Raw genomic sequence first — 107555 nt, 5'->3', positions numbered from 1 at the left:
CATCATAATTTATAATAAAAAATATTATGAAAAGTACAAATAATAATAATAATTGAGTGTGAGTCTGTACAGCATATGACCTCTGACCTCACACAGCTTCAAAATTTCACATTGAAGAAATATGTAGTACAGTACCTCAACAATTGTTCATCACTCGTGTTAAGAGATTCCTAAGGGTCTCAGTACCTCCTTTCACGTCGCAAAGCTCAATCACTTAAATACGTATTCTGTACATCAACCAACTCATCTTGCCTGCTAAACATAAACAAACTCACCATTTATTAGAAAAAAAATTGAGTAGATTTTATCTTTCAATAATACATGTGTACAGTATTATGTAGGTGCTGAGGCTGCCTATTTAAGATGGGACAGTCTTAGGGCTGTACAGTGAGTTCTGCTATAACGCGTGTTTTCATAACGCGAATTTGCTCTTACGCGATTTATGAATTAGGAACGATATTTGTATAACGCGAATGCTTATTTGCTATAACGCGATTTTTGCTTACTATTTCTCCAATTTTGTGGTATTAACTGTGAATATGGTAAAGAAGAATATCTCCAAGAAGCGTTCTGGTGATAGAATTCCCGGTGATGATCGTAAAAGAAAGGATATAACACTTGAAGAGAAGCTCGATGTTATCAACCTCAAAATCACCCTTCTCCCCCATCAAGTTACATTCATATTTTTTCAAGGTAAAGTGTTACATTTACTGTATGATTTCATTATTAGATATGAATGTAACATTTATTTAGACTGCTATCCTTTGTGTTAGGCTAACTACTAAATTTTTTCGATTTCGAGTAATCTGCACCTAACCCAATTTTCTCCATAAGCCCTGTTATTTCTATTACGCGATTTTCTATAACACGATATTTTACAAGAACACAATTATCGCGTTATAGCAGAACTACCTGTACTGTACTGCCTGATGTCAGTGTGGGAAGACTGTGTGTGTCCAAGCTTTAGCTACAACATTACAAGTCAGACAGCTTTCTTTTTTTTTCAGGAACACTGTTTAGCTGTGTATATGCATTATGTATACAGAAACCCTTTCAAGAGCTGATCCAGACTTTGAACACTGGTAGTTCTGAGCAAACAGTGACGTACATTTCAATTATCTGGTAAAATGATATAGTACAGGTACAGTACAACACACATGCAAATTTAATACACAACAAATGTGGGAACAAAAATATCTAAATTTTTGCTGAATGATACCAAGTAAATTTCAAATTAGTGTTCCTGAGGCAACTATGCTTCTATTCATTAATACAGGTACAACACTGTATAATAAAAGTCATAAGAGCATTACCTGAGTGGCAGTGCTGTATTTATAAGTGCTGCACACCTCGGCTGCCAGGCACGGGATACCTATGGCCCGGCACAACCATGAGAAGTTGGAATGATACTTTATCACAGATGTGTGATAACTCGGCATTACTGAAAAATAAAGAAATACATTAGGACACTTGAACAATATTACAGACCCTTAATACAGAAGAAAAAAATCAATGGTAAAAGATGTAAATTTTACCACAAACTGACATTATACAAAGAACCAGAAAATGCTTGTAAAACACACGTCTCCCCTTGCTATTTCAGTATATGGATAAGGAATCTGTTAATTCAAACATAAATATTAAATTAAAACAGTAAGGAAATACTATAGTAGCTACAATACAGTGACCCCTCGTTTAACGAACACCTCGGTTAACGTAATTTTGATTAACGAACTGCCTTCCATAAGGATCTTCAATTCGGTTAACGAAGTTCTTACGAACCGACCTCAACATGTTTTCGCTTGCACTGACCGGGCAACCAGCTTTAGTATCAGTCTGCCAATACATTAATCGGTTCTAGGGCTTAAATTCCTTACTATTTTAGTAAATATCAAGAAGTTTATACTATTCAATAATTTTAAAAGTTTAATATTCAATTTTTAGTCATTTTAACAATTATTGAACATAATTGAAGGTAAAGTGACTAGTTTAATGCACGGCATCCAGCCTCTTAACACAGCAAACAGGAGTTAGTCTCTCTCTGTTTTCACTGGAGGTAACATCTTGCTTGAGACTCTCTTCAACTAAATGCTTTTTTCTGTGTTTCCAAGCAAATTATTGGTCATTTTGAAATATATTTTACATATTGACAATATATAATGCAGTGCAGTGTTGATTAAAGAAAATAATCTTGAATTACACCAGAGCTAAAATTTTATGGGTGAAATGGCCATGGGGTGACTTCTCTTCCACCCCAATGCCTTCTCTTCTTCCTTCTCCTCCACCCCCATTCTAAATCATCATCATCATCATCATCCAGGAGTCTTCTACATACACACCTCAAAGTAAGTGAACTTTTCTACCATTTTTGTTGAATTTAGGAAATTTTCGGTGAGCTGGAACCAATTACCCAAAAACCCATTGAAACAATGGTTTCGGTTAACGAACGACCTTCTGGAACGGATTGAGTTCGTTAACGGAGGGGTCACTGTTCTTGTACAGTACTTACAAGCACCAAATCTGATCACTCCCAGTACAGCTGCCATAGTCACAAGCATGAACCACCACTTGCCAAACTGGTGGTCAGAAGTTGGATTCTCATGAAGCATTCTGAAACCCCATATTGCAGACAAGGCCAAAACCAAGTCTGATAGTGCGGTCGATAATTGTCTCTTCATTGTACCCTGAAAAAAAAAAATTATCTACAGCCAAACTAAAATTCTACTATTAATATTGCATTATATTAATATTGCATTATACTGTATCGTAAGTTATGTTATTGGAAGTCAGACAATCACTGAAGGTGATATATGTCTTTCTTAAATTTCCAACTTGAACATTGGCCATAAATGTGGCTAAGAGGATAAAAGTAAATAACTGAAAAAAAATTTAGGACCCTCAGCCCAGACATTAATAAGTAAACTGTACAGTAAAGTGTTATGCCTCATTTAATTTTATCCTTGTCGCCTTTCTCAGGTGACTGAACAGTAATTTTTGTTTCAGATAAACAGATAGACGTGAAACCTCCACACTGACAATGATGATGAAAAAAATCTGTACATATACAGTAATGGATTAATATTAAAGAAATGAAAGAAAAACAACAGGACACCGACTTTTCTAAGCAACACCCGCTGGTTTTATGACTGATATTAACAAAGCACTTTCTGACCAGGTAAAATAAATTCACTGTGCTGTTGAGAAATAATCCTGGTTGAAATATTTGTTTCATATCATTAACTTAAGACTTTCACATCTACAGTACAGTAAACATTCCCTTACTAAAGTTTGTTCCAATAATATATTCATAAATTCTCTTAATTTGTTACACTAAAAAAGTGCCTAAGCACTTTTTTCTCACTTACCAAATAATTGGAACACCCGATTCCTGCAAGAAATTTCTTTCAATGCAACAAGTGTTAACAAGCGTGGATTATATAGACTTTGAGTTTAAGTAGGAAGGTAACAAGGGGGCTGTGGCCTCTGGACTCTGGCTGATTAAAACAAAAAACATGACTAAACTACCTGGCTGATTTTAGCCAAAATGAACCACTGAGTATTGCCAAACAAGTACAATACAGTATGTATATACACTGTACAGTATAACTCAATGGTTTGTTCCTTCTAAAATCTGACATCGGTCAGAGATGATTTTTGTCAATACTGTACTGTACAATGAAGCACTGAACACACGGAGGTCACGGCCTACTTACTATTTTGTAAGTAAAGTGAGACATTTTTCTTTCCTTGTTCTGCACTGGAACTAAATTCTATTAATTAAAATAAACATTTAGTTAATATAATAATTCTACATATTCACTGTCACAAAATACAAGGGGAGGCACATAGGTTGTATCAACAGTAAGGAGGCTTATCACATGTCCCAAGCGACTAGTGAGTCTAATAAGAAGATCGTTCAGATATATAGACGGACTTCCGTCGTAACGCTCTTCAAAAGTGAGGTGCTTCCCCGTATGGAGTACTGTACTGTCGCACCAACCTGGCCCCCGAGATATGCTAGAGACTGTTTATAAATACCAGATCAAGCACTAAAATGGCCTTGGGATGAATTCAATTGCAATATTTATTAAGAAAACTATGGAAAAAAATCAATAAAAAAATTGCAATTCATCCTTACTTGCAATTTTCTTGGGAGAAGAAATGAGTTGTCTCATGTACAATATATGTTGACAGCTGGTGGTTCTGGTGTGCAAGCATCAAATTGAACAAGACAGTCGTGTATGAAGTACCGTACTGACCTTTAAGGTGGCACACTATGTGCGTAACATTCTAGGACAGGGGTCAGGGTCAACCTGCTGCCTACAGTAATGAAAAACATCAATACAGGGGGTGAAAAAATTAACTTTTGAATAAATTCTTTCAGGTGGAAGAATTGCACTTTTCACACATATACTTTGCTTTTTCCCCAGTTTTTTCTATACAACAAAGATGCTCCATACCACTGGACAATCCCATATTTATGCTTCAACATTTTAGGTAAACAGGAATATTTCAGATATTAAGGCTTGTTACTTAATACCCACTAAGAAACAGTGACTTTAGAACAATTTTGTAGATGATAAATTTTGCATTGCTTTAAAAAATAAAATAAAAAAAGGTCAAGATTTTCAAATTTTCAAATACAGTACGAGTCTGGCACTACATGAATAATGTAGCTCCCAGCGTCCGTTCTATACACATAAACACTTCCAGCGAATCTTATTACTTTATATGATTCATTGTGGATACGATGAACAAACAAAACCTACCTAACATACTAGGTATTACAGGATACAAGTATATTATTTTAGATGAACTTACAAAACCTACCTATCCTAGGATGGAAGTACTGGTACATAATTTTAGTTCAAACTAGGTAGGTTAGGTCAGGTCTGGTGATAATATGCAGCCGACAGTTTATGTGGAAAGGTCGCGAGGAAGTGTCTCAATAGTTTAAGCACAAACATAGTATCATCGGGTGGACAGATGTGGACTACAATATTATTATCGTTTGGGTCGTCCGGGGAATATTAGGAATTTAGGTTAGGCTAGATCAAAATCATTCAAAACACATCAAAAACTGTAGGAAAAACATAAGAGTTGACCGAAACTATAATTTTACGGGAACACCTTTACTTACATGAAAAACCTGGGAAAAAATATACAAGTGTAATTCCTCCATTCGACTTTGTGTATTCCTGAGGTGAGAAATGAGGTTTCTTCTATAAAGAAATTTTGTTAGTGACAATCTGCCTTTAGCCTCTCTAACTATGTGACTACTGCTGAAATACAATTAATGATAAGCAATATTTCCATCCAATCAGATAAACAGAGAGAGATACTGGCTTTTGTTCAGTTAAAATGACCATACAAATTCACATTGGTTCAGCACGTACAGTACCTATACGCACACATTATACGCTTAAACACATTACAAACACACAACAACATTTTACTAAGGGTCTTACCTGGTTACTGATCCAACATAACAAATAAAATCAGTCAAAGGTGAATCGGGTGGACAGTTGTCAATATAAATAGCCTGAAGGAGACGTCCAGCAGAGACAACCATAACACAGACGACCTCCACCACCACCTGGCCTCACCTGTCACCCACCCCCACCAGGAACATGTCTACACTAATGTCATTACCAATAATTATATTGTAAGAGAACCATAATAGGGAAATATTATTATTTATAACTAAATTTTTAACTGTACCAGGATCCTGTCTATGTTAACTGCAGAAATACGCGTATCCCTCACTGAATTGTGTCCTGGGTTCGACTCCTGGCTCTGGACAGCACTGGTTTCCTCTTGAACTAACACTGAACAATTATATTTATAACAAAGAACAGATAATAAGAAGATAAGTAGTGCAATCGTAAATGAAATAAACATATATATATAAATATAATAATCATAATTGTGTATAAAAATGACGCTACAACATTACTCATTTTTTTACGCATTTTTTAAGTGTTCCAGGAAACAGCAACAAATATGACATTGCCTTTACAAGCATTTATTTCTATTTTTTATGGCTATGATCATACTGAAGCACTGTAAATGTGTATGATGGTTTTATTGGACATTATCTATCTAATTATATGTATGTGTCCAATTTTTCACTGTTCAACATGCAAAATACACATTACTAGTCCACAGTGACGGAACAAGCAATGGAATCCCAAGATCACCTGAGGAATCACCCCCTCAAGTTAAATCACGTAAAGATTAACCACTTAACTTATTTAATCCCACCCCCAGGTAACGTTAGGATGGTGAAACTTCAGCTGAAATTAACACGAGGCGAATCTTTAACTGATCCAAATTTCATCTTGTGGGTTACAACTGACAGCAACATTCACATGTTGAACACTATACCTGCACTGTGTATATGCCTGCTAAATCAATTGTAAACTTGTATGACATTGTACTGAATTTCTATCTATCTATCTATCAAGTGATCTGAATATAAGGAACTCAATAAACATGGTTCCACAATTCACCTTTTTTAGTAAGAAAACTTGGCTACTAACCCCCCCATCACGACACAAATGGGTGGTCATAATAAACATTTTTCACCTTAAACTCACTTACAACATTATATACTGTATAGTGATGATGTTTACCTGTCGTGATGTTTACCTGTCGTAAAGTTTACCTGTCATTATGTTTACCTGTCGTGATGTTTACCTGTAGTGATGTTTACCTGTCTTGATGTTTACCTGTCGTGATGTTTACCTGTCATTATGTTTACCTGTCGTGATGTTTACCTGTCGTGATGTTAACATGTCGTGATGTTTACCTGTCGTGATGTTTACCTGTCGAGGAAATCAGATTAGTGAAATGTTAGAAAAAAATATAAATTTTTTCTTGATGTATTTAACAGCTAAGGAATGTCAGAGATGGAGATGAGGTTAGGCTATACAAAATCACTTCTACCCTAACCTAACCTAACCCCACATGCATATCGTTAGGGTGGTTAATCTTCAGGTGAAATAACTAAGCGGGTTAATCTTCAGGTGATCCGATTGTATTACTGAAAATATTAATAGCAATAAAAGTAAGTATTTCAAGAATATTATTGGAACTTGTTAATGGCAGTTCGATTAACGTGTGAACCTCAAGCTGTATTGCCCAAACACTGTAGCTGTGTATAGTGAACAACCACACAAACACTGTAGTTGTGTATAGTGAACCACACAAACACTGTAGCTGTGTATAGTGAACAACCACCCAAACACTGTAGCTGTGTATAGTGAACAACCTGACAAACACTGTAGCTGTGTATAGTGAACACAAACACTGTAGCTGTGTATAGTGAACAACACACAAACACTGTAGCTGTGTATAGTGAACAACCTGACAAACACTGTAGCTGTGTATAGTGAACACAAACACTGTAGCTGTGTATAGTGAACAACACACAAACACTGTAGTTGTGTATAGTGAACAACCACACAAACACTGTAGCTGTGTATAGTGAACTACACAAACACGGTAGCTGTGTATAGTGAACACAAACACTGTAACTGTGTATAGTGAACAACACACAAACACTGTAGTTGTGTATAGTGAACTACACAAACACTGTAGCTGTGTATAGTGAACACAAACACTGTAACTGTGTATAGTGAACAACACACAAACACTGTAGTTGTGTATAGTGAACTACACAAACACTGTAGCTGTGTATAGTGAACACAAACACTAGCTGTGTATAGTGAACAACCACCCAAACACTGTAGTTGTGTATAGTGAACAACCACACAAACACTGTAGTTGTGTATAGTGAACTACACAAACACTGTAGCTGTGTATAGTGAACAACCACCCAAACACTGTAGCTGTGTATAGTGAACAACCAGACAAACACTGTAGCTGTGTATAGTGAACACAAACACTAGCTGTGTATAGTGAACAACCACACAAACACTGTAGCTGTGTATAGTGAACACACAAACACTGTAGCTGTGTATAGTGAACAACACAAACACTGTAGTTGTGTATAGTGAACAACACACAACACTGTGTTGTGTATAGTGAACAACACACAAACACTGTAGCTGTGTATAGTGAACAACACACACTGAGCTGTTTTTAGTGAACAACTACACAAACACTGTAGTTGTGTGTAGTGAACAACACACAAACACTGTAGCTGTGTATAGTGAACAACACACAAACACTGTGAATGTAGTGAACAACACACACACTGTAGCTGTGTATAGTGAACAACACAAACACTGTAGCTGTTTATAAGTGAACAACTACACAAACACTGTAGTTATAATAGTGAACAACACACAAACCTGTGCGTTAAAGTACAACACACAACACTGAATTGTGTATAGTGAACACACAAACACTGTCATTTATAGTGAACAACACACAAACACTGTAGTTGTGTATAGTGAACAACACACAAACACTGTAGTTATGTATAGTGAAAAACTACACAAACACTGTAGTTGTGTAAAGTGAACAACCACACAAACACTGTAGCTGTGTATAGTGAACAACTACACAAACACTGTAGTTATGTATAGTGAAAACTACACAAACACTGCAGTTGTGTAAGTGAACAACCACACAAACACTGTAGCTGTGTATAGTGAACACACAAACACTGTAGCTGTGTATAGTGAACAACACACAAACACTGTGGCATGTATAGTGAACAACACACACAAACACTGTGTATAGTGAACAACACACAAACACTGTAGCTGTGTATAGTGAACAACCACACAAACACTGGCATGTATAGTGAACAACACACAAACACTGTAGTTGTGTAAAGTGAACAACCACACAAACACTGTAGCTGTGTATAGTGAACACACACAAACACTGTAGCTGTTTATAGTGAACAACACACAAACACTGTAGCTGTGTATAGTGAACAACACACACAAACACTGTAGCTGTGTAGTGAACCACACAAAACACTGTAGCTGTATAAGTGAACAACCACACAAACACTGTAGCTGTGTTATAGTGAACAACTACACAAACACTGTAGCTATTTATAGTGAACAACACACAAACACTGTAAGCTGTATAAGTGAACAACCACACACAAACACTGTAGCTGTGTATAGTGAACAACACACACAAACACTGTAGCTGTGTATAGTGAACAACAAACACTGTAGCTGTGTATAGTGAACAACCACACAACACTGTAGCTGTGTATAGTGAACAACACACAAACACTGTAGCTGATAGTGAATACACAAACACTGTAGCTGTGTATAGTGAACAACACACAAACACTGTAGCTGTGTATAGTGAACACACAAACACTGTAGCTGTTTATAGTGAACAACACACAAACACTGTAGCTGTGTATAGTGAACAACACACAAACACTGCAGCTGTGTATAGTGAACACACAAACACTGTAGCTGTGTAGAGAATAACACACAACACTGGGAAGGTGATAGTGAACAACACACAAACACTGTAGCTGTGTATAGTGAACAACACACAAACACTGTAGCATGTGTTAGTGAACAACACAAAAACACTGTAGCTGTTTATAGTGAACAACCACACAACACTGTAGCTGTGTATAGTGAACAACACACAAACACTGTGAGTTGTGTATAGTGAACAACACACAAACACTGTAGCTGTGTATAGTGAAACAAACACAAACACTGTAGCTGTAAATGAACAACACACAAACACAGTAGGTATAGTGAACAACACACAAACACTGTAGCTGTGTATAGTGAACAACACACAAACACTGAAGCTGTGTAAGTGAAAACACAAACACTGTAGCTGTTATAGTGAACAAACACACAACACTGTAGCTGTGTATAGTGAACAACACACAAACACTGTAGCTGTGTATAGTGAACAACACACAAACACTGTAGCTGTGTATAGTGAACAACACACAAACATCAGCAGTTTACAGTGAACACACACAAACACTGTAGTGTGTATAGTGAACAACACACAAACACTGTAGCTGTGTATAGAACACACAAACACTGTAGCTGTGTATAGTGAACAACACACAAACACTGTAGCTGTGTATAGTGAACAAATCACACATACACTAGCTGTGTATAGTGAACAACACAAACACTGTAGCTGTGTATAGTGAACAACACACAAACACTGTAGCATGTGTATAGTGAACAACCACACAAACACTGTAGCTGTGTATAGTGAACAACCACACAAACACTGTAGCTGTGTATAGTTACCAACTACACATACACTGTAGCTGTGTATAGTGAACAACACACAAACACTGTAGGTGTATAGTGAACAACACACAAACACTGTATGTATAGTGACCAAACTACACATACACTGTAGCTGTGTATAGTGAACAACTACATACACTGGGAAGTGTGTATAGTGAACAACCACACAAACACTGTAGCTGTGTATAGTGAACACACAAACACTGTAGCGTTTATAGTGAACACACAAACACTGTAGCTGTGTGTAGTGAACAACAACACAAACACTGTAGCTGTATAGTGAACAACCACACAAACACTGTAGCTGTGAGTAGTGAACAAACACACAAACACTGTAGCTGTTTATAGTGAACAACACACAAACACTAGCTGTGTATAGTGGAAAAACACACAAACACTGTAGCTGTGTATAGAACAACACACAAACACTTGTAGCTGTGTATAGTGAACAACACACAAACACTGTAGCTGTGTATAGTGAACAACTACACATACACTGTAGCTGTGTATAGTGAACAACACACAAACACTGTAGCTGTGTATAGTGTAACAACACAAACACTGTAGCATGTGTATAGTGAACAACCACACAAACACTGTAGCTGTAAGTGAACAATCACACAAACACTGTAGCTGTGTATAGTGAACAACACACAAACACTGTAGCTGTGTATAGTGAACAACACACAAACACTGTAGCTGTGTATAGTGACCAACTACACATACACTGTAGCTGTGTATAGTGAACAACTACACATACGTAGCTGTGTATAGTGAACAACCACACAAACACTGTAGCTGTGTATAATGAACAATCACACATACACTGTAGCTGTGTATAGTGACCAACTACACATACACTGTAAAGGTGTATAGTGAACAACTACACATACACTGTAGCTGTGTATAGTGAACAACTACACATACCGTAGCTGTGTATAGTGAACAACACACAAACACTGTAGCTGTGTATAGTGAACAATCACACAAACAGGCACTGCTTTATTTATTAGGTTATATCCACCTACTGTGTCTGTAACCTCATTTATCCACCTACTTTGTCTGTAACCTCTTATATCCACCTATTGTGTTTACCCTCATTTATCAGACTCGCTTGTGTTGTTTTCCTTTCTTCTCTCTCGTGTTGGTAGCAGAACTATCCCCGGCGGAGGAACGTTTGTACAGTGTGTGGGTAGTCACTCAGGGATTACACCACCATCAACGTTTACAAACACGAATACATTATCTACACGTCCTCCCCGCCGGAATAAACTCAACCCCAATGACAAGGAATAAATTCATCAGCGCGGTCATTATGTAGGTATCTTTAATAAGTACACTGATGCTGAAAAGAACGAAGAGTGAACGCTACCATAACAAACAGTTCGGAGATTGAGTGCATAAAAAAAATCTAGTGTGTAAATTGTCAACAGCCAATAGAAATTTAGGGCTGTCTTTGTGCTCAAAAAACTCCCGGGTGAATTCTCAACCACCAATGGGAATCCTAAACTGACTGTGATGCTCCCCCATTGTTTACTTAATTGGTCAGAAGGACAGCTGCGCTATGAGTAAGCCAATCAGGTCTCGAGCTGGGCGTAAACTCCTCCCTCACAGGAAAGCCACGCCCACTGTTCCCAGGGGAGGGCTCAGTCGCAAATCAACCATGGAAGGTTGTATGTCTCCCGTGAGGCAGACCACCCACCTAATATTCACGCCACCCAACATAGTACATCCACGCCACCCAACATAGTACATCCACACCCCCAACATCCACATCCACCACCCAACATCCACACCACCTAACATCCACCACCCAACATCCACACCACCAACATCCACACCATCCAACATCCACACCACCCAACATCCACACCATCAACATCCACACCACCCAACATCCACACCACCCAACATCCACACCACCCAACATCCACACCACCAACATCCACACCATCAACATCCACACCACCAACATCCACACCATCCAACATCACCATCCAACACACCACCCAACATCCACCATCAACATCCACACCACCCAACATCCACCACCAACATCCACACCACCCAACATCCACACCATCCAACACACCACCCAACATCCACCATCCAACATCCACATCAACATCACCACCCAACATCCACACCACCCAACATCCACACCATCCAACAATATACAATGGACACAACAGAGATAGGAAGGAAGCCATAGGTAATTTTTATTCACCTATAGCGTATAATAAAAGCTATAGGAATTAAAGTCTATTCTATATTTTGGTTCTATAGCTAGATAGATAGATAGACGGAAATTGATAGATAGACAGAAATTGATAGATAGACAGAAATGCAAAATAGATTAGCAATGTTTTTATTTATTTTCAAGTAAATTTCTGTAGTTAACATAATTATATATATTATCGACTCAACATTGGTCTATTCATTGCGTAAATGTTCAAGATTAGCCACGACCATCGTCTGTATGGCTTGTGATTGGTCGGATCAAGGAATCCAATGCACCCAATCGCTAACCTATATCCTCTCCGTCCTAATGTTAACCAAATTTAACCACCCTATCGCTACTTTAACTTAACCTAACCACTAATAATTAATGTAACCTAAATTTAATCACCCTAACACTAATTCTATCCTAACCCCCCCCGTACGAGAGGGTATTTGAAACTGCTATAGTGCGTTCTTGAGCTGACTAAGCAAACAGATGACGATAGATGACGCTTTATCAACAATTATAAACAAAACAAGAATCTATTTAAGCATTTATATATTATATGTTGATTGTTATAAAAGTTATTTCAATATATGGAAATAATTATTATGATGAACTTTATATACGGGTTCTTAATATATATATATACTACCAGATATAACCCAGGCGCTCTCTCTCTCTCTCTCTGCATGGCACCTAGTTAATCTTTCATCAGTTGTTATATTTAATCACCCTTTAAGCTCACTGATTAGCTAGAGTCTTTAAGAGAATTAAGGTGTGTGTTTTTTTTATTATCATTTACCTAGAGACAGACAGACAGATACACAGATAGATATATAGACAGACAGACAGCTACTGTACATGAAGTGAGAAGATAGATGTCATTTTCCTTGACTGGTATTTGAAGGGGTTAAGTAATCATACTCCAGGGAGATAAATAATTGTACTTTATAGGTTAATTCACAGTACTCAAGGGGTTAAATTATCGTACTCAAAGGGTTAATATAATCCATTTCAAGGGTTAAGTCATCGTACTCAAGGGATTAAGTTGTATTCAACGGGTTATTATACTGTACTATATTCAGAGAGTTATTACTGTACTCAAGGGGTTAAGACACCGTACTCAAGTGACAGGGAGTACACTCTTTCAAGGAGCACCTCAGCACTTGCCTCGAGTCCCGTCTGACCCATGTTTGAGTCTCGCTGACACTTCCAGATAGGTGAGGGAGGCTACTGTAATCGTGTGTGTGTGTGTGTGTGTGTGTGTGTGTGTGTGTGTGTGTGTGTGTGTGTGTGTGTTCTCGGGCGAAATATCAGACAAAAGTGTAACTGATCTTGAAATTTATTGGCAGGTGCACAGGTGAACGGTGTACTGGGTGAGGGCGGTGACCTCATACTGGGGGAAGGGGGAGGTCAAAGGTCAAGCTGAAGATCCAGGTCATAGGTCAAGTTTACAGGTTGTTTATGATTTACGTCTCGTGCTGTGTGGTTTACGGGTATACATACATACATACATACATACATACATACATGTCTAGCCAGAGCGTGCACCCACATGCATGCATACAAGTTACGGCGTGCACACATATACAGACATAACCAAGCCGTGCACACACATAAAAATACGTACACATAATATTTCAAATAAGCGCTGAAACACGTTTATACTGTGGTACGTACGTGCACACAAACGTACACGCTACAAAGGACACACACACACACACACAAACGCGACAATACAGTCATACACGCACACACGACAATAGTTACACACACACGCGCGACACGGAACACACACACACACAGCAACACACACACACATAAACGTACACACAACACAAGCACATCCACTCAAAGAAAAAAGACACACATAAGCAAACAGAAGTTTTCACGTACACACACACACACACAGGTGAGAATAGTTAAATACTTCTTCACTCAATAGAAAGTTACCTGTTCGAGAGAGAGAGAGAGAGAGAGATTCTTCCGAGACAAATATATTTTTATCAAAAATTAATCAAATAAAGGGTCGCCAGTAACATTTTCTTACTGGAAGAAATTTGAAATTGAACTGAAATCCTCGCCGAAATTGAATTTAACCGACCTTTACTGAATCTCTAACTGACTTAACTGAATTTAACTGACCTTTAACTGAATTTAACTCGACCTTTTAACCGAATTTTAACCGACCTTTACTGAATTTATTTAACCGACCTTAACTGAATTTAACCGACCTTAACCGAATCATAACCGACCTTAACTGAATTTAACCGACCTTAACCGAATCATAACCGACCTTAACTGAATTTAACCGACCTTAACAGAATTTAACCGACCCTAACTGAATTTAACCGACCTTAACTGAATTTAACCGACCTTAACCGAATCATAACCGACCTTAACTGAATTTAACCGACCCTAACTGAATTTAACCGACCGTAACTGAATTCACTCCTTATTTTCTTATGTTCTTATAGTGCGGGAACTCTGGAAAGTTTCAAAAGGAGGCTAGACAGATTCATGGATGAGAGTGGTAGTAACTCTCGACAGGAGCTGCCATGCACAGACCAACCGGCCTATTGCAGACTCCCTAGTTTCTTATGTTCTTATGTTAACTGTTCAAATTCCGTTCAATGAAGCTTACTCGACTGTTGATTAAGTTTTCGACCCATACGAAGCTTGAAAGCACGGAAGGTGAACAGGCCGTTATGAAAATATTCTGACCGTTAATTTTTTTTACCGTAAAAAAAAATCGATTTAAAAAATTTTATGACCGTAACAAATTAATTCAACCGTTACAAAAAATTAATTCGACCGTTGCAAACAAATTAACTCGACCGTTACGAACAAATTAACTCGACCGTTACCAACAAATTAATTCGACCGTTACCAACAAATTAACTCGACCGTTACCAACAAATTAAGTCGACCGTTACGAACAAATTAATTCGACCGTTACGAACAAATTAATGAAACGGGCCAAAGTCTTCACTCACCGATAAGAAGCTCTTTGACTAGTGGTAACTTTTTTAATTTAATGATTAAGAAACTCATTTGATTACTAAGACAAGCAGGAGATGACCACGTAACCGTTTAGTAGTAAGTTTAACAGTAAAGAAGTTCATTTGATGTTTGTATTGTTTATTAGTTATTAAAAGGTAATTTGACTAATGTTTATATAAGCGAATAACTACAAGTATCTTTCATCAACTGAAAACTATTTATTAACTCATGGTTGTATCTCGTTTTAAGAACCTCATTTGACTTTAGAAATAGGATTCATTAATTAAGTTAGATAAATTGAATTAAGAAGCTCACATGACTAAACAATTCATATCGTGGTTAAAGAAGCTCATTTGAGAGTGGTGTTGGTTGGTGTGGCCTTGACTGGTCCCCCTGACCCTTATCTCTGGTGGTTCAAGGTCACTTTAGCAGCTAAATTCTGGCCGTGGTCCCTTATTCTGGTTCCGGGTCACGCGCCGCTCCGGAACACCCCGACTTTGTCACGTCTTAGCTCTAACACCGAGTCTCAAACACGTTGCCGAATTGTGTCTGCCAAGGCACGTTCACCGTACACAGCACGTTCCCCGCCAGCCCCCTGATTGGCTTGATCGCTCGTGACGTCACATCTATTCTTCCGTTCGATTGGTCACTTGTCGATGACGTCGGGATCACCCTTCGTTGTTAATGGTTGGTTTGGAATGACGTGTTTGTTGATAGGGAGGGGGGTTTTGATTGGGTGGTGGAGTGGGTTCGGCTTAGGTCACGCGCGAAGGCAACCTCTTGAATTAATTTACGATGAAATACTCCAGTAATCGAAGTCATCGTTAACTGATAGTAAGTACACACGTCATTACTCACTCACAACACGTCATCACTCGTACACACGTCATCTCCCACACACACACACACACACACACACACACACACACACACACACACACACACACACACACACACACACACGCACCTGTTTGCATACAATGATTTGACCCCTTGAGTACGAAGACTTTAACCCCTTGAATACGATGACTTTAACCCCTTGAGTACGATGACTTTAACCCCTTGAATACGATGACTTTAACCCCTTGAGTACGATAACTTTAACCCCTTGAGTACGATAACTTTAACCCCCTGAGTACGATGACTTAGTGCAAATGAGACTGTCTGTCATAATTAACGCCAAAGCTGTCTTGACACGCTACCATCATTAGTAGAAGGCGAATAAAATGACAGCATCTACCTCCACTGCCTATGTGCTATTGGAGAGAGAGAGAGAGAGAGAGAGAGAGAGAGAGAGAGAGAGAGAGAGAGAGAGAGAGAGAGAGAGAGAGAGAGAGGTATACTCATAGACTTAATGGATAAAATATATGAAACAAATGAATTAAAAATAACTGATTTTTTTTACCTTGTTCTCTGCAGTCTAACATGGTATGCTTCTCTGACTCATCAACAAGGAGTGCATGGTGGTCGCTGGAGTAACGTGGTCGCTGGAGTATGGTGGTCACTATAGTAAGGTGGTCACTATAGTAAGGTGGTCACTGGTAAAAGATGTGAGCTGTGTAAATCTCTTCAAGGATTACTTATAATAACTAAACTCACTCGACCCGGGGTGGCGAGGGAGGGGGGTATCCTTTGAGTAAGCCTGCACCAACACTTACACCTGAGGAGGACATGTAGCCGTGCGAGTTTACCGAAGACTCCCCACGAGACAAGAGGGGAAGGGGAAGGGGAAGGGGGAGGGGGGAGGGGAGGGGGGAAAGGGGAGGGACTGGGTACTTGGGAACTGACCACTACGTTCATATGAGTTTTGTAACCTGAGCCTAGAGTTGATTTTATTAATGAAGGTCCTTGATTGGCTGGTGGCATGAAGTACGTTGTTTAGTAATTATTTTTCTTTATGTTCTGCAATTGCAAGTAATATTAACAATGACGTGTTGATCTAGATTGATATCCGAAGCTTAGGTAGTCAAAAAAAAAATCCTGTTAAATACTATAATGATGTAGATATTTTATAGTGAATAAAAAAAATATTAAAAACGATCAGTGACGCTTGTTGTTATTTTTGCCGCCATCCACCCACGCGCATTATTCACCCAGCATGACTCGACGAATCACTCCCCCTACCCCCCTTTGACCTGGTCCAGTAACAAGCTTGAAGTCAACAGTGTATAGTTATTCTACTCTGCCTCGATCAATACACACACTGATTTACCACTCGTCTTCCTTTCTTTTACCCCTAAATGAACATCAGCGTAAATGTATCAAACACGATGACAGATCAATTTGGTTTCCCGACCCCCCAAGTGTGGAACCTCAGGTGGATGACACACACACACAGACACAACACAATCAATGACATCATCACCAGGTGTCTTGTCACTACACCAACACAAAGACAACCCCAGTTATTGAAATTAATTAACTCAAGTAAGTGTCCTGAGATGGTCACTATTTTTTAGGAAGATTGAGAGATAGCTGACGTATAGGTTGTGACATTATTACTTCTGTCCTGACTGTCTCCTATCAGACTTATATATGAAACCATAAAAGGAGGATTGAACGAAGACCCAAGAAGTTCTATAAAGACATTAAACCACTTATACTAGATCACTGTTTCATTCCAACACACTCAAGGGAGACTCCAGGTTCTCTAAACAAACAAATTAAATCAAGTTTGACAATGAACTAAGCTAGAAACTCAATGAATGATCCAAAAGACTTGATAACATCTTACCTTAGCAACGAAGAGATGACGGGTTTGTTGTACACTTGGGTCATCGTGCCTCCTCTTCTGTGGGCAGGTCGAGGTTGTGTGACAAGTAGTTTACCATTGTTAAGGTTACTGCTCTCTGTAGATTATGTTCTAATCAAATATAAAGCCATAGGAAATAAGTATAAGGAAGAGGCAATGCGTTTAGGTGATTAGGGAAAAAATGGTTCAAAATTTCCATGATTTGTCAATATTCTTTTCCACGTGTTTCCTCCCTGTCTTTATCCCCCTTTCTGACTACTTCCTTCCATCTTTCCCTCCATCTCTGCCTCCTTCCATCACTCCTCTCTGTCTTCCTCCCTCCATACCTCCCTATCTTTCTCCCTCCCTCTTTGTCTCTCTCCTTGTCTCTCTCCCTCACTCTGCCTGCACCCTCCATCCATCCTCCCTCCTTCCCTGTCACCCGCCGCCCCCACTCTCCTGGCGCATATATCTTTGGAGGGTCGTGTGTACACTTGAAGGGTCGTGTGTACACTTGAAGGGTCGTGTGTGCCTGAGAATGGCCGTGTGTATCTTTGTAGAATTCTGTGTACCTGAAAAGGGGTCATGTATACGTCTGAAGGACCACGTACACATCTGATGCATACATGTGAACAATTAAAGGATCATGTATACATTTGAAGGATCATGTATACGTCTGAAGGGTCATGTATACATTTGAAGGATCATGTATACATCTGAAGGGTCATGTATACATTTGAAGGATCATGTATACGTCTGAAGGGTCATGTATACATTTGAAGGATCATGTATACATCTGAAGGGTCATGTATACCTATATAGAGGGTCGTGTGTATACCTGTGAAGGGCAGTGTGTACATGGTGTGCGTACCTGGTGTGTGTACCGTTCTAAGGTGGTGTTTACCGAGGGGTCATGATAGCCGTCGGTAGCCGGGTAGTCACGTTCACCCACACACCACAAACACCGCTCCGTGTGTGTGTGTGTGTGTGTTTTGTTTGTCGATAACATGGTGTGTGGGTGGGGGTGTGGGTAGAGAAGGTGGGGTGTGGGTAGAGAAGGTGGGTGTGGGTAGAGAGGTGGGGTGGGTAGGGTGGGTGGGTGAGGTGTGGGTAGAGGCAGGGTGTGGGTGGGTAGAGAGGTGGGGTGTGGGTGGGGTGGGTGTGGGTGGGTAGGTGGGTTGAATGGAGGGTGTGGTGGATATAGGGTGTAGGTGCGTGGGTAGATGGAGTGGGTGTAATTAAGGTGAAGGTGGGTAGGTGGAGGGATGGAAGGAGGATGTGGGTAGGTGGAGGGATGGATGGAGGATGTGGGTAGGTGGAGGATGGATGGAGGATGGAGGTATGGAGATGGAGGAGGATGGGGAGGAGATGGAGGAGGTGGGGTAGGGATGGATGGAGGATGTGAGGGGATGGATGGAGGATGTGGGTAGGTGGAGGGATGGATGGAGGATGTGGGGGGTGGAGGGATGGATGGAGGATGTGGGTAGGTGGAGGGATGGATGGAGGATGTGAGGTGGATGGAGATGGAGGATGGAGGGGATGGATGGAGGATGAGGGATGGAGGATGTGGGTAGGTGGAGGATGGATGGAGGATGTGGGTAGGTGGATGGATGGATGGAGGATGTGGGTGGTGGAGGATGGATGTGAGTGGGTAAGAGGGTGGTAGTGAACGGATGAATGTGGGTGGGTGGGTGTAGGGTGTAGGTGGGTGGAGGGTGTAGGTGGGTGGGTGGATGGGTGGAGGGTGGATGGGTGGAGGGTGTAGGTGGGTGGGTGGATGGGTGGAGGGTGTAGTGGGTGGAATATGACAAAAATTGAAATTGAGGAGGAGGAGGAGGAGAAGATGGAGGAGGAAGAGAGGAGGAGGAGGAGGCAGCTACCTGTCTTTCACGTACTACAAGGTGACACACACACACACACACACACACACACACACACACACACACACCGTGCCTTATCATGTACACAAGTAAGGGGAAAAATCGACTACTTCTCTCTCCCTTGTGTGTGTGGCTGAAGCCCTTCCCTACCCTCCTCCTCCTCCTCCTCTTCCTCCTCGGACACTCCTCTGGTTCCTCCATCATTCTCTTGGTCTTTCTTCTCACCCTACTATCCATTTTCTCTTCTTCTTAACCTCTCTTCTTCTTTCCTCTACGGTTACTCCTTCGCCTCCTCCTCCCCTTCGTTCCTTCTCTCCTTCCAGCCCTCAATTTCTTTTCCCTTCCCCTGTTTATCTTATTTCTCTCTCTCTTTCTCTCATCTTTCACTCTCAACATCCTTTTAGTCTCCTTTCTCGTCTCTCTGTTATTCATCTTTATCTTTCACTCTCTTCCTTTACCTCCTTTCAGAAATTCCTCTCTCACCCATCCCCTCCCCTTATTCCCCCCCTCCCTCCCCTCCCCCTCTCTACACCCCCCCTTCAACCATTGCCCACAACACATCAACCTAACCTAACACCACAGAGTTGCAGGATAATCTGGTACTAAATTCATACGTAACTAAGTCATGATCATCTTGCAAGATTATCTGAAACTGTGACTGAGGTTGCAAGCTTAGTTGCGAATGAATACTAACTCAAAATGATGCTGCAAGCTTATGAGACTGTGAATGTTTGTGCAATTAACCCACATTCATCTTGCAGCAAAAAATACATATGCTCACATCACTCTGCCGCCCGCCCTACACCTGCCCTCATGCCCTGGGAGAAACTGAGATGTAGACACAGGTACAGTTGCCCACACTTCCTCCTGGTACAGTTGCCCACACTTCCTCCTGGTACAGTTGTCCACACTTCCTCCTGGTACAGTTGCCCACACTTCCTCCTGGTACAGTTGTCCACACTTCTTCCTGGTACAGTTGTCCACACTTCCTCCTGGTACAGTTGCCCACACTTCCTCCTGGTACAGTTGTCCACACTTCCTCCTGGTACAGTTGTCCACACTTCCTCCTGGTACAGTTGCCCACACTTCCTCCTGGTACAGTTGTCCACACTTCCTCCTGGTACAGTTGCCCACACTTCCTCCTGGTACAGTTAACATTGCCAATCTTCTCTCTCCATGATGTGTTGACCCAGGGAGTGTCGAAGCAGGATTCTGAAGTGCTCATGAGTTCACACATCTTAAGATAGGATTGGCAATGCTAACTGTACCAGGTGGAAGTGTGGGCAACTGTACCTTTCTAACAATCTATCGTACACAAACCACTCCCAGCATCAATTTTGTCCACCTAGCTACCTCAGTGTGAAAGAAAGATGATCCTTATGACAGGTGGTGAGCCATGGACATGCCTACAACAGTGATGTGACTAATTAAAAGTCAAGAAATGATGTACACTGTTTTGCAAGATTGGACAATTGAATGGCTCTCCATCCAGGTTACAGCAGCAGTTACAGCAGTTATCAGTTACAGTGTTGACGGTCCGGACAGGTTACAGGAGGAGCTACAGCAGTTATCAGTTACAGTGTTGACGGTCCGGACAGGTTACAGCAGCAGCTACAGCAGTTAGCAGTTACAGTGTTGACGGTCCGGACAGGTTACAGGAGGAGCTACAGCAGTTATCAGTTACAGTGATGACGGTCCGGACAGGTTACAGGAGGAGCTACAGCAGTTATCAGTTACAGTGTTGACGGTCCGGACAGGTTACAGGAGGAGCTACAGCAGTTATCAGTTACAGTGTTGACGGTCCGGACAGGTTACAGCAGCAGCTACAGCAGTTAGCAGTTACAGTGTTGACGGTCCGGACAGGTTACAGCAGCAGCTACAGCAGTTAGCAGTTACAGTGTTGACGGTCCGGACAGGTTACAGCAGCAGCTACAGCAGTTATCAGTTACAGTGTTGACGGTCCGGACAGGTTACAGCAGCAGCTACAGCAGTTATCAGTTACAGTGTTGACGGTCCGGACAGGTTACAGCAGCAGCTACAGCAGTTATCAGTTACAGTGTTGACGGTCCGGACAGGTTACAGGAGGAGCACTCGGCTGGCTCCTCCCCGCGGCGCGTGCTGTTACCATGGTTACCACGGCTGGAGGGAGGACAAAAGGTCGTATCCCCGCACCACACCCCAAGAGTACACTAGCCCTTACTCCATCCGTCCATAACGTCGAGGAGCACCCAGCTGGAGCCAGAAGGGCGTGCCCCGACTCTCCACTACATCAGGACTCATAATTTGCTGCTGTGCGAGGCTCTGGTTTTTGTTTGGCTGATGAATAAGTTTATTAAAATTCGGATGCATGTTCTATCCCTCGTGTACACCGGGACACGTTTTTTATTCTCTAAGACCAAACCCTCAAGTATTTTTTAACTTATTAAACTTAACCGAGTCGTGAAAATTCCGCCATAACCACCAACCTCCTCCCTTTCTTTCTTTCTTTATTCAGTTCACTTTCCTTCTCTTTCTCACTCTCTCACTTCCTTCATCTCTCTCTCTCTCTCTCTCTCTCAACTCGCCACCAACACTTGTAAATCAGTGTTTTATGATTTACACAACTACGGTAAATTCAATTTCGATTTACGTCATTTCTTGAATAGTTTGAGTTTTGATTTACACATTTATCGAACAACTACTATTTTGACTTAGGCATTTATTGAAACCAAATAAAAAAGTAAAAGTCAAGTACATAAATTAAAAACAAAATTACATAAACAAATACAGAAATAAGAAAACTACACAAACTTCCAGAAATTACAAAAAAAACTCAAATTAAAAAAATACAAAAAACTATAAAACTTGTAATTAAGTGAAAATATTACAAAAATACATAAATTACAAAAAAATTACATAAACGTTACAAAAACAAGTACAGACATTACAAATACTGTACACATCAACTAATATTAAATCACACACGTGTCAGTTTATCACATGACTTCGTGTACACATAGACCTGACGTATACTAATTTATGATAGTATTCGCATCACCTGAAGAATAGCCACCCCTACTTCTACCATCTGAAGAGTAGTCATCCTAACAACCTAACCTATTGCTAAACAAACCTAACCTAACCTAACCTACCCCCCCCTAGGTAGCATTAGGGTGATCCCTTAAATGAGGACCTAACAAAATGGCGTCTAGACAACACTGAGACTCGAGATAATCTGAAAACCAGGACCAATGAAACTGAAGGCGGGACAAAATGGCGTCTAGAGGGCACCGAGACTCTACCCAAGACTTAAGAGACAGTGTAATGACTCGACTGGAGCAACATCACGTCTAGTACATGATTATGGTGTAGTGCTGCGCGCCATTAACAGACGTGTGTTGACTGGCCTCTAATTGGTTGTTGCAGTTAGTCATGTTTATTCTAGATGTATTACAGAGATGAAACTACTGTAGTATGACTGATGTATGAGTATTGTTTATGTATTCAAGAGTGAGGTTATGTATATGATATCTTCGAATGTGTGTATTATGTATATTCTGGTACAATTATACACGTAAGTCAATGTGTATACCGGAATATACATATCTGTATACATATTATATTTGTTACCACCTAGGCGTTAATTTGTTTAAGGTGTAAAAGCTGTCGTCAACACAAAAACCACACCCTGAGTTAACGAGCTGCATGACCCAGTGTTAAGGAATAGTCCAAGAAGATCGGACAACTCACTAGCTGCACTGGCTAACCATTACCCTGGAACACGATCTGCGCGTAAATCGATCAACATCCAGGTCCCCAATTACTGCTGGGTAGACAGAGGCAAATGGCGCAAAGAAACTTGTCCACAGTTTCACCCTGCCCGGGGATCGAACCCGTGTCAACTAGTTTGCAAATGAAGGTGGAATATGTATGTATGTGTATGTATGTATGTGTGTGTATGTATGTGTATGTGTGTGTATGTATGTATATGTGTGTGTATGTATGTATGTGTATGTGTTATTTGGTGGCATTTTGTCCAGAGAGATATTTTTTGGGTTTCATTTTGTCCAAGGGGTAGTTGTATTTAGTCAGTTTTTATCTATGGGGATTTTTTTATTGTCCCAGGGGTATTTTTTGTCCAGGGAGTAGTTTCTTAGTTTTTGTCTATGGGTAGTTGTTCAGGGATAGATTTTGTCCAAGGGTAGTTTTGTCCAGCGTGATTTTGTCCGGTCACAGGTGGTGTAGCGGCACTGCACCTTTATCTCCCTCTGATCGATACAGGAAGAGGGGGACTGTTCCGGCACCCCACCGAGCCACGTACAAGCTGGCCCTCTACAGTACGTACGTGGGGGGTAAGGGGTAGGGGGTGAGAGGGGGAGGGGAGGGAGGGGAGAGAAGGGGGGAAGGGAGAGGAGGGGAGGGGAGAGGGTACAACTATTGTATTGGTTCAAGGTACGTCTGTTGTATTCAATCGCGTACGTCTGCTGTATTCTATCACGTACGTCTGTTATATTCTATCACGTACATCTGTTGTATTCTATCACGTACGTCTGTTGTATTCTATCACGTACGTCTGTTGTATTCTATCACGTACGCCTGTTGTATTCTATCACTTACGTCTGTTGTATTCTATCACGTACGTCTGTTGTATTCTATCACGTACGTCTATCACAGGGGTAAGATATCGTACTCGAGGGATTACGTCATTGTATTCTAGGATTATGTCCTCGTACTCAAGGAGTTAACTCACCGTACTCAGAAGGAAGAATCATCACACTCAAAGGGTTAAATCATCATATAAAAGGTTAAGTCATCGTACCATCAAAGGTTAAATCATCGTACTCAAGGGTTTTAAGTCTTCGTACTCAAGGGGTTGAATCATAATAATCTAAGGGTTGCTACTATATTCAAAGGGTTATTTCATTGTCCTCAAAGGGAAGTCATCGTACTCAAAAGGGTTAAGTCATCGTACTCAAAGGTTTTAAATCATCGTACTCAAGGGTTTTAAATCATCGTACTCTTGGGTTTTAAGTCATCGTACTCAAGGGGTTCAACCATCATAATCAAAGGGTTGCTACTGTACTCAAAGGGTTATTTCATTGTACTCTCAAGGGTTGAATCATTAATCTAAGGGTTGCTACTATATTCAAAGGGTTATTTCATTGTACTTAGGGTTATTTCATTGTCCTCAAAGGGAAGTCATCGTACTCAAAGGGTTGTCATCGTACTCAAAGGTTTTAAATCATCGTACTCAAGGGTTTTAAATCATCGTACTCTTGGGTTTTAAGTCATCGTACTCAAGGGGTTCAACTATCATAATCAAAGGGTTGCTACTGTACTCAAAGGGTTATTTCATTGTACTCAAAGGGTTAAATCATCGTACTCAAGGGTTTTAGGTCATCGTACTCAAGGGGTGAACACATCTATACCTGTTTCTGTTGTGTGTATGTCTGTCTTGTTTACGTACAGTACATACTAAGGCAATGTGAAAGTGTAGGTTAGTTGTAATGAAACTATCTGCCTGCCTGCCTGGCTGTCTGTATATAGTGTAAAATTTACTATCTACTTTTACTACTATTACTACTATTAATGACACTACTACTACCAACATTATCATTACAACTACTATACTACTTCCACTCCCAATATTACTACAACTATTTATGCCATTACTACTACTACTACTACTACTACTATTACCACTACAACTAATACTATCCAGAAACTGTCAATATTACTACTACAATAATAATAATAATAATGATAATAATAATAACGATAATAATAATAATAACAATAATAATAATAATAATAATAATAATAATAATAATAATAATAATAATAATAATAATAATAATAAAAGGTGAAATTAATATAAAAAAAATCACCATCTCTTGTTCATTTACCGCGCCATTATTAGGCTCAAGGGAGTCTTTTTAACCACGTATAGAGACCCTTCACCCACCCGATGACTCTCTAGAACAATTAAATCTCTTGAGACTATTGAATGGAGAGAGATAGAGAGAGATAAAGAGAGGAGGGTGAACTCTATTGTTGAATTTACGAGTATCTACCAATCAGCGACTTCCTTTGGGCTGACGTCATCGGGGAAAACAAAAGCGACATGATGGTGAAAAAAATAGATTCATGTTTGTCTTCGATTCTCTATCCTTACGTTCAGTACCCTTCCTCCTTAAATCTTACCTAAAACACTACCTCCTTAATCTTACCTAAAACACTACCCCCTTAAATCTTACCTAAAACACTACCTCCTTAATCTTACCTAAAACACTACCCCCTTAAATCTTACCTAAAACACTACCCCTTAAATCTTACCTAAAACACTACCCCTTAATCTTACCTAAAACACTACCCCCTTAAATCTTACCTAAAACACTACCCCTTAAATCTTACCTAAAACACTACCCCTTAAATCTTACCTAAAACACTACCCCATAAATCTTACCTAAAACACTACCCCTTAAATCTTACCTAAAACACTACCCCTTAAATCTTACCTAAATCCTCAATGTTTTTCCTTCATTTATCTAAATTAATAAATGTTTTAAATAATTCTCTCTAAGTTATTCTTGGTAAATGTTTAAATACGAAAATTTTGACCCAATTAAATGTAAGTTTATTATTTAACAATTAGATGTGTAATCCTGGGTTAAATAATTAATTCATATTTAAATAATTAACTATATATATAATCATACAATAACATTTACCTTATTGAAGTAACTTAATTTTCACTTAGGGTAATTGATTAGTAATTTAATTCCTTTGTATAAGTGAGATAATTTTCCATGTCAACTTTCCACGTAAATATTTGCATCACCTGAAGAATCGCCACCCTAGTTTATTTCACCTGATTATTAACCACCAAAATGTAAGCCTAACCTAACCTCATCCCCCCAAAGTGTTAGGTTAGGTTAGGATGGTTAATATTTAGGTTAGTTAGGCTAGAGTTAAGATTTGTTAGTCTTTACGTTAGGTTAGCATGTTGTGACGTCATAGCCAATCGGATGTCACGTAATAAAACGTCTGATGGAATAGAGGTGTTTAAGGGTAAATTATTTGTGGTGATTAAACTACTCAAATTAACTACTAATTAACTATGCACCGAATACTTATCAAATATTTTGTACATACTGCGTCAAGGTCCCAATTTTCATATATCACAGAATTTTATTGGAAAACAAAATCAGTATAACCCTTTAGTTAAATGACAATCACAATGTATGCGTAACGTCATAATTCAAGAGACGTTTTCTGATTGGCTTGAGAAATAAACGACGTCACTGGTTAAAGACGATGTTTGATTGGTCACCTCTACAGAGAAAAGAAAGATACAGGTGGATTGGGCGCGAGTGATATCAAATCCTATGACGTCACTTACATTGTGGCCTTCTGATAGGGCGACTCATAAACATAAACTGTGACGTCACCAATCGATGGAGGAAAACAAGAGAAAATATATTTCGGTTTTTTTTTCAAAAAGAGTAATTTTATTAATATGACATTCATATAATACAATATTTACAACATTTTGATACTGTACAAGACATAAAAAGTTGACTGACTGAAATTACACACGCACACACACACGCACGCACAAACAATTTATCACTCATTACTTGAAATAACATTACAAAAAAATAATGATAATAATTCCGCCTTGGCTATTGATATTTACAAGTTATGTGATTCACTTGGTAACACTGAGAGTATTACGCCTTGTTCTAGTCCTTGGTGATAATAAGAACAAATTGGTGACAAAATATAATGCCCGATGCAGGATTTCATTAGTCTATCAAACATTCATTATATCCAGATACAAAACTATAGAAAAGCATTTAGTGGTCACGAAGCTTAATAGAGCGGGAATGTTGCCTGATGTACGAGCTGCTCTTGTTGCCGGAGTACGAGAGTTCCTGTTGACTTGTGTTGCCAAATGCACGATACTTGCCATTGACACGATAGTTATTGTTGACACGTGTTGCCTGATGCACGATACTTGTTGCTGTTGTACGAGTTACTGTTGACATGTGTTGACTGATGCACGATACTTGTACGATAGTTCCTGTTGACATGTGTTTCCTGATGAACGATACTTGTTGCCATTGTACGATAGTTCCTGTTGACACGTGTTGCCTGGTGCACGATATTTGCTCTTTATGTACGACAACTTTCAAGACAAACTTTGCCAAAGAAGTTATTAGAAGTGTATTAATGTTCTTCAATACACAGTAGTATATATACTGTAGTTCTTGGTATAAACTTTACATCGCGTTGTTCCTCCGCTACAAGATGATCACTTTTTACATAAATTGTTTATTTGTCTACAGAAAACCATATCATAATCGTTATAAACTAATTCTTGGCCTCCACATAAATAAAATTGTCCATAATAAAAGTCCATTGCTATTATTATCGTTGTTATTATTATATTAAAACAAGTTGATGGGCGGGATCCTGGGATAGGTGTGTAATCAGTGTGTATAAAAATACTCGGTTGTGATTGGTGGTCTCCTCTCACCCGCCTCTCATAGTCATCAAGATGTTACAGTAATTCTCATTGGTAGAAGCCTATGACGTAACATTATCCATTCACAACCAATGGCAGTACTGATGACTAGTTTTTTGTCTCGATTAATTACGATTGCTGGGTTAGCCCCATGACGTCACTTACTGGTAACCAAACATGACTTAGCTAGAATCTGATTGGTCGATACTGTAGATGACGTCACTTGGGAGATTTTCAGCATCATTAGACAATACTGTATTATTATTTCACGATAATAATAATAATAATAATAATTTAACTATGGTCTTGAAAGCTGATTGGCTGTCCGATTAATTACAAAACAGCGCAATGGTTCTAACGCAATGTTGTACCAGAATGTATGTAATATCTTAATAATATAATCTAACTTACTTTTGTTAAATTATACAAGATTCAGCTTTGGTGGTTTTTTTTTTTTTTTACGCCTAAACTGATCACCCGAACACAACTATGCAAACTTAATATTCAAGTGACTAGATAATACCACTGGTTTAGGGGGAGATAATATAAAACAAATTAATTTAAAGATATAAACTTAAGATATAAAAGATACTCTGTTTTGACTCATTGTGAAGAATATGTTGTATGATTATTGAGAAGACCGAAGTGTCCCAGTACTCGTAAGATATACAAAACGGATGACAGGTTGAAAAACGATGACTTTAAATTGTTGGATTTTTTATGTATGGAGTAAATTAGTTTTCAAGTGTTTTAGGTTATACTTAGGTGAAATATTTTAAGTAACTTTTTAGCTGAAGTGTTTTAAGTGATTTTTAGTTCAAAAGCTGCAATTAACTTTTAGATTAAGTGTTTTAGTAACTTGGTTGAATTGTTTTAAGTAACTTTGGGATGAATTGCTTTATGTAACCTTTATATGAAGTACTTAAATAACTTGGTTGAATTGTTTTAAGTAACTTTTAGATGAAGTACCTCAAGTAACTTAGCTGAAGTGCTTTAAATAACTTAGCTGAAGTGGTTAAAGTAACTATTAGGTTAAATATTTTTTTAGTAACTTGGCTGAAGTGCCCAAACACCTAAGTTGTTGACGAATAAAATAACAACAATGACAATCAGGGAAACAAAACTCCGAGAATGTTCCATAAACACACCGACTCACTACAACAGAAGCAGCCAATAGGAGCCTGGTGGGCTATATACAGAAGCCGATACACCAATCAGCATTCAAAACTTTATCATGTGAGAGCCAATGAGCGTTCAAGTCATCATTACGTCACACTAACTGGATCAACCAACTTGCACCGTAAAAGATAAGTGTCGAATCGAGTAATAAGCAGCGCCTGGCATTCCCCTCCATCCTGTTTTTGGACACTACGCCAGACGAAGGTTCGTTTGGTTAATATTTATGGTACAGAGTCCAGATCGTGAGTCCGGCCTATAGAGTTCTTTGTTACTGAAGCACGAGAGTTGGAGTTCCTTGAGTGGCGAGGTCCGGGAGGTGAGGACAGAGCCGTGCACTGTGGAGGTCTTGGCTGGTGTCCTGCACGAGCAACAATGTCAACAAGTTCCGTCCTGGTTCTAGACAGTGGTATAGTGTGGCAGCGCGTCTGTTTGTTTGTTTTGTGAACCCTCTTGATCAGTGAGGTTTCATGAGGGTTGGTGACGTGTGGTACATGGTGGCTCCTTACCTGACGTGTTGGGGGCAAGACAGAGCTAGGGAGGCGGGGTGGGTGGGTGTACTAGTGGACGAACTCGTTCTGGGCGTAGTACTGTTGTGCGTCCACGATGACGGAGGTGTAGCCGGGCTGAGGCAGCACGTGGGTCTTGCTGGTCATAGCCGCCTCCGTGGGCGTGCTGAGGGCGGCGTCCACGTAGCTGTATACTCCCCTCACGCAGCTGCCGCCGCCGCCGCCTCCACTACCGCCGCCGCCACCACCTCCAACACCCGTCGCGTACTGAACCTTATCCGAATATTGCAACTTTTCTGTGTACGGCGTCTTGTCTGGGGTGGATGACGCGGCGGCGTACTGCAGTTTGTCTGTGGTGTAGTACTTGTCGTGGGCGTGGGTGTAGTAGTCGTGCAGGGGGTACATGGGCGTGGTAAGGGTGGTAGTGGTCGTGTTGTTGTTGTTGTTGGCGGGGTAGTCGTGGCGGGGGTCCTCGGAGGCGGAGGAGCTACCTGACCCCTGGCTCCAGGGGCGCTCTTCGTACCCCACGCCCGCGCCCTTCACGCTGCTGTAGTGACACGCGGCCACAGCTGCGGCGGCGGCGGCGGCAGGGCCAGCCAGGGACGTGGGGTCCAGAGGAGCGCTGCACCCCGCGTACTGCTGTGCGTCGCTCCTGACGTAGCGGTCGTCGTACACATCGTAGGAGGGAGGGTAGCAGGCGAGGCGGGGGTCCGGGTAGGGGGTGGGGGGCGCTGCTAAAGCTGGAGGGGCCAGAGCAGCAGGGTAGTGGAGGGAGGCGCCCCCAGGACCCTCCAGGACTTCGTGTAGGGCCTCGCTGGGGGCAGGGGAGGGGTAGGGCGAGGTGCGGCACTTGAGGCGCCCCCCGGTCATGCCCTTCACCCCAGCCTCCCCCCAGCTGCCCGCCTCCTCCCCCCGACCCCCACCAACCTGCTCCCACGATAGCCGCCCTTCCCGCGCCTCTACCTCGCTGTACACCACAATACATTAGTTATACCTTATACCTTATAGTGTACCTTATACTGTAGTGTACCTTATACCCTATACTGTACCTACACCTACATCATAAGAAATTGACAATGTGAGACAAATATACCATAAAAAAATAAGTGATATAGAAAGACAAAAATCCAAACTACCTTCAAACTACATAAGTGTGTGTGAGACTAACAACCAAACTACTGTACCCAATTACCCACTACCTCAACCCAACAATGTGAACCTTAACAAACTACAACTACTTCCCATAACCTATTGCTGTTCCTCCTACACAACTACTTATTAACAACATCTACAACAGCACCTAGTAGAAGAACACACTAAATGTTCTTTATGTTATGAATAAAGATGAACAGCCTGGGGGTTATATGAAGTGTTAATATAATTTTTAAACTAATTATTGTTAATTTTATCTGATAACTCAATATTCACTCATTCATTCACTCGCTCTCACACTGGATCACTCGCTCTCACACTGGATCACTCGCTCTCACACTGGATCACTCGCTCTCACACTGGATCACTCGCTCTCACACTGGATCACTCGCTGTCGCACTGGATCACTCGCTCTCACACTGGATCACTCACTCGCTCACTCGCTCTCACACTGGATCACTCACTCTCACACTGGATCACTCGCTCGCTCGCTCACTCGCTCTCACACTGGATCGCTCGCTCGCTCGCTCGCTCGCTCGCTCGCTCGCTCACTCACTCACTCACTCTCACTCTGGATCACTCACTCATTCACTCTCACACTGGAATACTCGCTCTCACACTGGATCACTCGCTCGCTCTCACACCGGATCACTCGCTCGCTCGCTCACTCTCACACTCATTCATTCATTCACTCGCTCACTCTTTTCCACCTTGTTGCACAGAGGATGGACCTTAAAATACGATTGCTGCTCTCTCTCTCTCTCTCTCTCTTTCACTCACACGCCCCCCCCTCTCCCCTTTCTCTCTCTCCCTCTCTCTACACACCTGATCACATAGTCCCACTCTCACACACCTACCAACGCACTCTACACACCTGATGACATAGTTGACAGCCACGATACAGTGAGGTCTGGAGGAACGTGAGTTGTGAACGATAGTAGCGTAGGTTTGTATCCACACCCATCCACCGTCCCGCGTCAGGAACCTGTAGTACTTCGTCGTCACCTGCCCCTTCATTAGCACTGTGAGGACGAGAGGTGAAAGGTGAGGGTGTGGGGTGAGGTGAGAGAGAGAGAGAGAGAGAGAGAGAGAGAGAGAGAGAGAGAGAGAGAGAGAGAGAGAGAGAGAGAGAGAGAGAGAGAGAGAGAGAGAGAGAGAGTGTGTGTGTGTGTGTGTATAAGGAAGAGGTGGAGGTGAACAAAATATGAACAGAAAGAACATAAATAACAAATATAAACAGAAAAATATATTAAGTTACCATTGAGTGAATAATTGAATAAAATAATGAACAAACTATGAACAGAATATATCACAATGAACAAACTATGAACATTAATACAATGAATAAACTATGAACATTAATGAATCAAAATGAACAAATATGAACAAAATGATGAACACTTACACATGTGGTGAGAGAAGCGCATGTGGATCATGTCGCAGCCGTGAATGTACTGGTACAAGGTCTTCTCTATCAGGTCCTGTGGTTCAAACCCTGTCAGCACGCCCACACTGTCAGGGAGAGAGGGAATCAGTCATTGAGAGAGTGAGAGAGAGAGGGTACAGTAGCAACACCATCTTTACTGTAACATCCGCCCAACAGATGGCAGCAGCACTCACCAATCATAACAAGAAGAGTAACTACATATAATAACACCATCTTTACTGTAACATCCGCCCAACAGATGGCAGCAGCACTCACCAATCATAACAAGAAGAGTAACTACATATAATAACACCATCTTTACTGTAACATCCGCCCAACAGATGGCAGCAGCACTCACCAATCATAACAAGAAGAGTAACTACATATAATAACACCATCTTTACTGTAACATCCGCCCAACAGATGGCAGCAGCACTCACCAATCATAACAAGAAGAGTAACTACATATAATAACACCATCTTTACTGTAACATCTGCCCAACAGATGGCAGCAGCACTCACCAATCATAGTCAGTTAGCGTAACCACATAATAACACCATCTACTGTAATATCCGCCCAACAGATGGCAGCAGCACTCACCAATCATGTCAGAAAGTAACCATATACAACACCATCTATTGCACATCCGCCCAACAGATGGCAGCAGCACTCACCAATCATAACAAGAAGCGTAACTACATATAATAACACCATCTTTACTGTAACATCCGCCCAACAGATGGCAGCAGCACTCACCAATCATAACAAGAAGCGTAACTACATATAATAACACCATCTTTACTGTAACATCCGCCCAACAGATGGCAGCAGCACTCACCAATCATAACAAGAAGAGTAACTACATATAATAACACCATCTTCACTGTAACATCCGCCCAACAGATGGCAGCAGCACTCACCAATCATAACAAGAAGAGTAACTACATATAATAACACCATCTTTACTGTAACATCCGCCCAACAGATGGCAGCAGCACTCACCAATCATAACAAGAAGAGTAACTACATATAATAACACCATCTTTACTGTAACATCCGCCCAACAGATGGTAGTATCACTCACCGGGCGTCAAGGAAGATCAGCTTCAGGTCAAGGGAAGCTCTGAACATGAACATATTGGAGTGCATCTTGATCTCAGTGATGGCGGAAGGCGGGAGAGAGTGACCTACAGCTACGAGACCCACGTTCTGGTAGCAGCTGTCGTAGGGCGCCATGTCTAGTGTGTAGTGCTTGATCTTCAGGTACCCGGAGCAGTGGATCACCTGTGTGGAGCAAGGTACAGGTGTTAATGTCCACCCACCAGGTAATTGATGCCTACTACAGGTTACACAGTGACTACCTGACTCATTAAGGTACTGATGGAGGCTTGGTGTTCAGGTACCCGGGGCTGTGGATCACCTGGGTGGAGGAACTAAAGGACGTGTGATCACCAGGTAGGAGTAAGGATCACCAGGTTGGAGTAAGGGTCACCAGGTAGGAGTAAGGATCACCAGGTAGGAGTAAGGATCACCAGGTAGGAGTAAGGATCACCAGGTAGGAGTAAGGATCACCAGGTAGGAGTAAGGATCACCAAGGCAATAAACCCATAGACAACACCAGCGACACTCAAGCCTCAGGTGTACACAGCGTCAGGTGTTACTGTTACCTGTTTACACCTTACACCTGTCTACACCTACTAAAACTTTATCTACACCTGTTTATACCTAATTACACCAGTTTACACCTGTCTACACCTGCTTAGACCTAATTACACCTGTTTCCACACCTGTTTACATATGTCCACACCTGGGGGAGCTGAGAGACAAGTAAAAGTCGTAACTAAGAAGAAACTTGGATAACAAAGAGAAGAAAAAAGGGAAGATGGATGAGAGGAGGAAGAGAGAGAAAGTTTAGGTCAACAGAAGAGAAGAGAGAGACTGGATGACCATTAACTGAGAGAGAGAGAGAGAGAGAGAGAGAGAGAGAGAGAGAGAGAGAGAGATACATACCTCCCGTGTCAGCCACAGAATAGATACATAGACAAGACAAGACAAGACAGACAGACACACCAGAAAGACCGACAGACAGAGAGGGAGACATACACAGAGAGGGAGGGATAATAAACAAATGAACGTGAGGGGAACAAAGAAACTCTGTCATTGTTACAACAATGACAGTCCGGCGAGGTGGTCACCGACCCCTTGTTATACATACACATGTACGTATACACCTATACTTACATCAGTACATATACCTGTGCTTACACAAGTACACACATGGATGTATGTATACCAGTACTTACATGAGTATAAACACACATGTAAACAGTATACTTAAGAATGTACACACAGTATATATATTTTGGTGCACATCCAAGGATATACATTAATGTTAGTTCATATGAAGCTGTACGTGTATGTACGGCTATCAGTATTCACACACACACACACACACACGGTCAATAGTAACAGTTCTTATATAATTTATATATATATATATATATATATATATATATATATATATATATATATATATATATATATAAATTTCAAGTTTATATAAGTACCCATCTTGTGGACAACTATAGGACAAACACCTAACCTAACCTAACCTAACCAAACCTAACCTAAGATGCAGTTTGTTTACGTAACGATAATAAACCACATTATAAACGACCCACCAATTCTATCAGTAGTTTGTTTATCCCAATCAGCTGTGAGTTGCAGTCAGCTGTGTGTACCAGTCAGGTGTGTAAGATCTATTTAAACAAGGCATGTAAGATTTTAAATACCGAGGACGATGGCTTAACCCTTGAGTACGGTTTTAAACCCTTGAGTACGATGTTTTAATTCACAGTACTCACTGGGGTTAATAATTCGTTGTACTCAAGGACTTAAGACACCGTACTCAAGGATGAATGGCATGACGTTATCAATACACGCTTGGTAATAAAATGTATAATAGCATCTCACAAGACTAAACAAAAAGCTAATTATTCATTATTTATCCTTTGCAAGAGACGAACGAGAGTGAAAAATGAATAAGAAAACAAAAACAATATTGACAATGTGATAAGAAGTCAACGGTTTGGAGTATTTTAAACCTGAACTCAAAACTGCTGATGTCACCGAATTATGTAACAATAAACCGTAATGCTGATTTACAAAAAGGAATATAAAATTAATGAATAAACACACACGCACAAAAACAGAAAATAAATAAACACTAATCTTGTGGGAGGGCAAGAAAGTCAAAGATGTGACATATAGTGCAAGTCATGGTCGAAGATGTCCCTCGCGCCATCAAAGGAGAAAAAAATTATCAAAGAACAGCAACAGAGGCAGGGCAAGAAGGCTTATCACACCACTAAACTACTTCCTCCTCCTCCTACCGGAAGTCATGACACACACACACACACACACGCACACACACACACACACACGCAACTCAAATTTCGTCTCCGGAATCTCTTGGAAGGATTAGAGTCGATTTTCTCTCTCTCTTTCTTTTCTTTTCTCATTTTCTTTTTTAAAACATTCCAGGTTGAGTGAGGCAGTCGAGGTCTGGGACGTGCTTGATGGTCGAACACCGCAGATTACGGCCGCCTCCACCCTGCCTCCGATACCTTCCTCCATACTATGACTTCGGCTTTAAATAATCAAGTTTGTCTCTTTTATTTTGTTTTTCTTTTAACTAATTAAGAATGAAATGGCGTCTTTATTACACAAGTTGACCAAAGTTTTTTATTAGTAAGGTATCAATAATAATAGTGATAATAATGATGATTATAATAATGATGATAATAATAATAATAATAATAATAATAATAATAATAATAATAGTAATAAAAAGGCGTCTTTTAAAATCATAAAATTCAACCCTTTTTCCCTTAAAACTAGTGATATAATTAATTACTAGACTAATTAACCGGTTTAACAGGTGTGAATATCGACCAATTAATTAAACCTAAAATTTTGGACTCATCTGCACTAAACTTAAAATCCAAACAAATTAACTATAATACCTAAAATAATTTCAAACCAAATTATCCCCCCCCCCCCAAAAAAAAGTTACTCTAAATTATTTTGGGGTAACGAACAGGTAAAATATCTATGAATTCGTTATACTTAAAATTAGTGGCCAGGTAAGGTAGTGGCCAGGTATAGAAAAATAGGTAAGGTAAGGTAAGGTAGTACAGGTAAAGTAGGTAAGTTAGTGGCCAGAGTAAGGTGGTGTAGTACAGGCAAGGTAGTGGCCAGGTATAGTGGCTAAGGTAAGGAAAAATAAGTAGTGAAAATAGGTAAGGTAGTGGCCAGGTAAGTTAGTGGCCAGGTAAGGTAGTGGCCAGGTAAGGTAGTGGCCAGGTAAGGTAGTGGCCTGGTAAGTTAGTGGCCAGGATAAGTTAGAATAGTTTAAGTAAAGTTTGCTAACTTAAGGTTAAATTGGCTTGTTTAGGCTGAGGATAAAGTTAGGTTAACATTTAGGTTAGGTTAGATTTGGTGAGGTTAACGTCTATATTACGTTAGGATAATGTTAACATGTTTAGGATAATGCTAACATTCTGCCCTACAACCCAGCTCCCAGTGTGGCCATGACTCAGCAAGATCACTCACCCAGCATCCTACAAAGTCTTGCCAATCATCTAGCGGCCCTAAGGTAGAGTCTCAGCGTATGATTGACGCCATTTTGCCTCTTATCCTTTACGCCCGCGATTAAGCGAGTCATTTAAAACCAGTTTCCACATCTGCGGGGAAATGTTAGCCCAGTCCGACCATCTGAGGATCCAGGGCCAGATTCCTTATGCAAATTTTTGTAAAGTCATTATTCAAGGGCTATCGAGTCTGTGGTTGTTCCTTTTATCAAGTTCTATATTATTTTCTCCTTTGCTTTTATATTATCTAGATATATTAAAATAAATATTCGTGTTTAAGCAATATATTAATACGAATTATGTGTGAAAATGTCTCGTTTATGAGGGCACTAAAGGCTAAAGAACAAAATGGCGTCTTGGGTGAAGGTGAGGGGGGGAGGAGACGCCATCTTGGATGAGCGGGTTTGTTTATCTCTTGTGAACCGCCCGGGGTGAATGTTACACTGTTGCTAACTCCCGCCCGCCGCGCTACCCACCCTCACTATCACTTACAACAATAAATACAACATCATTATGAATGTTTACATAAGCAAGTATGCTCTTCTTAATAACTGATGATAATTGTGACTAAATATGCAAAGGTTACACATGAAATTAGTTATCTGGTGAGAGGTGATCTACGTGAATCTTTTCTCCCGTATCGGTAACACTGTGGTGAAGGTGACGTCATGTCTGTATGTGTTGGCGCGGGGCTATTTCAAATTTACCTGGATATAATATTAACACAATGTATTCCCCGCAGTTAAAGCTTTTATAAACACACAATCAACGAAATACTACGAGTAAAATGCCGGAATAACAACAACAAAATATAATTAGCGAGATATAACTTGTCTTTACTGTTCCCGTCACTTCCCGCCAAAAACTCACACTGCCTCACCAACCACTTAGACACATCTTGAAGATATTTTTATACAACTTTACCAGGATCTTGACATTTTTACAAGTTCCTAAGATGGACAGAGACTTACTCACTCAGTCAACAAAGGATAATATACCCCCGCTACCGCTATAGTATACAAAATGACTCGTACAATAAGAGTTACAATCCGGTTATGTTTCAAAACATTTAAAATTTAACCCGAAAACCTTTATAAAAATACTAATTCACAGTTTTTAATATAAAGTTAAGGCACAAGACGTTATTTTTTATTAGATAAATATTTATTCAACTAATGTATTGTAAATGTTTATGATGATTTTATGTAACCAGTTTTTAAGACGCTGAGAGAGTTTATCAGCCTATACTGTCTGTCTGTCTCACACATAAACACAAAAGTTGGTCTTGTATACAGAGGAAGAGGAGGGAGAGGAAGAGGGGGAGGAGGAGAGGAAGAGGAGGGGGGAAGAGGAGGGGGGAGAGGAGGGGGAAGAGGAGAGGGGGAAGAGGAGAGGGGGAGGAAGAGGAGAGGGGGGAGGAAGAGGAGGGGGGAGGAAGAGGGGAGGAAGAACAAGACGAGGAGGCAGAAGAAAAAAGGAGGAAGAAGAGAAGAAAGAGGAATAAGAAAAAGAAGAGAAGGAAGAGGAACAACTGCACACACCCACCTTATACCCGCCAGTGGTCAGCCCGGCGTTCCTCTTGGCCAAAACACATTTCATCCGTATAAAGAAAGTCCGTTCAATCTCTTCGTCTGCAGAGAAACAACACACAATATATGGCGACCCTTTACTTAATGTAGGTGATAACAACGATGATGATGATGATGATGATAATAACACGATACCTTAATGTAATATTGATAATAATAATAATAATAATAATAATAATAATAATAATAAATACTTTCAATTAATATAGATAAGAAAATGAACAATAATAAAAATATACACAAGATAAACAATAACTATTTTCTATCAAACAATAGTATTTTTCATTTTTATATTAAACTTAATTGTTATTTTAATATTATAACCTAAAAAATTATATATAAATAAATATATATATATATATATATATATATATATATATATATATATATATATATATATATATATATATATATACCGTTTATATGCAACATAACTTGACTGGGGTGGGGGTGGGGAGATAGTGGAGGAGAAGGATACTGGAGAGAGAGGTGGGGAGATAATGGGGGGGAGAGGTTCTAGGGGAGGAGATACTGGGGGAGGGGGGTACTGAAGGGGAAGATACTGAAGGGGGAGACACTGAAGGGGGAGACACTGAAAGGGGAGATACTGGGGGAGGAAGGAGATATTGTAGGGGGAGATACTGAAGGAAGGAGGAGAGGTACTGAGGGAATGAGGAGGTGCAGTACTTACCCTGCCTCACGTACGGGGAGTGGGGGACGGGCTGGGGCGTGAGGTTGAGCACTGCCGTCATTTCCTCGTGGTCAGCCGGGTGAATATACTCGTAGATACTGTTGCCCGTCAGCTCCACCTGTTAACGGTACAACAGTTTACGACACTTCAACAGGACACCTTGGCCATAAACATCAATAACTGTTAAGGAAAAATTATCTCACGGGGTTAAATTAATTCATACTACTACTGTTACTACTATACTACTACTGTTACTACTATACTACTACTGTTACTACTATACTACTACTGTTACTACTATACTACTACTCCTACTACTACACTACTACTACATAAACGTGTCCTCCAGCCTCCCCTAATAGCCACACCTTCGCCACCATTTTATTTCCTTAATATTAAATATCCTAATACATAAGTAGCTATCCTATATGTGTTGGGTTAGTTGAGCCGCAGATCTATGCGGCATTCAGTGACTGTAGCCTCATAGTCAATATCTGCAACTGTTGTCGGCATTGGGGTCGATGCTCTCGTTCCCCTGAGGTAGAGCAAAGCCGACCGAAGGAGAGAGAAGGACAGTCGACATCTCATCCAGGCTGTAACATAACTTCTGGGCTGCTGCTTCTGTTCGGATATCACCTCCGCGAGTCTGGCGTAGAAGCTTCTTCAACTTGGTCCCATCCCACCAGAGGTTGTGAACACCATGAAGCTGCCTTGATCAACTATATTTATACTACTACTACTACTACTACTACTACTAATTCATACTATTACTACTAATAATGATAATAACAACAATAAGATCACCTGAAGATTAGCCCCCAATTATTTCACCCGATGACTTAAAAACAACAGGGGGGGGGGATCGGGTCGAATTAGGTTAGGTAAACAAACAAAATAACAGGTAAACAGAACTAATTTATCATAACACGGAAATAAGGACTAAAAAAAATAATAAATCCAATAAATTAATCTTTTTTTGATACTATAAACAAACAGGAGACAGGATATAAATCTGAACCTTTGAAAGACAGACAGACAGACAGAGAGACAGAGAGACAGAGAGACGCACTTAGTTAAACAGACAGACTTATAACTGCACTGATATATACAGACAAACTTGTTATTTACAGACACAGACACACAGATGCACTTATATAGTTACAGACAGACGCAGACAAACTTCTAATTATAGACAGACACACAGACACTAATGATTAGTTAGACAGACAGACAGACTTATGATTACAGAAAGATACAGACACAAAAGACAGACACGCTTTTGATGACAGAGACAGACAGACAGATGTACTCAAGCATATACCACACACACACACAGCCTTCCGGCTGCCATGCTCTTTCAATAAACCGTTAATTATTATTATTATTATTATTACACACACACACTTGGTATATGTTCACTACACATCATCAGTACCAGAAGCAAATGTTCTAACTTCATTATATTGATTTTTCTTCATCACCATCATTTCTGAAGTTCACCTCAGAAGCTGCCGGAGTAGACACGGAAGACTGGCGGCTGTCCACCCTGCGGTACACCATGGACCGGGAGAAGCTACATGACCATCTGCCTCAACCACCCCGACGAAGGAAACTCTCATATGGTCTCCGTGTACAGGGCCCTGGACGGCAGGTACCTGTACTATGACTCGGCCAAGACTGCTGTCGACGAGTCCTTTCTGAAGTATATGGACCTTATCAAGATCCCCCGTCAGGACCTGACAATCGTTGACGCCCCCAATCAGAGGTATAACACCTGTGCGTACCACTCTTATGTGTTCCTAGACTTCGTGACGTCTCGGTATTACCACACCTCGTATTACCTGGCCCAACTGTACAAGATGGCCGCCATCTCCTGCCACACAGCCGTACTTTCCGTCTTTAAAATGTTGACAGAATTTCCCAACAAAATTAATATTTTCACTTGGAGAGTCCCGAGGCGGAGTCCATTGGCCCCACTGAGAGTCCCGAGGCGGAGTCCGTCGTCCCCCACTGAGAGTACCGAGGCGGAGTCCGTCGTCCCCCACCGAGCGTCGCGAGGCTGAGTCCGTCGTCGCCCACCGAGCGTCGCGAGGCTGAATCCGAAGAAAAACCCACAAACACGTTTTTTCTTATTTTTAACATGGGTCAACCAGCACATTAACGTTTCAGTTAAGGTCTTGAGCGTGCGTGGTGTAACTTCGTATCGAGCTAAAGGACCTGCCGTCACCCGCACCATCACACAGTAGTCCACCAAAACAACACCATCAAGTTCTACCCCTTCATACACCACTCCAGTACCCATAACAAAGACCAACCTCTCCTTCGCCATCCTCTAAACCAGCAAAATGAAACGAAGGAAGGAAGGAAGGAAGGAAGGAAGGAAGGAAGGAAGGAAGGAAGGAAGGAACAACCAACCCTCACCGTTTACTAAACAGCAAAACAGGAGAGAGAGAGAGAGAGAGAGAGAGAGAGAGAGAGAGAGAGAGAGAGAGAGAGAGAGAGAGAGAGAGAGAGAGAGAACAAAACAACTTGGACAGCATCAGTGACAACAGAGAGTATAGCAGTTGCCATCACCGTCACAACACTACAGCAGCCACAGGGAGAGAAGGCGTATCGACCCACCAGCCGCTGACGTGCCCTATCTAGGGATCACGCCTCCCCGACCAACACAGGAGAGGAGGAAGAAGACGACTCGATCATACCTCTCTCCCTCCTCTTCCTCCTTTCTCCCATGTTGGTGTACAGGATTCTTGGGGTGTAAGAAGTCTTCCTCCTGTCTTGTTTTGTGTGTGTCTGTCTGTCTGTGTCTGTCTGTCCTCAAAGTCGAAAAGGTTTTACAGATTAAAACCCAACTATATAGGCAGGTTTAGCCAACAGATGATAAAAGTCCATTGATAAACTTTTGATACAACTCATGGTAAAATATTCCAGGTATTGCCATGGTAATTTTTCGCACAATGAAAACACACAGAACTTTACAGACCAAAACATTGACGTAAAGACGGACAAACGGAATAAAGTATACCTCCTGTTGGCTACTTTATGCTCCGGGGGTAAGAACTGACCTAAGCCAAATACGGGTACAAACTATAGGGGCGATTCCAGGCACCAATTTTAGGGAGGAGGGGGAGAGGGGAGATGAGGAGGAGGAGGGAGAAGAGGGGAAGGGGAGAAGAGGGGAAGGGGGAGAAGAGGGGAAGGGGGAGAAGAGGGGAAGGGGGAGAAGAGGGGAAGGAGGGGGCAAACCTGACGTAGCAACAGCACATACACCAAGTTTTGTGAGTGTAAGGAAGAGGAGGGGAAGGGGGAGAGGGGAGGGGATCGAGGGGGGCTGGAGACAATATCTTTGGGAGGGGGTTCTGGGGTCAGTAGTTGCCCCCAGCGTGAAAGAGATTTTCAGAGCATTTTGGGACAGGTTAGGTTAGGTTAGACTGTGAGTGTGTGAGGTAATGGTTTATACAGGTTAATAACACAGGTAATTAATTTAGCAACGAGTTTAACATTTCATTATAATTTGTAAGATGATAAATAACCAGAAAATTATGTTAATACTTCAATGTTTATTCCAACCGTAAACAGAACATCAAATAATCACTGCAACATTATACCTAACACAAGTAATTAAGTAACAACGGCGTAATGTCGTTATTTTACTTAACTGGTCTCTATATATACAACCATGCTATATCTTAAGGCATTTCACAACAAAATCTCAACTGAACAAACAAACATCACTGGTAATGGCTTAAAGACGTAATAAAAATAAATATTATGAGCCTTAAACTAAAGACTAAAATAAAAATACCAGTTAAATATTTCCCCCCAGAAGAACGCGACCATAAAAAATTTGCCGCGTCCCTTCACCGCCCTGTTATCCCGGGAATCCAAATCTCGCGCCAAATTACTCTCGTCTGTTTCCCGCCAAATCCTCAAACATCACAATATTATCTTCGGCCTGACGTTTGTTCTTCAAATGCCGCCGCCGCCACCACCGACAGCTACACATTTCTGTTTGTGTTATTGGTATTATACATATATATATATTTATGAAGACTAATGAGGGGATATTACTACGGTTGAATTTGAATTTTGATGGTATAATATTTCTACTACTATTCTTTCTCTCTACAACCTCTGCCTGGCGAACACACTGGCGTAAGTCTTCGGACCTCGCTTCTCCCGGGTGTGAGATGAACAGAGAAGCGAGAAAAAATACAGAAGAGTGAAAAATAACAATAAAAATGATACGAAAGACAATACAAAATAATCCCCATCAAACCACAAAAATAAAGGATAGAAGAATAACAACAATAAATAAAGAATAACAAAAAGAAAAAAAATACAAATTAAAAAATGTAAAACAATATAGAACAGGCAGAGGTGACCCCATAGTGCCGGCCAGCTTCCAACACCAAGGACAAGTATGTATGTATGTATGTATGTAATGTATGTATGTATGTATGAATGGTGTACATGCGTGTGTTAGTGACAATAAAACAACCATTACTTCTCACTCCCCGATTACGCCTCTCAAAAACAACAAAAAAACTAAGAAATGAATGAATTGACTTGACACTACCAGCCAGCCTCGTGCGGACCCGAGATCCCGGGGATTAGCGTACGATCACGACCCTCCCAGTACCATCACGACCCTCCCGGTACCATCACGACCCTCCCGGTACCATCACGACCCTCCCAGTACCACCACGACCCTCCTAGTACCATCACGACCCTCCTGGTACCATCACGACCCTCCAGCATAGCCCAGCCCGCCTCCCATTGGCTGTTCACCTACCACTCCTGTGACGTTGATTGGCTAGCTCAGTTTGTGTGTGTGTTTGACCGTTCCGTTTTCTATGTATTTTTTCGATTTGTTTTTTTACTGAACTAAAACCTTGCATATTTGAGTTGTCGTATGTAACATTAATTCCTACTATATTTTTGGTGTGTGTGTGTGTGTGTGTGTGTGTGTGTGTGTGTGTGTGTGTGTGTGTGCCAAACCCGCAACTTTAATAATACTGGACACAAATACATACCGTACATACACACAAAGTATAACACATATATATACCCACACGTATAGATACATACATATTGCTATTAACTAGTATCATTATTGCTATTTTAATATCACCATTATTTCTATTATTGGAATTATTATTATATTCTTATGAGCATTATTACAATTAATTTTACCATTATTATTTATTATTATTTTACAGTAAACGTATTTATCATTAAAGTTGTGATATAAAAATATAAATTGAAAGAAATAAGTCAAATAAATCAGAAAAGGCACTATTTTATAAATTAGATTTTAAAGAAGTAAAAATTAAAACAAATTTCTTCGTACTAAAATACCTGAAAATATTATGATTAACAGAAATATAGTTGCCAACTGGAGGAAAGTGATGGACGAAAATGAAGAAGAAAAAGAGGAAATAGAAATAAGAAAAGAAGACATGGTTTTACATTTCTTTGAGGCCGCCGCCATACTGACGTGAAAAAATACGAAAATGTCTCCAAATTACCGTTTTTTTTTCTCGACTCATTTAAAAAAAAACTCGTAAATGAATAAAGAAATGTGAAAAATGATGGAGAAGAATAAGGATAAGTAAATGTACAGAATATAATGAGAAAGAGGGAAGACTTATTGGCAGCGGTCATTATTTATGTGCGGCAGATGCTCAGTTGACTCCGGAGTGTGCGTAACCCCGCCCCTCTCACAACATGCCAGAAGCCACAAGAATTCTAACCTCGCTGGGGGGAAAAAGGGAGCGATACTTTTATTATACGCCGTGTCGAGGGAGAGCTATCCTTCAACATTTTCTTTTAATACAATACAGCTTTTATATATATACTATACTGATACAGGGAATTGGTAAAAGATATATAAAATAAATAAAGAGACAATTTCGCCATTACGGTAACATACCCTAAGTAATTCCTCTAAACATAACTAACAAATATAACAATGCTTTAAGATGGTGTATAGCCTTTATGCACTAGTCAAATATCTATCTTTTGAATTATTTACACGTGTAGGTAGAGATAAAGGAAGTGCGTGTTGGGTGATGTAGTGTATGCTCGTTAAGATGTTGACATGCACCCGAGTGTATAAACATCAACGACTTGGGAATGACTGGAGACTGACATGCATACATAAGAATCCATGTTAAGTCAACGTCATTCACTTCGTACGGGATTCTTTAGGGGGAAAAAATATTTACTCTTGAATGCATACATCAACAGTGAACGATTACAACGCTAAATAAATAAATTAAGAGAATATATATAAACACACCCTAACGTCACCTCACCCGACATCAAATTTACAACTACCGTTCCCTGACTCACGCGGTAAACAAACAAACACTCGGGAAAGAGTCAATAGAGGGGTAATAGGTTGCCGGAAGCACCGCTGATACACTAACCAATTACTGCGAGGAATAAATTTGTCTAGATTGTAAAAATGTTGGGCCGGTTGGCTCGTTGGCGCGGGAACGGCAGCTGAGGCACGTCGAACTGCAACCAAACTCCACCCTCCCTCCCAGCCCTCCACCCCTCCTCTCTAGCCCTCCACCCCTCCCCTCTAACCCTCCCCCCTCCCTTCCAGCCTCCTCCTCCCTAGCCCTCCACCTCCTCCAGCCCTCTCTAGCCTCCACCCCTCCCCTCTAGCCCTCCACCCTTCCCTCCCAGCCCTCCACACCTCACTCTCTCCAACTGCACCTTCCCTTCGACCCTCCATCACCCCTCCATGGCCCACCAAATTGACTGCTCCCACTGCTTCACTCTTAACAACACAAACTGCCGCTCCAGCCCTCAAACTGTGTCACATTATTGACCTCCTGTAGTTCATAATAATATAGCAATGGTCTGTTATATATTCAAATACATTATATAGATCAATTTAATATATGAACTTATAATTTAAAAAAAAGAATCATATATATTGTTCTTTATATTAAACTTTATATGATAAGAGTTCAGGAATCATCTTAGTCGCTGTTTTTTTTCTTTCTAGGGATGATTTGGTTAGGTTAGGTTTGGTTTGGTTAGGTTAGGTTAGGTTAGGTTAGGTTTGGTTAGGTTAGGTTAGGTTTGGTTAGGTTTCCATGTGTGTCGTCAGTAACTCAATGTCGCACGAGAAACACTCCTTATCATGTTATCTGTTAACCTAACCTAATGTAACCCAACCCAACTTAACCTAACCTAACCTAACCTAACCTAACCAAACTTAACCTAACCCAACCCCTCAAAATAACATCATATGATAATGAACCACCAGGTGTAATAAGGGGGGGGAGGAGGTAATCATCAGGTGAACCAATTACATCATGTTATTCATGCCAGCTACCTTAATTAACCTGATAATTACAAAGGTGTTACAAGACTCACCTGGGAGAGACCAAGGTGTACTGAAGCGGTCTCTGATATGTACATTATTTTACCGTCGGGCGCCACCACAAAGATGAACCCGTCCAGCGTCTGTAAGGTAAGTAAGTAAACATAGTAATTAAGGTAATACATACATACATACATACATACATACATACACGTGGGTAAGTGAATATAGTAATTAATTAAGATAATACATACACATATACATGCACACAGGTAAGCACATAGGAATTCAAGGTAATACACACATACATCCATTCATACATACATACACGTGGGTAAGTGAATATAGTAATTAATTAAGATAATACATACATACACACACAAAGGTAAGTAAACATAGAAATTAAGGTAATACATACATACATACATACAGACAGACATACATACATACATACACGTGGGCAAGTAAACATAATAATTAAGGTAATACATACATACATACAGACACACACACACACACAGGTATATTTGCCTGTGTGTGGGTCAAGTCACATATGATAACAAACACAGAAGGTACAACACATGTGGTCCACCAACTCTCTCTCTCTCTCCTCTTCCCTCACTTCCTTCATTTGCTTTTACTCTTCCTCTTCTTTCTCCTGTCACTACCCCTTCCCCTCGCTATACCTCCTCCCCTCACTCTCCTCCTTCCCTTCCCTTCCCCTCTCCCTCCTCCTCCTCTTCCCCTTGTTTCTTGTGATCAGCTAATTAGACAAAATAGTCTAAGTTGGCCCACTTAAGCACGCACGAGAGAGAGAGAGAGAGAGAGAGAGAGAGAGAGAGAGAGGAGAGAGAGAGAGAGAGAGAGAGAGAGAGAGAGAGAGAGGAGAGAGAGAGAGAGGAGAGAGAGAGAGAGAGAGAGAGAGAGAGAGAGACTTGCATTCCTTTTTCTGGTGGTACTGTCAGATCACAAGCTTGGGCAACATCGAACACAGGGAGGAGGAGAAGGAAGGAGAGGAAGAGGGAAAAGAAGAGGAGGAGGAATAGGAGGAAAAGGGAGGAAGAAGAGGAGCAGGAAGAAGAAGGGGAAGAGGAGGACGAGGAGGAAGAAGGGGAAGAGGAGGACGAGGAGGAAGAAGGGGAAGAGGACGAGGAGGAAGAAGAGGCAAATTCTGAAAAATATGCCTTGTTGATGATGGCTTGAGTACGATTACTTAATACTTTGAGTACAATGAATTAACCCCTCGAGTATGACTTAACCCCTAGAGTATGACCTCACCCCTAGAGTACATTAACTTAAACCCAAGAGTACAATGACTTAACACCTGAGTACTATAATTTCACCTTCAGGTTCTCCGCCGCGTCAGTATAGGCTCAGTAGGCCAGAGTGAGGTGGAAGGACTGCATTATTATTGAAACTCCTCTGAAAGTCTTATGGTAAATCTAATCAGTACGTGAAAGGGAGGGATTTTAGGGTGATTTTTTTCTAATGCATGCTGAGGTCGTGATTTTAGTCTCTCACCCCTTCTACCCCACGTAAATCTGAAGGACGCAATATTAACGACAATAAATTAATAAATTAATAAAATAAAAAATAAAATAAATAATAATAAAGAAAGCACTGTTGTTTATATATGTCATGTGTGTAATTGTGTGTGTATGTATGTATGTGTGTGTGTGTGTGTGTGTGTGTGTGTACTGTGTGTGTGTACTGTGTATTGTGCAGTGTGTGTGTGTGTACTGTGTGTGTGTGTGTGTACTGTGTGGCTGTGTGTACGTGTGTGTGTACCGCCTCTTACTGCCACCTCGTATCCTAGTTAATACCATCATGGGCGTGCACTGAGGCGTGGGCGTTGAGTGGGCGTGTGGTCGAGAGGGCGTGGCGGGTGGCGCGTCACTCAGGCACGCCCGCCACCCACTCCATATTGTCGCACTTGTTGGTGGTCAGCCTAGCGTGGGCGTGGTGATGGGCGTAGGGGATGGTTGGTGATGGGCGGGGGGAAGAGCGGTGATGGGCGGGTGGTGAAGGGTGGGAGGAAGCGAGATGATGGGTGGTAGGGTGGGGGGTGGTGACGATGGGTGAGGAGTGTGGTGATGGGCGGTGATGGGCAGGAATGGGTAATCAGACATCCACTAAAAAATAAACTTATCCACTGAAGTAATTAAGACGAAAACAAAGAAACAAACAAACAAACAAAACTCAACTACTAATTAACTACTAAATTATAAACCAGATTTACTTAAACAAATGTCTACCTTACTTAAAATTGTATCACTTAAGAAATAAAATAAACACAAAAATCCAAAATAAAAATCCTTACGAAATAAAATGAAATAACATAAATATTTAAATAAAGTAAATTTATATTATTTAATCCTGAAAAAAGTATTATTTATTACTTAAAAAACAATATTTTTTTTTTCCGAGAGGTGGAAGAAAAAGAGGGTGAGAGGAGGAGGAGGGGAGAGGATGGGGAGGGGAGGGGAGGGGAGGAGGAGGAGGAGGAGGAGGGAGGGGGAGGGGAGGAGGGGAGGTGAGAGGAGGAGAGGAAAAAGAAGAGGAGGGAAGAGGAGAAAATTAAGAGGTAGAGGAAGAGGAAAAAGGGGCGAAAGTAGAGGAAAACAATGAAGAAGGAGGAGGAGGAATACTGTAGGAAGCAACACCCAGCACCACCAGTACCTACCTGCAGAAGGTGTGAGCCCAGTTCCTTGATGGCAGCCTCCCGAGGGTTGGTCTGGGGGGGCGCCGCTCCCCACGCGTCTCCCAGACCTGTGGAGAGAGAGAGAGAGACACAGATCATAAAGAGTCTTAGTGCAATAACGACGCCATGTTGGTTTACCTCCCCCCCTATACATACTGGTTCCCCCATGTGTTACGAGGATGACCGGTCCAAGGGCCACCTGGCGTGCATTTGTTTAAGGTGTAGAAGCTGTCGCCAACACAACCACCACACCCTGAGTTAACGAGCTGAGTGACCCAGTGTCAAGGAATAGTCCGAGAAGACCGGACAACTCGCCAACTGCACTGGCTAACCATTACCTCGGAACACGATATATACGCAAATCGATTAACATCCAGGTCCCCAATTACTGCTGGGTAGACAGAGGCAAATGGCGTAAAGAAACTTGTCATACATACATACATACATACATACATACATACATACATACATACATACTTATATACATGCACGCATACTTACATACACACACACACAAATGCATACATACATAAACGCGCAAATAATTGACAGGTGTTTTAACTCGATCTTTAATTACAAGATGATAATAATTATTAGTGTTCACAAAGGTAATATTTCCTCAATAAACAACAACAACAAAGACAGTGGCCACATCATAACCCGTAACAAAACAACGTGAATGTTTACAAAAAAATTGAAAAAAAAGACAAACACATTAAAACTTTATCAAAACAAAGAAAACGTCTTCAAAACAGGATAGAAACAAACAAACAAACACACATTACCACCAAAACAAAACAATAATAACATCCGCATTATGACTCTTCACCAAAACAACGAAAACACTAAAAAACAAGAACAAAGACATTATAAATTCACCAAAACAAAGACAGCCTTGACAAACACAGCCAATATATCCCTGAGAGTAAAGACATATTACGGAGTCTCGTGGTAGGGGGAGGAGGGGGAAGGAAGGGAGAGAGTAATGAAGGGGAAAGGAGAGAAGGGAAGAAAGGGAGAAGGGGAAAGGGAGAGAATAGAGGGAAGAGTGGAAGGGAGGGGTAGGAAAGGAAAAGAGGGGAAACAGAGGGAAAGGAAGAGATGAAAAGGAAGGAAAAGGCGAAGGAAGAGAGGAGGAGGAATAAAGATGGGATGGGAAAAAGGGGGGTAGAGAGAGAGAGGGACGCAAGGGGAAATAGAAAAATAGAAGGGGGATGAGGGAGAAGGGAGGGGGGAGGGTATGGGATGAGGTAATCTGGCCAGGGAGGACTGGAACCATTACCTACGGTGTTGATACAGGGTGAATCACGGCTTGTTTGTACAGTTTTAACTCATCGGAGAACACTACAACAATAATCCCGCCATGACACTCTGCTACGAAGGGTGAGGGAGGGTGAGGGGGGAGGGGAGAGAGGGTGGGGGTGAGGAGAGAGGGTGAGGGGGTGGAGGGGGATGGAGAGGGTGAAGGGGGTGAGGGGGGATGAGGAGGGTGAGGGGGTGAGGGGGATGAGAGGGTGAGAGAGGGTGAGGGGGGAGGGGTGAGGGGGGGAGGGGTGAGGGGGAGAGGGTGAGGGGGTGAGGGGATGAGAGGGTGAAGGGGTGAGGGGGATGAGTGGGTGAGGGGAGGGGGGGGATGAGGTGAGAGGGGTGAGGGGGAGAGGGGTGAGGGGGGGAGAGGGGAGGGGGGAAAGGGTGAGAGGGTGAGAGGGTGAGAGGGTGAGAGGGGGAGAGGTGGAGGGGTGGGTGAGAGGGAGGGGTGGGTGGAAGGGGAGGGAAGTTAGGAAGGAAGGAGGTAAAGAGAGGGTGGAGAATGAAGGAAAGGAGGGATGGAGATAAATGCAGGAAAGGGAGGGAAGGAGGAGGGAAAAGAGGAATAGGAAGGACGGAAGGAAGAATGAAGGGAAGAAGGATGAAGCAAATGCAGGAAGGGAAGGAAGGATGGGTAGAAAAGGAAAGGAGGGAGGAGGGAGGAAGGAAGGGAAGGGAAAGGAGGGAGGAAAGGAAGGAAGGGAAAGGAAGGAGGGAGGAAAGGAAGGGAAGGGAAAGGGAGGGAGGAAAGGAAGGGAAGGAAAGGAAGGAGGGAGGGAAGGAAGGGAAGGAAAGGGAGGGTCCTGGGAACACCCGATGTTTCAATCAACCGCTGTGTGTTGTTTGACGCTACTGTGCAACCACCATCTAAACAACCACCATCTAAACAACCACCATCTAAACAACCACTATCTAAACAACCACTATCTAAACAACCACCATCTAAACAACCACCATCTAAACAACCACTATCTAAACAACCACCATCTAAACAACCACTATCTAAACAACCACCATCTAAACAACCACCATCTAAACAACCACCATCTAAACAACCACTATCTAAACAACCACCATCTAAACAACCACCATCTAAACAACCACCATCTAAACAACCACCATCTAAACAACCACCATCTAAACAACCACCATCTAAACAACCACTATCTAAACAACCACCATCTAAACAACCACTATCTAAACAACCACTATCTAAACAACCACCATCTAAAATAACCACCATCTAAACAACCACCATCTAAACCACAATTTAACAACCACCATCTAAAAAACCACAATTTAACAACCACCATCTAAACAACCACTATCTAAACAACCACTATCTAAACAACCACCATCTAAACAACCACCATCTAAACAACCACTATCTAAACAACCACCATCTAAACAACCACTATCTAAACAACCACCATCTAAACCACAATTTAACAACCACCATCTAAACAACCATATAAATAACCACAATTCATCAATCATTATTTAACAACCACCATCTAAACAACCACTATTTAACAACCACCATCTAAACAACCACAATTTAACATCAACCATATAAATAACCACAATTCATCAATCATTATTTAACAACCACTATTTAACCACCATCAACCTGTTATAGCAACCACCACCTGAACAACAACTACATCATAACCATTCCCAATAACACCAACCACTACCATCACAAACAACAACCACTATTACCATCATAAAAAACCTCTCCCACCACAACTACCACCCCACCAACCACAACTACCACCATCCAGCAGTATGAGTAGCCCAGGCCAGGCAGACAGTAACACCGGCCTGTGCATTGGCCGGTTAATTTCTTGCAGTGTGTTTGTTCAGTGATGACCCACACCTAATACTGAGTCATTGGGGAGGGGAGGGAGGGAAGAGGGGAGGGATAGTGTGGGAAGAGAGGAAGGAAGGAAGGAAGGAAGGAAGGAAGGCAAGTGAGAGGAAGAAGGAAAAGAAGAAGAGGAGGAGAAAGAGAGAGAGAGAAGGAATAGGTGGTGGAGAGGAGAGATTATGTGAAAGGGAGAGAGAGGGAGAATATGAGAGAGGGGAGGTGAGAGGGAGAGAATATGTGAGAGGGAAAGGATATATGAGAAGGGGTGGGAAATGGGAGAGCGCTCGTGAAAGGGAGAGAGGATATGGGTGGTGATGGTAATGGAGAGGGAAAAGTATATGGGAGAAAAGGAAGGAAGGAAGGAAGGAAGGAAGAAGGAAGGAAGGAGGGAAGGAAGGAAGGAAGGAGGAAGGAAGGAAGGAAGGAGGGAAGGAAGGGAAGGAAGGAAGGAAGGAAGGAAGGAAGGAAGGAAAGGAAGAAAGAAAGGAAGGAAGAAGGAGGGAAGGAAGAGGCTGAAGGAAGGAAGGAAGGAAGGAAGGAAGGAAGGAAGGAAGGAAGGAAGGAAGGAAGGAAGGAAGGAAGGAAGGAGGGAAGGAAGGAAGAAAGGAAGGGCTGAAGGAAGGAAGGAAAGGGTACGTGAGAAGGAGGGGAGAGGGGTGGAGGTGTACACGAGTTAATAATAATAAAATAACAAATACAACAAAAATAACAACAATAACAACTACACCCACAAGCCCAGAGAGCGTAGTTCACACTCCCCTCAAGTCGTGACGTCAAATCCTACCGTGGGATGGGGTGGTTGTGGTGAGGGGAAGGAGGGGGGTGGGTGAGGGGAAGGAGGGGAGAGGGAGGAAGTGAGGGGAGACAACTTACTAACGAGGCCATTTTGTCTTAACAACCGCGACACCTTCTGGGAGGGGAGGGGAGGGGAGGGGAAAGGGAGAAGGAAGAGGAAGAGAGGGATAGAAAGTGAAGAGAGAAGAGTTAATCTCTTTCTCTCTCTTTTCCTCTATTTCTTTTAGTCTTTATTTCTTTTTCTCTCTTTTCTCTATCATCTTGTCTATCTCTTTCTCTCTTTCTGTTTCTCATTCTTTCTTCTTTCTCTTTTTTCTTAGTCTCTCTCTCTCTCTCTCTCTCTCTCTCTCTCTCTCTCTCTCGTGAACGATTATGAATTACGTCACAACACGAAAGTCATTCAATTAAACTACAATAAAATCCAGACTATATAAATGTTTAAATACACACACACACACACACACACACACTCCACATATCAAGAAGCGCTCAACACACTGACCCTTTCGACTCTCACTGACCATCACCACGACCTCATCTGCAAATTTGGTAAGAAGCTTCTACACCATCCCCGACACCGGCCCCTACTACCACCTGAGATCCCCTGTCCGAGAATTGCTGTTCGACACCACAACCGCATCCAGCCCATACGTGCACGAACTGATCGCTATAAGAACAGCCCAGTCCCAACCATTGTAAAAATTATCAATAACATGTAATAAATCAGTGTATTCACTCCCAGTAAACACTGCTCCCTACACTGTCACTATGTTGAAATGAACTGTATTTTGAGCTGATCCCCATCTAAGTTACTATATGTCTTATTTGTGTCACTTATGTCACTTGTATATTATTTGTAATTCGTAACCCATTCCCCAAATATGTAACTGTATATTTTCAGCCTTCTGGCTGCCAAGCTCTTTCAATAAACCGTTAATTATTATTATTATTTATTATTACACACACACACACACACAAACGTTCCTTAAGTAAATGACGCCGGATATTGTCCAAAAGTGTCCAGAGAATGTTGTCCATAAGTGTACTCACAACCACACCACAACCTTCCTCACAACACAACACCCTCACCACCACACTCATCACAAGACGAAAATCAACAAATTAAAACCATGCACCACCACAACAACCACTACCACAACATCGACCCTCTCCCCCCCCCACCACCGCTATAAACGACCGGATGCACTCACAATAAGTGCCTGAATCGATTTACATGACCACACACTGGAATCCGACCCCCCGTTAATGTAATTGAATAAACCCCCCATAAAGTGTGGCCCCGCGGGAATAAGGGATCGGAAGAACGTGGTGGTGATAATCTATAGTGATGTCTTGAAAGGGGGCGATGCTATTTTATTTTTTGTCGCCTTTGTTTTTGCCGTTTATACTTTTGTTGTGGAATTTATTGTGAATTTTATTAGTTATTTTGGGGGGAATTATTATTTTTTTTTACGGGTTCTGTTAAATTTATTCCCACGGTGTAGTTTATTTGTTTATTGTTTTGTTTGCATCGTTTACAGTTGTTTGTTATTTATTTATATTTTACTGTAGCTTTTGTTTGTTTTTGTATTTATTAAAGATCTATCTATCTATCAATCAATCCGTCTAACTATCTATCCACCCACCCACCCATCCATCCATCCATCCATCCATCCATCCACCCATCCATCCACCCACCCACCCATCCATCCACCCATCCATCCATCCATCCACATCCATCCATCCATCATCCATCCATCCATCCACCCACACATCCCACCCATCCACCCACCCATCCATCCATCCACCACCCATCCATCCACCCATCCATCCACCCATCCATCCACCCACCCATCCACCCATCCATCCATCCATCCAGCCTTCAAATGACAATAAGTATCGGCTTCTCTTTAACATCTGCCAGTAATATAATTAGTGACAACAGCCTCTCATCGTGTCCATTTCAAGCCGGGACGGACGGACGGACGGACGAACGCACGGACGGACGGACGGACGGACGGACAAATGGACGGACGGAGACAGGGGTGGTTTAAAGTGTCTTCTGTCTGTCTGTCTGTTTCTCCCTGACCGCTTCCTCGCCACTGTCAACCCTGTTTAACTTATTTTCTCGAGCTCCTTCCAACCCACCAGACCCACTCCCCTCCCTCAGCCCACCCTAACTCACTTCCTACCCTCCCTCCCTCCCATACCCTCCACCCCCTGACACCATCAACCCACCCTACCCTAACACCTCCCTCACACTTCCATCAACCCACTTTAACCCACCATCCCTCCCACCCCTACCTTCCGTCCACCCTCCAACACCCCCATCAACCCACCCTAACCCATTTCCATCCCCACCCTCCCACCCATTCCACAGGATTAACACCTCTGGCCACTTTGTCACATTCACTCACGGTGTTGTCGCCTCCCGAGTCCCACGTCTTTATGGACAACTTCAGGTTCCTCTCTCATCTTACTTCCTCCTGTATGTGTGTGTGTGAGGGAGGGAGGGGAGGGAGGTGTTTGTGTTGTGGTTGTGTTAGTATGATGTGTGTATGTGTTTTATAAGTGGAAATTCCCTTAAAACAAACAAACACACACACACACACACACCTTACCATCAAAGAATTTCTCAAACATTACATAACATCGCTCAAAAGTACATAACATAAATTAGCATCACTTACTAAACTTCACTTAACCACTTACATTCACTTAACTTCATATTCCACAACTTAACATCCTCTAACATTACTTACAATCATTTAAGAATACTTTATCATCCGAGATGTTTTGAATACGATAAGTGTGGAGGGGAGGTGAGGTAAGGAGGGCAGGTGAGGTAAGGAGGGCAGGTGAGGTAAGGAGGGGTAGGGGCAGGGTGATCAGGGCTCCCCAGGGCAATGATTTAGTGTGGGCGGAAGATGTGAAACAATCCACTTCCTTCTGCCCATATGCTGCCTCACACCCCCGTCTCCTATTTCACACACACACACACACACACACAGACACAGACACACACACACACACTTATCACCATTATAGTTTTCATTATTACAGGTAAATTAGTCATCATGATCACGTATATCACAACTTTTATATTAACATGATAGAAGCTTAACTAATACTAGAGGACAGACAGCAAATATCCGTTGTTTATTGATGCCGTAATCCCTGAAACATAAATACACACAACGCCAATTTTAGATAATCCTTTCCTTCATAAACAATAAAAGTAAAACAAAAACATTCACAAATAATAATAATCCGTAGAAATATTTATACGTACACAGATAAATTCTTCACAATAGGCCAGTAAGTGTTGTAGACCATTGTGTACAGAGGGCGGCCACACACCCTCCCTCCCTCCCTGGGCCCCCAAGTCACTGTGAAATTCTCCGACCTTGCAGGAAATGGCGCGTAAAATCTACCACCCTCCCTCTCCAATTTATTTCTGTAATTTTACACCCAGATTATTTAACACTACCTAGTCCCGTTTATCTTTTATCTACCGTTTAACTTTTTGTATACCGTTTTTGGCTTTAATTGGGTGATAACGGTATTACTTTCTTCATGAGCCGTAAATATTCCGTTGGTTAGGTAACATCACTCACGGCAGCCAATCGTGGACGTGTGGTGTGGATGGATTCGTTACTTAAGCGACCAATAATAGTAATTTTTGTTTTTACTCGACTTAATCAATTATATACGGCCAAAGTATTTTATAATTTACTAGGAGTGATAAAAGAGTGAATGCATGAATCAAGTACACTTACGAATCACTTACACATTGCATATATGAATCAAATACACTAACGAACCCTAATAATCTGCATATATTAATCAAACACACCTGTGAATCATTATACACTGCATATACGTGAGTAATTCGTAAAGTATAATTTATTCAACGGTCACCTAAGGACGTACTCTTATCCACCGGGAGTCTTGATACAGCCTCTCAGGGGTTAGCCAATCAATGCAGGTCGCTTATTATTACCATCTGATTCTCCTTTAAGAGGGGTTGTGAATAGCACTCGAACCCTTTTAACAGCATTCGAACCTTTTTAACAGTATTTGAACTTTTATAACAGCATTCGAACCTTTATAACAGCATTACTTATAGAAGCAATAAACGAAAAGGAACTCGATTAATAATAATAACAACAGAATATTGACCCTCCCAAGACAAAATAATGACGTAATAATGAACAATAAAACTGAGAGACTACAAATACCTTGATATAACGATGCATGGAACAGGAGCACTAGAAAAGAAAGATTTGGCCGAAATATATAGAAAATCAAGCTAGACTAATGAGACATATTATGGAAAGATATAGACTCATTCCGAATCACCTGAAGATTAACCACCCTGATTGTTCTTTTTTGTAGTGGGGTTAGGTTAGGTTAAGTTAGGATAAGTTTAATTCAGGTTAGATTTCGGTTGGGTTAAGTTACAGTAAGATAGGATAGGTTAGGTTTTGTTGGTTAGGCGTTAGGTGAAATAAGCTGGGGTGGCGATTCTTCAGGTGATCCCAAAGTCCATGTATAGGGCGTGTTTAGATCACTATTACTCTGTTGGTATAATAATAATAATAATAATAATAATAATAATAATAATAATAATAATAATACGAAGATAAATTAGACAATAAAAATACCTTATGTCATTATTGTCATTATTTGAAGTTTAAACAAAAAAATAAGATAAAAGGAAAATAAATAAATAAATAAAAATTAAGTTTGTTTTAAATTCATCACGAAAAATAAATTTGGCGGGAAAATAAACTAATGTATTTATAATAATTAACTTGACACACACGTCATGACCCAGGAAGATAGCGTAAAACCCCTTCTCTCTCTCTCTCTCTCTCTCACTGGCCAGCTGACGAGTGAAACCATTAGACCGCGACGAAACATTCTGACAACACCAAAGAACACCATTTCATAATTGATCGTATCGGAAACATAAGACAGCGTATTCATTTTCTCCCAAACGTCGACGCTGCTCACAAAATACTCCCCCGCCCAAAACCTCGAATTACTTCACATTAACCAAACTCATAACGCGGAAACAATACTCATAAAAGGTTAAATTAATAGAGAAAATAAACAAAAGACGAGCGGTAAATATGACGAGGGAAAAGTATAAGGGAAGGAACAATGTATAAGTGATGTAATCGGGAGAGAAGTATCGAACTGAGCGGACACTATCCAGTCCTCTATAGATGGTATGCGGGTCGCGCTGGAACCTCTTTGATTACTGATAGCGAGTCGCTTTTATTATGCCTTCGATAGTGAGTGATGGTGAGGGATTATTAATGATGATGATGAGGGATTAATAGTGAAGATGATGAAGGATTAATAGTGATGATGAAGGATTAATAGCGATGATGGTGAGGGATTAATAGTAGTGATGATGATGATGGATTAATAGTGATGATGACGATGATGATGATAATTAATAGTTGTACAGCACGATTTATGAATACACTCAAAAACAAGAACAACACAAGAACAAAACACACACTCAACAACAAAGACACCAATCATTAAGAAAAACAATTTAAAAAACACAAGGCGATGACACACACAGGACATTTACACCCCGTGCCAAATGACTTAACATACAATTAAGCGAACATTATAAACACGACAGCAACAACATAATTACAAACAGTCATTAACCAGGCATAAAAAATAATAATTACATAAGTGACAAGTTCTTCAATTTTCTTTTATTTTTTGAAGACTCGTAATGATGTTTGTAAAATAGGGGGACAATTGATCGGTTCCAACAATGTGAACTAAGGGACGGGTAGCGGAAGTGACGTAATCGGTATCCATACACACTTGCGGATGCCTGGTAGCTAATTTATAAATACTCGATATATATATATATATATATATATATATATATATATATATATATATATCATTATGTTATTTCATTATCCACTTATTCGCTCACGCACTAAGTTGATGAAAAGGTATTAAGATGTCCTGAGATTTTTTACTTCATGAATAACACAGTTTAGTAAATGGTCCTCGAAATCACCATTATGAAAATATAAGGTGACATACGAGGCGAAGATCATCCTGGAATTAAACACACGCACTCCACATCGTCACCGTCATCAGTACCAGAAGCAAATGTTCTAACTTCATTATATTGATTTTTCTTCATCACCATCATTTCTGAAGTTTACCTCAGAAGCTGCCGGAGTAGACACGGAAGACTGGCGGCTGTCCACCCTGCGGTACACCATGGACCGGGAGAAGCTACATGACCATCTGCCTCAACCACCCCGACGAAGGAAACTCTCATATGGTCTCCGTGTACAGGGCCCTGGACGGCAGGTACCTGTACTATGACTCGGCCCAGACTGCTGTCGACGAGTCCTTTCTGAAGTATATGGACCTTAACAAGATCCCCCGTCAGGGCCTGACAATCGTTGACGCCCCCAATCAGAGGTATAACACCTGTGCGTACCACTCCTATGTGTTCCTAGACTTCGTGACGTCCCGGTATTACCACACCTCATATAACCTGGCCCAACTGTACAAGATGGCCGCCATCTCCTGCCACACAGCCGTACTTTCCGTCTTTAAAATGTTGACAGAATTTCCCAACAAAATTAACATCTTCACTAGGAGCGTCCCGAGGCGGAGTCCATGGTCCCCACTGGGCGTCCCGAGGCCGAGTCCATGGTCACCACTGGGCGTCCCGAGGCCGAGTCCATGGTCACCACTGGGCGTCCCGAGGCCGAGTCCATGGTCCCCACTGGGCGTCCCGAGGCGGAGTCCATTGTCCCCACTGAGTTCCGAGGAGGAATCCATCGAAATAAACTGACCTTAAACCTTGAGAAAAGTCACTACATGATCTTTCACAGAAGGAAAAACTTGACCCCAAACTTGGACCCCCTGTACCTTGGTAATACAGTCCTTAAATGCGAACAAAATACTAAATTCCTCGGAGTTATTGTTGATGAGAAACTTAACTGGAGAAACCACATACAAGCCATTCACAGTAAAGTCAATAAACAGTGCGGTATCATGTATCACACTCGACAGTCACTCACTCTCACAGCAATGAAAGAAATCTATCATGATCTTGTCTACCAACACCTGATATACTGTCACACACTATGGGGGGTCTCTGGCTCTTCAAAAACACAATCCCTGGTTACTGCACAAAAGAGAGCTGTACTGACAATGACCTACTTGAAAAAAAAACATCACACAAACGAAAAATTTGCTATATTGAACATTTTAAAATTCGAAGATATTAACACCTACTGCTGTGCCCTCTTTGTTTACAAATCTATCAATCACTTGCTTGACAATAATTATTTCCAGTTCCGGAATAATCAGAGATACAACTTAAGGCACCCACAACACATCACCAATCACCATTACACCTCACCAATCACCACAACACACCAATCAACAACACCCACACAACACACCAACAATCACCACGACACACCACCAATCACCACTCCACACTAACGATCCACCCCCACCCCTCAATCACCCTTGCTCTATAATAAAAAAGGTGCTTAAATGAATCCACAAGGGGCAGCAGCCACTCACTCGGTCGCTGTCACTTCCCTTGAGAAAATATTAGTGTGGATTCCCGGGTCCAGTGTTTTCGCGCGCTTTCTCAATAGTATTAGGATAATTAAACTCCCGCCAACAACAATAGCGCGCCGGTCGCCTAGTAGGGGTCCCCAGAGCGTCCGATTCCTCGCTCCGACTTCCGGTTTCGGCTCCAATTTCTGTCCTCTTGTGGGAGAAATATTAACTTTTTTAATATTTGGTTATTTCTTTATTACTATTTTCTTATCTAGAGTGGAAAATTGTATTAATTAATGGGGTATTGTTAACAGGAAATATTAAGTTTGTGTTATAGAATTGGTTGGGTAAAGTCACGAATGAAGGGGTTGAGACACACAGGTCAGTTCCCAAGCACGGTGGCGTCTGTCAATCATAAGAGGGACTGTACAAGGAGGGATTTTCCAGAGCTGTGAGTATTTTATTGAGAGACGATCAAAGGTGCTGGTGTCGCGTGCTGAGGCCTGTGTGGGAACAGTCTTGAGGCCACACACGCACGCACACACACACACACATGGACAGGCAGACATGGACAGGCAGACATACACAGTCCAACACAGGAGAGGGGAAGAGGTGAGGAGAGGGGAAGAAGTGAGGAGAGGGGAAGAGGTGAGGGAGGTAAGGAGAGAGAAGGTACGGGATGTCAGAAGAGGGGAGGTGGTGGTGGTGAAGTGAGGGGAATTTGGAGGTAGTCACGTGACCTACTGGCTAACGAGCGTATAATAGGCCACGCCCCCTCTCCCCTTAACAACCCTCTCCTCCATTCACCTCTCTACTACTTCCTTCATTTATCGTCTATTTCCTCATCTCCTTATACGTTTTTGTTTTTTCTCCTGTTTCCTTCATGTCCTTTCATTCTTTTATATTTCCCTTTATTCCCATCTTCGTTAGTTATTATTATATATTTCCTACTATTTGTTCTCTTCCTTTTCCCATTTCCTCCTTTATTTAATTATATTTTCCAATTTCTCGTCTTTCCTTTCATCATGTTTATTGTTGTTTTTTCTTCGTATTATCGTCTTTCTTTAATTATCTTCTTTATTTAGTTATTCTTGTGTCCTTTCTTTTAATTATTTTTCTACAAGGGGAAAAGGAGGCGAAGGGAGAGTAGTGAGGGAGGGAGGAGAGGGAGAAGGGGAGAGTACTGAGGGGAGAGTAGTGAGGGAGGGAGGAGAGGGAGAAGGGGAGAGTACTGAGGGGAGAGTAGGAATGAGGGGAGGAGTGAGGGATGAAGGTAATGGACTCCTACACGTCGACAACCAACCAGTCAGTCGTTAGTGATGTACAAATAACCTAATTACCCAATCACATGTCCCTCAGCGGGGGGTGTGAGGGGGAGGTGAGGTGTGAGAGGGGAGAAGAGGTGGGGATAGGGAGGGTAGGAAGGGAGAGAAAGGGAGGAGGGAGGGCCGTCTCTCAGGGGCCTGGAATGTAAACGAGAGAGAGAGATCAGAGAGTATGTAAATCTCTCTCTCTCTCAAATCTCACATCCAATCGCCCTCCCTCTCTCCCTTACTTCACCCCTCCTATCTCTCTCACACCTTACCCACCCTCCCTCCTCTCTCTCTCGAGGTCTGGGAACAACACAACAGCGTACGTCCTATGACAAGTCCTCAGTCACCCTTCAAGGAGGAGATTACGAACGCGAATGGAATATCGATTATTTCCTTCCAAGACTTAAAACAATGGTCCTCAGTTCCAATAATATCATCAGGTGGTCTGGCGTAAAATCTCTGGGTTATAGTAAAGTCTTGATAAAAGTATAGATGACATGATAAAAGTATAGATGGCATGATGAAAGTATAGATGAAATGATAAAAGTATACCTGTAGATGAAATGATAAAGGTAGAGATGAAATGATGAAAGTATAGATGAAATGATAAAAGTACAGGTATAGATGAAATGATAAAATAATAGATGACAATGAAAATTTAGATGAAATGATGAAAGTATAGATGAAGTGATAAAAGTATAGATGAATTAATAAAACTATAGACGAAATGATACGACGCCAACACAAATCATAAACACGACCCATATCACAGTAAATAAAATATATACAAAAAAATTATAACGGAAACTTTTACAGGAAAGTAATATTAGTTAAAAAAATAATGGAACAACGAGACTAACACCACCATGACAAAAATTATTCTCGTCAAAAAACACAGAACCAGAACTTGCGTGCCGCTATCAAAACAAGTGCTGGTCGGAGCGGAGCTACACAAACAAGTGACGATCGCGGCGGGGAGGAGGGTGCTGATCCCTCTAATGCCACATACGCACGCCCATAAGCCCGCTAATCTGTCACCAACGCCCGCGCTCAGGGGATCATACACACACCCCAGCGTAAAACTAACCGAGGTATGAACACGGTTTTATTTTGAACTGAATATAAAAACTCTTTGATTTAATATTTACTAAAAAGGTATAAGAAAAGAATGAAAAAATAAATAATACAAAAAACGAAGATTAAACACAAAATTAAACTTAATTTACATGTACACAATGATAATGAAGACATATATAAATAATAATGGTTGCCCCTCGTGTAACCGGTCCAAGGGCCACCTAGGCGTGAATTTGATTAAGGTGCAGAAGAAGTCACCAACACACCCTGAGTTAACGAGTTGCATGACCTAGTGTCAAGGAATAGTCCGAGAAGACCGGACAACTCGCCAACTGCACTGGCTAACCATTACCCCGGAACACGATCCACAAATCGATCAACATCCAGGTCCCCAATTACTGCTGGGTAGACAGAAGCAAATGACTTAAGAAACTTGCCCATAGTTTCACTCAGCCCACTTATGAGGGAGCATGCTGACCATTACACCACAGGTCGCCATATACATACATACATACATACATACATACATACTGTACATACATACATAAGCAATAATAGTGTACGTAATCTATAAGTCATTTTAACGCTTTTCTAGTACCTTCTTGTTTCTTGCTTATTATTTTGTTTGTTTTTTTAATTGGTAAATGTTAGAGTTAGTGTGAGGAGGAGAGGAGGAAGGAGAGGAGGGAGGAGAGGAGGGAGGAGAGGAGGAGGAGGAGGGAGGAGAGGAGGAGGAGGAGGGAGGAGAGGAGGAGGAGGAAGAAGAGGAGGAGGAAGGAGAGGAGGAGGAGGAGGAAGAAGAGGAGCAGTATTAGTGAGGGAGAGGTTTACTCTCTCACACTGCTGGGTTAAGGTACTTGTTTCATTGTGTTGGAATGTTGACACACATACACACACGTATGTATGTATGTGTGTATGTAAGTGTGTATGTATGTATGTATGCTGTTATGTATGTATGTATGTATGTATGTATGTATGTATGTTTGTATGTTATGTAAGTATGCATGTTAAGTATTTATGTATGTACTGTATGTTAGTATTTGTGTGTGTATGTATGTATGTATGTATGTATGTATGTATGTATGTATGTATGTATGTAAGTAAGTAAGTAAGTAAGTAAGTAAGTAAGTAAGTAAGTAAGTAAGTAAGTAAGTAAGTAAGTAAGTAAGTAAGTATGAATGTATGTATGTATGTATGTATGTATGTATGTATGTATGTATGTATGTATGTATGTATGTAGGTAGATATATATGAATAAAAATAAACAACTAAAAATAAATTAAAATAAATATGTAGGTAAAAGATAAAAAATAATTAAATTATTAAAATAATTAACAAAATACCACAATAAAGATAATTTACATAAGACACAATTAAATACCTTAACAACAGAGTTACCACGAACACGTCAGGTAGGGGGGGGAAGGAGGGGAGGGAAGAGGAGGGGGGGAAGAGGAGGGGGGAGGGAAGAGGGGAGGGGAGGGAAGAGGAGGGGGAGGAAGAGGAGGGGGAGGGAAGGAGGGGGGAGGAAGAGAGGGGAAAGGAGGGGGGGAGGGAAGAGGAGGGGAAGGAGGGGGGAGGAAGAGGAGGGGGAGGGAAGAGGAGGGGAAAGGAGGGGGAGGGGAAGAGGAGGGGAAAGGAGGAGGAAAAGAAGGAGAGAGGAAGAGAGGAGGAGAAGGGAAGAAGAGGAGGACAAAAGGGGAGCAAGAGAAGGGAGGAGGAGGGAAGGAGAGGAGGCGAAGGCTGGAAGAGAAGAAAGCGGAAGAGAAAATTAAGGAGGTGGTCAGCAGCTAAAATCTGAATCGGTAATGAGGTCAGGCAATAAGTGGACCACCTAACTACCACTTAGTACCACCTTAAGTGTCCAGGGCTAATTGTGACAACCAGCAGCATATTTTCTGCCTTAAACTAGTTCTTATATTCGTGGGGGTAGGGGGGTAGGTGAAGGGTGGGGTAGGTGAAGGGTGTGGGCAGGTGAGGGAGAAGAGGGGGTGGGTTATGTGGCATTGTTCGTCCTGGGATTAAAATGGACGAGGTTTAATTTATTATTATTATTATTATTATTTTTTAGCTGGGGGATAGGCAAGTGTTCTAGTTAGTCCTGGGAAAAAACTATATATATATATATGAGAGAGAGAGAGAGAGAGAGAGAGAGAGAGATTACTAACACACACACACAACTGCATCATAATTCACCAATATTTTTTTCCTTTTCAAATACTTATTTATTTCAACAGCTGAGGAAATGCCACACAGTACACCTCAACTATCATATTACCCAGAGGTGTGTGTGTGTGTGTGTAAGTTATGGTAACAACAGGAAATAAGTGTTAATGAGAGAGAAGGGTTGAGGGAGGCTTGACTAACAGGGTACGACACGGTCTCCCTCCCTAGCCTCAGTGCCACCACCACCACCACCGCCTTCGTCAGCCACCCAGACCGGATGCTCACACCTGCGACGCCAGAGAGAGAGAGAGAGAGAGAGAGAGAGAGAGAGAGAGAGAGAGAGAGAGAGAGAGAGAGAGAGAGAGAGAGAGAGAGAGAGGGAGAAATTTCACCCTCTAACTCAATAACCTGAGGATAAAGCTTAAAATGTGAGTTAACAATCTCAGGTCAGGTTAATGTTAAAGTTAGGTCAGGTTAATTTAAGTATAAGATTTGATCAGGTTAATGCCATTGTTGTCAGTCAAAGCAGCGACGCACCAGTGCAGTTGGCGAGTTGTCCGGTCTTCTGGGACTATTCCTTAACACTGGGTCATGCAACTCGTTAACTTAGGGTGTGGTTGTTGTGTTGGCGACAGATTCAACACCTTAAACTAATTCACGACAGGTGGCCCTTGGACCGGCCATCCACCAACACCAGGGGCACCGATTATTATTTTAGTGTGTGTGTGTGTGTGTGTGTGTGTGTGTGTGTGTGTGTGTGTGTACAGTGTCTGGGTTTGATACAGTTTTACTCACAAGAAGGAAGGAAAGAAGGAAGGAGAAGGATTGAGGTGGTCATACTAGAGAAGGAAGGAAGAGAGAGAGAGGGGCAGGTATAGCTGTAGAGTGTGAGGAGGAGGGGCTGTGAGGGGGGGGTATGGGGAGGGTAGTACAGGTGCACGGACACAATGGGTGAACCAAGCTAGCTACCTTGTACCTCATTAACGAGAGGCTAACTCAGCGCCACACTCTCCCTCCCTAAATATACGACGACAACATTATTATTTTCTACCTTACTTATAAATTCATATATACATTACTCCTTCTGTACCTTTTTTTTTGCCTCCGTGCCGTCTCCAACACACAGGTACAGTCTCCAACACACAGGTACAGTCTCCAACACACAGGTACAGTCTCCAACACACAGGTACCGTCTCCAACACACAGGTACAGTCTCCAACACACAGGTACCGTCTCCAACACACAGGTACAGTCTCCAACACACAGGTACAGTCTCCAACACACAGGTACAGTCTCCAACACACAGGTACAGTCTCCAACACACAGGTACAGTCTCCAACACACAGGTACCGTCTCCAACACACAGGTACCGTCTCCAACACACAGGTACCGTCTCCAACACACAGGTACAGTCTCCAACACACAGGTACAGTCTCCAACACACAGGTACCGTCTCCAACACACAGGTACAGTCTCCAACACACAGGTACAGTCTCCAACACACAGTACACCAGCCAGTTAGCACACAGTATACCTTTACTATCCCCCAGCTTAATTTACCTGAAGATTAATCACCCAAATGCTATACCTTGTGGGTGTTTAGGATAGGTAAGTTTAATCTTCAGGTAAAATAAGCTGGGATGTTTAATCTTCAGGTAAAATAAGCTGGGGTGTTTAATCTTCAGGTAAAATAAGCTGGGGTGTTTAATCTTCAGGTAAAATAAGCTGGGGTGTTTAATCTTCAGGTAAAATAAGCTGGGGTGTTTAATCTTCAGGTAAAATAAGCTGGGGTGTTTAATCTTCAGGTAAAATAAGCTGGGGGGTATCTAATTTTTATGTGATCCAAATAGGTAGTAATCAAACAGGGAGGTACTACCGCCTGGGAAGATATTGGAAGCATAATGTGTTGTGTAATGGTGGACCCTGCTGCCATATGTGACCAAGTCCCAGGTTGTTGATCTGACTTTCTGCCTCATTTACACACAATTGCAGGGTCTCAATTGTTTCTCTTATTATTGGCAACACAACATACATATATTGTTCCTCACTCTTGACCTGTTTTTTTAATTTTCGTATTTTTTATTATTATTATTATTATTATTATTATTATTATTATTATTATTATTATTATTGTTATTATTAAATTTTTGCTTCTCCCCTATGTGGGTCAGTGCCCGGGTGAGTTAATCCCTGTAAAAAATAAATGAATAGGTAAAAAAATAAAAAATAAAAAGTAAATGGTTGTGCAGGAAATTCATTGGTGTGCTTGCAAGCAGGATACGAGGCAGCGCATGTAGTGAGTCTTTTGTCAGAGTGAGGTACAATGGTGAGCCAGCCAATGTGACTACCGCTATGGTAAAGTTGCAGGTGGTAGGTAGGTAGGTAGGTAGGTGGTGGTGGTAGGTAGGTAGGTAGGTGGTAGGTAGGTAGGTAGGCGTGGTGGTAGGTAGGTAGGTAGGTGGTAGTAGGTGGTGGTGGTGGTGGTGGTGGTGGTGGTAGGGGTGGTGGTGGTGGTGGTAGGTGGTGGTGGTGGTGGTAGGTAGGTGGTGGTGGTGGTGGTGGGGTAGGTGGTGGGTGGTGGTGGTGGTGGTGGTGGTAGGTGGTGGTGGTGGTGGTGGTGGTGGTGGTGGTGGTAGGTGGTGCATTAGTAGTGGTGGTAATGGGTGGCAGTGTGGTTGGTCATGGATGGTATGTGGGTGCGGGTGGGGAGGGTGGGTGGGTGGGTGGTACAGGTCCGCCCACCGCATCCACATCATCATCATTTATTCCACATACTTGTTGACATCAAAACAAAACACCTCTTCCAAAATACTACTAGCAACAAAAACAACAACAGTAATAATACAAATAACAACAACAGTAATAATAAAAACAACAACAATTAAATATTTGAAAATTACGCCAAAATTTTCACGGCGACTTTTGTTCAGTGTTAATAAGACACCCAGGACAAAGATACGACTTCGATTCGCCTATTACAACATTTCTGTGGGACACCTGAGTGCATCTGTTGAGTGTGTTGACTGTGTGAGTGCATCTGTTGAGTGTGTTGACTGGTTGAGTGCATCTGTTGACTGTGTGAGTGCATCTGTTGAGTGTGTTGACTGTGTGAGTGCATCTGTTGAGTGTGTTGACTGTGTGCATCTGTTTGAGGGTGTTGACTGAGTGCATCTATTTGTCGAGGATGTTAAGTGAGTGCATACGGCGAAGGGGTTGACCGAGTACATCTACTTGAGTGCGTTGACTGAGTACATCTACTTGAGTGCGTTGACTGAGTACATCTACTTGAGTGCGTTGACTGAGTACATCTACTTGAGTGCGTTGACTGAGTACATCTACTTGAGTGCGTTGACTGAGTACATCTACTTGAGTGCGTTGACTGAGTACATCTACTTGAGTGCGTTGACTAAGTACATCTACTTGAGTGCGTTGACTGAGTACATCTACTTGAGTGCGTTGACTGAGTACATCTACTTGAGTGCGTTGACTGAGTACATCTCTCTGGGAAACACAGTGTTGTCCCCTCTATAACATTACAACCAACAGTAGCCTACAACCCTTTATCAGATATCTACAGAGTCCTTGATAAGAGTCCTTGATAAGAGTCCTTGATAAGAGTCCTTGATAAGAGTCCTGTAGGATTTGAATCAAGACAGTCAAAGGACTTTACCATCAGGAGAGACATTTACCGTTTTCCCTTTCCTCTCACTCCCTCCTTCAGGATACTACCTCACCCTTCAAGAAATTAACAGCCTTTTATAACCCAGGAAAAGGAAACTAATTGGAAAACAAAAGAGGAAGAATTCACAACCAGGAAAACTTAAAATTCCTTCAAAACAACACAAACAAATCAATGACCAAATAAGGTCAAATAAGGTCAAATAAGGTCAAATAAGGACAAATAAGGACAAATAAGGACAAAATTCACTCACCGTCGGGGAAAACATGGCGCATCTTGAGGTAGCTTGTAGTGAGGCGTATGATGGAAGCCTTGTCGAGCTGGGAGGTAATGGCGGCGGGAAGAGGTAAGAGTTTCGCCAGCTCTAAGAATTCAGCGTTTTCTTTCTCCCTTCTGCTTCTCGCCGCGTTCTTGCTCTTCTCCTTCATCCTGTTCCCTGGAGGAGGAGATAAATGAAAGGTGTGAGAGGTAGTAGATGTGATGATGGTGGAGATAGGAAGACGGTGTGTGTGTGTGTTATTTCTTATACCATCTCTCTCTCTCTCTCTCTCTCTCTCTCCCCCCACTCCCCGCGGCATCACCATTAATAAATTCACGGCACAATTCTTCCCTGTTTGTCGGTCATTATCACAATTTTCCTCTCACTTTCCCTCTCCGCCCCGGGCAAGGCACGAGGGGAGTGGGACAAGTGAGAGGGAGAGACGGAGGAGGGGAGAGGGGGTGGAGAGGGGGGGAGAGGAATGAAAAAAAAAAGTAGGATGAGTGGGTGACTAAAGTAAATGAGTGGAATAATAATAATAATGCTAATAATAATAATAATGATGATGATGATGATGATGATGATGATAATGATGATGATGATGATGATAATGATGATGATGATGATGATACACAAATATCATTACTCACAAAAACAAATGCAATCCAACGAAGGGAAAAATCGTTAATGGCGAATAACGAAATGTGTGTAAACCGAAGACCAGACTAATACAGTTGAGGGAAATTCGTTAACCTCGGGTCATAAAGTCTGGAACAACGAATTAACGAGCACACACACACACACACACACACACACACACACACACACACACACACACATCGTTAACCATGACAGCTAAACGAGGGGCTAACGTGAGGGGTAATTTAACGAGCTTAGCGTCCAATAGCGAATAATCTCACTTTGGTTATCTCCTCATCTCCCTCCTCCACAGTCCTTCACCCCCCTCCTCCCCCTCCACAGTCTTCTCCTACCCCCTTCCCATCCAGGTTAGGGTTTGTTAGGTTAGGTTATTTTTGGTTAGGGTAGTTATTATCCCCCACCTCATCATCCTCTGAGTTAGTTATGATCAAATTTCCTGTCTGTCTGCCTGCCTGTCTGTCTGCCTGCCTGTCTGTCTGTCTGTCTGTCTGTCTGTTAGCGAGGACAGCAGTATCAACCTATAGCACTATCTTACCCCCCAAGTATAGATAATCCTTTCATTCCATTCACAAGAAAAATAAACAGACAATATTCTACCATATCTGTTAGATATATACCACTGTCTTGACCCCACGGGGATAATGCCAACTAATCCTGTCAGCCCGTAGAGAAAAAGAGGCCATTATCGCCCTTATGTGTGTCTTTATACCTGTTTCCCCCGCCATAGGCTGGTAATAGGGGTTTAAGACACACATCTCACATCCTTGACCAATAGGGAGAGAAGGAGGAGGGGAGGGAGGGGGGAGGGAGGGAGGGAGGGAGGGAGGGAGGGAGGGAGGGAGGGGAGGGAGGAGAGGAGAGAGGGAGGGAAGGAGGGAGAGAGGGAGGGAGGAGGGAGGGAGGGAGGAGGGAGGGAGGGAGGGGGAGGGAGGGGGAGGAGGGAGGGAGGGAGGAGAGGAGGAGGGGAGGGAAGGAGGAGAGAGGGAGAAGGAGGGAGGGAGGGGGAGGGAGAGGGGAGGAGGAGGGAGAAGGAGAGAAGGAGAGAGGGAGGGAAGGAGAGAGAGAGGAGGGAAGGAGGGGGAGGGAGAGGGAGGAGGAGAAGGAGAGAGGGAGGGAAGGAGGGAGGGAGGGGGAGGAGAGACAGGTGAGCTGACCAGTGATGGATGACAGGATGGTCTGTCTGTGGTCCGTCTCTTCTGTGGTCAGTATAACATGTGACTCCTGTCTCACCGTAGTCTGTCTCACCGTAGTCTGTCTCACCGTAGTCTGTCTCACCGTAGTCTGTCTCACCGTAGTCTGTCTCACCGTATCTGTCTCACCGTAGTCTGTCTCACCGTAGTTCTGTCTCACCGTAGTTTGTCTCACCGTAGTCTGTCTCACCGTAGTCTGTCTCACCGTAGTCTGTCTCACCGTAGTCTGTCTCACCGTATGTCTGTCTCACCGTAGTCTGTCTCACCGTAGTCTGTCTCACCGTAGTCTGTTAATCTCCTATTGTGTGTCTGTGGATCTGTTCTCGTACGATCTGTCTGTCTGTCTGTACCTTACCCCTTCCCTTTCTTCCTACCTCCCTCCCTTACCCTCTTCTATCCCTTCTCTCCCCTATCCATCAACCTTCTCCCCTACTATCACCCAACCCATCAGCGTGGCCCCCCAGGTCGACCCTTGAGATTTCACACCTTCCACGATACCACAACAGACCTTCCTCCGTGTGTGTGTGTGTGTGTGTGTGTAGGGTGTGTGTGTGTGTGTGTGTCAACCTAAAATCTACTACCACACATACTCTTAACCACCCTATTTCCACCCATACCCACCCACACAACATGGCCAAAACACCCTTTCCCACCACCCACCCACCCACCCCTACCCACTCGCCCACCCCACCCACTCGCCCCACCCCACCCCACCCCTCCCACCCTCCTGGTTTCCGGAGACAAACAGAGCGCCTTCAGTACACGCCTCCATGCCACGCCCAGGGACTGTGTAGGTGCTAAATGGCTTTATACGTTATACCTGTAGGCGAACACCTTCTGCCGGAGGGGGGGTCCTCTCTCTCTCTCTCTCTCTCTCTCTCTCTCTCTCTCTCTCTCTCTCTCTCTCCGTCTTTTTCTCTCTCTTCTCCTCTTTTCTTCCTTTTTCTTCTTTCTCCCAATGTCTCTATGTGCGTATAGGAGTGTGTGTGTGTGTGTGTGTGTGTGTGTGTGTGTGTGTGTGTGTGTGTGTGTGTGTGTGTGTGTGTGTGTGTGTGTGTGTGTGTGTGTTGCCGCCTCCCCTTCTCACACGTCTTGACTAAACGTATTATCACTTATCTCTCCAGCCATCTGTTTACCAATCCATCTATCTTATCCATCTATCTTATCCATCTATCTATCTTATCTATCTATCTATCTATCTCTAACAAGTGGCCATAATCAGTGACCACCAACCACCACTATCACCACAACCACCATCACCACCACTATCACCACAACCACCATCACCACCACTATCATCACCATCTCGAGTAGGCCAACATCACCAACTTCACTATCTCCAACCACCTACCAGTATCATCACCACTACCAGCATCACCACTACCAGTATCATCACCACTACCAGCATCACCACAACCCATCCCCTGACTGAACTAATTGTCAACTCACCTTAACTAGTCACCTGATGTATTTAAACGTTCGTGGTGATGAGTGATAACGAACGAGACATAAACGAGACATTCCTGAGACATACACAGACCTCCCTCAGTGTGTGTGATATAAACGAGGCATTCCTGAGACATAAACAGACCTCCCTCAGTGTGTGTGATATAAACGAGACATTCCTGAGACATAAACAGACCTCCCTCAGTGTGTGTGAGATAAACGAGGCATTCCTGAGACATAAACAGACCTCCCTCAGTGTGTGTGATATAAACGAGACATTCCTGAGACATAAACAGACCTCCCTCAGTGTGTGTGATATAAACGAGGCATTCCTGAGACATAAACAGACCTCCCTCAGTGTGTGTGTGATATAAACAGAGACATTCCTGAGACATAAACAGACCTCCTCAGTGTGTGTGATATAAACGAGACATTCCTGAGACATAAACAGACCTCCCTCAGTGTGTGTGATATAAACGAGACATTCCTGAGACATAAACAGACCTCCCTCAGTGTGTGTGATATAAACGAGACATTCCTGAGACATAAACAGACCTCCCTCAGTGTGTGTGATATAAACAGACATTCCTGAGACATAAACAGACCTCCCTCAGTGTGTGTGATATAAACGAGGCATTCCTGAGACATAAACAGACCTCCCTCAGTGTGTGTGATATAAACGAGGCATTCCTGAGACATAAACAGACCTCCCTCAGTGTGTGTGATATAAACGAGACATAAACAAGATGAACGAGACACTATACCCCATGCTCTCGTTCCTTGTCTTACAGATCGTGTACATAAGACGAGTCACCTGAAGATTAACCCACCTTACGATAAACTACCCTACACCTAACCTAACCTAACCTAACCTAACCTAACCTACCCTACACCTAACTGCACCCCTACAACCTATACCTAACCTAACCTAACCAACCAAACTCCCACACCCAACACAACCCTAACCTACCCCTAACCCAACCCAACCCAACCCCTAACCTACCTAAACACCCACACCTAACCTAACCACCCTTACACCTAACCTAACTAACCTAACCCTAAACTACCCCTACACCCAACCAACCCAAACCAACCCTAACCTAACCTAACCTAAACTTCCACTACACCTAACCCCACCAACTACCCTACACCTAACCTAACCAACCCAACCTAACCCAACCTAACCTAACAACCCAACACAAGCACCAACAAACCTACACACCAACCTAACCTAAACTTACCCCTACACCCACACCCAACCTAAACTACCCCACACCCAACCTAACCAACACCCCTAACCCCAACACCAACACCAAACTACCCCTACACAACCTAACCTAACCTATTGCCCTAAGTAGCAGTGATAATAGTAATGACTAAATCCCCGCACTACAAAGACAATCCACCGATAAATGATTTACCTCTATTCCCCACACCTCCCACCCCTCCTCTCACCCACCCCACCACCCCCTCCCACCCCACCCCTCCCTCTACACCTCCCCACACCTCCCCCCCCCCCCGTCAGCCAGAGAAACACACACCAAACACGACCAACAACAGTAATTAGGAGAAGAGGTCAATAGACACAGGAACAGCCTGACTTTCTCCCCGTCTACACAAACCTACACACAGACACTTAAGACCCTCTGGCATAAAGGTGAATCTCGCGTGGTAACTCCCAGAGACCCAGCCGCCGGCCCTGCAGTACGCCACACGCCGCTTAATATCACCCCCCCATGTTCAATATCACCCCCATCATGTTTAATATCATCCCCCATGTTTAATATCATCCCCATCCCCCATGTTTAATATCACCCCCCATGTTTAATATCACTCCCCATGTTTAATATCATCCCCCATGTTCTAATATCATCCCCATGTTTAATATCATCCCCCATGTTTAATATCACCCCCATGTTTAATATCACCCCCCACGCTGTTTAATATCACCCCCATGTTTAATATATCCCCCATGTTTAATATCACCCCCCATGTTTAATATCACCCCATGTTTAATATCCCCCATGTTTAATATCAATATCACCCCATGTTTAATATCACCCCCAGCAATATCACCCCCACGCTCACCCCCACGCTTAATCATCCCCCCCATAATATTTAATATCACACGCTTAACATCACACGGCTAATAATCCTATGTATACTTAAGTCTTTACCTGCTTTCATTAAGGCGACATTCACCTGTATAGAGTTGTGGCCGTGCCTGGACAGTTTAATCCAATACCCATCATCACATACCTGAGCGTCATAGATAAGGAATAATTGTGTGGTTTTATATATACTGATTTATATATATAATTGGTTTAACCTTTGACGACGGTGAGTTAACCCTTGACGACAGTGAGTTAACCCTTTGACGACGTTGGTTTAACCCTATGAGGACATTGATTTAACCCTTTGAGGACGGTGATTTAACCCTTGAGACAGTGATTTAACCTTTGACGACGTTGGTTTAACCCTTTGACGACGGTGAGTTAACCCTTGACGACGGTGAGTTAACCTTTGACGACGTTGGTTTAACCCTATGAGACATTGATTTAACCCTTTGAGGACGGTGATTTAACCCTTTGCTGACGACGGTGAGTTAACCCTGACGACGGTGAGTTAACCCGCTGACGACGACGTTTACCCTTTGAGGACATTGATTTAAATTTATCGAGCAAATACACACAAGGTTATTTATAAAACACTGAAATAATCCAAATACCATAATAGCCGACATCCACTGAAATAACCAATATAGCCGATATCCACTGAAATAATCCCTAATATAGCCGATATTCACTGAAATAATCCCTAATATAGCCAAGTCAGTGAAATAATCTCTACACCACCTCCTCACACCAGGGCGGACCGGACCATCACCCCAAAATCGTCTCTGTGCCACCTGTCCACACGGTCGAGTCTCCCGCCACGATGACTATCAATTTCAGCTGGTGTTTGGACAGTACACAACGCCGGGGCCGAGTCGAGCTACTCAAGAGGACGGGGCTAGGGCCTCTCTTGAGGAACAACAACAACCACCTTCCATCCCTCTTCCTTCCTCTTACTCCTTCTCCTCCTCCTTCTTCTTCCTTCTTCTCCCCCCACGGTGGACAAACTTTACTGGGAAGGGACAGAGTGGATGGATTGATGGTTGTACAGGATCGTTTTTAATGATGTTTCAGAAGACACGGATGAATGGATGAGTGCTTGGTGTGGGTGGATGGAGGGATGGAGGGATGGATGGATGGATGATTGATGGATAGATGCCATTCAACACACCTAACCAACACATCATCAAAGACCAGGTGTGTGTGTGTGTGTGTGTGTGTGTGTGTGTGTGTGTGTGTGTGTGTGTGTGTGTGTGTTCCTCCTTCACCACCAGGGTATAGCACAACACAGCTGCCTCCCACACACACACACACATATATATATTTACGTACACAAACAATCATTTACATACACCAACATTAAACACTTTCACACCTGCAAAATATGCACAAACAGTCGCTTATCTATCTCTAAATATTTGCACACACACACACACACACACACACACAGAACTAAGCAACAACACCAATTTACACCCAGAACGGCCTCCCCCCCCCCCTCGCTCATCAGGAGTGGGTGGCCCTGCCTGCTATTGTGTGGGCGCCTACCTGATTCTCGACTCCACCCACTCCACTCCATCATACCTGCACACGTGGCCCTCTGTCCTAACACTCACCTGGCCTCGACTTCACCTTCATAAATCAGTTCATTTTTTCTTGTCCGAATTTCTATAGTTTTGAGAGAGAGAGAGAGAGAGAGAGAGAGAGAGAGAGAGAGAGATATTGTATTACTGTTTGTAAGTTTGTTTTCCCTTTTCTCCTTTAAAATAAATCAATCACCATGAAATTTCTCATAATATATCCTTCTATGTCAATCTAACATAAATAAGTCCCTTATCATCACAAAACACTAACTTCACACACCATCCAATATAGTAACCAAACCATAATAAAAATCTAAGCATCCGAAACTAAAACCGAAGCCAAGGTTAGGATCTGAACACAGTCACGAGCGCCCGGTGCGAGGTCATTAGAGGTCAGGGTAGTTCATCACCTGGCCTGTCTCGCTTGTTTGACACCCCTGTCCCCCTCTATCTCTCCGTCTCATTAGTCTCTTCAAATACACAGGTGTAGGTGTGTGTGTGTGTGTGTGTGTGTGTGTGTGTGTGTGTGTTAATCATCAGGTGAAATAAGCTGTGTTAGTAATCTTCAAAGTACTGCTATTAATGGGTCAGGCTGTGGGTAGGAGGCCAAGGGAGGGTAGGAGGGCCAAAGGGAGGAGGGGGCCAAGGGAGGGTAGGAGGGGGCCAAGGGAGGGTAGGAGACCAAGGGAGGGTAGGAGAGATAAGGGAGGGTAGAAAAGACCAAGGAGGTGGGAGGAGCCAAGGGAGGGTAGGAGACCAAGGAGGTAGGAGGGCCAAGGGAGGTAAGGACCAAGGGAGGTGGGAGGCCAAGGGGAGGGGGAGGGCAGGGGAGGGAGGGTAGGAGGGCCAAGGGAGGTAGGAGGGCCAAGGGAGGGGTGGAAGGCCAAGGGAGGGTAGAAGGACCAAGGGAGGGGGAGGACAAGGGAGGGTAGGAGGCCAAGGGAGGGTGGGAGGGCCAAGGGAGGGTAGAGGACAAGGAGGTGGGAGGACCAAGGACCCAAGGGAGGGTAGGGAGAAAGGGAGGTGGGAGGGCCAAGGGAGGTGGGAGGGCCAAGGGAGGGGGAGACCAAGGAGGAGGGAGGGCCAAGAGGAGGGTAGGGAAGGCCAAGGGAGGGTGAAGGACCAAGGGAGGGAGGAGGACCAAGGGGGAGGAGGGGAGAGGGAGGGGTAGGGAGGGCCAAGGGAGGTGGAGGCAGGCTGAGAATTAAATTAAAAGGTTATATTCCCCAGAGATGGTGTGAGGAATAGTATGTAAGTCGTGTATAGGTCATAAGGTAGGATCATGAGCAGGTCGAGTGTCAGGTCGAGGTCAGAAGTAGTCGAGTGTAGGTCGTGAGGTCAGAAGTAGGTTGTGCAGGTTGTGAGGTGAAGCAGGTCGTGGGACGGACAGCTGTACACTACCCCCACAGTCATATAATCTTGGGTACGAGTCTTAAAAAAAACGGTCGTGCGATGGATATTTCTGGTAAGAGAAGAGGTACGACTGCAAACAAAACTGATGAGAGAGATATAAATCCCTAAAATCCCTAATTAGCCTCCCCTCACACTTAACACAGACAGACAGACAGACAGACACAGGCAGACCACTGTGTTCCTGGCAAAGCAAACAGACAAACGAGTGAGTGGAAGACAGGTGATAAAAACATGAAAGGAATAAAAGAAAGAAAGAAAGAAACAAACAGCCTTAACACCACCTGTGGGATTAACATAATGGAGTGGGGGGTGGGAGAGGGGGAGTGGGGGAGAGCAGAAGAAAGGAGGAGATGGGGTGGAGTGAAAGGAGAGGCGGGAGAGGGGGAGATAGGAGAGAGAGGAGAAGGAGTGGGGTGAAAAGGAAGGGAAGGAAGAAAGGAAGAAGCACACCTGTATCCTCTACCTGGTTACCTAGTTAATTAACCACCAGGTACCTCATGACAATTTAGGTATACTAGCATCTACCTGAGTACCCGAATACATAACACTCCAGTGAACGTCTGGAGTGAACGCCTGGAGTGAAGGTCTGGAGTGAACGTCTTCGTCAGGCGCCTCAGGGAACATGTCGCTGCGTCGGGTTCGAGGGATTTACGAGACCAGAGTTGACCTTCAGGTGCCTTACTGCCACTACTCCTCCTCCCTGCCACTCACTCTCCCTCCACTGCCCCACCCCTACCCCCTACCGCCCTCCTCCCCCTACCCTACCCCTCCTCCACTACCCCTCCTCCGCTACCCAACCCCTCCTCCACACCCCTCCCTCCTCCACTGCCACCCCTCCTCCCCTACCCACCCCCTCCTCCCCCCCACCCTCCCCCACCCCTCACCCCCCTCCCCTGCCACTACCCCTCCACTGACACTACCCTCCCCTCCTGCCCTCCTCCTCCCCTCTACTCTCCGCCCTCTCTGCCACTACCCTCCTCCACCCCACCTCCCTCAACACCCTAGCACTTGCCCACTACCCCTGCTCCGCTGCCACCCCCCACCTCCTCCTGCCACTACCCCCTCCTGCCACCCCTACCCACCTCCACCCCCCCTTCCGTCTTACTTTACCTCTTTCTTCCCATTTACCTCCCTCTCTGCCACTTACCCCACCACAACCCTCCCTCTTGCCACTTGTCCTCTGCCACACCCCCAACCCCTACCCCCATCCCACCAACTTGTCCCCCCCCTTCTAGTCAATTAACTGGGTTCAACTGGCTAGCACTCAGTATACACGTGTTCAGCCAACTCAACAAGCATGTCAGTTCATAACAGTCAGCAGCCAATCAGTCAGTCAGTCAGTCAGCTCAACTCGGGGGAAAATGCAAATGTCGAAGGTTGGTTAAGGTCAGCGGAGAGGTTAATGTGTTGGCTAGTGAGTGTGACCAACCCGGCAACACACCATATCACAGCTTCAAGTGTAAAAACCTCGGGAAAATCACACACACGTCACGTATTCCGATTAGCGGAGTCGACGCCTAGAATACGGACACTTTCCTGACGGCAAGCAAAGAGTGGTGAGGCAAGCAGAGGTTGGGAGAACGTTCGTCAGGCGTAAAAAAAAAAAATATTATGAAGTGGAAGGGAACGCCAGGTGGTGTTGGTGATTGCCAGCGCTGGATAACATAATGTAGAGGTTTAAGAACGCCACCGCAGGCAGAGGGTAAATGTTATACACCTGGCGTATGTATGTATGGAGGGAGGGAGGGAGGGAGGGAGGGAGGGAGACTGACGCTATTCATGACCCTCCCAAACACTGCAGTTAAAAGTATAAGCTATGAGTGAATCATGAATGCACTATGAAAAGTCCATGAATGAAGAGGATGTTTACGTCGCCTCATGACCATATGTGTGTGTGTGTGTGTGTGTGTGTGTGTCATAATCGCTGTCATAAGTAAATAAACATAGTGAAGTTTTTACGCCCAAATGTACTTGAAGGAGGAACAGCTTCAGAGTCAGGTGGTGGTGGTGAAGTGAGACGAAAGAGAGTATAAGAAAGAAAGACAAAAAGAGTGAGAAAGAAAGACAGAGAGAGAGAGAGAAAAAAATAACGAATGAGAAAAACAAACAAGTGTGAAAGAAAAAAGGTACAAACAAAAAAGTTGAAAATAAATGAAAAACAAAGATAAAAGTGAGAAAGAAGCGAACAAAAGAGAAAAGAAAAACGAGAAAAGCAAAATAAGAGACAAAAATGAGAGAGAGAGAGAGAGAGAGAGAGAGAACCCACCTATCTCACTCCCCAACACAATACCAACCAACAAGACTCCATATCACACAACCTGTTCACAACACCGTGCTGGGGGTGATGGGAGGAGGAGGGTGGTAGGGGATTCGGTTACCCCCCCCCCTAGCCTTCAAAATCAATTCTTTACGGACATTGTTTCTTGCAAGTCAAAATTTCCTTATCTTTAATCTCAACACACACACAACAATTCCTGTAACCCCTCCCCCCTCCCCCTCCCCTCCTCCTCCCCCCCACCGCGGCTATTGTTACTTAATTTATTTTCTTATATTTTATGATTTTTTGACAAACAGACAGACAGATAGATAGAGACAGATAGATAGATTGACAGACAGACAGACAGACAGACAGACAGATAGATAGATAGATAGACGGATATATCTAGATGTATTTTCATGGCTATTTTATGCAACTACTAGAAAATGGAAGCTATTAATCGACTTATATCCTTCCTTCTCTCTCTTTCCTTTGTCTTCCTCTCATCCTCATTCTCTCTTCTCGTTTATCACTTCCCTCATTCTTCCGTTTCCCCTCTTCTACCTCTTACTCTCCTCTCTCTAATTCTCTCCTTCATGCTTCCCTTCTCCCCTCACTCTCCCCTCACCTCCCTCCTCCTCCTCCCCTCACCCTTCCTCCTCCCCTCACCCCCCCTCCCCTCACTTCCCCTCACTCACCTAACCAAATCAGCAGTGTGTTACGCGGGTTGTTTGCAATACCAATAGTTCGTTCAGTCATTACACGCGCTTGACCACCGGCCATTAACAAGCCTTAACGACCGCTGAGGGCGAAGCTAACGAGGCCATTCAACCCCTCTTGGCGCTAACTATTTATCGTGCGTGTAACTGATGGTGATGGATGTAGAGAGAGAGAGAGAGAGAGAGAGAGAGAGAGAGAGAGAGAGAGAGAGAGAGAGATTGTCCTCCAGCACCACCACTCTTTCCTCCGGGACAAAGTAATCATTCGTACGTTCCCAACAAACAAACACGGTCTTGGTTTAGAACAGTGACTTGGGTTTAATTAATGTTTAGAAATATTAAAACAACACAAAACACGAGGGTGGAGGTTTAAAAATGTTAATATTACTACAATGAGTCATTCTCTCACTCTCCCTCTCTCTCTCTTACCGGTCTTTATTTCTCTCTCTCTCTCTCTCCTGTCTCTTAGTTCTCGTTCTCTCTATACCGTCTGATTTTACTTATTCAACCATATAATCATTAATTCTCTCTCTCTCTCTCTCTCTCTCTCTCTCTATCTCTCTCTCCACAAATATCCCTTAACATTCAAAATTAATATAAAGTAACGCGCTGTTAATAATAATAATAATAATAATAATTAAATCTTCTACACCATGGAGTGATATTCAATAGGTACATGACATGACTCTCAGCCTATACGAGTCCTTGACATGACACCCAGCCTATACACATGACTCTCAGCCTATACACATGACTCTCAGCCTATACATGACTCCCAGCCTACCACTATACCTGTAACTTGAATCAATAATTACTCTACCTGTACTGTAATTACCTGACCCTTTATGTTGTACCTGTATATATAATTTCTTTATTAAGTTTCCAAGTCGAAAAAGTCCCCCTCCCCCCCGTGTTAAAACTGCCGAGTCATCAGTGATCCACCCGCACGACCTTGAGGCTCCGAGGTATGCCAACCACAAGCCACATTCCACGACTAAGAGCTCAATGCGGTTTTATTTTTCGACTTTTGTTTTATTTTTATTTTTTTTACTTTTTGTGTACGTTTTTTTCCACTCGATTGTATGTTTGTGTAAAAAAAAAAATATTCCTCATAATTTGTCAGTAAATCCACAGAAAAATCAGATTGAAATGTTAAGTAAATCTACCTAAGTTAGTATATTCTAAAAACAAGTTTACTGAAAGGTTGTATATTAAAAGATTATGTACACGAGGAAAGCTTAAACCTGGATGGCTAAGCTTAAGAGCGTGTTCAGTAGTTTAGACAAAAGCTTCACCCCACATCACCCAAAGGCTATATGGAAGGATGGGGTAGGGTAGGTCAGGTGAGGGTAGGTGAGGGTAGGTTAGGTTAGGTTAGGGTAGGGTAGGTGAGGGTAGGTTAGGTGAGGGTAGGTTAGGTGAGGGTAGGTTAGGTTAGGTAGGGTAGGTGAGGGCAGGGTGGTGTGTGAGGGTAGGTAGGTGAGGGTAGGGTAGGTTGTGTTAGGTAGGGCAGGTGAGGGTAGGGTAGTGAGGGTAGGCTAGGTGAGGGTAGGGTAGGTGAGGGTAGGGGTAGGTGAGGGTAGGTTAGGGGTGAGGGCAGGTTGTGTGAGGGCAGGCTAGGTGAGGTAGGGTAGGGTGGTGGTAGGCTAGGCTAGGTAGTGAGAAGGTGCTTAGTTTAGGATAGGCTTAGGCAAGGCAGGCTAGGTGGGAGGGTAGTCAGTGAGTGGCTAGGTGAGGGTAGGGTAGGTGAGGGTAGGGTAGGTTAGGTGAGGGTAGGGTAGGTGAGGGTAGGGTAGGTTAGGTTAGGGTAGGTTAATCTTCAGGTGAAATAAAAAGGGGTGGAGATTCTTCAGGTGATCCCGTTAAATCAATATACTGTACAGGTAAATAAGAACTGATTAAAAATTACCTTAAACATCAGTATCAAATAACATATAAGTCATTAGGTCTAGTTAAATAAAATACTAAAACAACCAAACTATCCTGTACTTGTTTATTAATGATTTTTAAACTATTTTCGCTCTTAAAGACAAATTGTATAAGTTTTTCCTTTGGTGTTCAATTGGCAATAAAACCTGGACAAGGAACACCACTCTGGACCTATTAAGGGGTAACACTCATCCACCGTCTGGGAGTCGAGCAAAGTTCCGACTCTGCTTCACAAGTTGTCGAACCTGTCACTATGGCACTCCCACACCTCCAGTAGTTTATTCTTCGTCATAGTCAGACACACGAGTACTGCTTGATGATTTATAAGGCTGGTGGTGGTTGATATAGTATTGTACTGTGAACTGCTTCTCAATTTGGGTCGTTACGGCTTCAATCACCAGGATTTTAGTTGTTATAAGTTTTTGTGTGACTGACGATATTGTTATGTGGAGTTGATGTTGACGAGAGCAGTGATGGTTGTTTTACCTGAGTCTGTCATACACGAAGGTTGATGAAAATACACACACACACACACACACACACACACACCTACTTTTTCTCTTTTCCACACTTTGTTTTCTCTCCTACTTTGTTTTTCGCTCTTGTTCTTCCCTACAATGTGTTTTCTCTCTTCTCCTTCCTCTCTCTTCCTAATTTAATTCCTACCTAATTGTAACTTCAAATTAGCTTAATATTAGTCTTTCTCTCATCCTCCTCACAAGTAACGTCGTCTATCTAATACTGTATATAACAATTAAACGCTCAAGTTCATTATCTACAACGAATCGATTTAGACGAAACGTTTGTTATAACGCCCAAAGCATAGAACACAAAAAAATCCCGCCAATAAGACAGAAATGGATAGCCGTTCGCGACAGCCGTGGTAAAAATTCATTACCAAACAATGAAGTCTAGTCCGCGTGTTTACACCAATGTCCACGAAGCTCGATCCCTACCTGCGACTGTGGCTTCGACTTCATAAAATAACAAAATATACACCAATAGCAAAATTACCTTCTTAACTTAACAAAAAATAACAAAAATAATCGACAATGTTAAGAATCTTGATAAAAAAATAATAATAAAATGATAAATAAAAGGAATTAAAGATGAAATGAACCATATAAGGGATTGAGACAGAGGAACGCGAGGAGCGAAGGTTATGTTTGCTGGTGATCTTGAACGCTGGGACAAGTGAGCGAGGCCGTCCGTATTTGCCGTGGAGAAATTACCCTTATTTTTTTTTTATTCTCTGGACAAAATATTTAACTTTATTGTGCAGTACCTGAGGGCAAAGTATATAGAGTTTCATCTTGACAATTTGTATGTATAATTCAATTTCGCATGCATGAGTACACGTGTTGGGTGAGGAAGGCGAACATTTTGTAGTTAGAACGCTGAACCCTGTGTGGACTAGGCTACACGAGGGGGGGTATTATTTTATTATTACTATCACCGTATTACTATTATTATTATTACTATCACCGTATTACTATTATTATTATTACTATCACCGTATTACTATTATTATTATTACTATCACCGTATTACTATTATTATTATTACTATCACCGTATTACTATTATTATTATTACTATCACCGTATTACTATTATTATTATTACTATCACCGTATTACTATTATTATTATTACTATCACCGTATTACTATTATTATTATTACTATCACCGTATTACTATTATTATTATTACTATCACCGTATTACTATTATTATTATTACTATCACCGTATTACTATTATTATTATTACTATCACCGTATTACTATTATTATTATTACTATCACCGTATTACTATTATTATTATTACTATCACCGTATTACTATTATTATTATTACTATCACCGTATTACTATTATTATTATTACTATCACCGTACTACTATTATCATCATCATCGTGTTACTATTAATTATTATTGCTATTATTTATATTTTTACCACCACCTATTATTATTATTATTATTATTATTATTATTATTATTTTTATTATTTTTATTGACATATATAACTCTACAAGAAAGGTAATAAGAACAAAATCTAATAAAGGAGAACAAGAACAGATAGACAATATAAACCGCAAGAGAATAATAAATTAGGAATTAAGGAGTAAGGGTGAATAAACAGGAGACACAAAGGAAGAGAGGAATAATGTGAGAAGAGGTAGGAGACGATACAGAGAGATAGAGAGAGAGGGATAAAGATGGTGAAAGATAGTAAGTAAGAAGAGATAGTGACAGTGAGAAATAGGAGAAATCTAAATAAATATTAATAGAAAAAATAGGAAGAAATTAAATAATAATAATTAAAATAAATATAACCAATTAAGAAAAAATAGAGGTAAAGTTACACAAACATTAAATAATATAAAACAGGTAAACAAAAGAAAGGAAAATGAAGGAACAATAACAAAACTAGACAGACGGAATAAAAACAAGACGAATAATAATAAGAAAAAAAACAAGAACAAAAGAAGGAAGAACAAGAACAAAAAAATAAAATAAAAAAGAACAAAAGTAAGAAAAGAACAAAATGAGGAACAAAAAAAAACAATGAAAAATAAATATAAAAAGGAGAAGAAAAAGAGAAAAGAAAATAAGGAAATAATACAAAAACACAACACCAAAAAATATGAAATAAAAACGATAGAAATAAAAGACATGAGAAAAAATAAGAAAAAATAAGGAAAAAATAATAAGTAAACGATAAAGGGGTGACGATTCTTCAGGTGATTCATTCCTCGTCATCTTCCCCTCTTACCATGGCACTCCCTTACCCACAATTGTCTCTCCCCTCACCCCCTCCCTCAAACCTATCTCCCCTCACCCCCTCCTCCTCAAACGCCTTTCCTCTCCTCTCCTTATCTACTGTACCTCACTAATAGGGGGGCCAAGTTCCCCTTAACCTCTCCAACAAAGAGGGGAGGGGAGAGGAGGGGGGAGGGAAGGAGACGAGGGGGGAGGGGAGGAGACGAGGGGGGAGAGGGGAGGGGTGAGGGGAATCGATTGTCCCCTTAAACACTTCACTGAGGGAGGGGAAATGATGGTCCCCTCTCGTTGTTTGAGGGGAAACATGAAAGGGGTGAGAGGAGGAAGGAAGCAGCTTGAGCGGGAAGGGGAGGGAGGGAGAGGAGGGGAAAGAGAGGGGTGAGGGGAAGATGGTTAAGAAGTAAGGGGAAGGATGCTTGTAAGGGGAAATAAGGGTGGAAGAAAGGAGGAGGGGAGAAGAAGGATGAGGGGAAGATGGTTAAGAAGAAGAGGGAAGGGGAAAGGATGTTTGTGAGGGGAATTATGAGACATGAGAGAGGGGAAATAAAGGGAGGGAAAAGGGAAAGGAAAAATCTGAGGGGAAAAATGAGAAGGAGGGTATGAAAAGGGGAGTAAGGGTTAAGGGGAGAGATCAGAGGGGAGTGAAGAGAGGGGAAGACCTAAGAGGGGAGCTTAAGAGGGATTCAACTCTACAGAATAATAAAGTGAAGTCTTATCAATTATATCCTAGTGTGTGTGTATGCATGCGTGTGTGTGTGTACGTGTGTATGCATGCGTGTGTGTGTACGTGTGTGTGTGTGCACTGTGTATGTGTATGCGTGTGTGAATATGTGCGAGTGTGTATACGTGAGTGGTGTCTGCGTCTGTGTACGTGTGTGTGTGTTAATTTACAGGTAAGGCTAATTTACAGGTGAGGGTAATTTACAGGTAAGATTAATTAACTCACCTGTTTACCGCATGAATTTCCGGCCAAGGTCAACCTATGGGAGAGACAAGATGATAACACTGTGTAAACAACGTATGACAACAGTAAACAAAAACTGATTAATATAAACAACTCATTACTGTACACAACAAACTATTAAACAAATTATTACAATCAAATATAACTAATTAATGTAAACAACGATAAATTACCAAACAACTATAAACTACTACTGTAAACAATTATCAAACTAAGTAAATAATTATCCAAGTACAGTAAACAACACTATATTATTACAGTAAACAACAACAAACACACACGTCACTATAAACTGTAAACACAACACAAAACTCCTTTCTACACCATAAATGCCAAAAATATTAACAATAAACAATATATAAACAAATAAAATAAACAGAATCAAGAGTAAATAAAAACTGAACACAAAATTAATCGGAAAAAAACGACGAAAAAAATGAATAAAAAATAAATTGAAGAAAATAAATTATCACGAAAGAAAAAAATATTCAGATTGAAATTGTTATACATTTACAGAAATGAATATTATTCCCGATAACTAAAAGGTAAATATATATAATTTCAAGATATAAATACGTTAATTATAGGAAGAAAATAATGACAGAAAATAATTATATAGAATTAGGAATTTTTTTTACCTAATATCCAATGAAATAAAACATTGAAAAAAAGTAATAAAATGATAAAATTCAAACAAAATCTAATCTGTAAAAAAAATTCCGAAATAAAAATAAAATATAATCAATAATATAATTTACAGTAGGATATATAAACAAAATCCCGTTAAATATCCTATGGTAGAAATTTCACCATATAGATTGGCGCCAACACTCCCTCCCATAGCTAGCAGATGGTAAGGGCGGGCGGGCGGGCGGTGGAGAATTGACCCGACCGACACGCAAACACACACCGTAATAATTTCCTTTTCATGTTCCTATCACCTTCCAAGAGTATTTCATTTTCGTCTTAACAAAAGCTTGACGATAAAGCATTTCACTGACCTATTAAACAAAAGCTTGAAGATAAAGCATTTCACTGAACTATTAAACAAAAGCTTGAGAGAGATATATTAAGCATTTTACTGACCTATTCAATAAAAGCTTGAGAGAAATATATTAAGCATTTCACTGATACGCACAAAATCACAGAAAATAACCCCCCAAAAATCACGAAATTATTAAATATACGAAAAATCACATTATCAAATCCGAGAAGTCAAAAATTAAATTACAAGGGTATAAAAAACTAACGATAAATCAATAAAACTCACAAAATTACCCAAATAAAATCACAATTACCAAAAGATCACCGATAAATCACCATATAAAATTACCAAATTACCAAGAGGTGAACAATAATACAAAAATCACAAAATAAAATAAATTCCAAACCACCAAAAAATATACCATAAATCACCAAAAAATCGCAAAAAAATATAAAAACTACCCCAAAAATATCAACCATATATCACAAAAGAAAAAATCACCAAATTAAAGAAGCGTTCATACCACAAACTAAAATTTAAATCAACAAATTTTAAAAACTAAATACACGCCAAAACGATTGCTTAACAAATAACTTGAAATAAATAAATAAAATACTGATATAAATAACCAAATAAAATAAATAAAAACACGAGAATAAATAAAAAGAAATTACTAAAGTCAGATAAAAATTACAGAGTTTATAGCCAAGAATTTAACAATGAAAAATTAGGTTATTTAAATCACTAAAAATATCACAATACGAATCAATTAACCACGAAGATTTTAATTACCTTAAAGTCAAATTATTAATAAAATCTCCCAAACAAGACAATATAACTAGCTCATTTAATTACCAAGAACAAAATTAATTATCTCATTGCCAATTATAATTACAATACTAAAATCACAAAATTAATAAAAATCACCAAACATTAAAATGTAAATAATCACTAATTTCAATATAAAGAAGAAGAAGAAAAAGAAGAAGAAGAAGAAGAAGAAGAAAATACATCTTAAGAGTTAGAATATTTTAAACATTATCATTAAATTATATAAAATAAATCCTAATTAATCATCTAATACCCCTAGAGATTATTTCCTATACATTATTATTCTTCCACCACAGAAAATTAATTATAACATTCAATAATTATTTTTCTTTTTACGATAATTCATAAAAAAGACACAAAAGGTTTATAATTATTTTTCTTCTTTGTGATAATTTAAATAAAAATATAATCAAGAGTGTATATAATTTATTTTATTTCTATAACTATTTCTATAATTTATATCTGAAATGTTTACTTGTTATAGACATCAATTAAAATATCTATGAAGTAAATCTTGATAAATGGCGGGAAGGGGGGAATGGATGGAAGGGGAGGAAGAAGGGGGAAAGAGGAAAGGGGGGAGAAGGGAATAAAGAGAGGAGGGAGAAGGGGGTAGAAACATCGGAAGAGAGAGAGAGAAAGAGAGAGAGAGAGAGAGATAAGGGACAGGGGAAGGTTAAAGAGGAGAGAGGGATGTGGAGAGGGACGGGAGAGGGGGTGAAAGGGTAGGGAGAGGGGGGTGGGAAGGGAGAGGGAGATGAGAGGGAAGGGAGAGGGGTAGCTTAAGCCAACAAAACTGTCAGCATTGAAGTCTTAGTGAACCAGCGTCCATAGGTAACACAGGGGGCAAACACCACCACCACCACAACTACTACCATCACTACCACCATCACTACCACCACCACAACTACTACCACCACTATCACCATCACTACTACTACCACCACTATCACCATCACTACCACCACCACAACTACTAGCACCACCACTACTACTACCACCACCCTCACAACTACCATCAATTTTTCTACTATCACCACTACTACCACCATCACTACTACAACCACCACTACAACCACCACTACTTCCAGCACCACCATTACAACTACTATACGAATACTACTACCACCACCACCACTATACCATCATCACTACCACCATCTATACTGCCAATATTACCACTACCACAACTACAACCACTACCAACATTAGCATCACCAATAATTACTCTCTCTCTCTCTCTCTTGTAATTATTGCACCTTAACCATCGTCCTCAAACGGTTAAATCATCTTCCTCAAAGGGTTAAACCATCGTCCTCAAAAGGTTAAACCATCTTCCTCAAAGGGTTAAACCATCTTCCTCTAAGGGTTAAACCATCTTCCTCTAAGGGTTAAACCATCGTCCTCAAAGGGTTAAACCATCTTCCTCTAAGGGTTAAACCATCGTCTTCAAAGGGTTAAACCATCTTCCTCTAAGGGTTAAACCATCGTCCTCAAAGGGTTAAACCATCTTCCTCTAAGGGTTAAACCATCGTCCTCAAAGGGTTAAACCATCTTCCTCTAAGGGTTAAACCATCGTCCTCAAAGGGTTAAACCATCTTCCTCTAAGGGTTAAACCATCGTCTTCAAAGGGTTAAACCAGGGTTAAACCATCTTCCTCTAAGGGTTAAACCATCTTCCTCTAAGGTTAAACCATCGTCCTCAAAGGGTTAAACCATCTTCCTCTAAGGGTTAAACCATCGTCCTCAAAGGGTTAAACCATCTTCCTCTAAGGGTTAAACCATCGTCCTCAAAGGGTTAAACCATCTTCCTCTAAGGGTTAAACCATCGTCCTCAAAGGGTTAAACCATCTTCCTCTAAGGGTTAAACCATCGTCCTCAAAGGGTTAAACCATCTTCCTCTAAGGGTTAAACCATCGTCCTCAAAGGGTTAAACCATCTTCCTCTAAGGGTTAAACCATCGTCCTCAAAGGGTTAAACCATCTTCCTCTAAGGGTTAAACCATCGTCCTCAAAGGGTTAAACCATCTTCCTCTAAGGGTTAAACCATCGTCCTCAAAGGGTTAAACCATCTTCCTCTAAGGGTTAAACCATCGTCCTCAAAGGGTTAAACCATCCTCCTCTAAGGGTTAAACCATCGTCTTCAAAGGGTTAAACCATTGTTTGTTTTGCCAATTAACACAAACAATTCATTAGGGCTCTTATGGTATAAAATTAATGAGAAAAAATTTGAAATAGAGACAAATAGTTGAAATAGGAAGAAATACTTTACATAAGGGCCGAAATAGTTAAATAGGGATATATACTTAAAACTGGGGACCAATTTGTTGAAATATAGTTAAAATAGGGACAGATATTTGAAATGGGGATATAAACAGTTCAAATAGGAACATAAATAGCCCTAGTTGGCACAAATAGTTCAAATGGGGACATAAATAGGAAGAAATAGCTCCCCCAAACAATTAAAAACGAAAAAAAAAAAACCGAAACACGAAGCCTAAGCCAGTGTCAGTAGTAAGGGATCGGGACGCGGTGTACACAAGTCCTGCATCATATATAAGCATTAGGAGGGGGAGGAGGAGGAATGGGGAGGAAGGAGGGGAGAAGAGAGAGAGAGAGGAGAGAGGGGGAGGGGGGGGGGGAGATCTGAGCCCATTTCTAAAGGCCTGAGCACGATCTATCTACCCTCCTCCCCCTCTTCTTCTTCTTCCCCTCCCTCCTCATTTACGACCTCTCTCTTCCCCTCCTCTCCCTACCCTCCCCACTGAACCCAAATCATGAGCCGTGTTCAACTTTCAATTGTGACGCTGGATGGAAGAGAAGGGGAGATGGTCAGTAAAGGGTCAAGGAGAGACGGGAAAGAGGAGAGAAGGAGAAGCAAGAGATAGAGAGTTGAAGGAGGAAGAGGAAGTGTAAAAAAGAGAAAAAGGAAGAAGATAACGGATAAGGAACCAACATAAAATAAGATAAATACAAGAAACAGCAAAGACAAGATAAACAACAATAGAATAGGAAGAGACGTAGAGAAAAAACTAAAAATAAATAAATGAAAAACGAAAATAACACGACTATATGAATAAATGTTTAGTTATGAGACACACACACACACACACACACACACACGTTCTCTCTTTCTCTAACCATATATCTATCTTTCTCTCGCTCTCTTTCTCTCCATTTCTCTCACTCTATCTATCTCTTCTCTCTCTTTGGCTTCCTATCCATAAATTACCTCTCTCCCCCTCTCTTCTTGTTTACTCTCTCTCTCTCTCTCTCTCTCTCTCTCTCTCTCTTGCATTTAAACCCGCATATTTTTTTCTCCTCCCTCCCTCTCCACTTCTCCTCCTCTCTTTATGTTTGTTCTCTCTCTCTCTCCCTCTCACCAATACATCCACTGTTACTCTTGCTAAGCTCTTAAATCTCCGGCTCTCACTACGCTCTCTCTCTCTCTCGCTCTCTCTCTCATCTCACATCTCCTTGTCTAAGAAAGCTGACCTCTTTCCTGGGCTTGTGGTGGAACGAATGGACGAAGGGAAGGAAGGAAGGGGTGGGAAGGAAGGTGGGAGGGAAGGAGGGTGGGAGGGAGAGATCTAAAAGTAACCCGGAAATAGTAAGACATTAATGCTTTGTTTTCTCTCTCTCTCTCTCTCTCTCTCTCTCTCTCTCTCTCTCTCTCTCTCTCTCTCTTACCTTCCTCCCCTCTTACCTCTGTTATCTCTCTCTCTCTCTTCCCACATAATCTTTCATCCTCCTGTAGTGTGTCGTAATTATTAGATTGTCAAGGTCTCATAATTATCCTTAATTCTAGTTTAAACCGTGGTCGTCAAAGGGTTAAATCATCAGTCCTCAAGGGGTTAAACCATAATCGTTCTCAATAGGTTAAAAACACATACTACTTCAAAGGGTTAAACCATCGTCCTCAGAATGCTAAGCCATAGTTCTCAAAAGGGTTAAAACAATAGTCTTCAAAGAGGTTTAAACCATCACTCTAAACCAAACCAGAATTAAACCTTCCTTACCCAATCTTACAGAAACGCTACAAAAAAAAAAAAAAAACTTTATGCACCGAATCCGTCTTCAAGTTGTTTACGTTCTGGTGGTCGCTTATAACACCCACTCATGATGAATCCGTCTTGAAGTTGATTTACGTTTGTGGCGTTCCGGAAACCACAAAAATTAATAACAAACAACAACTTTACATAGTAGTTATTAAAAGAACATTACTATTAACACTACTAGGCTATGATAATCAGTACTCAAATATATTACCTTTTTTTTTTATAAGAAATGTTTCAAAATTTGGATCGTTTCTTCTGTAAGGGGTTTGGGGGTCGATGCCATGACACGATATGCACGACCACCCACACCTTCAGGCAGGTCTTAGGGGAAACGACGGTCTGGGATACAGTTGGGATAACGTTATGATCCCCAGCTGAAGCCGCCAGGAACTGTCTGGGTAGTAAAGTAAATCCTTTTATCCTCTCTCTTTCTCTTTTTCTCCCATCTCTGTCTCCTTATGTGTCTCTTCTCTCTCGCCCTTCCTCCTCTCCCTGTCTCTCATTTTCCTCCTTCTTCCTCCGTCTTTCTCCCTTTCCTCACCTTCATCTAACATCCCCCATAAAGCCCCGGACAAAACTTTGGGTAGCGTTCCGTAACAGAAGCACCAGCACGAGCGATCAACAGTGCCTGGTTTTCCCTTCTGCTCTCCAGTTGGAATGAAGGTCACGCCAGTCGATCATTCGCCAGCCCTTTTCTCAGTGGCTATCCTCACACACACACACACACACACACACACACACACACACACACACACACACACACACACACACACACACACACACTCTCAGGAAATGTTGACACTGGCGACGAACATAACTTTATATATATAATATACACACACACACACACACACACACACACACACGGACGGAAATTGCCACAAGTGAATCATAACTCTCCGGATGTCACCAAGCACGAGCGATGTAAGGACTCACGGATACCTAATGACACATACGGTCTATAATTGGACAAAATCCACCACCGGACAGTATCATTCCGGACAAAATCCCTTCAGGTAAATAGTGGACAAAATACTGCCCACTCAGGTTCATTATATTTTAGTAGACGGTTAGGTTAGGTTAGGTTAGGTTAGCTTAGGTTATGCTAGCTTAGGTTATGTTAGGTTAGGCTAAGTTAGGTTAGGTTTTGAAGTATAACCAACATATATAAGACGATGGTTTAAACTGTGGGTTCTTTTGGGGTCAGAGAGAGAGAGAGAGAGAGAGAGAGAGAGAGAGAGAGAGAGAGAGAAAAAAAATGAGGAATAAAGTGATAAAAGAAAGAGAAAGAAAGAGATGAAAGAGAAAAAGTTAGTGAGAGAGAAAGTGAGTTAAAGAAAAAGAGGCAATAAAGAGTGACAAAAATGAGTAATAAAGACAGGGTTAAATGAGAGAAGAGAGAGAAAGTGAGAGAGAGAAAGAGAGAGAGAGAGAGAACCAGGTCACATGACGCCACACCGCCACCGCTCATCTGTAAACAATACCACACTCCCTCCCTGGAATTAATGACCCAATGGTACAAGGCGAGTGCAACTGACCCTTACCGGGGTGCAAGATGGTGTTAGTGGCACTCAGATTCACCTAACACCACTATACCACCATTAATTGGATACACTATCACCCCAGATCACTTTAACACCATCGTAGCACCACTAAATGAACACATGTTATCACCTTGGTTCACCTAACACCACCATAGCACCATTAAAAGACTATCACCTTGAATCACTCAACATCATTCTAACACCACTAAATGAACAGACTATCACCCTAGCACCATTAACTGAAATCACTATCATTCTCGATCACTTAACACCATTAAATGTACAAATTAACACCCTAACACCGTGTACTGTCAATTACAGAGGGCAGTTATCCCATGCCCTGACACTTTCCTAACACCAACACGTGGACAAAATTCAGCCAAGTCTCTCACTGGTCAAATTCCCATTGGACATAATTCAGACAATGCTCACACTGGACAAATTCCCATTGGACAAAATACCACGTATATCAATTCTTCAATGGACAGAATACCAATGAAGATATATCGATAATACTGTACTGTAAGAGTTATTGTAGTCTAAACTATATACAATACCAGGGGCTTGTGGACTATCGTCGACAACACTACTATACTGTTACCCTCTACAGTACCTCTTGCTGTCAACTGTTACGGGATCGTTCAGAACACAAAGAGAAACATTATATTTATAAGTTAATGGTGAAAAAATATTTGAAAATTCACTGTAGTAATCTATTCACCGCCCCACAAGTTGAGTAACTTACGACTCACCCTGTATATTAAAAGACAAAAATACTGGTATATACTGTATTTTCCCTAAGATGGGTAACTTATGAGACACCCTGTATACACTGCTAGGGGTAACGAACACCCTCCCAACATGGCCGACCATCGTGGATAACAACAAGACAAAGGAACACAATCCCTCTGCCTCCTCTTACCGTTACAACAAATCCCCCAATAAATCCTAAAGCGTTCGTGATAGTGTGTAACCGAACCGTCTTACTTGGTAATAGCCGAAAAATACCCCTCCCTTACCCCCCTTCCCCCTTCCTAAACACCACGTCATAATCTCCACGCCAATGAGAATATCGCATAGTAAATGACGTCACAATCTGGAGAGCCAATAGCGTGGAGGGTATGGAACGTGACGGTTGGGGTGGCGGGAAAGTTGGCGCGCGCTGGCGGGGGTTTTGACGGGTTGGGCGTCCTTCTCCGAGATCTGGAAAGGCTGAATCGTCACGTCCAGGAGGCTGGTGACGTGATGTACGGGAGAGACTCTTGCTCACCCACTCCAGCTCGGCCCTCACGTGCTCTTGTTGTGGTCGATTACAGTTGTTCAGTCACGACCAGACCATGGAGGACCCAGAGGCGTGGCAGCGTAAGGCCAAGCACATATAAACAAACCATTCATTCTCAAATACCTAACAAATCATAAAACATATTACAATAGCCATTTTTTCCGATAATAAAATACCCTACTATATAAAGGTTACAATCTAAATATATATACCCCCCCCCCCGCCGAGTTCATATACATAAACCCAGAATCAAATAAAAATGATTTAGAATATTGTAGATAAATTAACAAGCCTGACTGTAAGATCAAGGACATTAGACAAAGGATTCTCATTGTTAGTGATTCACGGTAACAAAAGGACCCAGTGTCATCCTTAATAGCCTTGGCCGCCCGCAGGTACGCTCACGGAAAAAAGTAAGTCCTTCTCGTCTGTCAGTACTCCTTCATCCCGTCCATAAATGAACCCTGAGACTCATGAACCCGTGAACCTCTGAACCCGAGACATCTCTCTCTCTCACACACACATCGTTAGGTCCATAGATGAAGCACTGTGTGAGGTCTCGGGTTCACGAGTCTCAGGGTTCATTCATGGATGGGACGGAAGACTGACAGGAGGATTTTTTCCGTCATTGTACACGAAAGAAACATCCTTCATGAGGTAAATACATCAGTTAGGTCAGGAAGGACGGGCAATTATCTGACTAAACGAAGAAAAACGAATAAACAATTCACCTGAAGATCCACCCTCAGTGTCAAGACCTGACTGAATTACTCAGAATAGGCAAACTGTACTACAAGCTTTGTCAATAAATTTGTTACACTAAAAAAACTGAAGATTCATCCCCCTTCTAACCTACTCTTAGTAGGTAGTAGGCAGCTACCAAACAGGGAGGTACTACCGCCTGAGAAAATATTGGAATCACAATGTGTTGTCTAATGGTAGACCCTGCTGCCAAATCATGGCATCACGAAAATTGTGACCAAGTCCCAGGTTGTTGATCCGATTTTCTGCCTCATTTACACACAGTTGCAGGGTCACAATTGGTTCTCTTACTTTGGCAACACAACATATATATATATATATATATATATATATATATACATATATATATATATATATATATATATATATATATATATATATATATATATATATATATATATATTACATTTTCGCCCCCCAGGGCCCGATGTGGGTCAGTGACCTGTGCCCGGGTGGGTTTAATCCTCGTAAAAAAAATTACATAAATAATATATGGACCAATCATAGCGCCACCCTTAAACTCTGCTCTCGGCTCTGGGGTTAAAAAGCTCATGCACGGAATATAACAAACATGACCAATTTAAACCACGGCACGAGAATATAAGGTGACAAAATGGATTCCACTAATTAGGTACACCTGTCACTATATACACGTCACACTCATGAGGCTCACCGGTCACTTATGCTGTGCACCTGTCAACACTTATACTGTACATCTGTCCCTTATATTTTACACCTGTCACACTTATACTGTATGCCTGTCTCTTTTAGTGTACATCTGTTACACTAATATTCTACACCTGTCCCACTTACACTGTACATCTGTCCCTTATATTTTACACCTGTCACACTTATACTCTACACCTGACCCTTATATTGTATACCTGTCACACTTATAATACACCATCACTTGAGGCCTTTAAAGTGCTCCCCCGTCACCTAATACCCCCTGTGACGTCATCAGCCACCAAGGAAAGTCTGGGAGTTTCATGATTTTTTTTATAAGATCTTGAAAGCTTTGGGTTGCCCACTATACAGTACTACCACCATCACAACCACCACTACTACCACCCACCACAACCATTACTACTGTCACCCACCACGACTACCAACCTGCGCAACCCATTACAACCACTACTATACTAGCCACCCACCACCACAACCGCCTACCACAACCACTTCTATACTTCCTACCCATCTACCACCACCTGACCTGACCTGACCTCGCTAAATACCCAAGATACGACCAATGAAGCTATCCCAATTGCGTAAAGGCGGGCGTATATACTGTATATCAAAGGCGTATACAGGGTATATGCATCTTCTAAAATCTAATTTGACATCATAAAAAGATAATTGACGCAACTGAATCAATTATATTCTTGAGTTTGTGATAAAATATTCTTTAACAAAAATCATGTTTACGTAATTCTTAAAAAAAAAGACATTTGATGATAAAAATAATAGTTATTGAAAAAATAACAATAAAAGTAAATCGATAAAAAGGATGGAAAAAAAACAATAACAAAATTAACTATAGAAATAACTATAATAATACAAATAACAAAAACAATAATAATAAATAATGACACTAATAATAGTAATAATCATTCAACAGCGATTAGGAATTCCAGGAAATCACAGGACAATTCAACGCTGTAGCCTTAACGCATTATACTGAATCATGACGCAATTCTTCATAGGACCTTAACGCGAGCCAATAGCTGAACCCATCATTATACGTCTACACTATATTACCAACGTGAAGCCTATATACCGGTATATTATTAAACGCAAACCTATATTTTTTATGTAATCCTAAGGCCTATTTAACGCAATTACGAATCAGTTTTAACGCATTCCATACATAAACTGACGCAATTTTGTTTATGTATATGTCGATTAAACATTATAGCTACTTAATGCACTTTTTAAACCGTGTTCTGTAGTCAAGGTTTAATTTAGTATTTTTTTCATGTTTTGGTGTTTATTGATGTTGGTTATCTATTCTTTCTTCTTATTCCTCCTCCTCCTCCTCTTATTCTTCCTCCTCCTCCTCTTTTTCTTCTTCCTACTCATCCTCCTTTCATTTCCTCCTCCTCCTCTTCTTATTATTCCTCCTCCTTCCTCCCCATCACACCACACCCATGACCAAAACAATCACCTCAAAACATCTCACCACTAACATGTCCACCAAATTTGAGGTCACATACAGAGGTCATACAAGGACACCAGTCACTCCAAATTTAGCCCACGCTTAGATCAACCCTCCAGGAATATGCTGACCAAGATTCATAAAAATTGGTCAAAAAGTTGGAAAGTTATAACGATTTGAAGAACCATATGTGTACTTTCTGACGACCCCATCGATAAATACTCTTACTAATTATTCGCCAATCGTCACCAGGTAATGTTTTTACTTTTCAGAATTTACAGGTATAATAGGTTAAATGTGATGTTAAAAGGGTTATGTATTGTACAGGTAAGTTTAATTAAGAGCTACAGGTGATATTTGCAGGTAAGAGTTTCATCTGAAGTTTACAAGAGGGGAATTTTTTAACACACACACACACACACACACACACACAGCTACCTGTATCCGATTACATAGACTGTAGCCGCCCACAACAACCGATACTAAATATGATACCCAATAGGCTCATCTCCCACACTTGCCGCCCACAACAACCACCACACTTGTCGCCTACAACAACCACCACACTTGCCGCCCACTACAACCACCATACTTGCTGCCCACAACAACCACCACACTTGTCGCCTACAACCACCACACTTGTCGCCTACAACAACCACCACACTTGCCGCCTACAACAACCACCACACTTGCCGCCCACTACAACCACCATACTAGCCGCCCACAACAACCACCACACTTGTCGCCTACAACAACCACCACACTTGCCGCCCACTACAACCACCACACTTGCCGCCCACAACAACCACCACACTTGTCGCCTACAACAACCACCACACTACAACAACCACCACACTTGCCGCCCACTACAACCACCACACTTGCCGCCCACACAACCACCACACTTGCCGCCCACTACAACCACCACACTTGCCGCCTACAACAACCACCACACTTGCCGCCCACTACAACTACCACACTTACCGCCCACTACAACCACCACGCCCTACAACTACCACACTTGCCGCCCACTACATTCCACACTGGCTGCCCACTACAATTACCACACTGGCCGCCCACTACAATTACACACCGCCCACTACAACCACTCACTTGCCGCCCCTACACTTACCACACTTGCCGCCCACTACAACCACCCCACTTGCCGCCCACTACAATTACCACACTGGCCGCCCACTACACTACCACACTGGCCGCCCACAACCACCACACTTGTCACCCACTACAACCGCAACACTGACCGCCTACTACAACTACCACACTGGCCGCCCACTACAACTACCACATTGACCGCCCACTACAACCACCTCACTAGTCGCCCACTACAAACACCTCACTTGCCGCCCACTACAACCACCACACTTGCCGCCCACTACAACTACCACACTTGTCGCCCACTACCACACTGACCGCCCACTACAACCACCACACTGACCGCCCACTACATCCACCACACTTGCAGCCCACTACAACCACCACACTTGCCGCCCACTACAACCACCACACTGACCGCCCACTACATCCACCACTCTTGCCGCCCAGTACAACCACCACACTTGTCGCCCACTACCACACTGACCGCCCACTACAACCACCACACTGACCGCCCACTACATCCTCCACACTGACCGCCCACTACATCCACCACACTTGCCGCCCACTACATCCACCACACTTGCCGCCCACTACAACTACCACACTTGCCGCCCACAACCTCCACACTTACCGCCCACTACAACCACCACACTTGCCGCCCACTAAATCCACCACACTTGCCGCCCACTACATCCACCACACTTGCCCACTACAACTACCACACGCCCACTACAACTACCACACTTGCCGCCCACTACAACTACCACACTTGCCGCCCACCCTCCACACTTGTCGCCCACTACAACTACCACACTTGCCGCCCACTACATCCACCACACCTGCCCACTACAACTACTACACTTGCCGCCCACTACAACCTCCACACTTGTCGCCCACAACTACCACACTTGCCGCCCACTACAACCTCCACACTTGTCGCCCACTACAACTACCACACTCCACCACACTTGCCGCCCACTACAACTACTACACTTGCCGCCCACTACAACCACCACACTTGCCGCCCACTACAACCACCACACTTGCCGCCCACTACAACTACTACACTTGTCGCCCACTACAACTACCACACTTGCCGCCCACTACAACCACCACACTTGCCGCCCACTACAACTACTACACTACCACTACACACTACAACACACTTGCCGCCCACTACAACTACTACACTGACCGCCCACTACATCCACCACACTTGTCGCCCATTACAACTACTACACTTGGCGCCTCTACAACTACCACACTTGCCGCCCACTACAACTACTACACTGACCGCCCACTCCATCCACCACACTTTGCCGTCCACTACAACTACTACACTTGGAGCCCACTACAACTACCACACTTGCCGCCCACTACATCCACCACACTTGCCGCCCACTACAACTACTACACTTGGCGCCCACTACAACCACCACACTTGCCGCCCACTACAACTACCACACTTGTCGCCTACTACCACACTGACCGCCCACTACATCCACCACACTTGCCGCCCACTACAACCACCACACTTGCCGCCCACTACAACTACTACACTTGCCGACCACTACAACTACCATACTTGCCGCCCACTACAACCACCACACTTGCCGCCCACTACAACTACTACACTTGCCGCCCACTACAACCTCCACACTTGCCGCCCACTACAACCACCACCACCCACATGTAGTGTGAGTTGGGCGGAAAAGGTGGTATGGGCCACTCAGATGGTGGCCAGATGGTAGTGTGGCCAGTACCTTGTGGGCGGCCTGGTCACTGAGGGCCGCACCACGGTCCCTTGGGTGAAGCTCCGTGGACTCAGGGGCGTGGTGATGCCTTGGCGTGGGCGTGAGGTAAAGACGGTGTTCTAATGAAAGCACAAGAAAATCATAGACGTGGGCGTGCGGGCGGGATTGCCCGCTTTCCCAAGTTCCCTGTGGGTGCCGGTAGGGGCGTGAGCACCCTGAAGGTGGTGGTTGGCGTGATGAACATAGGGAGGCGCGGCTGTAATATCCTAGAGTGTTAGCACAAGACAATGGTGGGCGCGGGCGTGCGGGCGGGGCGCCCTACCACCACTGGACACCTACCTCGGGGCAGTGGCGGCACAAAAAGCGGTGTTGGTGGCGCTAATCTCCTGGCCACTTAATTAGACAGACCCGCCGTGCCGGCCCGCGTGCACTAATCCACAGTCCACCCGATTTGGACGACCTACTCGCCACCGGGAATAAAATATGGTGATTGAACTCACGGCTCTAGTAGGCGGAGTCCCCACCAGGGATAGGCGGGGCCTCTTCTGCGTTTGCGCGTCCCCGATTGGTAGCCTGTTCATTGCCCCGCCTATGGGAGCTTCCGAGCAAGCTCGAATTAGCCAACCACACGCTGAATTATTCACTATCTTGTGTGTTGAACTACTTTCCGATTGGGTGGATAATTTCTACGTCACCACGTCCTTTGTGTCTTGGCCAATTATGTAAGGCAGGGGAGGGTGAGGCTCCGCCCCCCACAGTGACGCCAGTCTTCACTTCCTCCTTCCAAGACGGCCACCACACCACACCTCACCACACCACCAAGACGGCCACCACACCACACCTCACCACACCACCAAGACGGCAACCTCACCACACCACCAAGACGGCCACCACACCACATCACCAAGACGGCCACCTCACCACACCACCAAGACGGCCACCACATCACCAAGACGGCCACCACACCACCAAGACGGCCACCACACCACCAAGACGGCCACCACACAACCAAGACGGTCATCACGCCACCAAAACGGCCACCTCACCACACCACCAAGACGGCCACCACAATCAAGACACCACACAATCAAGACGGTTATCACACCACCAAAACGGCCACCTCACCACACCACCAAGAGGGCCACCACAACCAAGACGGTCATCACACCACACCACCAAAACGGCCACCTCACACCACCAAGACGCCACCACAATCAAGACGGCCACCACACAATCAAGACGGTCATCACACCACCAAAACGGCCACCACACAATCAAGACGGTCATCACACCACCAAAACGGCCACCCACCACACCACCAAGAGGGCCACCACACAACCAAGACGGTCATCACACCACACCACCAAAACGGCCACCTCACCACACCACCAAGACGGTCATCACACCACACCACCAAAACGGCCACACCACACCACCAAGACGGCCACCACAATCAAGACGGCACCACACAATCAAGACGGTCATCACACCACCAAAACGGCCACCACACAATCAAGACGGTCATCACACCACCAAACGGCCACCCACCACACCACCAAGAGGCCACCACACAATCAAGACGGTCATCACACCACCAAAACGGCCACCACACAACCAAGACGGTCATCACACACCAAAACGGCCACCTCACCACACCACCAAGAGGGCCACACAACCAAGACGGTCATCACACCACACCACCAAAACGGCCACCTCACCACACCACCAAGACGGTCATCACCACCCCCACCACACCAAAACGGCCACCACCACACCACCAAGAGGGCCACCACACAACCAAGACGGCCACCACACCACACAATCAAGACGGTCACCACACCACCAAAACGGCCACCTCACCACACCACCAAGAGGGCCACCACACAACCAAGACGGTCACCACACCACACCACCAAAACGGCCACCTCACCACACCACCAAGTCGGCCACCACACCACCAAGACGGTCACCACACCACAAAGATGGTCACCACACCACACCACCAAGACGACCACCACACCACCAAGACGACAACCACGCCACACATCACCACCAAGACGACCACCACACCACCAAGACGACAACCACACCTCACCTCCACCAAGACACCACCACACCACACCTCGCCACCAAGACGACCACCACACCACACCTCACCACCAAGACGACCACCATACCACACATCACCACACCACCAAGACGACCACCACACCACACCACCAAGACGGTCATCACACCACACCACCAAGACGACCACCATACCACACATCACCACACCACCAAGACGACCACCACACCACACCTCACCACACCACCCCTCAAAGACGATCACCACACCTGCTGCCATTAACCATACATAAGGGGATTGTTGCCATTAATTGTATTCGTTGTTCTGTTGCCATTAATCACACAAGACGATTTTTGCCCGTATGTGTGATTAACAGCAACAATACAGCACTTGTCAACAGAGCCAGTACTTGTCCTGTACTTGCCAACCTAACATTTTGGGATGAACACACAAAAACCTAACCTAACCTAACCTACCTGAAACCTAACCTACCTGAAACCTAACCTACCTGAACCTAACCTAACCTAACCTACACGAACCTAACCTACACGAACCTAACCTAAACGTGGCTACTCACCTAAATTAACCCAAATTCGCTCACAACACAAAAAAAAACATAATTTCAACGTTAATTTCATATAATGTCAACAAAGTGATGACCCAACACAATGACCTTAATTAACCCTTAAATACTCTATCTCTCGTTATAATAATACAGCAACAGCTACTAACTATCATTAAGGTTATATTTATGATCTAATAATAGTAATAAAGGTCTTACCTCATGGGGATTATTTTCCAGGGCTGGGGGTCGTGGCAGCACCTCCGACCCTCCATCTTCGTCACCTGTCTCGTGTTGGTCTGGCTGATGGCGTAGTTCCATAATACTCAGACGGGAAACTCTCATTGCATCCCTGTGATGAAGATATTTAGTTACGCTTTTAACTCATAGATGGCGCTCACCTACTTATGTTTTACGTTTCATCTGTAAATTATTTTAAATAATCATCTATGACCACCTAAATAAAATTATATTAATATGTAATACTGGAGTCTGTGATGATTAATTGATGTTGAAATGAGTTTATTATGAGTAAATGTTACCTATAGATTCAATTGTGTATTTGTGTGAAACGTGACAAATTTAGACGAGGTTCCAATACTGAGAATTATTATTATCCATAATCTTTAAAAAAAAAGTCAATTATGATCTGGTTTTTGAAGTTTTTATAAATTTAGTATAATGAATTGTAATATTTTCCTACGTGTAAATATGTACAGTAGAGTATATTCTACAGGTGGACAGACAGCTAATGGCTGTTACACCTGTTTAACTCCCGGTAAAACAACATTAATTAACCTCATTAGTGAAAATTTTAAAAAATAAATAAATAGAAAAATAGTAAAATTATCAATAGAAACGCGATAGTTACTACATAGTGAATTTTATATATAATTATATATAAATGAAACTGTTTAAACACTTGGACGGTGATACGGTAGTTGACCTAATGACCGTATTCCTGCCAAATCAACAGCCCCCCCCCCCCCGTGGTCTTTAAATACTGCAAGGGCTGTGGCAGGTCAGTCGACATCTGAGAAGAGTATAAGATCTGAGCAGAGCATGAGAAGATCTGAGCCGAGTATGAGATCTGAGCCGAGTATGAGATCTGAGCCGAGTATGAGAAGATCTGAGCCGAGTATGAGAAGATTTAAGTCAAGTATGAGAAGATCTGAGCCGAGTATGAGATGATCTGAGCCGAGTATGAGGAGAAATGAGCCGAGTAGAAGATCTGAGCCGTGTATGAGATGATCTGAGCCGAGTATGAGAAGATCTGAGCCGAGTATGAAAAAATCTGAGCCGAGTATGAGAAGTGTATGAGATGATCTGAGCCGAGTATGAGAAGATCTGAGCCGAGTATGAAAAAATCTGAGCCGAGTATGAGAAGATCTGAGCCGAGTATGAGAAGATCCTTGAATATATATCTGTATAGTAAGGGATTTGCTGGTATGCATGATTGACTTTGAGCAGTTTTCTGTATTTGACCCCAGATGACCTGTTTGACCCCGGATGACCTGCTTATCATTTCAGGCACTTGAGAGGTCAACCTGGAGTGACTATTGACCCTGTGAGCGGCTGGTGGTGTTGGGCTCGGGGTCAACTTGACCAAAACCATGAGCTTCTGCCATGGCCCAGTAACCTACCTACCTTGGCCATGTGGTCGGCCAAGGTCTAACCCGTGGCCCAGTAATTTACCAAAGGACTAACACAGTGTCCCAGGGAGTACCAGAATGTCCCAGAATGTCCCAGGGAGTACCAGAGTGTCCCAGGGAGTACCAGTGTCCCAGGGAGTACCAGAGTGTCCCAGGAGCACCAGAGTGTACCAGTGTCCCAGAGTGTCCCAGGGAGTACCAGAGTGTCCCAGGGAGCACCAGAGTGTCCCAAGGAGTACCAGAGTGTCCCAGGAAGTACCAGTATCCCAGGGAGTACCAGTGTGTCCCAGGGAGTACCAGAGTGTCCCAGGGAATCATACATAAGGCGATTGTTGCCATTGATCGTTTTCGTCGTACTGCTGATATGGTTTTCCCAGGTTAATCCACTGAATACAATATAACTAAGTACTGATAAACATTGACATAAGGAAGAGAAAAGATAATAAACTAATAAAACCATTGAAAGAAATACTGTACTGAGAAAGAATTAGGAAGTACATAAGAAAGGTAAATTATAGAAGATAAATTAATACGCAAACTGTAATAAAGTCTTAGAATAATATAGAAAATAATATAACTAAGAAAATTAAAGGTTATATGTAAACAGAAAAGACAGAAATCACAAAGAAAATAAAGAAAGTGATATAGAAGTAATAATCATAAAAAACAACATATATATATATATAAGAAAAGGCTCTCCTCTTACACAGATGTATTACTCAATCAGATAACAAAAATAATTCCTCCCCCCCCCTTACAATCACAATGGAGTGTCTGAATATGTTCCTTGAGGCCCACAACGCTCAGATCAACACGAGTGGCAAGGGAAACAGAGGTGGTTTTGAAATTAATGGTAGCGGTGATAAACGTATCTTTCGCTAATACGTCATGAGTTCGAGTCCTCCTCGTTCCGGCCACACGTGAGTAGGGTGTATGTTACCCAGTTTGACCCGAGCAAATATCACAGGTCCGTCCCTCTAACTCCCTATCAGGTTGGTAGAAGTCTAATGAAGTTAAACTATGGATATTCTAAAGTAAGAAAATAAAGCAGATAAGTTAAAAGCCACCATATGGAGTCTGGAACAGGTGATGAAGTTGTGTACTCTTCCGGGTGACGCAGTGTTGTTAAAGGGGCTGATGAGTGACGCCGTTACTTTATTGGCAATCATGAGTGTAGCCAAAACATCTCCCTGACAAATATTTTCAATGTTCCCCTAGATACTGTTTTCAGTATTTCGTTAATATATACTAATTTTCGGTGTTCCACAAAATATATTTAAAAATGCCATAGGGTCCCCTCTAAATTACAGGAGGTACCGTATCAGAGAAAATGGTTTTACTATAGAGTGGTTCAAACTTAGTTCCCCCTTAAAATAAAACCACCACCAGAGAAAACGAAAAACTCAGCTACTCACTTTAAGGTTAACTACGATAAAATCCCACACCACATTAAAACCCCGTATTTAATTCTCTACATCTGGACTACAACGAGTATTCCACATTTCATATAATTAAAACAGCGTATCAATATAAATAACAGCCAGATACACTTAACTCTTAATGCAATAGTATACATATGATAAAGTCAAGGTACTGTACAGGAAGATGGGAGAGGTTGAAGGAACATGTAGCCAACAGAATAAGTACAACCAGCTCAACGTGTAAGATAGGAGACAGGTGATAGAGTATGATAGGAGACAGGTGATAGAGTATGATAGGAGACAGGTGATAGTGTATGATAGGAGACAGGTGATAGTGTATGATAGGAGACAGGTGATAGTGTATGATAGGAGACAGGTGATAGTGTATGATAGGAGACAGGTGATAGTGTATGATAGGAGACAGGTGATAGTGT

The 107555-nt window shown here is 42.3% G+C and overlaps 1 protein-coding gene across 1 annotated transcript; it reads right to left on the bottom strand.

Annotated features, from left to right (window-relative positions):
• Positions 1-27564: 27564 nt before the first annotated feature.
• Positions 27565-101885, bottom strand: LOC121875071 (single-minded homolog 2-like). The gene is made up of 11 exons (XM_042379418.1): positions 101758-101885; positions 86916-86949; positions 69870-70052; positions 49807-49892; positions 47177-47266; positions 39779-39896; positions 39044-39129; positions 33931-34130; positions 32825-32931; positions 32294-32441; positions 27565-31234 (listed from the first exon to the last, which is right to left on the bottom strand). Exons 3-11 carry the CDS (start codon positions 70042-70044, stop codon positions 30319-30321), a joined length of 1926 nt encoding a protein of 641 aa, XP_042235352.1. The 5' UTR covers positions 70045-70052; positions 86916-86949; positions 101758-101885; the 3' UTR covers positions 27565-30318.
• Positions 101886-107555: the final 5670 nt, after the last annotated feature.

Source organism: Homarus americanus, unplaced genomic scaffold, assembly GCF_018991925.1.
Source record: "Homarus americanus isolate GMGI-L3 unplaced genomic scaffold, GMGI_Hamer_2.0 scaffold36970, whole genome shotgun sequence".
NCBI classification, from domain to species: Eukaryota; Metazoa; Arthropoda; class Malacostraca; order Decapoda; family Nephropidae; genus Homarus; species Homarus americanus.
This window is presented reverse-complemented; position numbering and strand designations above follow the sequence as displayed.

Excerpts from the sequence above, each read along its gene's own strand:
- LOC121875071 (XM_042379418.1), bottom strand. The coding sequence starts at position 70,044 with ATGAAGGAGAAGAGCAAGAACGCGGCGAGAAGCAGAAGGGAGAAAGAA. Across the intron at positions 32,932-33,930 it reads CTGATCTTCCTTGACGCCCG|TGTGGGCGTGCTGACAGGGT; the intron begins GTGAGTGATACT and ends TCTCCCTGACAG. Across the intron at positions 32,442-32,824 it reads GCGCTTCTCTCACCACATGT|TGCTAATGAAGGGGCAGGTG; the intron begins GTAAGTGTTCAT and ends TCGTCCTCACAG.